Source organism: Vigna umbellata, chromosome 1 (assembly GCF_029865625.1).
Source record: "Vigna umbellata cultivar VRB3 chromosome 1, Vumbellata_1.0, whole genome shotgun sequence".
Taxonomy (NCBI): Eukaryota; Viridiplantae; Streptophyta; class Magnoliopsida; order Fabales; family Fabaceae; genus Vigna; species Vigna umbellata.
In genome coordinates this window covers 60,760,558-60,904,736 of record NC_142165.1, presented here as the reverse complement: position 1 = coordinate 60,904,736, position 144,179 = coordinate 60,760,558, and the positions used below count along the sequence as shown (strand labels likewise).

General features: G+C 34.3%; 9 protein-coding genes and 1 pseudogene across 21 annotated transcripts in view; 5 read left to right on the top strand and 5 right to left on the bottom strand.

Moving 5' to 3' along the window:
- Positions 1 to 92, bottom strand: part of LOC124833403 (Remorin family protein) — a 7,490-nt gene extending 7,398 nt beyond the window's left edge. The window contains exon 1 of one of the 2 annotated variants that reach the window (XR_015783412.1): positions 1 to 92. This exon is cut by the window's left edge and continues 178 nt beyond it. The gene's annotated coding sequence lies outside the window, so the exon portion shown is untranslated. The other variant, XM_047307886.2, reaches the window with a different exon arrangement.
- Positions 93 to 15,884: 15,792 nt separating this feature from the next.
- EMB2794 (Tetratricopeptide repeat (TPR)-like superfamily protein) lies at positions 15,885 to 19,511 on the top strand. 7 transcript variants are annotated; one of them, XM_088103979.1, is made up of 3 exons: positions 15,885 to 16,054; positions 16,256 to 18,545; positions 18,661 to 19,511. In XM_088103979.1, the coding sequence occupies exons 1-2, from the start codon at positions 16,010 to 16,012 to the stop codon at positions 18,263 to 18,265; spliced, it is 2,055 nt and encodes a 684-aa protein (XP_087960105.1). In that variant the 5' UTR covers positions 15,885 to 16,009; the 3' UTR covers positions 18,266 to 18,545; positions 18,661 to 19,511. The 7 variants fall into 7 exon arrangements, with proteins under 7 accessions (XP_087960105.1, XP_047163834.1, XP_047163836.1 ...); XM_047307878.2 differs by having other exon boundaries at positions 15,885 to 18,545; positions 18,661 to 18,797; positions 19,133 to 19,511; XM_047307880.2 differs by having other exon boundaries at positions 15,885 to 18,545; positions 18,661 to 18,797; positions 19,119 to 19,511.
- Positions 19,512 to 34,424: 14,913 nt separating this feature from the next.
- On the bottom strand, positions 34,425 to 52,789 carry LOC124833398 (PPR containing protein). 3 transcript variants are annotated; one of them, XM_047307874.2, is made up of 9 exons: positions 52,675 to 52,789; positions 52,313 to 52,557; positions 52,123 to 52,216; positions 51,570 to 51,902; positions 51,171 to 51,333; positions 43,848 to 43,971; positions 43,521 to 43,577; positions 35,210 to 35,470; positions 34,425 to 34,811 (listed from the first exon to the last, which is right to left on the bottom strand). In XM_047307874.2, exons 2-9 carry the CDS (start codon positions 52,475 to 52,477, stop codon positions 34,710 to 34,712), a joined length of 1,299 nt encoding a protein of 432 aa, XP_047163830.1. In that variant the 5' UTR covers positions 52,478 to 52,557; positions 52,675 to 52,789; the 3' UTR covers positions 34,425 to 34,709. The 3 variants fall into 3 exon arrangements, with proteins under 3 accessions (XP_047163830.1, XP_047163832.1, XP_047163831.1); XM_047307876.2 differs by having other exon boundaries at positions 52,693 to 52,777; XM_047307875.2 differs by lacking the exon at positions 52,675 to 52,789 and having other exon boundaries at positions 52,313 to 52,634.
- An 8,846-nt stretch (positions 52,790 to 61,635) lies between these two features.
- LOC124833401 (vacuolar ATPase subunit F family protein) lies at positions 61,636 to 65,673 on the bottom strand. Its single transcript, XM_047307883.2, has 5 exons — positions 65,506 to 65,673; positions 64,938 to 65,009; positions 63,446 to 63,527; positions 62,643 to 62,725; positions 61,636 to 62,022 (listed from the first exon to the last, which is right to left on the bottom strand). Exons 2-5 carry the CDS (start codon positions 64,998 to 65,000, stop codon positions 61,858 to 61,860), a joined length of 393 nt encoding a protein of 130 aa, XP_047163839.1. The 5' UTR covers positions 65,001 to 65,009; positions 65,506 to 65,673; the 3' UTR covers positions 61,636 to 61,857.
- A 6,143-nt stretch (positions 65,674 to 71,816) lies between these two features.
- On the top strand, positions 71,817 to 76,215 carry LOC124833402 (Protein prenylyltransferase superfamily protein). 3 transcript variants are annotated; one of them, XM_088103977.1, is made up of 3 exons: positions 71,817 to 72,859; positions 73,543 to 73,627; positions 73,810 to 76,215. In XM_088103977.1, the coding sequence occupies exon 1, from the start codon at positions 71,927 to 71,929 to the stop codon at positions 72,791 to 72,793; it is 867 nt and encodes a 288-aa protein (XP_087960103.1). In that variant the 5' UTR covers positions 71,817 to 71,926; the 3' UTR covers positions 72,794 to 72,859; positions 73,543 to 73,627; positions 73,810 to 76,215. The 3 variants fall into 3 exon arrangements, with proteins under 3 accessions (XP_087960103.1, XP_087960102.1, XP_047163840.1); XM_088103976.1 differs by having other exon boundaries at positions 73,735 to 76,215; XM_047307884.2 differs by having other exon boundaries at positions 73,543 to 73,834.
- Positions 76,216 to 81,074: 4,859 nt separating this feature from the next.
- On the bottom strand, positions 81,075 to 96,261 carry LOC148205959 (G-type lectin S-receptor-like serine/threonine-protein kinase SD2-2; annotated as a pseudogene).
- On the top strand, positions 83,847 to 85,465 carry LOC124833405 (excitatory amino acid transporter). Its single transcript, XM_047307889.2, has 3 exons — positions 83,847 to 84,023; positions 84,114 to 84,251; positions 85,202 to 85,465. The coding sequence occupies exons 1-3, from the start codon at positions 83,933 to 83,935 to the stop codon at positions 85,216 to 85,218; spliced, it is 246 nt and encodes an 81-aa protein (XP_047163845.1). The 5' UTR covers positions 83,847 to 83,932; the 3' UTR covers positions 85,219 to 85,465.
- A 4,617-nt stretch (positions 96,262 to 100,878) lies between the features above and the next one.
- LOC124833404 (uncharacterized) lies at positions 100,879 to 105,592 on the top strand. The gene is made up of 2 exons (XM_047307888.2): positions 100,879 to 105,039; positions 105,143 to 105,592. Exons 1-2 carry the CDS (start codon positions 101,586 to 101,588, stop codon positions 105,511 to 105,513), a joined length of 3,825 nt encoding a protein of 1,274 aa, XP_047163844.2. The 5' UTR covers positions 100,879 to 101,585; the 3' UTR covers positions 105,514 to 105,592.
- A 16,108-nt stretch (positions 105,593 to 121,700) lies between these two features.
- Positions 121,701 to 124,714, bottom strand: FKBP13 (FK506-binding protein 13). The gene is made up of 5 exons (XM_047307872.2): positions 124,303 to 124,714; positions 123,327 to 123,419; positions 122,901 to 122,961; positions 122,756 to 122,824; positions 121,701 to 121,920 (listed from the first exon to the last, which is right to left on the bottom strand). The coding sequence occupies exons 1-5, from the start codon at positions 124,675 to 124,677 to the stop codon at positions 121,856 to 121,858; spliced, it is 663 nt and encodes a 220-aa protein (XP_047163828.2). The 5' UTR covers positions 124,678 to 124,714; the 3' UTR covers positions 121,701 to 121,855.
- An 8,361-nt stretch (positions 124,715 to 133,075) lies between these two features.
- Positions 133,076 to 136,411, top strand: LOC124822121 (uncharacterized). Of its 2 annotated transcripts, none has more exons than XM_088103974.1 (4): positions 133,076 to 133,208; positions 133,712 to 133,972; positions 134,387 to 134,542; positions 136,227 to 136,411. In XM_088103974.1, exons 2-3 carry the CDS (start codon positions 133,774 to 133,776, stop codon positions 134,524 to 134,526), a joined length of 339 nt encoding a protein of 112 aa, XP_087960100.1. In that variant the 5' UTR covers positions 133,076 to 133,208; positions 133,712 to 133,773; the 3' UTR covers positions 134,527 to 134,542; positions 136,227 to 136,411. The 2 variants fall into 2 exon arrangements, with proteins under 2 accessions (XP_087960100.1, XP_087960101.1); XM_088103975.1 differs by having other exon boundaries at positions 133,093 to 133,204.
- Positions 136,412 to 144,179: the final 7,768 nt, after the last annotated feature.

Below are 144,179 nucleotides of genomic sequence, written 5' to 3'. Positions count from 1 at the left end.
CTTTGGATGAGCAGAGAGAGAAAAAGAGTTGGAAGACAAGAAGATGCAGTGAGAACCGGACCTGTCTCTGCCCTGTTGTTTGTACTACATTGGCTTTTGGGGCCCACTTTCCACTCTATATATAATGTAATCCCTTGTGTTGTTACTTCTTTTTAAGTTCAATCTGCAGTGTGCAATTATTACCTGTCTTGTAATGCAAAATCTATCAAATTTAATAAGTTTAGTTACGTCAAATTCATCATAAGAGAGGTGTTTAGCTTCCAATTACCCAGTCATAATACTTTACTTCCTCAGAGTTAAATTTAAAAATACAATAATTAATAGTTAAAGTGGGGTTTCATATTTTTCTCCGACTGCGTATACTTTCTTGCATAGGATACAGTGGAAGTCAAATCACCTAATTAAGTGATAGATTGTTACTTTAGTATTTAGTTTATTTATATACTTATTTTAAATTTCGGAATTGCAATGAAATAACATTTTGACAAATAATTCATTGTCAATTCATTTATAAGATTTGTATGATTTGAGGTATTAATCTAAATGTGGTTTTATATAACGAAATATATATAGAGAGAGATAGTTTTTGAAGTGAGTTTTAATGTAATTGAGTTCTAAATCGTCGTAAAAAGTAAAGTTTATTTATAAAATTTCTAACGCTTAAGTTAATAAGAGTATTTAAATGAATATTTGAGAAAAAAAAAAGAGGTTATCAAATCATTGTACTTCTTTGTAATAATATATGGATATGGAGTATAATAACATATGATAAAATAATTAGGTTAATTATGAATGAGAATTTGTTTATATCACATAAATACTATCATATATTTATCAAAATATATTAAAAAATAACTAAAATATTATATGAATCTTATTATTATTATAATATTTTCAACGAGTTATACATTATTTTTATTATAATAAGTTGGATAGATATTGTTAAAATAATTACCTTTATATCCTCACCAGGTATAGTGTTCTAGTCTTTATGAGTTCTATCTACAGTCGTACCTAGTTATCTGGTCTTTATTATAAATAGATGATAGTGAGAGAGATCAATTAAGCCCCTAGAAATATATTTTACATTTCAATCTCAAGTTGGTATTAGAGTGGGTCGATCCCGCTTTGGTTTTTGTCTAGTCACGTGTCAACACCTATCATTGTTGTCTGCAACTGTCTAGTGTCACTTGTAGCTGTGCAATTGTCTAATGTCATTTGTCGTTGTCCGCCATTGTCTAACATTGTTCTGCCACTATCTGTAGTTGTCCGCCGTAGTTTGTAATCATCAGCACCATCAACTTCTGTTCTTTGTCATGCCGACATTGTCCGCCGTCAGTCACCATCGCAGTTTCTTCTAGTGACCATCAAATTTGGTTCGTCTCTCTGTGCGATGACCAACCTTGTAGGTGTTGGAGTCCAATTCTCCTCCACGTGTTGTCGTGTTCATCACCTTTGTGCGTCGAGAACAAGCATGTGTTGTTCACGCACCACCTTTTGCTTGTTGGACCGCCGCCACGCCACCTCCATAGTTGTCGTCAGACTATCCTCTCTCTATTATGCCCCTCGGAACCTTGTTTTGTTAAAGTCCAGAAGCACCCTTTTGAAAGTCACCTAGGATTTTCAATTTTTCCTGGCTTGTTCTTTGACCCTTGATCAAAAATGGCATCTAGAAGTGTCATTTCACTCTTTGCAGTCGCTCAATTACTTTCGAAAAACTAAACGGCAAAAATTACCTATCTTGGTCTACTACCGTTGAAATGTGGTTTCTTGGCCAAGGACATTATGATCACCTTGAGCAAGATAGCAACCATGTACCCACTGAAAAATTTGTTTAGTGAAAACAAATAGATTTTTATTCTCATTCATTTCCTTTCAAGAAAAACCTTATTTCATAACCCTTGCAAATGGTTCTAAAACTTCCTCAAAAGGAGTCGATCATGTTTTCCTGTCTCCCTCCCTAAATTTGAACTCTATCCTTTTTGTCCCTAATTGTCCTTTCAATTTAATTTCCTTAAGCCAATTAATCAAAAGGTTAAATTGTTTAATAAATTTTGATCACAAATCTTTTGTTATACAAGAGTGTGGTTCAAGGAGACAAATTGGAGAAGGATATGAAGCTGGAGGATTATACTATTTTGGATCTCGTCCAAGGGTGTCCTATGTTGCTACTCCTATTCCTAAAGTGTTACATGATCATCTTAGCCATCCTTATTTGTCCAAATTAAAGAAAATGTGTCCTGAACTTAGTGGTCTCCATACCTTAATATGTGAGTCATGTCAACTAAGAAAACATGTTAGATCCACATTTTCCTAAAAGGTCTCAATCAATGTGCAATTCTAGTTTTTCAATTATCCATTCTGATATATGAGAACCTAGTCACGTCTCCCCTTTTGGTTTTAGATATTTTGTTACCTTCGTTAATGAATATTCATGATGTACTTGGGTTTATCTTATGAAAGATTGCTCTGAATTGTTACCCATCTTTACATATTGAATGAAATCAAGAATCAATTTGGTCAAGTAATCAAATTTTCAAGAAGTGATAATGCCAAAGAGTATTTCTCATCCATCTTTTCTGCAATCTTGAGTTCTCATGGTATATTACATCAATCTACTTGTCCTCATACACTACAGCAAAATGGTATAGCAAAAATAAAAAAATAGACACTTGGTTCAAAACTGCTTGTACCCTTTTGCTTGGTGCTATATTCATGTCCATCATTGGAGGGATGCCATCTTAACTAGATGTTATCTTATTAATAAGATGCCTTCCTCCTCTCTCAATCATAAAGTCCCTTTATCCATTATATTTCCCAACTATCCTCTCTTTCACACATCTCCCCGAGATTTTGGATGTGTATGTTTTGTTCATGACATGTCTTCAGGACTAGATAAACTCTCTGCTTATGCTATTAAATGTGTTTTCTTGTGCTATTCTCGACTCTAAAAATGATATCGGTATTACATGTTTGCCAATGTCACATTTTTTGAACAGACATGTAACTGGCTTAGGCAAGACTCCCATGGTCAATTCATCAAAAGGAAGGCAAACATGTAACTTAGTGAATAATGTCGCATACATAAAAAAAATCAAATAACCCTCTCACCCATGACATACATTGTCAATGGAGCAAGCCCTTTGGACCGAAATGATATCATCTCAGCACAACCTCGAAGTGTATATATGTTAACTTGGAAGGATCAAGTTGTAAAAGATCATTGACACTTATAAAAATACTTTTTTACTCGAAAATCTACCTACTAATACCCTCCTTTCAAGGGCATCTCATTTTCAACCCACTTTGGGGCAGAATCACCTTGGTTCTCCACACCAATATCCCCAATATGACATGATGCACTTGTAGAAGACTTAACCCTCTTCTCCTACTCTAACATTTGAGACATATTTACATGACACATATCGAAGTATCTTTATACTTAGAGAGGATCATCTCATATTAAAGGAAGAATGCTCAGGAGTACTTGTTCTGTGATCTTTCTAAAATATATATCGATCCTGTAAGAAAACATACCTTTTATTTCTTTTACACTCCTTCAAATTTATCTCTCAATTCAAATAAAGTATGTATGCATGAGTGTTCTTTTTATTTAATAATGGAGAATTATATAGCTTCAATTTTTCAATTTTCCATACGCATACTACTTTCTTATATTAACAACAATGCCACACTTGAAATTTAAAAACAACGTTAGTTATATGGGAGTTACCGAAACTTAACTTTCTCCAACTACAAACAAAATTAGATTCAATTTTGTGAGTGTGTGTGTGCGAGAGAGATTGAGTTCAATTTTTATATTTCAGGAAAAGATAAGTTCGTGGACACATTTAAGTATTTTCATTTACGTGAAAGTGCGTACTAGTGCTTATTTTTAATAAAAGTGCAAACTACATTAAAATGCTAAGTACTTACAAGCTAAAATAAGGAAAATTTACACGATTATATTTTGGTGCATAAATGTAGATATCATGAGTTATTGATCTACTTGAACGATTATTCATGTATAGAAAACATATTATGTTACTCCTTACTAACCAAAATTTAAAATTCTAGTTTATATCATGTGGCATCAACATTAATGAACTTATGAGAAACAAAATTGGATAGTAACAAGAAATCAATTTAATAGTGTCATGTTTAGTATATAGAAAAGGAACCTAGAGAATAGAAGAATAAAAAAAATGAAAAATAAGTAAAAATAAATATTTTGTTGAAGTGTAATGAATTAGAAGAAAAGTTAAGAGAAAAATCGTCATGTCATCGGAGTAAAATTAAAAACATTTAATCAATTATTTATTTATCTTAATAGTTATATGTGTATAACATATTTCCTACAAACTCAAATAATTGATTATATTTGTGATATTTAACTTTCAGTAAATACACAAAGTATGACATAATAGATTTACACATCTATTAATAAAAAAAATACATTTTTTTATATTAATTACCATTTTAAAAATTAGTAATATGATAGATTTTTTTTATATAAGTGAAACCTACATAAAAAAAAGTATACTTTTCAATGATTATAATTATAACTAATTTAATAAAAACTATACATTTTATATCGATTATGATATCAATTCTGATTAGCACTCGTTTAACCCCTAAATTTATCATTATCAAAAATTATACTTATAGCATATTATCCATATCTTTAAATTATAAATTTAAATGTTTTTAAATGTGTTAAAAAAGTTGTCTTGTATCTCAATCCAAGAGAGGTGAATTGAATTTTGTTTTAAAAAAATAATCTTTTCAAAAGCTTGGAAAATCTTCTTTTAAACATTTACAAATATAATAAAATTTTGGTTTAATTAGTTATTGAGTATCTCTTTTGGTCCAAAAATGTTAAGTTCGAATATTTTTAGTTTGAATTTGATCCCAATTTGTAAAAAAAGTAATGCAATTAGATCATTGTTGTTAATATTGTACAAACAGATTTAAAAAATCGTGTCACTTGTTAATTTGTTGTTTTTCTTATAATTTTTTTTTATAATTTTTATAATTTTATTTTCATTTATTTGAAAAAAATCTATGTGTCAGATCAAAGTTGTGCCACGTGGCATTACCAATATGACATGACAATAGTAGTGTGATGTGACAGTGTAATATGACAAAATCTCAGTTTAGTCCTTATATTTGTTATTATGATTCAATTTATATTTTATTAAAATGAACAATGTTGTCATCTACAAATTAAAATAAAATTTATTTTTTTATATAAATCTTATGTTACTATTTTTATTAAAAAAGAATTTTTTATTAAATATTTCTTGAACATATTTTTAAACTAACTTTATTACTTTCAAACAAATTTTTATTAAGATTGAAGTATATAAAAACTATTATATTAAAATAGATCAAATATATAAAAATTATTAAATTTATTAATATAGATAAAAATTTTAGACAAATGAATATTTACATATATTTATTAGTCAAACAAGTTTAGATAAATAAAAATTTATTTTAATTAATAAAATCATCTCTAAAATTATTGGAGTTAACTTCAGAAATATTTAATAAAATATAAATTTTAATAAAAATATGAGCATAAGATTCATAACAAAAAGTAAATTGTCTTAATTTAAGGAGGAAACATATTGCTCTATTTAAAAAATAATTGGAACTAATTTGAATTAAAAAACAAACATAACAACTAAATTGAGATTATGTCACATGCACTACCCTATCACATTACTACTGCCACATCACACTAATAATGTCGTATGATACAACTTTGATTTGACATGTGAAAAATAAATTTTCCAAAAAAATATTAAAAAAAATAAGTAAAATAAAAAAACTACAAATTGACATATGACATTGTCTTTAACAATGTTTGTACAATACTAACGGAAATGACTTAATTGCATCAATTTTTCACAAATCGGGACCAAGTGAGACTAAAAAAATTAGAGAACCAACTTGACATCTTTTAACCAAACTAGGGACAAATGACTAATTAAACCTAAAATTTATATGCATATTTAAAATTGTACTATGTACGCCAGAGAACATCTTGGCCACCTAGGCCTATATGTGTTTGGCCCACATGTTGTAAGGACATGTAATATGCCTTGACGATACAATGACAGCTTGACAAACACCATATCGATTGGGTCAACCTATATGGCAAATATGGACTAAGTTAAGATTACATTTAAGGCATGATTAGCATAATGATAACCCAAAGATTAATCAATTAACTACGTGGATCAAGCCCATCCATGTAAAGGCCCATAAACACAATATAAATAGTATAGTACATGAGGTAAATTAATTACATTCACTATTACTCTATTTATTATCATTTAACACACTTGGTTAACTTGAGCGTTAAAGTATTTTTAGCACTCACACATCCATTCTATTAAGAGAAAGAATGAACTACGATATCTCAGTCTGAAGGTGTGAAGTTAGAGCTAAGAACATGTTTGGAGTGGAGTTGGAATATTTTTAAGGTATATTCAGCTTTGTAAGAACAATTGGCGCCTACCGTGGGGCTGACATATACTTTATGAAGAGAACGTTTGTGCTATCTATAAGAAGAATGATAGTTGAAGCAAAAGAAGTAGGACCTTCTTTGCTAACATAGACGTGATGTTAAAAGTATAAAGGGAAATGCAACAAGAGTTTGCATGATTCAAGAAAATAAGTACTGAAGAGATGGATGCCTTGAGGCAAGAGAACGCCAAATTGAGGAGGGAAGTATAGGCTAATGACAAGGGGAATGAGAAGGATAACCTAGAGAACACAGTTTCTTTATAGAAGGTCATGCTGGAGAACAAGGAGGGAAATGGTAACAACACCAAGACATAAGGCACGATTAGTACCTCGTTTGTGACATGAGGAAGTCAATGTTATCCCTTTGTGGATGACATCATGAAGGTCTCCCTCCCAAACAACTAGGAGTCTTTAAGAGTGGATCAATATGATGGAAGTACCATCCCGAATGAGTACGTTGATGTATATGTCACACAACTCAACTTGTACACAATTGATGATGTAACTATGTGTAGGATTTTTTCCTAACACTATTGGTTCATTTGCTTGCCTCTATTCTCCATAGATTGCTTCAATACCTTGACATCGTGTTTTGGAACTCAATTTGCCATTAGTTAGCCACAACATCTAACTTCTTTATTGCTTATGAATATAAGGCAAGAAAAGGGATAATCCTTATGTGCCTTCATGGAGTGATTCAACAAGGTTGTTCTTAATATCATAAATCTCAAATCTGAAGTAGCCTTGCATCTCATGGTCACGACATTGAGGTTGAGACCTTTTACTGATGACTTATGCATGACTCCAATTGCCAGCTTGGATGAGTTGAGGCAATGGTTGCTAAGTTCATGCAACTTGAGGAGTTAAAGGAGTTCAAAAACAAAGTGAAGGCAAAAATAATGCCTAGTGAGAAAAAGACCTTTGACCGAGATAGTGGAGATAAAAGGACATTTAGGCATATGGACCATAAACCTACTCAATTTTCATGATACACCTCTCTCAGTAACCCGAGATCTCGAGTGTTGGATGAGGTGTTGCAAGCATACCTCATGCCGCCCCTTAGGAAATCGCAAACATTACCGAATACATATATGAAGAAGAATTGTAGATATCAATGTAACTATGGGCACACCACTAATGAGTGTGCAACCCTTAAGGATGAAATAAATGAGCTTATCCAAGTCGACCAGCTCAAATGGCTCGTTTGGAGGAACGATGTTGGTAGCTCACACACTAAATTGATGAGGTATGATGATAGGAGGGAAAGTCATTGAGCTAAAGAAAAAGAAATTCTAAGAGTTAGAAAAGAGGAAGCTAAAAGAGAAAAGGAGGAGAGAGAAAAGAGAGAGAAAGAAGAAAATGAGAGAAGAGAGAAGGAGGAGAAACAAAAGAAAGAAAAAAAGAAGAGATTGAAAGAAAAGTAAAGGAGAGGAATAACTCCTACTAAAAAAAGAAGGGCTACTTAAGACACCTCCCACCCCTACAATCATAATTGAGTCAAGAGTTCTAAAAGGAGTTTTCCAAACTTTGAACTCTTATCCTTTTATTAATGATTCTCATTTCTTGATCCCAACCTTTACTTTTTAAAATCTTTTACCTCCACTTTAACTCCCCATTGTTTTTAACTCCTCAATAACTTTTGAAAAATCACACTTTAAGTTGTTGTTGCTTAACAAGTTACAAATAGCTCTAGGTGAACAAAAACATTTTTGTAAAGTAGATCTTATTACTTTTGAAAAAAAAATCTAAAGAAACTAGAATAAGAGGTATTCAGTGCTTCAAGTGTCTTGAAAGAGGAAACATTTCTTTTGAATATCCTCACAAAAGAATATTGCTTTTAGAAGATCAACACACTAGAAGCCTATATGATTGTCATTCTTCACCAAGTGAAGAAAAAGTTTTGGAGTGTGTAGAAAAAATAACTCCCTTTTATGAAGAAAGCAAAATATTTTTTTCTTAAAAAGGATTTATTCATTTTATCTTTACTTTAGATATACATTTACCATGGGAATGAAATCCATTCAAATTTTCTTTAATGGATCTGTAGGTACATCTTTGATCTAGGAGGAGATCAACAACCAAAGTTATGCTTCCTTAAATATCTTCTTGATCTGAGGATAAATCATTTCTCAAGAGGGAGGGTATGATTGAAACCATCCAAGGAGCTTGATGGAGATCCATCAAAAGGAGCTACAGCTTAAGCTAGGGCTATGAGAATGGAAGATGAAGAAGGATTTCAAGGACTTCCACTCTTGTGGAAGATGGTGTTTTCAAGCTTGTTTTTGCTTTCTCTTGTTAAGCCTTGTAAATATGTACAAAAGTCTTTGTTTGGGCTTTGTATTTTGGCCAAGATATCTTATCATTTCTAGACTTATTTTTCGTCAACAATTTTCGAAATTCGACTGCAACAACTCAGAGATCCAAAAGCTATGTGCTTATAGTTAATGGAAAGTTATTTGAGTCTAGCTTTCAACAAAAAAAATGATCTCGTTTGGAGCTCTATAGAGAAAGTTATGGTAAAACACTAAGCAAAGGTCAGAGCTAACATGATGATGTCTTGAACAAGTTTTGGGCTTGTTTCTTGAGTTGGGCTTGCGTAGGACGTGATCCAACTTGTTTTTAGCCTTAAGATACTTGAAGAAAGACTCCCTTGCATGTGATTGGCCGAAAAAAAGGCAAAATGTGATTGAATGAAGGAAAGGTAAGATGTGATTAGATGAAAAAGAGGCAAGAGGCTCTCATTATTCCCCCTTGGAAAAATAAGCTTCTAGGTTATTTTCAAATGCATGTACTTTAGCTCTCTCCTTCAACTATAAAAGGAGAAGTACCCCTCTTATATTTTCTGAGAACTTGAATAATATTAGTGAAACTTTGCTAAAATTGCAAGACTCAATTTTCTAAGTTCTATTGGAGTTGTCTCTTTTCTAGACTTCTTCTACCTTTTCCTTCTAGGTTAGCCTAACCTCCTTCTAGGATGCTTCATTTACCCATTCATCAAGCCATTCAATCTCCTTCTAGGATGCTTCACTTACCCACTCATCAAGCCATTCAACCTCTTATTCTTCATGCTTTTGTGCCTTCATCATCTTCATCAAGGGATCTTCATCAACTTGCTTGAAGGAACTTCCATCAATAGAGAGTTTGAATCTTCTACATCATGCTCCAACACAATGGAGGTTTAGCTCCTCATAAATAATGGAAGAACTACATGAAAATAGGAGGAAAACATCTCCTAATCCTTTAAAGACGTGTCTTTGAATTACAAGGATATATGTGAGAAGATGATAACAGTTGAAAAACTGTTATTTTCATGCTTAAAATTGATACTAAAAGCAACCTTTAACACTTAGAAACTAGCTTGAAATCATGCTTTTGGGTATATTTTTAGAAATAAGAGAGCTGAACAGGTTTATGCTTGATTTCAGTGTTTTATGCAGGTTTTAAGGTGAATTTGGTGAAAGAAGTGAAGAAGGATAGAGATGGAATCAGAAAAGACATAAAAAAAGTGCAAAAGGAGAAGCCGCAACTGCCGCTCAGCTGCAGTTTACCGCTGAGCGGCACTCAGGCAATCACGGTGGATCCGCTGAGGGGTGAAAAGGCCGCTGAGGGGAGGAAAACAACTCACGCGCTTACCGTTGAGCGGTAGTTTACCGCTGAGCGGCACTATTTTGGGCTTGGGCCTAATTTTCTGTATATTTTAAAATAGTATATAAGCTTTAGGTCGTCCTAAGGTTTGTATCTTTGGCAGAGACGAAGCAAACACTCTCTTTTCCACCTCTTGAAGGAAGATCTTGGATGCTCAGGCTACCTTCTCCTCTTTCTAGGGTTCTATCTTTCTTTCATTCATTATTGTTCATCTAGTTTCACCATGAATATAGTGAACTAAACCTTGGATTGTTGTTGGGGAATCAATGTAGTCTTGTGAAACACTCATATATGGAATTTGAGTTTTAACATCTTATATTAAGATACATGCTTTCTTTCATCTTTAGTTAGGGATTTTCCTCTTTGCTTAATGCTTGCTTTGTTTAACTCATTCATTGCCATGATTATTGATTTTGTCGATATGGGAACGTACGGGGAAATCTAGATCCGGGGAATTTCTCCCAATAGCATATGGGTTGTCTTTAAGCTCCTGCACTTCAGAACTAATTACTAGGAATGTTAGGAATTGTATGAACTCGTAATTAAGGATATGCCTTCTTGCAAGGTGATTTAGAGAGTGACATTAGCAATTGATGAAAAGAATGATGAATTCCTAAAGTATATGAGAGTGAACAAGATGAAATTGATAACCCCAACAACATACTCATCCATTTAATTCATTAAAGTGTTTGTTTTCCTCTTTTCCATTGATCAACATTCATGCATACATGTTTAATTACTGTCTTTTGCATTTAAACATACAATCAATTGTTTACAAGTCTCAAATAATCAACAAATCATATAACTAACTAGGCCGTGAGTCCTTTGGGAAAACGATACTTGGTCTTACCTAGTTTTATTACTTGATACGATTCGGTCACACTTGCCGATTGTTAAACAAGTTTGTTGCGCCGTTTTTCGGTGTTCATAAATTTGTCATCAGAAGACTCGCTAGAGTCTCTCTCTAAAATCACTCTAAGAAAGCCTAAAAAGTGCTTGTATTTATAGACATTCGCAGCACGACTCAAGTGGTGGTTCATGACTCTAGTGTTGAGGTTTCCTTCTTTAGTGGATTTCCTCTATGGCTCAATCTATGAATATCTAGGATAAAGTTGTTTGTAGTTGCTTAAAGTGAAGTACTCTCTCATGGCTCAAGCTCAAACTCATGGCTTGAGGAAACCTTCTTGAGTGGGTTTTATCTGTGGCTCAAGCCCTTAGTTGGGGCTACAGTCGTGACAAGGCAACTTCATCAAAACAATATTGAATTTATTCTTTTTTTCTTCTCAATTCAGAATTTAACTTATTGGATTCATATGTTCCTGCAAAACAAGTGAAATTGGGATAAATATCATAGATTTTATACACAATTCAAAACAAGATAAATGCTAATTTAACAATGAAAATTACTAATCTCAAGCACTTATCAAATACCATCCTGGATTTGTTAGCTGAAAATTGAGTAGTCTGCGAAATTGCTGCTATGCAGGGAACGACTAGAAGATACAATGCTAAGTACTGCTGAAGGTCTTTAAGAAGGGTGAACAGGTATGACACATGGCCAGTAATGCCAAGAAGACTGAAGGAAAGTTCTCTGCCAATTGGGAAGGACAATACCGAATAGAAGATTTTGGCAAAGGTGCTTAAAGGCTGCAATACTTGTCAGGACAACCTATGTCCAACACCTACAATGTAGCACACCTGAAATTTTATTTCAAGTAAGCATTGTAACCTATAGCGTACTCGTTCCTTACTCGGTCTTTTTCCTTAAGGAGGGTTTTGGCCGAAAAGGTTTTGGCGAGGCACATAATTGTCAGAGCGGTTGCAATGGAATGGTTAGCGTGGGATAACAAGCCAAGAGGGGGGAGGGTGAATTGGTTTTAATAATAAAGTGTGCCTTTTTAAATTTCTTCTAAGTTTTACTTACTAAGCATATAATATAAATGAATAACAAGAGTAAGGTTGAGAAAAATTTGCACAGATGATTTTATCCTGGTTCGGATCTTACCAATCCAACGTCCAGTCGCTTATCTCAAACCAAGATAAACACTTCACTAATCACAAAACGATTACAAATTACAATCACAAAGAAACAATTTGTAAAAGTTTAGAAACCACCTCTCTTGATACCACAAGAGATGAACTTGCACCTCCTTTGAGTCTTCACAAAGGATGAATCACTTCCTCCAAATACTTCATGAAGAATGAATCTCTTCCAAACACTTCCTTAGTTGCACCAAGGATGAACCAGCTATTCCTCTGTCACCGCAGTAGCACTTCAACAGCTTCGCAGACAACAATTTCCTTAGCTGAGCAAGAGTACACACAATTCTCAATGATTTTAGAGATCTAGAGCACAAGGGAAGAGTTGTTGTTGATGGAAAATGAGAACCTATTTATAGACTCAAGCAAATACTCCTTCGTTCTTCGTTTTCAGCCATTTAACGTTTTTAATCGATTAATATCTTTGTTAATCGACTAAAAGGAGTGCAATGGCTAGTTTTAACGGCTATAAACTCCAACGGTCACTTTTAATCGATTAATTTACATTTTAATCAATTAACTAATTGATTAAAGTAAGTTTTAATCGATTATTACGAAGCCAGCAAGAGTTTTTCAGTTGTTATATATTTAATCGATTATTACTGGTCTTAATCGATTAATACGGTACATTCTTGACTCCAAACATCAAATTTGAACTATGAAAGTACATGGAACCAAAAACTACTAAGAATCTAAGTCCTAACCACTTAATTACAATTATTACAAAAGCTTTATATAATAATACAAGTCTTCAAATTATCTTCTTGAAACTTATACTTCCTGACTTGATTTGGACATCATCAAAACTTCTTCATCATTTTGCTAACAATAATCAATAAAACGAGAGGTTTCACCCATTGTTGAGACTTTGGCAAGTGTACCAAATCGTTTCAAGTAATAAAACCGGTAAGACCGAATATCGTTTCCCAAAAGACTCGTGTCACCACACAATTGTATAATTTCCAACTAACTTAGACTAAAGAATGCTTCATAATTTGGGTTTTAGTGCAATTAAAGTAAACATGAAACATCAATGATAAAAAGTGATCTTAGATACTCAAACACTTGGAAATGGAAAGATTAGAAATGATATGGAATGGTATTATTGGGGTATGATTTCACCTACTTCACTCTTATGTATAGAAAATCACGTCCTCTTCATTAATATGCCAATGTCAATCTACTAAATTACTCAAACCCAATCCCTTGGTAGAGAGGGCCTAGACTTCCTCATTAGGCTCCAATCCCTTGGAAAACCTAACAATTATTTCCGCATTAAGAATTGAGATTTAAGACAACCAAAGGTCCTAGTTCTATCCCTAGATACTATTTCCTTTAGGTGTTTAATCCAGTTCAAGGTTCACTTAACATTTCCCAATGTCAAGCAAACCCTAAAATCATGCCATGGGTAGCAATTTCACAACAAGCATTACGAAAAGGAATTAAACGCTAACAATCAATGAAAGAGACATATATTCATTCAAAACACAATAGTTTACATAAGAGTTTAGTGGCTACATCAATCCCCAACAACAATGAACTAGCTCTCCATGAATGGAGAGCTTGAGCTTACAACAATGGTGGAAATGGAAGAAGGAAGAAGACCCAAGGGTGAAGAAGGACTGATCCCACAGCTCCTAGCTCGCCTCCAAGAGCTCCAAATGAGAGAAATCGTGTTTGGGCAGCAAAAGATGTCAAACTCTTCGTGCCTCTGAGTTAAATAGGGCAAATTTGTCATCTCAGCAAAGTTGGCGCTCCAGCCCCCAGAAGGAGGGGGGCTCAGGCGCACGACAGTCATGATGCACTGGCGCTCAAGCCCCCATAAGCCAGGGGCGCCCGAGCTAGCTTCAACAGAATTTTGGTTCTTCATTTGTGTTGTTTTTCTTGCTTTCCTTGCTTTCTAGTGTCTTCATTTGATGCATAGACTTCTTCCAACTACTTTAAGCACATGAAAGCATGGATTAGTGATAAGAATATCTCATTAAAGCTTAAGGTTCAACCACTTAATAAACTAAAAGAAGACTAGGATTTACAAAGCAAAAAGTTAAGGAATGGTTGACATTTTCTCTTAATTCATTACTGGAATCATGGTAAAATATGTCATTATCACCCATCTACTGAACCATTTTATGCTTTCTTATTAACTTAGAATGTTTTATAATTCATCAAAGTTCCCTACTAGCAAGGTCCCGATTGAACATGTTTCGTAGTTGCTTGATGACAACCTAGTTAGTCCTGGTTGTGAAGTACCTAAAAAATACTAGAAGGAGGTGGGAGAAAGGGGGGGGGGGGGATTGAATGGTGTTAATGAAAAATTTCTTTTCGCAACTCTTATGATATAACACGTTTGTCGAGTTTTAGATTTAACAAATGAATACTTAAATGCTAGACTATGTAAATGATTCCGAATGAAAATTATTTTTAACATGATATTTGGAACGTACACTGTAGTCGTAATTTGAAATAAAAATGCAGCTGCAAGTTTTATGAGAAAAGCGTTTAAACATAAAGTTGAACAACAATTGTATATGTATTTTTATACTGGTTTACTCCAATTGAGCTACGTCTAGTCTCCTCCGCAGAGGGTTCCATTATAATCTTTAATAAGATTACAACTGAGTATTCGCACAACTTCCGGTCTTCTCTGAGTCTTCAATTAAAGAATAAATTAAATACAAATAAAATGAATTAAATTAAATAACAATTTTAGAAAATAAATTAAATACATATTCCACATAATAAACTCAGTCACATCACCGATCGCACATCAACAAGTCTTAACGTCGTTTTTGTCTACTCAACAAAAATAACCCATTTTTTACACATTTTAAAAAATTAAAACCCAATTGAGACAACTTGGAAGACCAAATTAACATTTCAGTACAAAATCAAAGGTTTTAACCTAAAAAAACCATTTCATGTCGATAAATTATTTATTTCTTTTTATTCAAATATAACTAATAATTCTTTAATATAGTTAGATAGTTTAACTGTAGTTATGATTCTTAAAAAAAGTATTAAACATTATTATTGTTTATTTGCTTGGAATTGTTTTTGCTAAGAAAAAAAATAGAAAGGTGCGTTTGAAACTATATATTTTTTTCAAAAATCCCTGTATTTTTTCATCTTTGTCACATCTCATTTTTTTTTTCGTTTTATAATATAGATTAATTTGGAATATTAAAAACAAAACTTATTTTATCATTATTTAAATTCATAAACTAAAATAATAACTTTGCCCCAATAAAAATGTCAATAAAGTTAATTATCGGTATAGTTTATTTTTTGAGAATCTGTCAAAATAATATCTCTAGATTTTAAAAACATGAAATAAATATTTAAAATTGAAATTCATTACTTATATTAATTATTTCTATGAACTCCATTAACTTTTTGATTTATACTCCGTTATTAACAGCACTATTGTAGTAATTTAGAATGAGTGTAGTTATATATATGAAAAATTAAATCTTTATAATTTTACTTTGAATATTTATCTGACATTTTTTAATTCCAAAAACTACTAACATAGTCTCACAATTTAAAGTATTAAAACAGAGATTTACTCCAAAGTTAATTTCACACGTTTATTTTTTAGAAAAAAAAAAGTCAATTAAAATTGACTATGACTATGAAACTTAACTGAACAGAACGAATGAGCGTAGCTTCCATAAACCCTAGTAGCAATATTCCATTCATACTTCTAGCAATGAAACCCTTGTTATTCTTTGAACATCAATCCCCGATATGAAGGGTGAAAATCCAGTTCACGTTGTTTTCACTAAACATGTTACTTTTTGCGCGCAACATCGGCGGCAAGGTCTCACTGCGAGTAAGCTCCTCCTATTCCTCATCCCTTCAAAACCCTTTTCCCCTTTTCTCCACTCCTTCATTCCCCTCCACCAAAAATTCAATTTTTGCTCGCCCTGTGATTTGGTTCACCAGCTTTCTGTGTGTTATGAGATGCCCATTTGTCTCTAAATCTTCATTTGATGACATTGTTTCTGAATCAATGCGTAGTTTCTTGCAACAGGACGGTCCCCACATGTTTGATTCGGCGCCGGCACCCATTTGGGTGTCTATGGTTTTGGAGAAGCTGAAAGGGGACCCAAAATCCGCCCTTAAGTTCTTCAAGGAGGCAGCGGCTCGAGCCGGGTTTCGCCATGCCGCGGAATCTTATTGCGTTTTGGCTCACATTTTGTTTTGTGGGAAATTTTATCTTGATGCCAGAAATGTAATTAGGGAATGTATTTTGTTGAGGAGGGAGTTTCCAGGGGTTGACTTCTTTGATGTGTTGTGGTCTACAAGGAATGTTTGTAGGCCTGGGTTTGGAGTGTTTGATACTTTGTTTAGTGTTTTAGTGGATTTAGGGATGCTTGACGAGGCTAGGCAATGCTTTTGGAAGATGAACAAGTTTAGGGTTCTGCCAAAAGTGAGGTCTTGTAATGAGCTTCTTCACAGGTTTTCAAAATCAGACAAAGGGAAACTGGCATTAAGTTTTTTCAAGGACATGGTTGCGGCTGGCCTCGAGCCTTCGGTTTTTACGTATAATACAGTTATAGGCTGTTTGGCCAGAGAAGGGGACTTGGAAATTGCTAGTAATTTGTTTGAAGAAATGAAAGGTTTAGGTCTTATGCCGGACATTGTCACCTATAATTCTCTCATTGATGGTTATGGAAAGGTAGGGTTATTAACCAAAGCAGTTATTGTATTAGAGGAAATGAAAGATGCAGGATGTGAACCAGATATGATAACATACAATTCTCTTATTAATTGTTTTTGTAGATTTGAAAGAATTCCTCAAGCATTTAACTATCTGCATGAGATGAAGCAGAGACAATTGCAGCCAAATGTTGTGACTTATAGTTCACTAATTGATGCATTTTGCAAGGCAGGCATGATATTGGAAGCAAATAAATTTTTTGTTGACATGATACGGGTGGGTCTTCGACCCAATGAGTTTACATATACCTCTCTGATTGATGCAAATTGTAAAATAGGCGATCTCCGTGAAGCGTTTAAATTGGCAAATGAGATGCAGCAGACTGGGGTTAACTTAAATATTGTCACCTACTCTGCATTACTTGATGGTCTTTGTGAAGATGGAAGAATGAGAGAAGCAGAAGAATTATTTGGTGCTTTGTTGAAAGCTGGATGGACTCTTAATCAGCAGATTTATACTTCCCTTTTTCATGGATATATCAAGGCCGCTATGATGGATAAGGCCATGAATATCTTAGAGGAAATGAACAAGAAAAACCTCAAACCAGATGTGTTGTTGTATGGAGCTAAAATATGGGGCCTTTGCAAACAAAATAATATACAACATTCTGAGGCTGTAATTCTAGAAATGATGGATTGTGGTCTGACAGCTAATAGTTATATATATACAACCCTTATGGATGCATATTTTAAGGTTGGGAAAACCACAGAGGCTGTTAATCTATTCAAGAAGATGCTAGAATTAGGTATGAAGACTACAGTGGTAACGTATGGTGTACTAATCGATGGTTTATGCAAAAAAGGTTTAGTTCAACAGGCTCTTAGTTACTTTGAGCAAATGACTCTAACGGGTTTGCAACCTAACATCATGATTTATACATCTCTGATTGATGGTCTCTGTAAAAGTGATTGTGTTGAAGAAGCCAAGGAGTTGTTCAATGAAATGCTGGATAAGGGAATCAGTCCAGATAAATTAGTTTTCACTTGTTTGATTGATGCGAACATGAAGCATGGAAATCCCAAAGAAGCTTTGAATTTGCGAAATAAAATGGTTGAAACAGGTATGGTGCTAGACCTGCATGCTTATACTTCACTTATTTGGGGTTTTTCTCGTTATGGTCAACTACAACAGGCAAAGTCCTTCCTAGATGAGATGCTCAGCAAAGGCATTATTCCTGATCAGGTTCTCTGTATTTATCTATTGAGAAAGTATCGTGAACTAGGAGACATCAATGAAGCTCTGACACTTCATGATGATATGATGAGGAGGGGCCTAATTTCCGGGACTATTGACATAACAGTTCCTTCTGTACACAGTTGAGGGATATCATGTTATAAGCACGTGGTTTACTATCTAGATTCCTTCGTTTTATACGAGTGTTCAATGGCATCATTGAAATGAATTTGATGTATTATTATATAAAGGCAACTGGGTGTTCTGGTTGATTCAATCTCATTCTCAAGACAGTGGATTTTGTCTATGATGTAAATCCTGAGGTTTTGGGACTCGCACATCAATAATCATGTTCTCATGTAATAATCAAGACAACCATAACGTGATGTTTTCCTTGTATGAAACCAATTGGCAAATATAATAACTAGTAAGTTCATAATTACAGCTACTGGACACTTTTCTTCTATATACTTGGATTTATTTCCATATCAAGTTACATAGTTGATGCAAGTTTTCTTAGAGTCTTATTCCTTTTGATACAGTGCATTCCTTCAACATTGCACAAGCTTAGTGCTTCCTAATCAGGCACTGATTTTCGGAGAGCAGCAAACCTTTAAGTGGCGGATGTAGAAAAGTTCAGCGATAGGGGGATGCCCTTTTCACCACTTAGATATGCAAGGTGTGTGATACTTTCTTTGCAGCTTATTAATTTAATATTTACACATGCAACCATAGTCGTGATATTGGTCCCTGTACGGAAGCTTCTCTGTTTCATGAGAAAATGTATTTACTCTTAAAATCTTCCATTACAAAGTTCATACAGTTCTAAAGTGATTTTTATATTGGTACTACTTCTTAGTTTAATCTAACAAATCAGTTTATTTGCTCGGAGATTATAATAGCTTTTCGTTGCTAATAAATAGGAAACTCTAAGATAGTTTTCTCCCATATATATTTCTACATATTTAAAGCTAACAGAAAACAGGCTGATTGTCAGCAGTATATTATTATCAGGTTGTTCACTTGTTTGGAAGCTGAGTCGTGATATGCAACTGATACGGTCTCCTTTCTTAAGCTTTGTGCAAGCTGCTTCTAGATGACATGGATCCGAAATATCTAGAGCTATAAACTTGTGAATCTTCAATGGGTGGACGTATGTATGTATTCAGGTTTCTCTTCTCTCCCCAACCTTGTAGCTAACGATGACAGATACAGTCTAAATATCAGGTGTATATTTGCATTTATTTATTTTTTATTTTTTTTGGCATTGAAAGCTTTGGGCATAGAAGAGGTTGTCTCATTTCAAAGTTACTAGACTCAAGGATGTTATACTGTTGTACCGACAAATAACTTGCTAATAAACGAGAATAAACCACCATTTTGGTTCCCGAAAGTATATGGTGTTTGGCACTCTAAGAAAATTCCAAATAAGTTCTTGAATTTTTCAGTCCTTTGACGACTTACATCTCAGGTCCTAAATTTAACTATTTATTGTTGTTTCGGTTACATAACATGTTAAAATTATTACTGAAGTCACATTTATTTTTGAACTTTAGACCAATGTAATTTACGGATAGCACTTTTAAGGACTTTCTTACCTGCTGATAAAGACAAAGGACTTTCTACCGTATAAGACTAACATGATAGCATTGTAGACTTTCTGAGATTGAAATGATCATTTATTCAATAAGAAGCACAGAGAATGAACAACTAAATGGAACAATGTGCCAAAACAATACAACTACGTTATTGGGGTATGTCAAGCAGTATTTCCACACCTATAATGCTTGTGAGTATCTTTTATGACTATACTATCGTGAATCTCACGCCCATATTCAGTGTATGTGGTGGATACATAATCCTATAGTGAACAGGGGAATAGTGCACTTTTGAGTTAAATATGTTTTTTCATTTCTAAACTATTTTAAAAGTGTTGTGTTCCTAAATTAATTCTATTTCTATTCTTTCTTTACACTTTATAAAAGTAATGTAAAACATATATTTTAGCAAATGACAGAGATTATATCGTAATCTATTGTAAAATTCTATTTCTCACATGAAAAATACTCCACATCTCCACATGTCATTTGCTGTAAAAATTGTTTACACTTTTATAAAACAATTTTTTAAAAGTAATTTTAGAACAAAAAAAGATATTTAATTCTTAGTTTTTGTGAGCATAAGGAAACTCAATGTATACAAACCCAACGATTTCTGTCTATAAAGCTCTCATATGATGTGAGAGATGAAATCCAAAGAAGGAATGGACCACAGGACATTAATGTAAGATGTGGAATCCAAAGAGAAGAAAATGGACGAGACCAAAATAAAAGATCACGATGAATAGCGTGTTTAGATTTTCTTGTTCTTTGTCTGCTAATAATAACTGATAACAAAAGATGCAGCAATAATTCCCCTCTCCTCATTTCACCTGAACCTGTCGGCGTTGTATTTATTTGGTTGGCTCTACTTTCCCCACTGAATGGTATGTTTCAGTAAAGATAAAGCCATTTAGGTGTTGTTTGAAAAGGAAATGTAAGAAATGAGGGAGTGTGGGAATGTAGAAGGTAGAAACAAAAAATATGATAGGGTCCTTAACAGAGGAATCAAGGTTCATATTTGGTTTGTTACAATTACTTCCTGACGAATCATAATGCAAATGAAATGAAATCATTCGTTTTGTACTGCTTTTGTACAATCAGGATGCATAATTTGTATTTACTAAAAACAATGTTATATTCCTTTTTATTTTTGTCAAATTTGTTACCATGCTTTTCTGTACAGTGACCGCCAGTTTATTTGATCCACTATTTACTATTGATGAAAATTTATGGAAAATCTTAAATCCATGTTCTTCTTTCATTTAATGAGTTTCTTTAATCATTTTTGTAATTTTTAATAAATCCTAATCTATAACGAGGAATGCGTTACTGTTTGACGGATATTACAATAAGACAATAATTATGAAGTCGATAATAATCAAACCATTACGATAATAGAAGATACTCTACAACTAATAACAATATATTATTATTATTAAGTTTAATTAAATTTCAAATTTATTATCAATTTATACATTTTAAAAGTTGAAATTTTATTAAATTTTTATGATATATTGAGTACTAAAAAATATTATATTTTTTAATTAAGTATATGTCATCATTATGTTTTTAACTGATGTGTCAACTTACTTAATTGTTGTCACGGTGTAATTTTAAAGTTTTATAATTTATAAATTTTACAATTTTAATTTTTGTTACTCTAAGCAATTTCTTGATTAGTATGCACTTAATAAAATATGTTATAATTTTTCTTTTGCACCCAACAACACTACAACTAGACTCAAAACTCTCGTTGCTAAATTTTGTAACTCTTTACCCTTTCCACCATAACTTTCCCACCAAAGATATACGATTTCAAATAAAAGGCTAACATAAATGTGATCTTGATTGTTATTATATGTATGAAATTGTGAATATTAATTAAACGCTTTACTAGCTTAATTCTTCTTTGTTATATTTTTAAAAAAAATCCTTGGACATTTTTTTAAATTTATCAAGCTGTTGATTAAGTTGAAATCTAATATTTTTATCTATGATTATTTTTTCCATGGTCTCATATAAACCATGTAAAATTTCACTATAAGACTAGTCAAGTACCAATAACTCCAAGATAATTTCATCCTTCGCTCCATTCTCTACAATTCGCTTATGGTTATCTTTAGTTTGTTCAGTAATATAAGTTTCCCGTTCGTCCAAAGTTGCTCTTTGGCGAGAGTACTTCGATGCTTAAGTCAGAAAGAGTCTGAACACTCATGTCTTAAATGCAACAATCAATAATCACCAACTACCTTACTTAGACCCCTATTTATAGAAATTGTGATGAACTTTTACTTACCACTGGCCAAATTATGACCCATTCACACCTTAATCATAATTACTAGACTGATTTGAGCTAATATCCTAATATGGTCTTAACTATGCTAGCTATACTCCTGATTGGTAATTCTATTGATCGGTCGACTTTCAAAGGAACTCGCCTTCGAGGTGCAATGAATGGAGTGAGAGAGAAACTAAAAGCCATAGATGAAAGATTGCAAGTTGATCAATGATGGAAAAATATAGAGCATGAGTGAAATGAAAATGTCAAATATTATACAACATGATGGAGGATGCAAGTAACAACAAAATTTGTAGAATTACTTTTACCTATTAATTCCACCATCCAATTCCATCCGGGATTTCCTAAAACTACAAAGTTTAGAACACTTCATCATAACATATAAGACATGTTTGTTATTAGAATTAAGAAAATGTATGATGGTTTAAGTCAGCTAATGAATGACAAAGCTAGGGAGAACTTTAGAAAAGATGATGAAAATGATGATTGAGCATAACTTTGAAATGAAGCAGATGATGTATGACATAAATAAGAGGTTTCAAAATTTGATAGTTGATGTGAACGAATAGGATTCAAAGATCAAATCAACAACCAATTATAGAATCACATTACGTTGATATGTCTAGTGATGGACATATACATCTTACTAAAGGTATTGTTGAACCTATTAATGATGCAAGAACAATGTCAACTACTTCAAGTGTAGATGTTTGCTCATAAGATATTATTATGAGAACTACTAATGATGCTAAAATTGAGTTGAAGTTACACGCTCCATACATCAAGTTTGACGATGTGAACAATGAAAATAAATCTAGTGGTGATATTTGTTGACTTGGTTACGGAACAAAAATAATAGTTGTGACTTTTTTTCTATTTCTTGCTTCTTAATCAAGTAAAAGTAATTATCTTTACATTGTAACAAGTTAGTATGATGTTAAATCTACCAAACATATCAATCATATAAGTCCAAGAGTTTTTAATTTTAATTGAATATTTACTTTGATTAAAGTTAGAAACTTCCTTGTGATTGAATGAGTTTTAGCCAATAATTAAGAATGTACTTTGATGAAAGGTGAAAATTTTAACAAGAATTAATAAAAAATGTACTGTTAACTAGCTTTTTACTTGATACAAGAGGTAAAAGAATAAACATGATTATGAATAGAGATATTTAATTGAGAATGTACTTTGGTTAAAATTACTATGATTAATCTACAAAGTTCTTGCTTTTAATTGAGAATGTACTTTTGCTAATACTGAGAATGCCAACAAATTAATTAAAAATTTACATTGATTAATTTGAAAATTTAAGACAATAATTAATTGAACAATAATATTTAGATATCCAGTGATGAATCTTATTTTGAAAAAACAATGAAATCAACATATTTTCCTTTTATTATTATTTTTATATCTTTTTAAATCTTTTTATAAATTTATTTCTTTTTATCTTTTGTTATTTTGTTCTTTACTCTTTATTTATCTTTATCTTCGTTATTTTTTTTATTTTACTAACCCTTTTTATAGTTTTTATAAGTAATTTGTTAAGAATCAATGCCTTGTTTGTTGGAAGATGACTTGGGGTTGAATTTTCTCATTCTCTTTTGTTGGCTATTATCTTAACAATGCTAAAGTTACTATAATTTAGTAGTATTGATTTGGTCACGCCAATGACAACATTATCAAAGAGGCCAAAGTCTGCATGTGGGATCAAAAGTTTTGTGGGTCTAGCTGGCTACTAGAGGAGATTCATAGAAGGGTTCTAAAAAATAGTGGTACCTTTATAGTGCACAATTTTAGGTATTCATCGATCACAAGAGCTTGACGTATTTGTTTCATAAAAAATAGTTGAATATGAGGTACATGTGGTGGATGAAATTCTTGAAGAACTATGACTTTGAACTCCTATATCACCTAAGGAAGACAAATGTGGTGGTTGATACGTCGAACAAAAAGACAATGCATGTGTCATACATGATGATCAAAGAGCTTGAGCTTGTTGAAAAGTTCAGAGATCTTAAGTTGCAGGTGGAATTTGTAGCAGATTTCATTATATGTAGTAACATGACTATATCTAGTGATTTTCTAAGTTTGATGAAGGAGAAACAAATGTTTTATCTTAGCCTATGGAAGATAGTGGAGTTGGTTAGCACAGAACTGGCTAAAGAGTTTGTAATGGAGGAATATGTAAAGACCTAAAAAATGACATTTTAAAAGTAGTAGTAGTAGTTTAAAATTAGTGAGATTCAATTATTTTAATATTAAAACTATTTTAATATAAATATTTTTGTTATGAACGAGTTTCATTATTTTAAAACATACTATCTCGCTAAAAATCACTTTTCTAAAGTTCTCTGATTTCTTACTAGGAGTTCTCATCCTCTATTCGCTTGATTGAAGAATTGAGACCGTAATATGAATTCTGGTGGTGAGCTCTTCAATTTGGATGGATCAATTTCTCAAATAAAGTAAGTTGGTTTTCTTCTCCTCTTTTTGGTACATTTCATTCTTCCTTTGCATGAGAACTTGTTGTGTTTGCATGTGACGTTTGAGTCTTTTATAAGACTCTCTACTGATCAATGGTCCTAATAGTGTACGTTAATTGTGTTTCTGTTGTTCGTCGAAGCAGATAGGATTTCCTATGCGTTTGGAACTGTTTTAGGCTTTCTAGAATGATTTGGTCATCTATTAGGTAAGGAACGATAATTAACTTGTTTATAAGTTTTTCTACTAAGATAATTTAAACTTGCACGTCTAAGTTACTGAAATTGGTAATTTAGCATGTTGAAATTCTGTTGTGTTTGATGGTTGTATGTTGCTTGATCTTCTCTGAATTGGTCTTGAGTTGAGAAACTAAGGATTTGACCATTTCAACAAATTGGTAGGCATTCTAACATTATTTTTGAACCAAGTGAGAGATATCAATTTGATCATCTGATCAGGTCCATGTTTCCTCAAATCATAGATTTGAATATGCTGGTTTCTGATATGATGTTGAATGGAACTAATATGACATTGACCGTAAGCTTGGTTGTGAAGGTCTGAGAGCATTTAAGGTCCAGACTGTTGAAGACCATGTTTATGCCTCCAAGCGACAAAAAATGTATTTGGTCTGGTGTTCAGCGATGATTTTGTACTATTAAGCACCAATTTTCTCTATAGGTCTGGAACCTTTTTCATCTTAACTGACTAAGAGACATGTTGGTCTCGCTGAGCGAGAGGTTTTGTGAGAGCCCTGGTGATGAGCGCCAGAACTAGCATTGAGTGCTCCCTTTTGTGAGGGTTTTGCGTTGAGCATCAGTTTGAGAACCAATGTGGTTTTATTTGATTTTCTAATATTGGATTGTTTGAAATGGTTTACCAGGGTTTCTATGTATGGTTATTATGGATTCTGATGTTTCATGGATTGATAACATGATTGTGAGTATGTATGGTGTTTATTCTTGTATGATATTATTGTGAATGTGAGTTTGTTAAATCATGGTATGAAAGTGATGATGAAGTAGTGATTTCTAGGGAGGTAATTTTGTGGAATGTGTGTTTCACTAGGGTGTGCCTTGAGGTAAGGACTTTTCCATTTGGCGTAGTTATCCTGAACTCTACTAATCATTCACACTCATGTTGAGGATGATGATTAGGTGGTGAGAGTGACATGAGGTCTTGTCATAAGGATGACCCCGTGGTTTTTATGACTGTGACAAGGACTAACATTGTGTATTTCAACTTGAAAGAGTAGTATGTTATCACCACAAGTGCATGGCTTCACTAGTCTGACACAAGGGCATGTATCCGAATAATTGAGTCTAGTATGATTCTTGAAATGTGATATGGTTATTTTATTAATGAGTAATGTATGATAATATATCTGTATTTATTTCATGAAAACTCTTTTGGTACATTAGCTTACCCTTTCTTCTCTATTTGTTGTCTGTTAGTTTCTTCTTATTTGCTATAATCACCTTAATGGTGTGAGAAGGTGAGGATGTTCTAATTGATCCGGTATAGGGTGAGGGAGATGCAACAACCTAGTTAGGAATTGTTATATTGTCTATAAGTTTCCTTCTTTCGAAAATTCTAGCTTCCTATTAGTGTCTATATATTATTTTGTATACTCAATACATGCTTCACGGATTACTATAATATAGTAGTTATGTTTCTATTTCACTTGCATGTTAATTATAATTTATATAAATTTTATTTATTATTTTTTCACTATTAAATAGGATGTTACAGTAGATGGTGTGTTGAGGTTCAAAGGAAGAGTGTCTACCAGACAATGTTGAGTTGAAGAGGTTAATTCTTGAGGAGGGACATCAGAGTAGTTTTAGCATGCATCCAGGCACGACTAAAATGTATCAAAACTGTGAGTCTTTTTGGTGGTTTGGTATGAAGAGAGATGTGATGTATGTCTAACCTATCAAAGAGAAAAAGTGGAGCATCAGAGACCTAGTGGGTTGTTGTAGCAGATGGAGATCCCCAAATGGTAATGAGATAACGTCTATATGGACTTTGTTACTCGTTAGCCACGATCGGTTAGAGGTAAGATGCTATCTGGGTCATAGTGGATAGGTTGACAAAGAATGCTTATTTCTTGGTAGTAAACCTAAGGATGTCTATGGCAAAGCTGATATAATTGTACATAAAAGAGATAATGAGGTTGCATGGTATGCCAACAAGTATTGTGTTAGATAAAGATCCATAATTCACTTTTAGATTATGCCAAATTCTAGAAGGCGATGTATAGTAGGTTGACGATGAATTCTACCTATCATCCTCAAATAAATGGTCAGTTAGAGAGGACAATCCAGTCGTTGGAGGATTTGTTGAGGACCTACGTCTTAGATCACTTGGGGAGTTGCAATGAAGAGCTACCTATGGTGGAGTTCACCTACAACAACCTTTTAGGCAAGTATTGGTATGACAACCTACAAGGCTTTGTATGGTAGGCGATGCACAACTTCTTTATGCTGGTATCTAGAAGGTGAAGTTGTGTTGGTAGGTCTTGAGTTGTTGTAGCAAACGACAAAAAAGGTGTAGTTGATACAAGAGTGGTTGAAGTCTTCATAGAGTAGCCTGCAATTTTCTTTAGTTTGTGCATGTCTCCATGCATGTGAGCAGTCCTCCATTGCATGTGTCATCATTTGAGTGTTCTATTATACTCGCTATTAATCAGTAGTCCTAACGGTATGCCCTGATCATGTTTCTGTGATTTGTTGGAGCAAATAGAGTTCTTTGAGCTGTTGGAGTTGTCTTAGCACTCTTAGAGTTGTTTGATCATCTGAAAGGTAAGGGAAACTAACTACCACGTTTTATAGTTATTGATGTGTTGCGTGTTTGTTTTGGTATGAAATTAGTAGTTTGGCATGTGGAAATTCGATTGTGTTTACTTGTTGTATGTTGCTTGTTTTTTGTTGAATTGGTGTTGAGTTGAGGGCCTCATGATCTGGCCATTTGAGCAAATTGGTTTGCACTACTGAAACCTATTTTTGAACCATGCATTAAGTCAGGAATACTAATTTGATCATCTGAATAGGTCCTTAGTTCCCTAAAATACAATTTTGAAGTTGCTAGTTTTAGATATGGCATTAAGCGTAGTGTGGTTGTGCAAGTTTGGAAGCAATTGTGTTCTAGACCGTTGAGCGCTAGCTTTCATCGTTGAGTAGTCATTTCTGCGAATGGTCTGGCGTTTAGTGGTGATAGAGTACTGCTGAGCGCTAATTACCACTACAGGTCTGGAACCAATTTAATCTTTTTTCCTTGCACGACAGGTTGGTCTTGTTGAGTGAGGCAATTTGTGAAAGCTTTGGCACTGAGCTTTCTCTTTTGCGAGAGTTTTTGTGTTGAGCGTCATTTTGATCACCAATATGGTGTTCTATGATTTTCTAATTCTTGATTGTTTGAACTAGTTTATTATGGATTTTATGTATGTTTAGTGTGAATTCATGATACCTCATGGATTTATAAAATGGATATATTTATGAATTAAGTGTGTTGTGAAAAGAATTTCAAGGAGAAGTTTCTTGTAATGGGTTCAAGTAAGTATATGTATTGATGTAAGGATTTCATATTGAGGATTATCCTAACGCTCTAATAATCATCCAATCTCAAGTAAAGAAGTATTTGGTTTGTGGAGAGAGGAGCAACAAGTCGTAGTCTAGGGGCTTTCTCTTGGCTTAAGACATTAACAAACTAACCTTATGTGTGGTAGCATAAAACCCATTGGCAATGACTCCAGAGAGTAGTAGGGGCTACAACAAGAGCATAACCTTTTAGAGTTTGACATCAATACATGTATTTGGATGATCAAGTCTATAATGAATAATTGTATGCCTTAGGATTGATTGATATACTTTTGTTTATGTGTTAGCATTTATATTTCTGTTGTATGAATGCTCTTATGGTAAATTAGCTTATCCTTCTATCTCTGTCTGTTTTGTTGTGTTTGTCTTTTTGTTTGCAATTATCACCTTAATGGTTTGAGCAGTCTTTGTGGATCAGGTGTAGGATGGTAATGGTACGAAAGCATAGAATAGGATGTAGTTTATGTGTACATATCAGTTTTTGAAAAACTCTTGTCTGCTTTTGGTTTGGTGTAATACCATTATAATAGTATAGGATTCTTGTATATATATATTGTGGTAGTATAGTTATAAATAGATAACTATAATATATATATATATATATATATATATATATATATATATATATATATTATATATATATATATATATATATTTGAGTTAAGTATTTTTTATACTGTATGTGTGATAATTCTTATAATAGTTGAATATTATAAAAAAAATGGAATGTTATAGAAGTTATACAAAATTAAACTCTTAACACTAATTATAACAATATAATTTGGATTAAAATTACAAAAGAAAAAGGTTATACAAATTAAGAAAGTGAAATTATTAACGAGAAGAAAACGATAAAACTATTAACATGTATAGGTAGAGATAAATTTTTGATTCCAATATAACAATGTCTTTTGGACTGAAAAATGTGGAGGCTATATATTAACAACTAACAAACTATATCTTACTAGAGATGTGAGGAAAAAGTTTGAAAGTGTACTTAGATGATATGGTAGTAAAATTGGAAGGGATAATTTATCATGTTAAAGACTTGGAAAAATTCTTCACAATGGTGTATAAATTTGAGCTGAAGCTGAACCCAAAAAAGTGTATGCGTCTTCTGACAAACTTAGATATACATATATGTCAACTTTATATTTTTAAACATATGACTAATAAGAGTTCAAATTGAAATAAAATTAATTAAATAAAAAATATATATTCTTCAAAGATTTTCTATTAATATGAATAATAATTGTTTATAATAAAATTCAATCATCATGAAAATAAAATGTATTCATCAACTCTTCATTAAATAGTTTCACACATTTTCTATACAAATAAATGTATTTCAATATGTTCAAAACTTTTAAATATAAACCCCTTCTAGAAAATTTCTTTGAATTTCAATATTTGAGAAATTTAAAAGATAAAAAATTAAAAATATTTACCATGTTAATTTTAAAATAAATTTGAATTTCAAGCCATATTAATTTGATATTAACATATATTAACAGATAATCCAAATTAAGGTACTAAAAAAATGTTAAAAAATTATTAACCAATTAAAATATATGAAAAATTGACATTTCAATATACATAATATTTTATGATAATTATAATTAATGTCATTATTTAAAGATGTTCTTAACATACTACAACTTAATCCAGACGAGAATCATTTCATATCTAAAATATGATGAAAAATGTGTTAAATTGATAATATATGCACAAAACCAAACAGATGGTTTAACTTAAGAACGAAAATTTTAAACTAAGTTTTGAATTTTTTTTTCATTAAATTTTGATAAAAAAATAATTTTAAATAAAATATATTGGTAGTAATTATTGTTGGTATCGGAGGTGGTATTTTTCGAAGAGTATAGCGCAGCGGAATTAAAACTCAGAGAGCGGAAAGCGTGTTCGATCACAATTAAAAATAATTTGGTCCTTTTAGTAAAAATAATTTTCTTTCAGAAAATTAATCAAACAGTTGATATACGTAAAATAATATGAGTGTAGGGAATAGAAAAATCACACAGATATTTTTATCCTGGTTCGATTCAACAGAATCTACGTCCAGTCGTTAATCACTATAAATAGTGATTAACAGCTCCACTAAAAATGGTTTAACAGATTACAATCAAATGAACAGGAATAAAACGAAAAGAACCACTCTACCAACTTGAAGAGAACCGCTCCGGCAATCGACCAACGATTCGCAAGCTTTTCCTTACACAAGACCAGGCAGAGTACCTTGCTAACTTGAAGAGAGTCTGCTCCGACTATCGACACACGATACGCGAGCCTCTCCTTTCACAAGACCAAGCAAGGGAACAATGAACAAAAAGCTCTCTAAGAACGTTCCTCTGACACACAGTGTTCTAAGCTTTCTCAGTTCAAAAAACGTTCTCTTCTGATTTCTCCAAATCAAATTATATAGCCAAGTACACTGAATGCCAAAGGTCAGCTCCCAACTGCCATGAATAATCGATTATTGTAAGTGATAATCGATTATTCAAGTCCATTACAGAGTTTTGAAAAAAGTGATAATCGATTATATGAAGTGATAATCGATTATTCAAGTATGACTTGTGATAATCGATTATTGCTTAACCATAATCGATTATACTAGTAAAAATTACAATGTTTAACATTTTCCTACTACATTCAAAATCTACAAGTTGCTTTTTTTAAATATTTTCCTACTACATCCAAAATCTATAAGTTGCAGCATCATCAAAACACATCTTCAGGTTTTACCAATACTCCTTATTGGTAACAATTATGGTTATTATAATAATTATCAATATTTTATATGGAAATATATGAATAATAAGTGTTCAAAATTTTTAAAATATCAATTGAAATAAAATTAATTCAATCATAAGATTTAATCTTCAAATATTTTCCTATTAATAGTAATAATTCTTATTTATAATTAAAGTTCAATCTCCATTAAAATAAAATGTATCCGTCAATTTTTCCTCAAATAGTTTTACATTACACATTTTGCATACAAATCAAATATTTTAAAATTTTTGAACTCTTATTATTCATATATTTCCATACAAAATATTGATAATTATTATAATAACCAAAATTACTACCAATATATTTTATTTAAAATTATTTTTTATCAAAATTTAATTTAATGAAAAAATTCAAAAACTTTTAAATTTTAAATATGAAATCACTTTTAGGAAATTTATTTGAATTGAAATATTTTAGAAGGTTAAAAGATAATAAATTCAAAATATTCATTATATTTAAAATAAATTTAAATTCATGTTAATTTGATATTAGTAGTGTTTCCTATTTTAATGGACATAATATTAAATAATATATTTATCAATTTTATAATTATTTTCATGACAAAAATCAAACTAAATAATCAACCTGGATCTAAACTTTTGAGCTGTAAAATAAATGATGAATACAAATTAAAAAAAAGTTTAATATATCATTTGATCCCTAGTTTTGGGTTTTTCTTCAAAGTCGTCCTATCATTTAAAAAAATTTAGTAAGACCCCATATTTTGTTAAAAACGATTCAACATGGTCATTTTGGCTTACAGCGTTAAAAACAAAACGGTGTAATTGTTTCCGTGGAAAAAATTGAATTATGTGTACAGTTTTTGATTGTGTGACAAGGTAAGGTGAATTGAGTTGGCAAGGTATGTGGAAATGTTAAAAAATTGAAGTTATTACGTAAAAGAAAAGGGATAAGGTTTCTGCAAAATCATGTGTAAAATCAGAAGCCCCACTTGCAATTTTCAAAATCAGAATCTCAATTCACAATTCACAAAATCATGTGCAAAATCAGAAACCATAATTGTCAATTTTCAATTCACAAACAATCAAAAACCTCGTCTCTCTCCCAACATTTCGGCAACCATCACCTCATTGTTGTCTTCTTCTTCACCTCAAACACCCAACACCAAAAAAAAATCATTCAAAGAGGAGGAAGAAGGTTGAACAATAATTGAGAAAAGGGACCAGTGGTAACATTGGTGGAGCTCTTGGCCAATGATGCGCCTTGGAAAAGATGCAACAACACCGACGATCACGTCTGGCTCCAACGCTAATGGCGAGGTGAGAAAAGTGAAGCCGTGGATGAAGGTGGTATTGTAGTGGCCTCACGCAAAGAAGATGGAGGTGGGTGCGGTAGGTTTCCTTCTCTCTTTTATTGTGGTTGAATTACAAAACGAATGAAGAAAGAGAGATTATGAATGCTGAAACGAGATTCTTCCAATTCCACCTTCAACGAACCATGAACCCAAATTGAAGATCACTTTCACCAGATTCTTGAACCCCAAATCGCGAATGGATTCTAACCTAATTGTATTTTTATTTAACCCTCAATTAAACTTTTTCCACGTCATTCAATTTTATTTTTAAAATTTACACCTTAAAATATATCAAATGTGCCACGTAGCCAAAAGGATCATTTTGAGCCGTTTTTAACGAAATATTGAGCTTTACTGAACTTTTTTAAAAGGTAAGACGACTTTGAAAAAAAAAATCCAAAACTAGAGACCAAATGATGTATTAAACAAAAGAAAAACATTAACTTAACAATCCACATTTTGTAAATAAATCGTGAACATTTTTTTAAAATAACTTTTCTTAAGAAAAATATATATTATAGTAATTTTGTTTATTATAATCATTACTATTATTTATCAAATATGCTATAACATCATTTTAATAGTTTATAAAACATTATATGTTCAATAAAAGGAACAGATAACTAAAAAGAAAGATTATAAAATCTCAATTACAATTATCCAAGCATAACGATAAGATCAAATTATATACACAACGAGCTTCTAAAACTACAAGTGTCTATACATAAGCTAAGAGTTTTACACAACATCACATATGTACATATACATAAACCACTGAAACATCACTCTCGACACCTAACTCTTACTGCACTGAAACATCATCATCTGCTCACACCAATTAGGTGATCATTGTAAAAAAGAACACAAACAAACATACAAACAAAACAGCAGTGTAAACTAATTTTACCAAAGAACATTCATACAATTAAATCACAAGAATATATAACAATTATACTCTCAAATCAATTAAGACATAATCATGCACATCACCTCTAGACTTGACCATTCAAATACAAGGTATTGATATCAAACTCTTGGAGAACCAAACAACTTGTCCACTCAAGCTACCACACAGGTTAACCCATCAAACATCTATGGCCAAAGAAATGTCACTAGATTATAGACCTCCTACTACTCCTCATTCATACTCTATCCTTCCTTACTTGAGCTTAGGTGGTTATTGAAGTATCATGATCATTCCCCATTTCGAAGCCCCTACATCAAAACATCACACTATAGAACAACAAGGATTTTCATTTGGAATTCCTTTCACAACATACTTAATCCATACACACATCAATGTTTATCATCCATAAAGCATCAATATTTACAAATAAGTATGTAGTAAATATCCGCAGGTACCAACTATCCATCGTAGTTTTATCCGTAGATATCCACAAACCCAATTTTTTTTATAGTAAAAATCATTATTCTCGTGTTTTTTTTTTGTCTATAAGCATGTTTCATGTGTATCAATTATACAAGTATTATTATACAAATATTGCACTATAATCAATAGCCTATTCTCTTCTATAAAAGCAAATGTTTGAAATCATATGTACATGAAAATTTACTTAGAGAGAAGCTGGCACGTTATGATAATTATGTTGAATGATTTCTTTCGTAAACATAGATTAAAATTTGTTAACACTTAATTGAACTATTTTAACTTTAAATGTGTGATTAGTTCCTATTTTTCCTTTTGTTTTTGAAATTAACTTATTCATTAATATTTTATTTTTAAAAAATTAACACAAATAACTTCTAAAATCGATTTGATAGCATTAATTTCTATAAGTTAATGTACGAATAAATTATTTTTAGCTTATCAAGACATCAATTTTATTTCTAGAAGTGATTATGAAAATATCCTCTAAATTGTGATTTTTCTTAAGGTTAAAAAAATTATTCAATCTACAACGTACATTTAATAAGCCGAAATCAAGGGTCATTATGGTTTTCAATTCATACTGCCATGCTCCAGAGGACGCTAGCTATCCGCTGGTAGTTTTCGTATTTCCAACCAAGTTAGCATTGATCACCATTGGAAGTGAAACCAAAAGAGTGTAATCCATAATAAGTTTCACTTATTTTACCACATCCACGTGGTTAATTATTAGAAATATTTAGTTAGACCGTCCTGCTACTAAAACAGCAAACCCCCACCCCCCCAACAAAAAAAAAAAAAAAAAAAAAGAATACAAACAAATTGTCAATTTCACGGCTTCATGAAGTTCGTCATTCTGGTTCGCAAAACTTACAAGTGCAAAGACCTTAATAGAAAGCTATAAATCTACAACTATTTACCAGAGCACACCTTTCGAGTAAAAACTATATTCTTTTATTTTTTATTTGGCTAAATACATTTTCTCAAAAAAAAAAACTACGAATACTAATAATATAAAAAACCTGAGTACACCTGTGATAAAAAAAAATGACGAGGACAAATGCTATATGGACTAGTAAAACTTGTCCAATCCTACTATGTTCCTAACCTCTTTGAACCACACTCGGAGCAGAACTTAGATGTTTCCCTCAGATATGGAGCCCCACATTCATCACAAAACTTCGCCGGAGTTGTTGGCTGTATCATAAGCAGCAACATGATACAATTCAGCAAAAGAAAAAGTAGTCTAAAGAAATGTCAGACAACTAATATCATTAAAATAAACCATTTGTTCAAGTGTCCCCATATCATCATAATGATATTTAAACGTTTGCAAGGTCATGTGCACATATTGATTCCTAGTACGCATAACAAGGCAGACAAAGCGAAACCTTATGAAGTCCTAAAGAGAAATCATAAACTGTTATTTACTTTCATAGTTATGTCTAAATGTTAAAAAGTTATGAGATCTTACCAAATACAGATATGAGGCAAAACGGCATGAATAGGTTGGTCTTACCACACTTAGACAAGCATATTGAATTGCAAAATCTCTCACCTTGCTTAATAAAACAAAATCTATCAAATAAACTCACCATCATGTGCAAGCGTCCTCCAACATGGCCACCAGAAAGTGGTTGTAAGCAAGTCATGTGTTGAGACATTGATATTGGTTGGTGAGCATGAGAAATTTCTGATAGGTGTGAGGGAGGACCACTTTGAGTGTTCTGAGAATACGGCCCAGCATGCTGACTTTGGTGCATAGTTGAATTGTTCTGGAGAACTGGGTGAAACTGAGGTTGATGTGGAAATGATTGCAAGTGATGTTTGCACGGGGTTTGCTGCTGGTTTTGTGGCTGGTAAGAAAAAAATAATTCATCACTAGAAGTAACAGGAAGAAAATGTCCCAAGATTCACACCAAGAAGCCAAAGCAACTGCGTAGGCATGAAAATATAGGGTAAACAAACCCAATTCCCGGAAGTGCACAAAAGGCAAAGGAAGCTCACGCTCAGTGCTTAAATGTAACTATTGTAAAGTTATAATATCGGGAGACACCAATCACCCCTAGCAACAAATTGATATTTGATCCAACGTAAATTAATAGAGCACTGATGCCATCTGTGGGACCTATCTAAAGGAGTTCTCTGAGGTCATGACAGACATACTGTCAGATATAGGTTGGTGTTAGTTTGACAGCGAGAAAATCAGTTAGGTCGCTTAGGAGGGTTCAAAACAAATTAAAGAAATAATGCATGCTTGCATAGAAAGAAAAAGAGGGGACCTGGGACAGGTGTCATAAGTGAGAGAATTAGGGGATTTGGGCTTTGAGAGGTGAATAAAGTTGACGTTTTGCAAACTTGTGGCTGTGTTCAGAGTAGATCTTCCCTACTATTGGTAAAAAGATATCAATCTTCTAGCTACTGGAATGTCCAGGATTTCATCATGTCTCTCAATTGCAAATGAGAAGCATAAATGATGATGCCAACATTGTAATCTTCACTTGAGATTCTGAGAGGGGTGCTAAGCATGATAAAAATGTAAAAGTTTTTCAGGGATTATACAGCCTTGAGCTCTCTAATTACAACGATTAGTTTTTCCGGTGGGGTTGTCTTCAGGTTCTTATCTATTGCCCAAAACTTCTATCTTAGTTGTGGAAAGTGCATACTGAAGGATTCAAGAACTGTTGGAGGGGGAGCATTGATAAATTTCCACTACTTAAAAATTAGTTACGATAGTGAGCTGGGAGATAGAAAATACAATGCATGTTGTCTATAAATAGTAAGCAGGTTGAGTGAGAGATCTATCTTTCCATTTGAGAAAGAACAAGACACATGAGAGTGGAGGTAGAACATGGTCTCTCAAATATCCTGAATATTCAATAAATTCATTTTTGTTCGTTTCTGGTCCAGATTCAATCAATTGGTATTACAGCTCCATTCTGAGAGCAGCACTTTGACATGAAAGGAAAACAGGGAAAGCTGGAGTTGGCTGTGGAAGAAGAGGAAGGATATGTCTATCATTAAAACCAAGAATGGAAGGTTACTCACGTTAGCAAACCTGAAATAAATGGGGGAAGGAGGGGTGTCTGTTAGGATACAAGGTATATGAGAGAAAAAGGTATAGGAGAGAAGGAGAAGGCCGAACGGTTGGAAGCGGAGAGAGGTCAGGCCAAACGATGGAAGGCAGAGATAGGTCAAGACGAACGGTGGGAGGCAGGGAGAGGTCGGGTCGAACGGTGGAATGCGGAGAGAGGTCAAGCCGATAAGGTGGAAGGCGAGGCGAGGTCAGGCCGAACGGTGGAAAACGGTGAGGAGTCGAGCCGAACGACTGAAGGAGGTGAGAGCTCGAGCCAAACGGTGGGAAGCAGCGAAGAACCTAAGCCGACCGGTTGAAGAAGTTACTATCCTAACTGCTCACAGTTTGGATTTGCGGGAAATATTTAGTATATTTAGAAGAAATATATTCTAGGGAAATATTTTATTCTAGAAAAATATTTTATTTAGAACAATATTCATATTTTATTCTAGGGAAATATTTTATTTAGAACAATATTCATATTTTATTCTGGGAAAGATTTAGCACAAGATGGGCGGGAAATAATTAGTATAAATAAAGTTAGAGGCTATTGTTAGGGTCATGCTTTTGATTATTGAGTCTTGTGACAGGCGGCTATGTTTCTGTGAGAGAGGTTATGCTCCCAAGTAATTGGAGGAGGTTATGTTCCCAATTACCCTTGTTTACTTTTGTTTATTCAGATATTACCATCAATAAAAGAAATTCATTCGTTCATTATCATTCGTTCATTGTCTTTTCTATCTATTGTGATCGTGTTCAATTACGTCTCCTACTCGGATACGTAACAGTGTCACAGAGGGGTCCGCTTAAGCAATTCCAACCTGAGTACAATCCAGAGGGTTGAAAACCAAGAAGGAGAACGAGAACTTTAGAGAAAGGAGACAAAAAGGGTAACAAACAAGAAGGAGAAGAATCGAAATCCTGGGTAACAAAATAGAAGAAGGTTCTTGAGTTCAACAAACAAAAAGATAAAATGAAAGTCTAGGGATCAAAGAAACCAGATCCATGGCAATGGAGAAGAAATTGAGCAAAAATAATGCAAGAAACCATAATGAAGATAGATTAGACTTGATCGACCTTTGGTGTGGAAAGGGAGTAGAAAAAATCAGGGTGCAAATTATTTTGTTTAAATTGTTTAATTTATTTTTAATAAATTTATGCATGAATTGTCTTAAAAATAAAATGCAATAGAAAAGAAGAAAAGCTTCCATAATTAGTTATGGCATTTCAAAAATCACAAGTTTCAAATTGAGACAAATGGATTATGTTGTAAGATATAATTGATTATGTTGACACCAATAAGCGCTCTATGTGAATAGGAGGGCGAGGCGAGAAGAAGACGATGGGGAAAGAGAAGTCGAACGCCACGAGGGGCTATACAGTTGGAAGAAACGAGTGGAGTTACCAGTCTTCGAGGGACTCGACCCGCTGAATTGGATCAACCGCGCCGAGAAGTTCTTCGAGTTACAAGGGTGGTGGAGGTAGAAAAGGTGTGACTAACATATATTAGTATGGAGGGAAATGTAGGGTATTGGTTCATAATTGGGAGGACGAAAGCCAAGAACCGTTCTTGGGAAGGATTAAAGGATGCCTTGGTGATAAGGTTTGGGGGCCAAAACATAGGCACCGTTTTCGAGCGACTGGCGGCGTCCCAACAGACAGGGACGATGGATGAGTATGTGCAAGATTTCGAAGTATTGGTGGGACAAACAAAAGGGTTGCCGAGGGAGCAGTTGTTGGGGTATTTCCTTGTGGGTCTTCAAGATGATATTCGCAACCAAGTGTGAATCCAGGATCCACAGGAATTAATGGCTGCAATGAGAATAGCGAGGGACGTGGAAGAAGCCTGCCGGAGTAATAAGGCTGGGAATTGGAGTGGGGCCAAGAACCCATTGTCTTGGGGACGAAGCACAGGGGGAGGAGGTACGGTGATCAGAACTGAACCCAACCGAATTAACACAAGTCGACAAGGGGGATCCGAGAGCATGTGTTCGATCAAGAAAGAAGGACCTCCAAGAGATGTGACAGGGAGGATAGGGCATACTATGGGGAGCGAATATAAAGGGAGAGGGGTGAGGAACCTACCATACCAAGAGTTCCTCAAACGACGGGAAGAGGGTCGTTGTTTTCGTTGCGGAGGGCCACTTAGGCCAGGCCATCACTGTCCGGAGAGAAGCTTAAGGGTGGTGATTCTGGGAGAGGATGAAGAGGAAGAAACCGAGGAGGGCGAGGTGGAGATAGACCAAAAACAACTAGAGTTGTCTTCCTTCTCGGCGGGAGGGCTCACGCAGCCAAAAACAATGGAGTTACAAGGAAAAATAAGATGAAAAACAATGTTGGCTCTGATTGACAGTGGCGCAAGCCACAATTTTATATCCCAAAAGTTAGTGGAGGAATTGGGATTGGAGGTAGATGACAACAGGCCCTACCAGGTCAGCTTGGGAGATGGTCAGAAGAAGAAGACCCAAGGGCGCTGCAAGGGGGTGTTACTACAATTGGGAGAAGCAGAGATTGAGGAGCAGTACTACCTGTTCGAGTTAGGAGGAGTGGATTTGATTTTGGGGGTAGATTGGCTGACTAAACTGGGAGAGGTAACTACAAACTGGGGAAAGCTGACCATGGTTTTCAGGCAAGGAGGAAAAGAAGTGACAATTCAGGGGGATCCTACACTAGCCAAAGAAGTGATCGCGCTAGGGGCGTTAAAATGACAGAAGTGGAGGTGGTCACACTAGTCTGGAGTCTGGGACGGATGGAGGCAATGGGGAAGACGAGTCTGGCACTGAGCTAACAAGGGAGCAAAAGGAGGAATTGGGAAAGGTGTTGGAGGAATATGATGAGGTGTTTCAGGAGCTAAAAGGGTTGCCTCCAGATAGGGAGATGGTACACAAAATACCTCTAAAGGAGGGAATTGATCCTGTTAATGTTCGCCCCTATAGGTATCTGCATGTGATGAAGGGGGAGATTGAAAAACAGGTGGAAGAGATGTTGAGAACGGGGATAATTAGACCCAACACGAGCCCATATTCAAGCTCAGTAATATTGGTCAAAAAGAAGGACAAAAGTTGGAGCCCAAATCGAGCCACTATCCCTGATAAATTTCCTATCCCAGTGATAGAGGAATTGCTTGATGAATTGAGGGGAGCTTGCTACTTTTTGAAGATCGACTTAAAGGCGGGTTATCACTAGATCCGGATGGGAAAGGAGGATATTCAGAAGACGGCCTTTAGGACGCATCAAGGACACTACGAGTTCCTTGTTATGTCATTCAGTTTAACCAATGCACCATCCACATTTCAAAGTGCTATGAACGATTTGTTAAAACAGCACTTAAGGCAATTTGTATTAGTATTTTTCGATGGTATATTGGTTTACAGCAAGTCCTGGGAGGAGCATTTGGGGCGAGTATTAAGCACTTTGATCCAGCATAGGTGGGTGGCCAACCATAAGAAGTGCAAGTTTTGCATAATGCAAATCAGGTATTTGGGGCACTTGATATCTGAGAAGGGAGTGGAGATGGACCAGGAAAAGGTGAAGGCTGTTCTGGAATGGGCAGAACCAGAAGCCTCAAGGCACTACGAGGATTCCTGGGTCTTACTGGATATTACAGAAGGTTCGTTAGGGACTATGGGAAAATAGCACGTCCATTGATAGATCTAATGAAAAAAAGGGGGTTTTATCTAGTCAAAAAGCTAGAACAACCATGGAGAAATTGAAGGAGGCAATGACCATTGCGCCCGTGCTGGCATTACCTGATTTCACACAGTAATTTCACATTGAGCATGATGCATTTGGTGGGGGAGTAGGGGTTGTTCTCACCCAGAATAAAAGACCCATTGTGTTCTTCAGCAAAGTACTATCTGAAGGGTCATTGATCAAGTCAATTTATGAGAAAGAGCTCATGGCATTAGTGATGGCTATACAGCATTGGCGGCCGTACCTCCTTGGGCAAAGATTTGTGGTGCACACGGACCAAAGGAGTTTAAGGTATTTGCTGGAGCAGAGGATTACTACTCAAAATCAGCAAAACTGGATAGCAAAGCTTTTAGGATATGATTTTGACATCATATACAACTCAGGGGCGATGCACAAAGTAGCAGATGCTTTATCCATAAAAGGGATGGATGAAAAAGAAGATAAGGGGGTAAGAGTAGTAGCCAGACCTTATTGGCAAGACTTCCAAGAGGTTTTGGGAGAGGTAGAGGAGGATGAAACTCTGAAGAGAATTATGGAGGACCTAAAAGTAAAGCCAGATTCACATTCAGCTTTTACAATGGAGAATGGCAGACCCCATTATAACGGCAGACTGGTGCTGTTAGCCAAATCATCTTGGATTCCCAAGATCCTAGCATAATTTCATACTACCACCTCTGGAGGCATTCAGGTGTGTACAGGACCTACCGCAGAATAGCATAGTCATTATATTGGGTGGGAATGAAGAAAGCGATGACGGAATACGTGGCTCATTGTTTAATTTGCTAGCAACATAAATGCTTGGCGTCCTCACCCCAAGGTTTGTTGCAGCCTTTGCCTATACCCCAAGCAGTCTGGGAGGAGATTAGCATGGATTTCATAGTGCGGCTTCCAAAGTGGAGAGGCTATGATGTTGTTTTAGTGGTGGTTGACCGATTAAGCAAATACGGGCATTTTATTCCACTCAAACACCCATACATAGCCCGCACCATTGGTGAGATTTTTGTGAAAGAAGTGGTGAGATTACACGGAATGCCAGTATCTATAGTAAGTGATAGAGATCCATTATTCCTAAGCTTGTTCTTGAAGGAGTTGTTCAAGTTGCAAGGCACCCAACACCAGATGAGTACGGCATATCACCCGAAGTCAGATGGCCAAACAGAAGTGTTGAATCGAGTTCTGAAGGGGTATTTGAGATGTTTCTGCTCTGAACAGCCAAGGAGCTGATGTTCCATTCTACCTCGGGCCGAGTACTGGTACAACACCAGTTACCAAGGGGCAGCTAAATGCACTCCGTTTGAAACTGTGTATGGAAGAGCTCCCCCAACTCTTACAAGGTTCATTCCAGGTGAAACAATGGTGGAGGAAGTAGCCCAGGAGCTACAAACACGAAATGGAGCCCTTCAACAACTCAAGCACCATTTGAGGAGAGCTTAAGACTTAATGACTAAGTACGCAAACCGTAAGAGGAAACCAGCGGCAATTAAGGTCGATGACTTGGTCTATTTAAAAATTAGACCCCACAGGCAATCATCCATGCTAGTGAGATTGCATCCGAAATTAGCAACCCGATATTATGGACCTTTCAAGGTGGTGCAGCAGGTGGGCAAAGTAGCTTTCAAGTTGTTATTGCCAGATACAACGAGGATACATCCTGTTTTCCATGTATCTCAGCTAAAACTGGCAGTGGGAACAAAAAGGGTAGAGAAGGATTTACCAGCCGATTTGCATATGGAGGGACCTTCATTTTGGCCTAGACAAATTCTCGATAGAAGGCACAAACAGCAAGGAGAGGACAATAGGGAGCAGGTTTTGATAGAATGGCAGGAAGGTGGATCAGAGGGAGAAATATGGGAAGATCTCGTGACAATTCGGGATCAATTCCCTGAATTCAACCTTCGGGGCAAGGTTGATCATCAGGCGGCGAGTAATGATAGGGTCTGGAAGGTGTATGAAAGGAGGAGAAAGAATAGAGAAAGTTAGGAAGAATATGTAGGAGCCTAACTATTTTATCAATTAGGAAAGGGCGTGGGAATGAAATACTATAAATAGTTTTCCTGTAAATCTGTTTAGGTAGATTTTGTATTCTGTGTAAAGACAGGACTTTGGCCTGTGGAGGGGGGTTAGGCTCCCGATTAGCTTACCATATGTGTACATTTGTTTTTTTGTTAATACAGAAGTTCTATTCTTTCCTTTGGAGTCTTACTGTTGAGTGTTTGCGAGGGTGCGAGATAAGGTTTCATTTACCATAAACCTATCATCCAACCCACCAAGTTCTATGCCAAATATATGAATTTGTTAGAAATCCCACATTGATTAGAAATATAGTCAAATTATAGCATACAAGTGAGGGAAAACCTCACTTTATAATTCATTTTATAACAAGGTTTGTTAAAAATATTGTATCATCTATTATTGAGCCGCTAGTAGATTTTACTCGCAAAAGTCCAGTCTCACCATTAAGATGTCTAGTTTTCAGCAAGATAGGATGTGTAGAAGATCTCACATCGCCTAGATACAATCAAATAATAGTATATAAGTGGGTACAAACTTAACCGTACAAGGTGATTTTATAAGGTTGAGTTAAACATAAAATTCACTTTGTAATAATTGTTGAGGAATAAAGTTTGGGTTTCCCGAAAAATAGAATTCTATGAGCTTTTTTGGTCCTTCAAAGGGCAACCCATGTTGTTTGTTAACTTGCTATTGCATTCCTTACTAAGAAAAAGATACAAACAATTGCTAGCAACAAGACCTTGGTGGAATTGTGTCAACAAATGTTAAGGGCCTTTACACCACCCTTCTCACCTTGAGTACCAGGTGAGTATTTTAGATGTTTGTTGGTGCTAGTTCCTCAAGGAGAATTGATAAAGCTATTTAATTTAGGTTAGCTTGCCTTATAGTGTTTGAACTTTGAAGAAAAAAGGTATTTTGCATATAAATAAGTGGGGCTGGGAGAAAGGGACACTTTTTCAGTGGTGAGATAATTAGGCCTATGGGCATCAGGAAGTGCAGACCCTCAGTTCTGCAAATTTATAGCTGTATTCAGGGGAATTCTCTTTATTCACTGCAATAGGGAACTAGGTTTCTATCGCAAAACAACAATGACAATAATATATATCAACTTATATATCACTTACAGAGCGAAATCCTTGAGTAGTAGCCAATGTAGTAGAATTTTCCGCCCCAGTATAACTCTAAAAAAAGTCAAAAGTCAATCAGCATAAGGACCAGATAATATTAGGGAACAAAGAATTGCAGCAACTACAATGTATACATCCTGTAAATAGTCTTTTTTATTTCATTTAGTATAATATACATCATGGCATATCAATAATACATGCAAGTGGCAGATTACAAAAGTACATCATCTTCATCATGCTAGTAAAACTCATCCCAAAGGTATTGTGCACAAAACTGCAGTAGGTCATGTATTATGCATCTTGAAAGTGAAGCACATCACATACATGGATATCTGGAATGCTTGAAAGTGAAATTGAAGCACCACGCCTGTACTTGTGTCTTGGAGAGTAAAATTTGTAATCACTAGCTGCGATAGCAACTTCACTCCTACCCGTCAATCTCCTAAACCTAAAACCAAGTGAGACCAAGCGTTACACAATTTGCAAAGTTCAAATAAATGTTCAATCTCTATCTCATTGTATTATTTAGGCTAACCAATAGTTTCTGAATAGAGAAATAGAAAGACCTAGGCTAAAATAAAGTAACCCATAAGCAAGTCAAATATCCTAAACCTAAAACCAAGTGAGACCAAGCATTACATACTTTGCAAAGTTCAAATAAATGACAGAACTATTTCTAACTCAATTGCAATTAGCATGACAAAATTTTGACGTAGCAACAAACGACAAACAAAATATGAGTACTATTTCTCATGACACAATAGGATTCTGATATAAATAAAATAGTTCAATTCATATTTATATAATACAGGTTATGATAGGTTCCTGAATTGGGAACCTAATCAAAGACTCTCTCACTCACCAAGAAGATACAAGAAAGAGAGAAAACTGAATATTATTTCCAGTAAGAGTATATGTACAGAAAGAATACAGAGGCTTAACCTTATTCACAGGTAATAACCTGTCTACAATCAACTCGCAAACCAGATGCCTTTGTTAACAAACTATCCTCTATTTATAACTATCCTCTCCCGCCCCCTCTTAACTGTTACAAACAGTTAAGTAATAACAGCTAGTTAGTTTTCTTTCTCCTCTCATATACTATCCATTTCTGCTTATGCCTATCAATACCCTCCGCCTGAAGCTCAACCTTGTCCCCAAGGTTGAAATCGGGGTATTGCTCCTTGATGGTTACTTCAACATCCCATGTTGCCCCATCTGGACCCCCTTCCTGCCACTCTATCAACAAATGTGGCACTGCCTCCCCACCTTGTTGTGCCTGCCTTCTTCCCAGAACGCCCACTGGCCAGAATGACGATCCTTCCGCCTGCAAGTCTAGCGGCAACTCCTTCTCCACTCTTCGTTCTCCTATAGCCTTCTTCAACTGCGACACGTGGAAAACTGGGTGGATCCGCGCTGCCTCCGGTAACTGCAGCTTGTACGCTACCTCCCCCACCCGCTGGATGATCTAAAATAGCCCGAAATATCTAGCCGCAAACTTTGGGTGAAGCCTGGTTGGCATTGAAGTCTGCCTATGGGTCCTTATCCTCAGATAAACCCAATCTCCAACCTCCATATTCGCTGGTTTCCTTTTCTTGTTTGCTTGCCTCACCATCGCCTCTTGTGCTTTCTCCAAATGTACCCGCAACTATCTCAAAGCTTCATCTCGAGTCTGAAGCTCTTGATTCACGGCCTCAACTAACGTTTCTCCTGGAATGAATCTATGTAATGAGGGGGGTGGTCTACCATAAATTGTCTCGAACGGGGTGCACCTTATAGCTCCTTGGTAGCTGGTATTGTACCAACACTCAGCCCAAGGCAACACCGTCATCCATCCTTGTGGCTGTTCCGAACAAAAACACCGGAGATACCCTTCCAGCACCCGATTTAAGACCTCCGTTTGTCCATCCGTTTCGGGATGGTAAGCGGTACTCATCTTCAACTTCGTCCCCTAACCCTTAAACAATTCCCTCCAGAAAATACTTAGGAACAATGGGTCCTGATCACTCACAATGGATTGAGGAATCCCATGCAACCTAATGACTTCTCTAATGAAAACATCCGCAACTGTCCTGGCTGAGTAGGGGTGCTTAAGTGGTAGGAAATGGGCCTATTTGCTCAGTCGGTCCACTACCACCAATATAGCATCGTGCTCCTGTGATTTAGGTAGCCGCACGATGAAATCCATGCTCAATTCCTCCCACACTGCATTCGGAATTGGCAGCGGCTGCAACAACCCTTGAGGTGAGGAGGATAAATATTTAAGCTGCTGGCATACAACGCATCTGGCTACGAATTCCGTCACGTCTTTCTTCATTCCAGTCCAATACATTGATTGGGCTATGCGCCTGTAGGTTCGGTACACCCCTGAGTGGCCCCCTGTCTGCGTTACATGGAATTCCGCTATTAGCTTGGGAATCCATGTAGATTGTGCCGACAGCACCAGCCTGCCTTTATGGTGGAGTCTCTCGTGTTCCAGGGTGTAAGCTGGGTGGGTATTAGGATCCCTTCTAATCTCTTTTATCACCTTCTGTAACACCTCATCCGCCTCCACTTCCCGCACTATCTCTCCGAAATCCTGCTAGAAAGGTCTGGCCACCACACACAGTTCTTTCTCCTCTTCGTTTTCCCCCTCACTCTTCCTTGACAGTGCATCTGCCGCCTTATTTGTAGCCCTAGCTTTGTATACTATCTCGAAATCGTAGCCCATCAGCTTGGCAATCCAGTTTTGCTGGTTTTGGGTTGTGATGCGCTGTCTAGCAGGTATCGGAGACTCTTCTGATCGGTGTGGACTACAAAACGCTGCCCCAAGAGGTAAGGCCTCCAATGCTGTATGGCCATCACCAGCGCCATCAATTCTTTTTCGTAAATAGACTTACTTAACGTCCCTTCGGATAAGGCCTTACTATAAAAGGCTATGGGTTTCCTGCCCTGCATCAGAACCGCCCCCACCCCTCGGCCAGAGGTGTCGCATTCGATGTGGAAGGGCTGCTGGAAATCTGGCAGTGACAGCACTGGGGTTGTGGTCATTGCTCTCTTCAAAGTTTGCCAAGCCTCCTCCGCCTTCTCATTCCAAAAGAACCCACCTTTCTTCAGCAGCTCGGTCAACGGTTGGGCGATCTTACCATAGTCTTTCACGAATCTTCTGTAATAACCCATCAACCCCAGAAATTCTCTCAACCCCTTCACAGTTTTTGGCCTCTCCCATTCTAGGACGGCTGCCACCTTCTCACCATCCATCTCCACCCATCTGTGGGAAATAACATGTCCCAAATATTTTATTTGAGTCTGCCTAAACTCGCACTTTCTCCTGTTTGCCACCCAATGATCTCGTTCTAGTGTTGAAAGAACGCTTCCCACATGCTCGAGGTGTTCCTCCCAAGTTCGGCTGTAGACTAGGATGTCATCAAAGAAAACCAGAGCGAACTTCCTTAGATAGGGCTAGAAGAGGCTATTACTACAAACTCGTAATGGCCTTGGTGCGTTCGAAACGCCGTCTTCTCGATATCCTTTTCACCCATACAAATCTGGTGGTACCCCGCCTTCAGGTCCACCTTAGAGAAGTAGTGTGCCCCTCGCAACTCGTCCAACAATTCTTCAATGACCAGGATGGGGAATTTATCCGGCACCGTAGCTCGATTTAGTGCCCTGTAGCCGATGCAGAAGCGCCAGCTGCCGTCTTTCTTCTTCACCAAAATGAAGGGGCTCGAATAGGGTTGTGGCTCGGTCGAATCACCCCCGTTCGGAGCATCTCGGCGACATGTTGTTCTATCTCTCCCTTCATTACGTGTGGGTACCGATAGGGCCTAATGTTGATGGGATCCACCCCTTCCTTAAGAGGTATATGATGCACCTCTTCCCGGTCCGGCGGCAGCCCAGTGGGTTCAAAAAAACCTGGTCATATTGGCCCAATATTTGCTCCATCTCTGTCCTCTGTTTCTCAGTGAGGCCTTGGCAATACTGGGTACTCTCCTGGCCTCCAGCGAGCCCAATTCCCACACCAGTAGCCAAGCTTCCACTTTGTCTATTTTTGATAAAGCCTTGGGCCCCACCACCTTTCTTTCTAACGTAGGGTCGCCCTTCACTGTGACCTCTTTTCCTCCTTGTCGGTACACCATGGTCAATGTACCCCAATCTACTGTCACCTTCCCTAGTTTCTCCAACCATTCCACACCGAGAATCACCTCCACTCCCCCTAGCTCGAACAAGTAAAACCGTTCGACCACTTCTGTATCCCCCAGCTCCAATGCCACCTGCTCACAGCAACCACTGATCTTCTTCTTTTGTCCGTCCCCTGGGCTTACCAGATAAGGCTGAGTATCCACTACCGCCATCTCCAATTCCTCCGCCAGCCTTCGACTGATGAAGTTGTGGCTCGCGCCACTGTCAATAAGCACTAACACCTCTCGTCGGCCTATCCGTCCCCGTAACTTCATAGTTTTGGGAGAGGTTAGCCCGCCGACAGAAAGCGCCGATAGTTCCATCTTGGCGAGATTCAGCTCGGTTTCCTCCTCGGCCCCATTTTCCTCCTCCTCTTCGGCCATGATCATCATTCTCAAACCACGCTCTGGGCATCGGTGGCCTGGGCTGAACGACCCACTGCACCAGAAACATCTCCCTTCCTCCCTCTTCACAAACTCCGAATACGGAAGATTGCACGTATTCCTCTCCTTTCCGTCGCCGGTGGTTCTTGCGGCGCCGCCTCCTTGGGTCGGCCCTCTCCTTACGGACCCAACACTTTCAGCGCCCCTCCCTGATTCTGCATGTCGCGTTGGGTTTCCACTCGCGCCACTACCCCCGCCGTTCGTCTCCACGAACTCTGACTTCTGGACGCCGATCCTCCTCTCGTCGTCGCGATCGTGCATAATTTCTTCACATCCCGCGCGACTCTCATGGTCGTCATCAGGTCTTGGGGGTCGTGCGGCCTGACATGGTCGCCCACCTCCTCCCGGAGTCCCGCCATTAATTAACCCAAAATCTGCTCCTCCGGAATCCGGGTCGTCTGTCCCACCAAGACTTCGGACTCCCTGACGTAGTCCTCTACCGCCCCTGCCTGCTTGAGGGTCAATAGCCTCTCATATACCGTTCCTCGTGTTCCTCCTCCGAACCTAATCCCCAAAGCTCTCTTCAACCCCTCCCAAGAATGGTTCTTGTTTTTCTCCCTCCAAACTCGGAACCAACTTCTCGCATAACCCTCCATGCTAATGAAAGCTAGTTGCAACTTCTCCTCCTCTACCTTCTGCACCTCGAAAAAATTTTCTGCCCTACCAATCCAATTCCAGGGTTCGCCTCCCTCGAACACGAGTAGCTCCACCCGTTTTCGCCAATTTGTCATGCCATCCTGACGCTCTACTCCCCGTCTTCCTCTTTCCCCTTCCGGTCCGCCGTCGTTATCATTTACGGAGGATTCACTACCCTCACAGCGCGGCCCGTGTGGGTCATGTTTGCGATCTCCCAACAATTTCAGAATCGCTTGGATGTCTTGGCGCATTGCCTCATAGTTCTGCCTCAATGCTCCAGTCTCATGCCGTAAGAAGACCGTATCCGCCTTCGTCTCGGCCAGCATAATCTCTACCGCCTTCGTCTCGGCCAGCGTAATCTCTACCGCCTCCAGTTGACCTTCTACCGCCAACACTCTACTCTCCATCACATGTGTACGTCACCCTTCCGATTGGGGATCCGACAGGTCGGACCAATTGATAGGTTCCTGAATTGGGAACCTAATCAAAGACTCCCTCACTCACCAAGAAGATACAAGAAAGAGAGAAAACTGAATATTATTTCCAGTAAGAGTATATGTACAGAAAGAATACAGAGGCTTAACCCTCTTCACAGGTAATAACTTGTCTATAATCAACTCACAAACCAGATGCCTTTGTCAACTAACTATCCTCTATTTATAACTATCCTCTCCCGCCCCCTCTTAACTGTTACAAACAGTTAAGTAATAACAGCTAGTTAGTTTTCTTTCTCCTCTCATATACTATCCATTTCTGCTTATGCCTATCAGGTTAGCAACTAAAAAAAAGTAACTGAAGAAATTCAAAAAATAGAATAAACTAAGGGGAAATGCCTAACACCCACATGAAAGACATATATAGAAATCATTTAGCCATGGCTATAAATAGTAAAGTATATAGGTCTAATTAGCTAGTAAAACTGATCCAAGTAATGCAAAATTTTCACTTATGCTACAAAATCAATACTTCACACCGCCAGTCATTTGAGATCCATTCATTTCATGAAACTCTGATCTCTGAGGTTCCCAATGCTTTCCACTAACTTGAAAACAAATCTACTACAAAAGTGCATTATAATTCATGATAGAATCTAAAAGGAATTCAAGTACTTTAGGAGTTAGTTTTATAATTTTTTTGCATAGAAAAGCGGGGGGACTTGTAAATTCAGATAGAAAAGTCTATTCTTCCAAAATCACTTTTAATAAATGTATCTTCTCTTGGTAGCACCGGATATGCTAAATATCAGTGTCAGCAAACTATACCCAATTCAATGGCATAGGAGAATCCATAAATACAAAAATTACACAACTTTAGAATCGGTAGTTTTCATAAGATATAAATGAGAAATTTATGCCGCATACTAAATGTTATTATCTGCTTTGCAAGCTGAAGAACTACAGCAATTTCCACAAGAAACTACTTTAGTAAAGTGCAATGTAATCCAGAATTCAAAGCATGTATGTTTTACATCAAATATGTAGGATTTGGATACCTCCATAAATCATTTTAAATCACCCAGCTCCCACTAAAGTCAAGTCATTCATTTAGGCATTGATACTTAGTCGGATAAGTACAAAGAGTCAAAGAAATTTTCTGTAGATTTGTGGATCTCAGACTTTTGTTTTCTTGATTATTCAGATCTAGGTCAAAAACAATATCTTTCTTATTTTGGCTTATTGTTTGGGAGCTAACTGAATGTTATCTTGTGGAATAATCTGTCTAGACTTCTTGGTGAAGAATAGGGGTATGCAAACAACAGATACAATTTCATGATGTTTTCAATTCAATAAAAGACGGAAAAATTTCATAGCAATGTCTGGTTTATGCAATTATTTGGTGTAATTTTAGAAGATAAATGCTCATACTTTAAGGATGTATCATTACCCAAATATCACTTAACGGGATATGTTTGCAATATTGGATTTTCTCAAACCTGTTGATTCTAACCGTATGTGAAAACCTGTCAGGCTGCAATGCAGGATTAGTTTTCAGCATAATAGGCTGAAGGATACCCATGATAATAAAAAAAATATTGGCTTCTGTAAAAGGAAATCTCTTAATAGGCAGAGAGATTGGATTTCTTTATAGCATTTCAGAATCAGTTCAGTCCACTGTTTTCTCTTGTATAGAAAGCTCCTATCCCACAAGGATATCTCAATTTTCTTACTTATTACATAAAAGGCATACGCCACACTACAATTGTGACAAGATGAATGGCACCATTTGCCTTTCAACCTTGGACCATCTCTATTGTTCTGTGCATCTGTTTTTCTAATTAAGAATTTAGGTTAGAGAAAATCATATCAATGATTAAAGGAAAAAGGACTCTTACCTAAACAAATCTTAACAATCAAAAAGCCAACCACAAATTAAAAGAGTATAAACGAGAAAACAACAATAAACTTACCACTCAGCATCATCAATTGGCACATTATTTGGTTTTTCAACAATTCTTAACCCATTAACCACCACAAATCGAACACGCTTCTCTTCTTGTATAACTAGCTCTGGGAATCTTGTCCTTGTCTCCATAGACGTCGCCAATTCTCTTCTCTTAAATGTATATGGTCCTGATGAGGGGAAACTCAGATAAAAGACAATGAATGTTGCAATCAAACCAAAATGTTGTGAAAAAGGAAAAACCAAACTCCCTAGTTGCACATAAGCACAATTTCTTTTTTTGAGTTATTATATATTGAATAGAAAAATTATCTTCAAACAACTAAATTGCTCCAAAAAAAATTAAAAAACTGAAGTAAGTTAAATCTGTCTTTAATAAACAGAGGTACAAATAAGAACTCATTACCTTTTTTAGGAAATTTCTTAGCCAGTCTTCTGTACAAACCACCGGCAGCTTCAAGGGCTACCCCAATTGTCTTCTCCCGAATACCATTCAAGGATGCAAGCCTATTATTCACATCGCTAACTAAACTTTCATACATATTCGCCACATACATCAAAGGCAGAGCAAAATTTGGGTCTCCTTCATATTGGATCTCTCGGGTCCTCCTTTTACTCATTTTGTCTTGGCCAGCGTAATCAGCCTCAGAATCAGGCACCTCAATCACACGGTCATTGATAAAATGGTCCACAATAATTTGCAAAAACCTCGCCCTCGCGGATTCAATAGGCGAAACATCTAGTTCCAAGTTGAACCAAAATCAATTCACCTTAACTAGTAACTCAACCTCCACCATAAAAAAACCATACAAATCCAGAACCTAGTTCGATAAAAGCTAAAAGAGCTTGCGAGAGCTTCTCTACTGAAAAAGAACTCTAAGAAAATCTTCTAGTTTGTATCCAAAACATTTCGCAACTGGAACAACATCAGAATTCAAAGTTTAAGCTAGTTTTTTTACCCTCAACCGTCAAGATATCGTAAGAAGTTGTTCTAGAAGACTCGTTGGTATCGAGACTGGCGCGGTCTTCGTCTACCTGGACGTTCATGCAATCCTAAACCAAAATTGAAGAAATGTCACAATGGTAAAATTGAAATTAGAGGAAATAAAAAAAAAAAAAGATAAAGAATTAGATGAAGACGGCACTCACGACGGCGGAGGCGGAATCGTCATTGGGGTTGTCGCCGGTGGTGATGTGATCGATGGCGGAGGCCGCGGTTCGGGCGTCGACGGCGTTGAGGACATGGAGAGGGCTCTCGATGAAGGAAGAGGGAGAGTTGAGATTGTAGTGCTGAACGGGAACCCTAGCACCCATCTTAGGAAAGGCTGTTGATGGAATTCGCGATTCAGCCAAAGTCGATGGGTTGCGCGTGGTGGTGGTTCTTGAATGTGTCACTGCAGAAGAAGGGTTTGGAAGAGAGAGAAAGCATGGTGGAAGGAAGAGAGAGAGAGAGAATGTTAACGGCTATCCAGAGATAATAGAAGAAGAGGAAAAAGAAGTTGAGTCCAAACCTGAGGGTGACACCGTACCTGAGGTTTCCGGTGCTCGAAGCAGTTTCCAAACCTGACTTCCATTTCGGCTCTAGTTAATACTTCATTGACTCTTCATCCTTTCTTTTATTTTATTTATTAAATAAAAAATAAAAGAAAATGTTGTTAAATGTGACCATTTGACAGTAAAGTGTAACTTAAAATAAATTTATGCATCAACTATAAACGTAGAAATATAACGTACCAATAAAATATCCCTTCTTAATGTATTGACATTAATTTGTTCTTTTTTTATCTAAAATACCATTTCTTACCTATTTGTATTTGTCCACATGTTGTTTTTAGAACTGAGGGTCGGGATGTAAGCTTTCTGGAAGCTTTTGGACATTGAAATCTCTTAACATCCGGCGCATCCTGCTAAGTTTCCTTCCTTACAAATGTTAAAATTTATGATTGACACAAATGTAATAAAGTCTTTAATTCACAACACCTTACAATAATAAAGCAGAAACTTACCTAAATTAGATACTTGGAAGAATGAATAAATAATCTGAGTTGGTATATGATCTTTCCTCTCTAGATCACTTTTAGTTCTTTTAGGATTTTATCTTCTGAGAGAGATAAAGAGAAAAAAACATAAATGATACCATGTGCTCATAGATGGAGACCATGACCCTTTAAATAATCTCTGACAGTTAATATTCTTTAGTTTCAATAATTATAATTTAGCATCTTCAACAAATTAAAATTATTGTTAGTCTCTGCACAATATTATTTCATGACAAATATACCCTTAGCCATATTTATCTTAATTAGATCACTTTATGAAGTAAACTAATAAAATATAATGGCCCTAACACATTTAATATTATTATATATATATATGACCCAAATTGCTAACACAAAAATCTGTATTGCATGAAAGACGACCAAACCTTCTTCCACTCTTCTCCATTCCTAAACTTAAAAGGCACTCTTTTTTATCAACTTCGCCCTTTTCTCCTACATAGACCCTTCATCAAACCTTAAGTGATGGCAATGCTCTAGCTAGGACAAGCCAAATCTAGAAGCAACCAAGCCATGTACGCAAGATGCTCACGGTTTTGATGATAGTTTGCGGAATGGTGGTGGATGAAGATAGAAGGCTCACAGTTTTGGTGTGTTGAATGGTGAAGGATGAAGTGTTTAGGTTTCTCTAAGAGAGGTTGGGCCAACTCTTGGAGGAAGGTGGCTAGAGGAGGCCACTTGGATTGCTCAAGCCTATGGTGACCTTAAAAGAGGTTGTGTGCACAAAATGGCAGCATAACTTTACTATATTTTCCAAGGTGATTACATAATGGAGAGCACCTATATTTATAAGCTAAGGTATCTCAAAAATGGGCTGAAACTTTAACCTAAAAGAGCCACCTTGGTTGGCTTGGAGAGCAAGGAGAAATTCTCTCCAATAAGAAAGAGACAAGTGGAAAAAATATCTTCTCAAATGAGAGAGTGACATGTGGCCACTACCTATGGAAAAACTCTCCATTCCTAGAGTGACACATGGCCACTAACTAGGAGGAAAACTCTCCAATGGAAAGCCTCCACATCTCTAGGACAAAATATTGCTCCCTTGTCCTCCAAGCTTAGCCAAAATGTTGACCCATTGGTCAACACACCCATTTTGGACATCCAAGCATAGTCAACTTTGGACCTTGACCCTTTGTTGACTTGTTTGGTCAAAATCCTATTCTACTTGGCATAAAATATAAGGCCCAATTGAAATCCTACACTACTAGGCCCATAATAAAAAGCCCAAATAAAATCTAAACTACTTGATCCAAAATACAAAGCCCAATGAAATCTAGACTACTTTGCCCAAAATACAAGGCCCAAAATTATTCTTACTCTTATAAATCTTCATGATGACTTAAGATGATCCAAGAGAAAGAATCTAGACCCATCTTTCATAGATGCCTACAACACTTCATGAATTTGCTATGTCATGGCAAAAGGTATGCCATCAAGTGTCCTGATTAAACAACGTAATATTTTAGGATTCATGAGACAAGATTTTAGCATCAAGTCATTGATTTGCCTTTTTCTTTTTCCTTTATGTAAACTTTGTTTTTTCAGTTGTTTCGTAAACCTATTGATGTGGGTTGAAGAAAAGGTAAAACATTTCGTTTTTAGAAGGCTTTGCTTGCATGATAAAATGTCCTTACACTGATCAAATATTACTATTAAACTCTTTGAAATGACCTAGTTGCTATTTAGTTCTTAAGAAGTGAGAATTATAACCTTCAAATGCAAGTAAAATGCTTCAGATAATTTAGACATGAAATTACAAAATTGCTTTTATGGATTTATAGGGTGATATACCCACAATAGGAGATGGGGGCAAAGAGTTGAATACATATTGTTCAAATTTGGTGTATAATAAATAAATAAATGAAGTTAAATAGATATTTTAACTAAAAATAATATGTTTTTATTAATTATACAATTTAAAAAATTTATTTTGTAAAAAATAAAATTTGGTAAATAACTATTCAATTAAAAAGATATTAAATAGTGTTATGTATTGTTATATATTGGATATTATTATATATTTTTTATATTATTAAATATTATTTGGGTGTCTTAAGTGTTGAAACCAGAAGATGAATATTTTTGGACAAAACACTCTATTGACTGGTATTTCATACTTGATTTTTGTTTGCTGATATAAGTTTTGTGGTTGTTGTATCCACTTTCAATGATGGTGGTTTACCACAAGAGCAAATGACTGTGTAGACGTTGAGAAAGATATACAACATTACAAATAATGGTAAAAAATCTGGAGAAGTTTGAAATAGTCTTTTAGTTTTATATTTTTCCTTTTCAATAAAATTTATGGTTATAAAATTATGATTTTTTTTATTGAGATTTCCAATAAGTTTTATTATAGAATGTATGTTAATTATAAATTTTAGAAAATTAAAAATTAAAGTGTTATATATTTTTATACCAGAGCAATGATTTTGTATCATGGGGAACGTGGGGATTAAGCTTATTATGCATATTTTGTGTATTGTGTATTAGAATACGAATGTGCTGTTGCGTTTGTTTAACTACATTTTGTAGTATTTTTTGTAGGTATTATGAGAGGAAGACATAGCAAGAAAGATATTCCTATCTTTTTACTAGCAAGTATTTCCAAAGACGAAAATTTGATTTTGGTGAAAGAATGTGATACTTGAAATTTATATTAATTAGAATAATAAATGAGGTTAAATAAATAATTTAACTAAAAGATAATGTATATTTAATTTAAATTTTATTATATTTTATATATTTTTTGAAATTTTATTTTAATAATTTATAAAAGTGTATTTTTTTAAATATTTGTGGATATTCACGGCTGCGGATTTTAAAATATCTGTGGATATTTTTTAAACGGATATCCATGCGGGTAGTAAATTTTTTTTTGTTGGGTCGAATTGCGGGCTATCCGTACCCGACTCGATTCGTTGTCATCCTTACCTAATACACATAGGACTGAGAAAAATAATTGATCTATATAAATTGCGGTTAATTATATCATATTATACTTAAAAAATTTATTCATTTTTACTAAAAACTAAATATATTATTTTGCAGTTTTTTGAAAAACTTATTTAAGTTCAGTTAACTGTTTCAGAACCATATAGGTGGTTTCTTCGTTACTCTCTCATCTCCAATTATGGTTTTTCCATTACTTCCTCATTTCCAATTATTCTTAAATTGTGAACTAGAGAAAGTTCAAGTTTTCTAACTATATGAACACTTAATACTTTTTTCTATTATCTACAAATATTTGTTCAAAATTATTATTATTTATACATTATGTATAAATTAAAAATTGTATTATATATAAAAATATATAAAGAGATATAACATTTTATTGTACATATTTTGCATATTCTATTTAATCTCTATAAATACAATTTTGAATTATTACTTATTCTGGTGATCTAATTTTTATCTAAAATCTTAGATTTTCCATGTTTTACTTTCTTAATAGTTATGGGTTCCAAATCATTTAGGTTTTTTTATTATATTGCAGAGATATTTTATTTTTATCATTTAATCTCATAAATAATTTATATAAAGACTAAAAATATATAATTTATTTTAAAAGACAAAAACAAAGAATAATATTTAACTCAAAATAAAATATTTACAATAAAAACTACGTAAATAAAATTTGAACAGAAAAACAAGAAATCTTGTAATAAGTTCTTCTAACCCAACAAACTCAACACTTCCAAGAAAGTATTATTATTTCTAACAAAAACAAATACTGTTTTACCAATTATATAGTCCATTAAGTAGTTAAGTTATTAGTTAATTGATATAAATTTAACTTTTTTAAAATTCAACGGTTAAACAATATAGTTTATATATTATATTAAATAGTTTAGTATTTTTAGTTTATTAAAATTATGTTAACTATAGTTTAATATAGTTTAGTTAGGTATGACCAGTCCTCATCACATACATAAAATGTATCATAAGCGTCATTATATACAATAAATGTGTATTGTTTAACGTTCCAATTCACGGAGTTACCAATGCTTTTTAAAAAGTAGGCTTAATAGGTTATTTCGTCCCTAAGTTAAGAGCTGAATTTCTGTTTAGTACCCAGTTTTAAAAATGCATCTATTGAGTGCCAAAATTGAAAAAATTGAACAAACGAAGTCCCCTCCGTTAAATTGGTTTAAACGGAGTTAACTCTGCGCTTACGTGGTTGTATTTTTTTTTCTCTCTCCTATGCTTTTTCTGCCATGTTTTTCTCTCTCTTCCTGCCGCTGCTGCCTTTTCTTGTCTCACTTCTTCTCCTTCTAGTGCTTTATTTCAGAAACCCCAGACACAGGTATCAACCACTGCTCGCTAAGGGTTTTCCTTTTGGTTGAGATTGAAACCAAAACCAATAGCTTCTTCACTTTCAATAATCCTAATCACCACTCTCATTCTTCTCGTATTCTTCTCCTTCTCGATAAACCCTCCTTCTCCCAGTGTCACAATGTCACAGTGAAATTCTCTTTCTTTCTTTCTCTTTGGTTTGATATCACAAGATCGTTGGTTACTTGGAGTCCGAACTTGTAACGTCTTTCATCGGAATATTCCTCCTGGAAATGGGGTTTCTTAATAGCCACTGAGGATTAACAAAGATGAGTGATGAAGAGGAATTCGCCGGAGCTTCTGGTCTACGGCGAGCGATGGAGCTCATCCTTGTCGTGCTTTCTCTGCCACACTCGATTCATGTCTTCGCGGGAAAAGGAGAGCTCATTCGTAACAAGCTGGAGGAGTTTCACAGAGGTTTAGTTGCCACCGAGAACTGCGACTCCGGGGAGAGCCCGTCGCTTTCAGGGCTGGTGGTGGTGGTGGCGGCCACCGCGATGGAATGCCACGATCTGTTTCTTACAGGAGGAGACTGCTAAGGTGGTTTCTTTGGTTGCTGGTTTTGATTCTTACAAAGGGGTTTTGGTTGGGGCGGGGGTGATTTCTCTTTTGGTTCTGGATTTGGTGAAGTTGACTGAAAATTCGGACAATGCTTGGTGTGTTTCGGACAATGAAGGTAAAAGTTTGTCAAGCAAAGCAGTTGCAAAAGCTGAGGGGTTTCAGAGTATCATACATGAGCATTTTAACGTGTTGGAGAAACAATACAGAGAAGCTAAAAAGATCACGCACCTGCTGCATGCAGAGTCCTGTGTGATATCAGAAGAGTGGAAAAGCTTCCAAATCTTAAATTTGGAGATATGCATGGAGATAGGAGATTCAATCACGGATGACATTGTAAGCGAAATAATTGATTTTTTTTAAGAAGGCCATGTCCATGTTCACTGGAACTGTAATTTGCTTGGTTTAGTTTTAGCATCACTGTTGAATGTATAAACATTCAAAACTATTAAGGATTGCCCTATTGCTGTAAATTCACTTTGTAGAATTTAGTTCAAATTACGATATATTTGATGTGTCAACACTAAAATAGAAGGAAATACATCAGTAATACACAAGGAAACACATCACTAATAAAACCTGAGTGGAATAAGAAACTGACACACTCAAAACATTAAAAGATGCCTTACGATTATTAAAAGATGGGAGGAAGAGAGAGAGAAATATGGCAGAAAAAGCATAGGACAGAGAAAAAAAATACAGCCACCTCAGCGCGGAGTTAACTCCGTTTAAGCCAATTTAACGGAGGGGACTTCATTTATACAATTTTTACAACTTTGGCACTCAATAGATGCATTTTTAAAACTGGGTACTAAACGGAAATTCAGCTCTTAACTTAGGGACGAAATAACCTATTAAGCCTAAAAAGTAAGATGTTTTAAAATTCTCTTAACATGGAAAACGGTATTAATTAAATATTTTGACATTTGAAATCAACAACGAAGTCCTAACTTTATAAAAAATATAATTCAATTACAAATTTTTTAAATTAAAAAAATAAACCAAAAAATATAAATAATTCATTTACCTTGTTTCTAAGATGTATAGCACAACACTTTAAATAAATCACCACTTTTCTCTACTTTCAGGTCTCTATCATGTATCTGGAGCATTTACAACATCCTTTGTTCCCGTATAACTAAAGATCATACGATTATCGCAAGACACACACAATCATATAAATAAATATGGGTAAGCTATAGTTAACACTACCAATAACAATATAATATAAACATAACAAGTAAGCATAATTTAATATTCAACATCCATCTACAACACTATCCTTACGAACATTATCATTTCTACACCATGATCGTCGTCAACACCTTCATCAGCCATATCATGACCATATCGTCAATGTCGTCCAAATCAACATAGTTTCCAAACACATCATCATCACGAATCCCCAACCTCACACATGTTATACCGAACAGGTTTGCTTAAGTCATCTCGCCCTTGCTGCTAAAGGACTTGTTTCCTTACTCTACAAGGACTTATGAGTAAAAATGCCAGCACATCGCGCACTGGGTACTATACTCAACAACGAGCCAAAGACCAGGCAAAACATCATTCCCCTCATACAAAGAGGGGGCAACACTTGAACGCCACTATCTTTTCGCACACAAGGCCAAAAACAACATTTTTCTCGTATCACACAATCGAAGGCCCAAAACCCAAGATTTACAAGATATAGGATAGACACATCCATCTCCTCACACATATATTACTAACAAGAAAAACTCACATATCTCAACTTCACCCTTAAAGATATATTATATCATAACATCTCCCTAAATGTTTCAAATTTTCCCATGTGAAAAAATGCAATTGAGAAACCCATCTACAACAACAAATAGATCAATGGCAAAGTTCACCAACACATTCATCACCTACATCATCAGCCCAACAAAAACCTTAAATGAAACTAATAGAAACCTTACCTTCGTCTTCACCATGGAATTCCTTCTTCTCAAGAAAAAACTCATTTCTCTAGAAGTCGTGATTCCTCCGTTGGCAGCCTAACTCTGTCAAACATGTCAAAAACCCTTTGTAAGCCACGATTCCGACTTTGTTTGCTCGCAACCACCTCTATTTGTCTAGCCACGATTCCAACAATGCTCGGGATTTCAGTGTTTCACAGTTTCCTTGCAACACACCTCTGCAACTTCAAATTAATAGTATTTTTCAAAATGGGTTGAAACTGTGAGCCAACCCAGTTCACAGTTCGGGTTGGCTTGAAAAAAAAATGTGAAATTTTGATGCGAACCAATTTTAACTTGACTCATTAAAAACCCGACTCACCCAGGTTGAACTAATGGTGAGTCAGGTTGACTCACCAACCCATTTTTTTTAATAAAATGAAATTAATTAATTATTCAATGAAACTAAAAACATTTCAATTCAAACCCTTAATTATCTATGCAAAACTCTTTTTTATATTAATTGGTCCAATTATTATTGTTTCAATTTGATCGGTCAAAGTAACATGTTATAAGAATCTTGGAAGAAGGGGTGAAAAAACATTAAGTGAGTCAATGAGTCAACCTGTTTAACCTACCAATTCATGATGGGTTGGGTCAAATTTACATTTTTTTTCGACTTACTTATAAATGAGACTTACTTATAAATTAACTGGGTTGAATTGATTTACTAAGTAACTAACCCGTGGTGGGTCAGGTTGGATGACCTGTTTTTACACCACTTTTTTTTTTGGTAAAACAATCCCAAATTCTTATAACTTCGATACATTTTAAAAAATTATTTAATTAAAAAGAAGGAAGAAAATATGTGTTACACAGGTGTTAAAATCTCATACACTAAGTTAGAATATCTATTGCCACGTATGATCAAGTTAAGGTTTTCTTAAAATATTATTTAATTAAAAAAAGAAGACATGTGTCACACATATGTTAAAATCTCATACACTAAGTTGGAACGCCAATTGCCACATATGATCAAGTTAAGGTTTTCTTAAAAAAATATTTAATTAAAAAAAGAGAAGACAACATGTGTCACACAGGTGTTAAAATCTCATACACTAAGTTGGAACGTCGATTGCCACATATTATCAAATTTAACAGCGTTGAAAAATAGAGACCAAAGTTCTTTGAAAACATGAGAACCAAACATGCAAAAGTTTCAACCAAGGATCATTGCCAATTTTACGCCAAACTTCATGCAGGGACCAAAACCCTTCTTCCCTTTTCCAACTTCGCAAAATAGTAAAACAAATCTGATATCTGATTAAAATCGAAGATCAGAAATTATTTTAAAAAATGAATTTAGGTATCTAAAACAAACTTAAATTGACTTGCATAACTTAAGAGTAGTACTAAAAGATTGATCAAAATCACTGTTAAGTTTTTTTCCCAAGATAAAAGCATTAATCAGTGTGACAAACGTATGCGTTTGATTGAGCATGAGATAGCCAAGGATGTAAACACTTCAATAGGCATTGCCAAAAAAAAACGGTATACCGTAAGTCTGAACATGCAAACTTCAATCACAGTGGATATTAGTGAGTGAGAGATGACAGATAAACTCATATTCCAAGCTAATCTGAATCTGACATGAAACCATAAAATATTCGCCCATCTTAAAGTTGTGACAAGAAGTTTAAACTATCCTCAGACAGCACAAATTATTTAGGCTACATTGAATTCTGAATTTCAAGAAAAGATTATTTGACCATAATGTACAAACAAAAGAAATAAGCACCGAAAAAGCTGCAACAGTGAAGTGAGTTCAGCGTCTCCCTGATGCAACCGATTCGGTATTAAAGAGATACTTCACTCGTGACAGAACTGAATCATGTGCCGGATCATAAGGATGGTCTTTAGAAGGGATTTCGAGAATTGCAGGAACAGGCTTGTTATAACTATCAACCAAAAACCTTATCATATTTGCAACCTGCACAACGAAAGAAAGTCAAAGATCTTTGAATTTTTGGAAAACGTGCAAGTAGAGCACGGGTTGCGGGTAGAAGGGTCGTAACCCAAGCTTACTGAACAAGTAAAAGTCATATATGCGCGAAGATGGCGAACAAAAGAATAAAGTAAACCAAATACAATTTGAATCTCAGGCAGGATAACATGAAGGCTGCAAGAGAACAAAAGAAGAAACGAAGCTAATAATTGAACCAAATGTGAGAAACCAAGTAACGTGGCAACATTTAAACACACAGTATTACTTCTGAAAAGCAGCTACTGGGAGTGATATATTGCCCCTCGGTCAGACCAGTAAAACTCAACTATTGAATGGCATTATTCATTGTGCAATTTGTTCATTAAAATCCTCATACAAGTTTGGAATCTCCTTCCAGATTGTCCGAATTCTCACGACAATGACTTTGATTACGATGCAGAACATGTGCTAAACTACAGCTAACAGTAAATAAATAGGCTTACAAAAATAATAAGATCTGTTTCAGTCCATATGAAGTAGGAAAACAAATGCAGATATAGTGTTAATTAACAAGCAAGTACACAACAGCCTGAACCATTTATTATAATCATGAAATATGTACTTACATATTGGCTAATCATCACAATTGCAATATCCTCCCTTGTTGTAAATTCTTTGAATGCATCCTCAATTTGTTTGACAGTTGTTTCTGAAAACCAAATCAAGACAAAAGAAGAACATAAAGTAAAATCAACTTGATTCCAAGCTGATCAAACATAGAACGAGACACTTTTGACACAAAAATGTTAGTGTAAATCTGTAGTACCCCAAGCACTATCTGCAGTTTTAGCCGGATCAAACCAATAGTTTCTAGGATATCCACTAATAACCAGTGAGAAAAAAAAATGGATACACAATAAAAGTATAAGTCAAATTCTTACAATGACAAGTGTCTATGGCTATAAAAAGTATTCCCTATCTTTTCTCATGTACTGCAGATAAGGAATATGAACTTTCATATAGAAAACCTTAAGGCCTGTTTTCTTTCTTTAAAACGTTTTGTTTCAATTTCCTATTTTCACTAAATTAGGAAAATGTTATTTTGTTTTAAAAAATTTATATTCCAAATGTGAAAACAACCGGTGCAAAACTTTATAAACAAGAAACAAAGTGAAAAGAAGGTAGCATTTTTGTAACTGTTAGTGAAAACAACCTGTACAAATTTTCAATAGAACACATACCGTAACAGGAACATATGTATATTTTTCTTTATTGGGTATCACAATTTGGATGGTAACTAAAAAGGGTAGGGAGTCACTTCCTTCCCAATGCACAATTTAACAAGAAAAAGATTGTGGTTTAAGGGATTGATACGAAACATACACAAAAGATTATAGAATAGCAGGCAAAATACAGTTCAATGGCATACTTGCATCCACAATGAGGTAATTTGTCTTCCTACGTATGTCAACATTTCCCACTCCAGCCAACAGAAACCCAACTACAGTGTCCTGTGTAAAGTAAAGTAGTCATTGTAAACCTTTAGTATGTTTTAATCATTTCAATCATAATACCAATTACAAAAAGTTACAAAAATAACAGAATGGGGAACTGGTGCAGTCATTGGAACATTAAAACATAATCTTAAAGTATAAAATATCTAATAATTGGTTTCAATTTTATTGGGGCTAATTTCTTAGTAGAATGGCTGTTTATTTTTAATTCTTTTAGTAATGTTTAAGCAATAGGGATATTTCAGAACTCTTCTGTTAAGGTTGTAAAGTCAAGAATTTAGTTGTGTTGAACTGTCAATGTATGGGTTTTTAGTTGTTTTTTCTCTATTTTTGGGGTTCGATTATGTTGGTTAAAAGATGAACCTTTAATAGGTCGGACACCACTACTTAATTGATGCACTCAACTATCATATTATGAATAGACGATCAGCTTATATCTTACCATGGCAGTAAATAGATCTCTCTTCGTGCATCTAAGTGTTATGCAATCAATCAAATGCTTGATACCCAAGACCCTAAGTGTGACACCTCGGTTAATTTCTCTTTTACCCAAAATTTCTAAGTCTTTCTTTTTTCCAGTTTTTCAGGTTACATATTTAATTCTTTGGATGAGAACAACAACTTCACGACTCCATTTTCTTTTCCAAAATCCTTGTAATTATTGCTTGGTCTACTCAAAGAACTGTCAAATAATAAACAGCCAAATTAGCTTCTTGCACAGCATCTAAATTCTGATAAACTTGACTCATGAACAACCAAACCTATCATGGCTTACAACCCTTGGCTTCATATATCCTCAGGAAGCTAGTAACTCAATCCACTGTTATTATAACTCAAAATGTCTGAACCATATAAGAAACTTTAAGCGTAACCTGCCAAATCGTAAGCCTTTTTATTGCTCTGTACCGAGTCACAGAATGGAATATATTTTTAATTTTTAATTATCCCGCATGCAGTGGTGCTTAATCACGAGCAGACTGATGGCAAAAGAGAGCTCCAAAATTATTGCAACTTTCTCTTTGCGGCAATCATAAACAAACTAGATAGGATGATTTCGTAGCAATAAACCCCACATAAACATTGCTGGATCCTAATTATAATATCATCTACTTTAAGTCTTTTAGACAACATGATCCCAAGATAGAAGACAACTTCTATATTTGCACAAAATACTCAACAATCATATCTCACGAAGCAACAATCAGCATAATTCAACTGAACATACTCTAATTTCCCAAGTTACAAATTAAAGTAGAGTTAGTGAGTTAAATTTATACTCAATACTTATTTCAACCTTCACAAATTGAAATTATAAATGTGCCCGGGAAAACTTAAAAGGCATGCATCACAAACACGCAGTATTTGTTGTTCTGCAGTAAAGAAAGCGTACAATCTCCGCATTCATACCTCATCTGCAATCATGGCAATGAGTGCTGAATTGTTGCTAGGAATTTGAACTCTGTTGGCCATTTGGTATGACTACAGGTAAAAATAAGGGAAACAACAGACGTCAGGGGTATTAGTTAGAGAGTAACCATTATAAAGCAATAAAATTTAAATGATATTTCCTTCCTAAATCAAATCATATTATCCATTCATAATTTTTTTTCATGCAAAACTCCTCTCGGAATAATTTACCCCAATTTTTAATGGGAATCCCAAAACTAACCTCAGCAGAAAATTGTAATTCTAACGCAATCTGAGTGCTTCTAAACAGTAAATAATCACAGATCTTAGACACTTTAGACGTGATCCACTAAAATTACGATCCCTTTACTAGTCGTTAATCGCAATCAAAAGATCTATACATTGACAAATGGAATACGAATTGGAGCATACGTACAATAACGTAGACTCTACTTAAGTGAATTTAAACGAATTATGCACAGAAATTCCTCATAAAGGACCGAAGTAACCGATATCAGCATCTAAAGAACTGAATTCCAACCCAGAGCATAGAATAAATAAAACGCACCAGATCGGAAAACCGACAAGGCAGAGGGCGGAGACAACGGAGGATCTCACAGAGTACGGCGGCGCGTGGATGGAGTCAGGGAGGAGTCCGGTCTTTTGTGGAGCTCCAACAATTATGAGTTCTATCAGTTTCGAAACCTTGTTCTCTCACCCTTTTTCAGCCGTTTTAATTTTCTATTTTTTTCCTTTTATTATTATGCAGTGTAATGAAAATTAAAACTCCCTTTTTTAGAAAATGTAAACCAGTCTAACATTATTATAATCTCAACTAATTTTTCATAACATATAACTAAATATTATATTTTTACATATTAAGAAACGCAAATATATTGTAAGGGTAAAATCATAACAAAATGTGAAGATTAAAAAGCGAGTAAAGAAATTTGTCCAATTCATAAAAAATTATTTATAATAAATAATAATTATCTTTAATAATTATAATATTATATAATTAATAAAAATATTTATTTCATATTATTTTGTATGTTATAATACTTATAATATATAATTTTTAATTATATCTTTGACATTTATTAACATATACACATGTTCATAATATTGTATAAAATATTAACTAAAATCATAATAGACACCAGAGTATTGACTGTAATATTCAATTAAATATTTTATTGATTTATTTCTTAAATTTATTTAAAAATTTTCAAAATTTAGTAATTTTCATATAATATTTTTCAAATGTCAAAATTTTATTTATAAAAATATATAAATTTGAAGAAGCTAAACATAATAAAATTAAAAAAAAATATTTGTATTTTTATACTCCATCTTACATATGAGATGGACATGTTAGCCTTTCTATAATTGTGAGAACAAAGATATGAGGAATTAAGAAGAATGAAGTAATCTAAATCATGCATGGATATGTTGTAGAGTTGTCAATTTGGCCTCTCTCACATGGTTTAATACTGATTCACACAGGTTAGAACCAGCAAAACTCATGGATCAAAAAGTCTCTTTTTAAAAAAACTTACGGAGCCAAAATATTCACAAAAATGTTCATTTTGAATACAAGAAAAAATATAATTAACTCTTAATTTGTCGCAAATCTAAGTGCTTTTAATTTGTGAAAGAACTATATACAAACATTTCAATCAAACTAACATAGACTTTGTAAGAGGTTTCAACAAACTTGGTTGCTTCCTTATATAGTTTTCCTTGACTGGTAATACATATTTAGTTTTCCTTGACTAGTTAAACATATTTGTAAAGTATATGAAATAATAATTTAATTTTGTTGTGCGAAAAATTCATCTAAATCTAAATAAAAAATAAATAAGACATCTTTTTTTATTATATGTTGCTTATTTCTCTCATATAATCAATATACATATATAATAAATATATATTTAGTAATTATAAAAATCTTTAGTGTGAATTTTATTAAAATTAATTCAATATTCTCACATTTTGGCTAGACTATACGTTTCTTCTCTCGTTGGGAGTTTATCTTTTTTCTTTAGTTAATTTATTATTATTCCTTATTTGTATTTTGAGCTTAACCCATATTTCTTTTATTATAAATAGAGTACCCTATGTGTATATTCAACACAAGGGAGATTAATCTCCTAATATTAAAGTTTAGGTTAGAGTTAGGTTAGAGTTTATCCTATCGAAATTTGTTAGGCATATCATTCCACCCGTTATTGGGTCATTATCAGACCACCCACTAATGTATAGTCTCATGCTCGAGATGTATATACCTTGGCCTGAAGGGGGTGTTGAAAGTCCCACACCGACTAGAGATAAGGTCAATTTATATTATATAAGTGGGTACAAACTTCATCTTACAAACACATTGTGTGGGATGGAGTTAGGCTTAAAGTCCACTTCTTAATATGGTATTTAGAGCTTGGTTCTTTTGAGAAAAAAACAATTGTCTCTGCCACTACACCTGTCGCTGCCAACAGTGGCGTCGTTTACTATTATCGGCAACACCATCGTCTACCGCTGTTACTACAAGAGTTCTAGTTTTGACTGATGATAACACGATTTTGATTCTTTCGGTCAAGCGACCACCTTGTCGTCAATGATGCCTTCATCGGAGCTCCTACATGTTCTCAATACCTTTTGAAGTTGCAGATCTGCTTTATTTTCTATCATGTGTGGTGGCACGTCTTGTGTCCTCTCAAGCAGCGATTCAGAGCGTCGAAGTCATTGTTTTTCCTTTTTCAAGTTCGTTGTGTGTGGTTGCATGTCCCGTCTCCTCTCAAGCACCTATCAGAGTGTCGAGGTTGCTCCTTTTCCTCTTTCAAGTGCCTTGATTGGAGAATATTTGATTTTTAAGTTTTCTCTTTCCTGTTCAACAATGGTTTCTTTCGTTGTTGTCTCTTCTGAACTCCCTTCTATTACCATTGCATTTGACCCGTCCAGATATGTTTTTTCTCCTATGGTAAATATGTTTTTTGTTAGTTTATTTATAGCCGTTGTGACTCTTCAACAATGACTTCTTTATCCACTCGATGTTAACAATGCATTCCTCAATAACGATTTGCAAGGAAAGGTTTATATACAGTAACCTCCCAAATTTGTTGCTCAGAGGGAGTCTTCTGTGTTGATATTTTATCTTGTATGTCGTCTTTGTAAATCATTAACAATTTGGTGTCACTCGAGTGCAAAAACAGATATTTTCATTACACCTTTATTAATTATATTAGTAACAAGCTCGTAAGCTCGGTATATATGAGCTTGAGGGAAAGTGTTAAATATATTATATTTATCTTATCTTTATCTTTTATCTTTAGTTAGTTTGTTATTATTCCTTATTTGTATTTTGGACTTAGCCCATATTTATTCTATTATAAATAGAGTACCCCATGTGTATATTCAACATAAGGGAAATTAATCTCATACATAGTTTTCATTATATTGAACAATCAATGTACTAAGTACTACTTTATTAAATGCTACAAGTTTTCCTTTCTAAGAAATTGATAAATTTAATAAATAGATTATAGTTAGTAACTACATTAAACTATATATTTTATATTTTATTTAATAACATAATAATAAGTTTGATATAAAAATATTGATTTAAATATAATAAAATTACAACTTGTTAGACTATCTCATAAAATATATAATTTTATACGTATACATAAATGATATTGTTTTTAAGAGTTAATTAAAGTCTTAGAGTAGAGTTAAACTCACCTTAACCCTGACCTTAACTTACTTGAGAGGGGACTTTTGGTGTTGTGGTGTTTTTTTTGTCCTCACTTGAGGGGCCTTCTAAAAGGAATTTTTTTCAAGGGTAGGCTAGGTTGGTCTATGAACCATGGATCAAATTGACAACTTTAGTTGCAACATCCATTTCGTAGCACTAACATTTTTCTAACTTTGAAATAGATAAGGAAAGAAAATTTTCTAGAAGAACCTTCATAATTGATGTATTTCCAAAATGGTTATAGTGGATTATCTTGTTTCTTTAGGAAGTGATATATTTTAAGATAATTATTGTTAAAATCAACAAACATGTCATCTATAATTTGTGATTAATTACAATTGGTATGAATTTTAATATGATAAATGTTAAAGTCAATAAATATTGTATGTAATCAAACACCCTTCGGCTTTGTCAACAATGATCTCTTCTTAGGACAATTAATTACACAACACATCTTACATGCCGACTACCGAGGACTAGACAAATCCCAGTGAAGGTTAATAACGAACTTACAAAAACTTACCACTATTTAGTAGAGGCTAGAAGTCGACTGTTACCTAGTAAAGCTTATTTACTAATGGCTAAGTACTATATGTTAAAGGTTATAGCTATCTACCGAAAATCGAGAACTACTTGCCAAAGGTAAACATCTGCCAAAGGGTAAGTATAATGCATAACATGTTGAGTACCACATACTCCCTACCAAAGATCAAGCACTCTGATGATGGACGTGTGTCTTTTACCATGAACTAAGTGTTACCAACTACTATTTGATGTTGCCTACAAATATCAAATTACCATTTGCCGAGAGCTATATGCTTTCTATCGTTATTTTGTGTCGTTTGTCAAAGATATTAATGAACCACGTACTAAATAACATAACTAAACTAACTAACCATCATTGTAGGTAAAATGTGCCATTGGACCACTAGACCACTAGGCCCACACCTAGGCCCATTCAAACAAAGGTCCACAAGAATTAAAATATTGCTATAAATACAACAATAATCAGGTTTTGACTTAATTTTATGCATTAATTGCCATTTTGATTGTTCTCTTATTCTGAGAGCTAACTTGAGCATTGGAGAATCTTCTGTAGTCATAATATTCGTTCTCCTTGTGGAGGACGAGTACCGAGAGGAGGAAGAGAAAATTATTAACAAAGTAAAGGTTAAAGAAGTTCCTGAAGTTGAAATCTCTTTATAGGGTACCTCTTTCGCTTTGTAAGTACAATTGAAGCTCACTATGGATACCTTTAATCAACATCAACAATATTTGTAATATCATACGCTCCCGCATAACAACAAAAGTTATAGAATTATCGCACAACACAAACAAATAAGAAAGAGTGAGCTAATAGAAACAATATTAGATAACATACAATAATCATACTCACTCACTTTACACAAAACATTCATTTCAATAACTGAGTTAACTCCATTAACATGTCACAAGATCAATGTCACCTCAACCAAAACCAAACCAAAGTCACACCATATCAAAGTGATTCCAAACCACGTGTCATTCTCTCACAGTTTACTTTACACAACCTATTTGCTAAAACAGGACGGTTCATGTCATCATATTATCACTACAAGGACTTGTCTCCCTCGCTTCGTAACGAACTTGATATATGATTTTTTTTATTAATTTTAAAATACTAGGATATTAAATATATTATGAGAAAAAAAAGTTAACTTATATTAATTTTCACTCATCGAGTTTTATCGCTTAATATTATGTATTCTGTGTAAATAGGTTTAAAAATAGATAATACAATTTTGAAGGATTCACCTGAAAATAAAGTTTTAGATAAAATTGACGGTTTATTTGAATCTATATATAATCTTTTGATCAATCATGATACTTACTCCTATTATTTAGATATCTTTTTATTGTAAATTTTGTTATCCATATATCTTTGATGTGTTATGCCCATGTCCTCTTGTTATATTTATTATATATTTATATATTACTTATCCATGAAAGAACATTTTAATCATTTTAGGTGTGCTTTGGAAACCTTAAACAAAAATGTTTATTAGAAAACCCAAGTTTTTGCGTGAATAACATTATTCTTAGGATTTGAGAAGGGTTAATGCAAATAAGGCAACGTCCACCAAAAATCCTACTACACTCACGAAAGTAAGAAGTTTTCATAGATTTACAAATTTCTGTAGAATGTTTGTATGAGACTTTAAATTATTGAAAAAGATGTTGAGTTTAAATGGGGGTTTGGAACAATATAATATTTTCATACAATGCATTTATTCTCATTTGAGGTTTAACTACTTTGATTAATTATATTGACTAAATGGATTTTTTTTTATGTGAATCATTAAATTAAGATGAAAACAATTTCATTTTTCCACGTGTTATTACAGTTATAAATTTTCGTACGAGAAGCTCTTAATAATATCATTAGTAAAATTTGATTAGTCTTGGCACATCATATTTTGATATATAAATTATTTTAATTAAGTGATGATGTGAAAGTAAAATTTATCAATATTCTACCATGTCTAGTTACAATTAAATTTTTTGATAACTTTTAATTAAAAGTCTTTATTATAAGTAAACATTTTCTAGCATCTAAAAATAGCTACTATGCCTCAATTATAAACGTATAACATATTCCGCAACAAAAGGCAATTGATTAATTGCATAGCACAACATCATACTAACATGAAAGAGTGCTATTCTCACCTTTTTTTTATTGATTATAACATATAACATATATTAAAGAGTGATCTTCTTTAACGATTTAATGATATATTTTATTTGTAATTTCATCACTTCTCACTCCACATGACAAATAACGATTCACTCAATAAAATTTATTCGAAACAAAGAACCAACAAAAATAAATAAAATTTAACCAAAAATTAATATTAATCAATTTTTTTTAAAATTCCCTATAAATTAAATACATAAAAAAAATGTGTCCACGAGAAATCGTGTTTATTAAAATACCTACCACCACCTTTCACTCACCTACCACCCACCCACCCTCCAATGGAGGCTCCCAATTAAAGCTCATGTTCTACTGTTTCAACAATAAAAAAACGTTTTCGGTTTACCATATATGTTTATTTTAACATAAAATATATAAATAAAATTGACTTTTAACCTAAAAAGAGTAACCGATGTTTAAACCCCAAACAAACAAACCCAACCTTCTTCTTCCTTAGCATTATTCTCTCCGCTCAATCCACTTTGTGTAAACCCTAATTCCACGATGTTGACTTCTGCATCTTCCTCCATCTTCTACTTCATCCCCACTCCAAAGCCCTCACATTCTTCTCGCTTCACCGTTCGGGCTCACTCCAAACCCCCCGCTCTCCCCAACCTCAAAGCCCTCGCTGGCGCCGCAGTCTTCGCCGCCGTCGCCCTCCAATTCCCCTCCGCACGCGCCTCTCCCCCGCCTTCGCCCCCTCTCCAAACCGACCACCGCCACGAAGAATCCCTCACGCCGCTCTCAGACATCCTCGAAACGAACGTCGAGGCCCTCGCCGCTCTCAAGTCCCTCCTCCAGCAGAAGCTCGAGCTCGGCGAGGACGACGAGGCGCGGGCCATCCTCAAGCGCCTAATCGCCGCGCAGCCTGACGTCGTCGACTGGAAGTTCCTCGCAGCGCGCCTCGCCGCCGAGACTGGCGACGCCGATGGTGCTCGCGCGTACTACGAGGAAGTTCTGGCGGCAAACCCGCTCTCGTTCGAGGCGCTGTTCGAGAACGCACTGCTGATGGACCGGTCAGGGGAAGGGGAGGCGGCTATGCGGCGGCTGGAGGAGGCGCTGCGCGTGGCCGAGGAGGACAACAAGAAGAAGGAGGCGAGGGACGTGAGGCTCATCATAGCGCAGATCATGTTTCTTCAGAAGAATGTGGATGAAGCGTTAGAGATTTATGATCTGCTCACGAAAGAGGATTCGAGTGATTTCAGACCTTACTTTTGCAGAGGCATGATTTATAGCTTGCTTGATAGAAACGAGGAGGCAAAGGAGCAGTTTTCAAAGTACAGAGAGTTGAGTCCCAAGAAATTTGAGGTGGATGGGTATTTGAGAACTCCTTTGTCAAGGATGAAGCTGTTTAGCACCGATGAGAGCTGAAAATTTGTCAGTGACAGTCATAATAATAGTAGCAATAAATTTGCGGCAACTGCAATAATAAGGATGGTAAACTGAGTTGGATTCTTTTGTTTTAGCTATGCTGTATTGCTTGCTATACCACGGTTGAATGATGGGTGGGTGTAAAGCCTTCTATTTTTAGAGTAAATCAAAGAGAAATAAGGATTCTTATTATTGAATTCGGTTGCTGTCTGATGAACTTGACCAAGCTTTTGGGATTGCTTGGGTGTAACATTAATTTCATATTAGTTCTGCTATGATTGGATTATTGTAGTAGAATCAGCAGCTATTACTGTTTTGTGATATTTAGACTGTTACATATCAAATGTTTGGTTTTGTGTCTCTTGTGGGATGGTTACCTTTATATTGATTTGGTGATTCTGTAAGCTCAAAGGACTAGCTTTGTCCGTCCATCAAAGATTCCAGCCACTATACGAACACTTCAAATTGGATTCCAAACTGGGTTTGCTTCTATGTTTATAATAAGAGTGAGTGACAACTGTTAGGTTGTTATTTTAACTCTTGAGTTTAGAATCAAATCACTTTATGTTAATTGTTTGGAATTTTGCATTCGTTTTCGGATGTTAAAGAATAAAAATTATTCAAGTAGTTTTATTTTGAATGTTATTATGAATGTTATTATGAATGGAAGTGTATTTTGATTTAAAGTGGAATTAAGTAGGCACGGCACGTTTATGGGCGAAAAGTTGAATTCGTGGTTTTTCATGCAGGTTCAGTCAAGCTCGTGTGTAGAAACTTATCTAACACTGGATATAGTGGAAATCACTTCAAACGAAGGAAGGAACTACGCAAAAGGTTAGACTGAAGCTTTTCAAAAGCGACAATGTTATTTCTTTTGAAAAAATGTGTCTTGAAAAAAATTCAGCTATGCAAGCATGCCATTAATAGCTTTTTGTTTTTAGTGGACGTTGGTCAGATTTGCAAGGGCACAAACAATCACACTTTTAAATCATTTCCCATTTTCACGTCAAAACCAGAAATATGCAGTAGCTTTGGAACGAATTTTGGAATGGCCAAAGATCAAAACATGCGGAAACTGCTTCTGATGGACATGGTTTGTCACATTTGCGCCAGACACGCATAAACTTGCATATGGGACTTTGATTACTTCAACACGAGACCTTTTGGTTAAGAAATTAAAATAGGAATACTTATATCTATATTTCTTAAAAGATATATGAAAATATACCCATTTCATAGAATTTAAACAATATTTTTAGAAATATGAAAAGTTAACCAAACATTTTACGACTTGTCCGACCGCGGTGAAATATGAAAATTTTCCATGATGATATCTGTTTGAAGTATGAGATCGAGTCTTTACATCAAATTAGTTGGTTTCAACTGTTCACTCACAAATTCAAGTTTTAATAGTTAGTCTGTGTGTATTTGGCAAAAGTATTTAAAGTCAATCCGATTCAAATTTTAAAGATGATAAATTTTTAATTGAAATTGTCTAATTAAGGTATAAACATAATTAAAGATGATTTAATCGTCAAGTAGGATAATTTTAAGTTAATTTGTTTCAATTCAACGTGTAAATCCTATATTGCAAAACCTACTGCTTTCGAAGATTATGGGTGCAAAATCAGATGCCTTGGCTCGCAAGAATTGGATAGAGATTCTGTGGAACGGTTTTTGACCAAACCGCAATGTGCAGTTGTAGCCTTTCGCAAGTCAAGGCATCCTCAATGCCCTTGAACGGTCCCCGCACCTGCAAGTCTTGGGGTTTTACTGTGTGGATTTTTTAAGCGGGCATGTGCTTGCTTTTCCACTCTATAAATAGCCTTTGTGTTCATTCCACAACACAACATTTTTTCTCATTTTCCTTTTCTCTTAGTTTCATCTTTTCTCCTTTTCTTTTTTAAAAATATCTTGGATTTATTTTCTACTCTTTTTAGAGTTTCCTTTTAGTTTTTGTATTCTCAGAAATTTCTAGAAAGTTTCTATTGTATTTTGGGAGCTTTTGCAATATATCGCGAATAAGTCCTTAAGAATAGTAATTTACATGTCTCGGGAAATCTTTGTTTGTGATTTTTATTATCTATTGTAAGCTTTTGTACAATAATCTTAAGGACTTATAGTTGACATCAACAATTCAATCTCAGAGAATCATAATATTGTTTATGGAACTCACGGTCATCGCAAAACCTTTTTCAGATTTATCAAAAATTGAAGTCTTCTCTAGTCAAAATTTTAAGTGCTAGTAAAAACGTGTATCAATCCTTTGTTCTTTCATCTACAAAAACTCGACTTTAGTCTACCTCCAAATTCAAAACAAGTTAAAGATTGGGTACATGCAAAAAAGATATGCTGACATATTTTACTTAGTACACTTTCTAACGATTTTTTCGATGTGTACTATTCCTATAAGGAGGCGAAAGACATTAGGAATTCGTTAATTCTCAAATACATTACTGAAGATGTCGTTAGGCAAAGGTTCATTATTATTGTTGGGAAATGATAGAAGACAAGGTCATAAAGTCTCGAATCAATGAGTATCACAAGCTACTCGAAAATATCAAAGCGGGGAATGTTCTTCTATCAGATGAATTTGTTTCAGAACTTCTGATCGAGAAAGTGCTATTATCTTGGATGGATTACAAGCAACAATTGGAATACAAACACAAGCAGATGTCACTTTCAAAGCTGATTACTCGCATAATTATTGAATATACCAACAGGAAAGAATGTGCTACTACAAGGGCCAAAACCTTGTCTGCAAAAGAAAATATGGTAGGAGACAGACCTACTCCAAAAAGGTATGAACACAAACCTCAGGAAAAATAATTTTCGAAAATCTCGTCTCAATAGATCTAACCTCACCTTTAAGAAGAAAGGAAATTGCTTTGTATATGGAAAGTTTGGCCATCATGCACCATAGTGTAGGCGTAGAGCAAGAAACGACAATCCTCCTAGGGCAAATATAGCCAAAGGAGATGACATTATTATTGCGGTTGTTTCTCAAGTAAATCTAATGACCAATGTGAGCAAGTGGGTGGTAGACTCTAGTGCTACCAGACATATCTGTGCAAACAAAAGTGTCTTTACCTTTTACACTAGTGTAAGGGATGAAGAAGAATACGTCTACTTCAATGATTCCAAGACCACTCTTGTTCTAGGAAAAAAGGGAAAGTTCTTCTCAAGCTCACATCTGGAAAGACTCTAGCCTTGAGTGATGTGTTAAATGTACCATCAGTTAGAGCTAATTTAATCTTTGTAGCACTACTAAGAAAAGTGAGGTTTAAATTGTCATTCGAGTATGACAAGATTGTAATGAAAAAAATTATGTTTTTTTTTTGTGGGGTAAGAGATATTGTTATCAAGGTATCTTTGTACTCAATATTTATGAGAATATTAATGAATCTTCTTCTTCTTCTGCATTTATTGTTGATTCATATGATATATGACATGCTAAATTAGAACATGTGAATTCTTCTTATGTTATGAAATCACAATGACTAGGATTAATTAATATGTGTGATAAACAAAGTAGTAAATGTGATATATGTGTAGAATCTAAAATAACCAAGAAAACATGTTATCCTGTAGATCATCAAACCGAATTTTTAGGGCTAATTCATATTGTTGTAGCTGCTTTAAAACAAACATGTTTAGAGGTAGTAAAAATTATTTTGTAACCTTTATAGATTATTATTCTAGATACACTAAAGTGTACATAATCAAACATGAAGATGAAACATTTGATGTGTTTTTAACCTGTAAAGCAAAAGTAAAGAATCAATTAAATAAGAAAATTAAGAGGATCAGATCAAATAGAGGTGGTGAATATGTACTCTTTAATGAATTTTGTGTTAGAAAATGTATTATTTATGAAATAACTCCACTATATTCACCTAAGTTTAATGGAGTAGCCAAGAGAAAGAATATAATTATTAAGGAAATGATTAATGTCATGCTTATTAGTTCTAATTCACCTAATAACCTTTTGGGAGAAGCTCTACTTACTGCGTGCTTTTTATAAAACAAAATACCTCATAAGAAAATTGGTAGAACTCCCTACGAGTTGTGGAGAGATTATCAACCTAATCTTAAATATCTAAGAGTGTGAGGGTGCCTAGCTAAGGTAATGTTACTTGATCCTAAGAAAAGGAAAGTAGGTTCTAAAACCTCTTATTCCATGTTCTTAGGCTATGTTGAACATAGTGTTGTCTATAGGTTTTTGGTTCTTAAAAGTGATATACTTGAGAAAAATCCTATAATGGAGACGAAAAATGCTGAGTTTTTTGAACATATGTTTCCCTTAAAGGTTAGTGAGATGTCGCAAATTGTTGATAATAATAATAGTGATGCATTGCGTGAGGATTTAAGAAGAAGTAAAAGACAGAGGAAGGAAACTTCCTTTGGTAATGATTTCTATACCTATCTAATTGATAATGATCCAAGTAGCTTATAGAAGCTATAAATGCTCTTGATGCTGAACAGTGGGATAAAGCCATTAGGACTGAAATTGAATCAATTCAGAAAAATAATACTAGGACCTTAGTAGATTTGCCTAAAGGAGCAAAACTCATTGGTTGTAAGTTTATCATTAAGAAAAAGTATCACACTAATGGATCTATAGAGAAGTATAAGGAAAGATTAGTAGCAAAATGTTTTACTCAAAAACCCAACATAGATTATTTTGACACTTATGCCCCTATGAGTAGGAATTCCTCTATTCGAGTGTTGTTAGCCTTAACAGTTATCCATAAGCTAGTGATACACCAAATGGATGTTAAAACTATCATTTTGAATGGTGATTTGGAGAACGAAATTTATATGACTCAACCTGAAGGGTGTTGTACCTAGTTAAAAGAATAAAGTATGCAAACTTCTAAAATATTTGTATGGGTTGAAACAAACACCAAAAAAAGACATGAAAAACTTGATAATGTATTGTTATGTGATGATTTTTCACCTAATGATGCTGATAAATGTTTGTACTCTAAATTTGAAAATGATGATTGTGTCATTATATGCTTGTGTGTGGATGACATGTTAATTTTTGATACATGCAATGAGATTGTCGCTAGAACTAAAGTGTTTCTAGGATCGAACTTTAAAATGAAAAACATGGGTGAAACCAATGTAATTTTAGGTGTTGGAATCATAAGGAAGGTATATAGTATATTGTTATCCCAAGATTAATACATTGAGAAACTTCTTAAAAAATTTGGGTATTATGACTTCAAACCCCGTGTGTACCCCTTATGATGTTAACTCTAAATTGATGAAAAATAGAGGATAATCTATCTTGTAGCCTTAGTATGCCTAGATAGTTGAGAGCTTACTACATTTGATGAGCTTTCTAGACTGATATTGCTTATGTAGTAGGTAGACTGAGTATGTACACTCAATGTCTAAATCAAGAACATTGGGGTGCACTTTCCAGGCTTATGAGATACTTAAGAAGTTCAATGGATTAAGCCATTGAATACAATAGATTTCCCATTGTACTAGAAAGGTACACTGATGCTAATTGGATCTCTAATTCAGATGAGACAATATCAAATAATGGTTATGTATTTACACTTAGGGGATGGTTCGATTACATGGAGATCAGTTAGGAAAACAATTATTGCAAGATCAACAATGGAATATGAGTTTGTTACTTTTGAGATGACTGGTAGTGAGGCTGAGTGGTTGAAAAATTTCTTAGCAAACATTCCACTAGGAATGAAATCAACCTCATCGGTGTCAATACACTGTGATTCCTAATCGGTAATAGCTATAGCTAAAAACAAAAATTATAATGGAAAAAATAGACATATACAATTGAGACATAATTTGGTGAAGTAGTTGCTAAAGAGTGAAACTATTTTCATTGATTATGTGAAGTCAGAATGGAATCTAGCAGATCCTCTAACAAAACCCTTGGAAATAAATATGATCTTAGAAACATCGAGGGGAATGAGACTTAGGCCACTAACAAACAAACAAGTGATGGTAACTCAATCTTTGTGATTGGAGATCCCATGAATAAGGTTCATATGGATAAAAACAAGTCACTTGTTAGTTCTGATTGGACTAATTTGATTTTAAATCAAATATGTCCGTTCCTATTGTGTGTGTGAAAGTGTTACAAACTGCATTATAAGATGTTAAGCTTTGTAATTAAAATTTTATATGTTGTAAGAATTTTAGTTTAAACAAATTTTTAATGATTTTCATATTCTTTACGGGTGGTGTATGATTTGTAGCATATACTTGATGAAATCACCTATATGAGTGTCAAGTGGGGTCGCTTGCAAGAGATCTTGGCATGACCTCTAGAGCACTCATGAAGATCGGGCACACGCATGGCCTAATAACCACATCACAACGATAACATCAAGGACTGTGGGGTGTATTGTGATTGATAAACCTCTAACACACGAAAAATGTCCTTGGTTCATATAGATCGCTATACCAACTACATTGTGTGTTAAGTTTTTCGATCTAGAATTGGTTCATATAGTTTGCTATATCTGATGCATTACATCTTATAAAACCCAGGAAATCTTTTTTCTCTTTCTTTCAATCTTTCTTTCTTGTCTTTTGTAATGTGTAGGGGATTGTTATAAATTATGTATTGGAAAAATTATTGCTTCCAAAGATTGTGGGTGTAGAACTGAATGCCTTTGTTCGCAGGAATTGGATGCAGATTTTGTGGAACGGTTTTTTACCAAACCGTGATGTGTGTGTTAGCCTCCCGTAAGTCATGGCATCCTCAATGCTACGTCGTCGGCCTAAAGCTCTATCCGCACACGACTAGGAGAAAAACGAAGCGGTCGGAGGTCGCAATGGCGAATTTAGACCCGCGAACAAACACGGAGGATCGAATGGAACCTTTGGGGGAGGTGCACCCCTCGGTCATGTCTCACAAGTTGGCGCTTGTTAAGGAAGCGCGGCCGACCACCTAGAAAAAGAGGAGAATAGGATACGAAAAGCGGTGGACTGTGGAGGAAAAGGTAGGCAAGCTGCAGGAGACAGGGTTTGTGAGGGAAGTAACATACACCACGTGGCTCACCAATGTAGTTATAATCAAGAAATCCAGTGGGAAGTGACACATGTGCACTGACTACACATACCTGAGTAAGGTCTGCCCCAAGAATGCATATCCATTACCTAGTATTGATGGCCTGGTCGACAGGGCGTCTGACCATGAAACATTTATGTTAAATTTCAGTTATTATTATTAGTTTAGTCTTTGCTTTTTTGTGATTTTGATCAAGTGATATATTATAATTTTTCTTAATGTATAAAAAATTAGATTTAATTAGAATTTAAAAATTTGAAGTAAACTAACATTTAAAATATTTCTTTATTTGAATATTTGTTTGTCCTTTATATTTTTTTTAGAAATATTTTAAAATTTTATCAATTAGGTTAGTTTAAATTTACAAATTTAATAAATGTTTTAATTCTCATGAAATTTTACTTAGTATTTTAATTTGGAACGTACATAATTATAATTTGTTTCTAAATATTTGATATGGAAGAAACAAGAATTTCATCTTTTTAATATTGAATCGTTTAATAATATTATGTTTCTTTATCGTAATTTTTTATTATTTTATAAAATTAATTAATTGATATTGAAATAGTAAGAAAATAGGTACAGGTACGTATATATCAATTATTCAATGGGATATACTAAGAGAAAAATTTGATATATGCTAGATTTGGGTATGAAGAGAAGGATAAATTTGTTGTCTGGGTTAGTATGGGATTGTGAAACTGATCATTCTCTCACCTGATTATAATTCCTATGTAGACATAACAATGGATCGGGTCGGACACATATAGTGCCTACCTGCTGGACCTTAAGAAAAAAAATTTATTTGTAACCTACTATTTCATTCATTAGATACATGTTTAAAAAGTACTAAATATTCTAAAATCCATGGGTATTATGAATATCCTTAAATATTTTTATAAATATTTTTATAAATTTTTAAAATAAAATTAAAAAGATATATAAAATATAGGCTTAATAGTCTTTTTTGTCCCCAGATTTGCTTATTTTTCTCAATTAGGTTCTTCTTTCTAAAAGTGTGTCAAATTGGTCTTCACTTAGTAAATTTTGCGTCAACAAAGTCTCTTCCGTTAAATAGAACCAAACAGAGTTAAGGGATTGATGATCTAGCACAGTGTAGTGACAACGTGTCAATTTAAAGTTATATGCGTGGTGACATGTTAGTGTATTAGAGGTTGACGTAAGATTGAGTGTTTTTAATTGGAGAAAAAAAATTAAACTTCATCCAATTAGAGATATTTTTTGAAGGAGACAATGCATACACTTCTGGATGCGCAATTGAAGTTCCTTGTAAAAAAACACAAGCAAATTCTTCACACCTCCAAAAACCCATCTTCCTCATCCTCTTCCAATTTCTTCTTCTCAACCCTCGTCTTCACCATCACCAACAATATCACCACCACCACCCCCAAAACCACAGTCGACCCAATAATAACCCCACTCAAAACCTTTCAATCAAACACCTTCCTCCCAGATCCCCCGCTCGGAACCCTAACATGCAAAACCTTACGCTCACCATCGACAGTTAAATTCTGAAAATTTGAAAGCGAACCATAAAATTTCTTGCATAACCCATTATGCTTTTCGAAACTCAACCCAACGCACCCACAATCACCTAAGCACTCACGCTCGCAAAAGCTTCAAGATTTCCCCTTAACAAGACTCACATTCCCGAATCCAAACCTCACAGCTTCAAGATCTTCAAACCCATCATCCCCATCACACCCGGCGTCCACACGGTGACAACCTTGAAAGTAATTACCAAAACCCCACCCATGACCATCCAAAGGCTCAAACCCACTCACAGATGTTGGATGCTTCCCCAATGCAAACCCCGAACCCCCATAGAGTCCTCAAACCTGGCATAGAGTCTCCGGCTTGAACCAAAACATCTGTCAGGACCCCGATTGGCTATTCCACGAGTACTGCTTAACTTGCCCGAAGGGCTTCAGGCAGAACATCGTCGGCGGTCAGAAGCTCGTCTCGATGGCGCGTTCAGAGAAACCAAAGGCTACGACGGGGGAGAATGGGACGGCGAAGTGAAAGGCGTAGAGGTAGGAGAGCCACGTGTCCGAGGGGGAATCAAAGGTCTGCCATGAAACGAAGCTGTCGAAAGTGAGGAGGACGAGGTTTCCAGAATCTAGAAGCCTGAGGGTGAAGTTGATGGTGGTGGCGGCGGCGACGGATGTCTAGAGAGTGGTGTTGAAGTGGGTTAGGAGTAATTGACTGGTTGAGGTGAGTTCAAGGGATGAAGCGACTTGGGAGGGGGAGGGATGAAGGCGGTTGACGACCCAGATGGTGTTGGGGCTGGGCAAAGAGGTGCGGCGGATGGCGAGGTAGAATTTCGACGGGCTTGGGCTTGGGCTTGGGAAGAAACTGAAGAAGCCAAGTTGGAATGTCTTGTTGAGGTTTTGCAGAGTAGCTTTGCCTTGGAGAATGATGGTGGCGGAGAGGAGGAAGTGTGGAGAATGAGAATGAAGAGAAGAAAAAAGAGGAACATTGGATGAAGTTTAAATCGACACCCAATCTTACGTCAACCTCTAATTCACTGACATGTCACCACGCATACAACTTCAAATTGACACGTTATCACTACATTGTGCTAGATCATCAATCCCTTAACTCCGTTTGGTTCTATTTAACGGAAGGAACTTTGTTGATGTAAAATTTACTAAGTGAAGACCAATTTGACACACTTTCAGAAGGAATGACCTAATTGAGAAAAATAAACAAATCTAGAGACAAAAAAGGCTATTAAGCCTATAATATAATATAAATAAAAATTTAATTTTAATATATTTAACCTAATAAAATATAAATTAATTTTAGTTTTAATTAAATTAAATTTAATAAAATATAAATTAATTTTTTATTTTAATTTTTTATAATAATAAATATCCATAAATACTAATAATCTTCTAGGAATTTTATTAAAAAACATACAATATTTTTATCATCTATACGTAATGCTGTCAAAAGGGGTTAGAACCCGCGAGCTAACTTGGCCCACCAGCCGAGTAGGGTATGAAAAAAATGAAATTTTTTTTATAGGGGTCAGTTTTCAATCCGGCTCACTTAGAACTCGACTCACCCGGGTTGAACACATGGTGAGCCAAGACTCACCAACCCACATAATTTAATTTAATTATTTATTATTTTGTGTTTCAATAATATTAGTTAACATTTTTTTATGGGTTAAATATGTTTTTCATCCCTTAAGTATCACTGATTTTTGGTTTTAGTCCTTACTCAAAACTTTGATGGCTTTTAGTTCTTATAGTATTGAAACATGTAATATTAGTTCTTAAAAATGGACGGAGTCAACTTTTTGTTGATTTGGCAAACGACGACAGCTCTTCTGCCAGCTTCCGTCTTAAGTATCTGTCGGATTAACAAGCAACGTGGCAAATACTTAAGACGGAAGTTGGTAGAAGAGCTGGCCTCACCATTTGCCAGATCAACAAAAAGTTGACGCCGTCCATTTTTAAGGACTAATATTACATGTTTCAATACTATGAGGTCTAAAAGCCATCAAAGTTTTGAGTAGGGACTAAAACAAAAAATCAGTGATACTTAAGGGACAAAAAACATATTTAACTCTTTTTTTTATTGTATTGTAAATGAGAATAAAGAAAAAGATGAGAGTAAAATATTATAAATTTATTCATTCAATACTCTAATTTTGTAAATGGATAAATGACACAAAAATTATTAATATTATAAACTTATTTATTTATTTTCTGATTTTGTTTTTAGATTACATTTGGGCTCTACATGAATTTTTTTTATTCTGAATTATTTTTAGAATTTAACATCATAATAAAATTATTTAAATTTAAAATAAAAAAAAATGCATGTTTTTTATTTAAAAAGAACTTATAATAATTAAGTGAGCCAACTGTGGTGTGGTAGACCCGTGGCCTTTTTAACCGTACTAAATGTAATGTGAGTGCGTAATTCCTTTAATACCCCTATTTGAACATACTCTATTGTGGCGTCCCCTAAAATTGAGGATTCGAGAAAGAAATAGGTTTCGTCTGTGCGAAAGTTTGTGGAATCAAGTGAAAGAGGAAAAAACGATGGTTCTCAGTGCAACGACGATCGGCGCGTTACTTGGTTTGGGAACCCAGATGTACTCCAATGCTCTCCGCAAACTCCCCTACATGCGCCGTATCCATCTTTCTCTTTCTTTCTGTTGTTGAGTGCCAATTCTTCAATTTCATTTTTCATTCATTTATCGGTTGGTGTATTTGGGTGTAGATCCGTGGGAGCACGTCGTGGGAATGGGTTTGGGCGTTGTTTTTGTGAACCAGCTTTTCAAATGGGACGCCCAGCTCGAACTGGACCGCGACAAGATGCTTGAAAAGGCCAAAGCCGCCAACGAAAGACGTTACCTAGGTTTTCTTTCGTTTCATTCCAAACGTTTTTTCAATTGCCCATCCCAAAGCCTCAATTGCAGTTGATTTTATGTTTTCCTCCTATCTTTAGTAATTGTGAAAATATTTTGGTTTTTGGGGCTGTGGGGAAATGAAACTGCCTTGGATTGGCCTTTGCAATGGTTGTTTTTTATTTTTACATGTGTTGGTGAGAAAAAGAGAGAAGGTTTGCATATGAGAGCATTATTTCAATTGAATCACGTCCCCCTTTTGTCCATTTTGGAATTGGATAGGTAGTCTCAGTTCAGAGTGTTTTGAGGAAGATGTTACTGATTCATTTGCTCTTAAGTTAATACAATATGCGAAAATTTTCGATTAGAGGAGAGGGTAACGTGAACAGTGAATACTTGAATGAAAATATTTTGATAGTTTGGTTTTAAACTGCCATGATGTAGTTTCATATGAAATGTGGCTAGCTAAAAAAAGAATATGATTCTTTTTTAAGGCTAGGGCGTGAGTGATGATTTATTGGAACACTTAATTTTTGAACTTGTAATAACCGTGGGGCTACTACAGTTTTAATGCAATGAGATGGCTTAAGATTTTTGCCATGCGTAGTGAGATTTTGGTGACTCATCTGATGCTTTGGAGACCTGATTGCTCCAGCAAGAAATTCTATTCTTCTTAGGTTTCTTATTATGTTATTGATTCTTTTTCAGCTTTTCAAGTCAAGAGTTTTATATTTTCCATCGTTTTATTGTTTGACCTTTTAGAATTTTATGGAAGCTTCTGAACCATGTTCCTCATCATCAACTTAGTATTTATGCTTTACATGTTTTTGTATTGTCAGCTGCTCTGTAATTGAATGCTTTGGAGGTGGTGTTTTTGGGTTGTCATTCGTTTACTTTGGTGTTTTTACGTTGTCATTTTATTACCTCATCGCATCTTATTATTTGTGATATTGCATTGCAGATGGAGATGATGATTAATGCATGTCCTCAAGGATAGTAGCAGTGAGTGGAAATAATCATGAAATATGTTGAACTTGTTGCTTTTGTTTTCTGATTTCATGGTGTTATGTTTGTAAAGGCTGTTAACTTTTTCATGCTAACCAGCCTATTTTGTGCACAAGCATTTTGCAAGCAGTGAAATTGTTATAGATGATAATGTTCTGGCCTTGGCCTTGGCCTTGTGGTTTGGTTGGTAATAATTAAATCACGGTATTTGTGACTTCAATGCCTATATTATCTTATGTGTTTGCACTTTGTTTATTTCGGAGTATATAACATCCCTTGGGAGCAGACATTATAAAATAATAGTCAGCTTGTGATTCTCACTGTATAGTTGTATTCGTTGTTATAAAAATTAATTGCCAAGAGATTTGCAGTTTCAATGCTTGTAAAACTTTAGAAACTTAGTGTCATTTTTCTAAGAATGACAGTAGCTTTTGAAGACTTGAACCAACAAATTTATATTTGTTATGAATGGCTTTTGTAGTGGTATGAATTATTTTTATGACTTCCCATTGAACTTCCACATTATGTATTTATTACTCTTTGATATAGAGTAACCTGAGTTATGTTTTCCATCTAAAAGCAGAGTATTCTACTAGTGAATAAAAGTATGAAAATATTTTATTGGTCATTCTGTCTTCTATTTTTATCTCTACTCTAATATCGTATCTTATATTTGTAATACTTGTGATCAGTGAAAAACTGACATTTTCCTTAATATCTTCTTATTGTACAATGATCAATGATTATTCATGCTTTGTTATTTGATTTATTATATTTAATTTTATAGATGCATAGTATTTCAAAACTAGAGATGAATGAGTTCCATCCAGTGAATCAATTTGGCTCATAGGATTCCAACTGAATTGGGTTAAAAACAGTTCAGTTTTTTTTTTTCAAATGTAACTCAAATTGAACTCTATTTATTTAATATGTGGGTTAAATGGGTTTAGCAAGATTGAAGGTGAGTTGCCTAGTAATTTACAAACAATAACATTTATTAATTTTTTTAATCATTTTTTAACATGTTTTTTGTCATATTTATTTATTATTTTTAATTATGTAGGTTGATATATTTTGTCAAGTTATTTTTGATATTTTAATTTTGAACAATTAACTTTATAATAATATTTGTTGAAATAGATGAAAACTATGCTTGTAATGCTATAAAATTTGAATCCAGTTTATGTACTTTAATTCTGTTACAATAAATATATAAAATAAATGGAAATAGAAAAATATCTTTAAATAATTTAACTCAATAGCCAACTATTTTGTAATTAGTTAGTTAAGTTGCATTACAAAATTTTTAGGCACAAAAATGTGAGCCGGATTTAACGGATTCAATTTTTGCTCAATTGTGAGTCAACTCGGTTTAGATAGTTTGTAACATGTGTATCCAAAACACTGTATTATTTGTCACATTTTTATAGCAATTTCAGTTTGTACTGTTTTTCTGTTTTATTTTATTAATTTACTTATATATGTTTCTTAATTTAATATTCTATTTTCCCGTGATATTTATGAGAATGCCAAATGTTATATGGGGGAAAAAAAATTCTCTATCTTGAATATTATATACTGAGTTATAATTCTTCTAAACCCTCGTTATTATTGAATGCATTGTGCAGTGTTTAGAATTATTTTTTGCTTTATTCTCCTACTAGATTAGGTAGAGAAAACAATTTCTGATGATGAGATGCTAAAAAAGATATTCTCTATTTTTATAGCAACTATTTTGCTCATGTAACAACAATATCATGAAAAAGGTTTTAGAAATTATTATTAATTAATTCAATGTCTTTGTGTGGCTAAAAATAATAATGAGCTTTTGATAAAAAATAATATTATGAGATTCTGCTCTAGTTTCATAAGTGAATATAACAGTATATAATTCATAATTTTATGGTAAGAGTGGTACTAATAATCATGATTGTACAATTTTTTTTTATCACATAACAAAATAATTTTAATTTAATAAGAATAAAATGATCTTATTAAGAAAATATGAAAGAATAAAAAAAATTGCACCCCCTACATGTATATATCTATAACCATTTAAAATTAATTTTATATCTGTAATTGATTTTATAGTATACATAATTTATTTCTAGTTTTATGCTTAGAGATTTAACACAACTTTCTATTCATACTATTTATAAACAGAAAAACTAATTATAATTCATAACTATTAGTAAAAAAATTTGTTTATAATTGTAGTCTAGACATTTTAGATTTTATTCTTATTAATATAATTTATTTTATTATTTTTAAAATAATTACTTATAATTACTTTATAATTATGTGCTAAAAAGTTAAAAATATTATTTTATAATAATTTTTATTTTGATATCTAATTTTTTACGTTTTTATATGATAAAAAAAGTAAATATACATGTTCTTTTATTATTTGTAAGAAATGTAGTTTGGAAGCACTTGTATTAATGAAAGACAATTAATCTTAGTAAAAGATTATATGAATTTGTTTTTTCTTTGTTGGAAGATATGATAAAATTTGGTTCTTGGTACTTGAAACTTATCTCTTGATATTCTTCATGTTTTTGTATGAAAATTTTTTTTGTTCCTGTTTATATGAAATTTAAGAAAACTCAATGTTATATTCATATTCATAGTCTTCTATTAGAGTATTGACAATCAAAAACAATTTTTTCTATAGCAATGTGGTATTAACACACCTTTAATTGCACCATGAATAAGTCATGTGATTTCTTTGTTTGTGTTTTAGTTGATATTGATTTGTTATCTAATTTACCCAATCAAACTATGGTAGAAAAGACCAAGATTTGTGATTGTTCAATATAATAAAAATTATGCACGAGATTAATTTCCCTTGTATTAAATATACATACAGGATACTCTATTTATAATAGAAGAAATATGAGTTAAATCCAAAATACAAATAAGGAATAATAATAAACTTAACTAAAGATAAAAGGTAAAAATAAGATATCTATATAAGATATCTAATAATCTAATATATCTAACATTCTCCATCAAGTTGGTGCATAGTAATTGTATGTACCAAACTTGTTACAAATATAATTAATAAAGACTTAGTGAAAACCACATGTTTCTACACTCGAGTGATACTAAATTGTTAATGATTTGTGAATACGACATACCAACCTAGAAGACTCCCTATGAGCAACAAATCTGAGAGGTTCCTCCATATAAATCTCTTCATTCAAATCACCATTAAGGAACTCCAGTTGACAAAGAGACAATTGTTGAAAAACCACCATGGTTATAAATGAACTAACAGAAGCCATGTTTTCCATTAGAGAAAAAGTACACATGGATGAAAGAAGCCATGGATAAAAATGAGAGAGGAACCCTAAAAATCAAAGATTCTCCAATGAAGGCACCTGAAAGAGGAAAAAGAGGCAACACCGATGCTTTGAATCACTACCTGAGAGGAGATGGGACACGCCACCACGCACGACGGAAAATGGAACATATCTACAACTTTGAAAGCTGTTGAGAGCATGTGGGAGTTTCGATGAAAGGGTCGTTGACAACACGGTAGTCACCTAGCTAAGAAGATCAAAACTGTGTGGTTGTGAAATTGGAACTTTAGCGACGACAACCGCACTTAGCGCCACCACCAACAACGGTACACGATGCCACCGCCGACAGAGGTGGCAAATTTTTTTTTATAAACACTAGTAAAAAATGACATTTTTAACTCGCACATTATGCTTCGTTTCAGACAAACCGAAGCGTATAAAAACACGGTGGTAATCTCGTAATTTTTGCCTTGGTTGCCAGGGGGAACCAAGGCATATAACCCCACGAAAAGCATAAAGGTCTGACTTATCAGATGACACCTTTTTGGGAAAGCGGATACTGCCTCGGTTTGCAGAAGTAACCGATGCATATAGCCCTACCAAATCCTCTACAATCATTGTTATTCACTTATCACTGCCTCGTGTTTAGCAGAAGGCTTACTGCCTCAGTTCTGCTTAGAACTGAGGCTTTATGTCTGGCCACGTAGCTGTTGATCTGAAACTGAAGGTTCTAAATTAATAAAACGTCAACTGATACTACCTTAGTTCGAGGTAAACTGATGTCGTATGGTGCTTCTGCTTCAGGTGAAGCGCGAATCAAGGCTTATAGTTTGAAATTATTTTTAAAATTTCCACTTTCTGAAACCTTTAGGCATCTATTGAGCAAGAGAACCGAGGCAATAGGGTTGTATTGCTTCGGTTAAGAGAGGGAACCGAGGTAATATTATTTTTTACACTATTACTCCAGAAGCGCGAACAATTTTCTTCACGCGAACAATTTTCTTCCTCCCTCGACGAACAATCTTCTTCCTTCCTGCAAACGCCTCGCCACCGCTGCAGCCTTCTTCACTTTTTGTCGCCGACCTCGTCGCGCCTCCTTCTCGCTGTCCCAACACTCTCGTCGCGCCTCCTTATTGTTGCACCACCACCCTTGTTGCGCCTCCTCGTCGGCGTCGCAGGCGCACCTCCTCCTCCTCACGCCTCATCCTCGTCACCTTTTTCTCATAGAACTTTTCTTCCTCCTCCGTTGCTCTCGCACTCTTCTTCCTCCATTGTTTCGCTCTCGCTTGCGCAAGGTTTTTCTCGTTGCCTCCATTTCGTGCATTGGGGCCACCATCGTTATCTCGGTGCTTCTCGGTTCTGGCTCACTGCTGCCTCTTCCTCCATTTGTTTGGCACTTTGGTAGTTCCATTTGTGTCCCGCGTTGGTGCTTCCATTTTAGTTGCGGCTGCCTCCATTTTTTGTCTCGCGAGTTTTGTTGGTGCCGTCGGCCGTTTGCTGCCACGCTCCCAAGTATTTTACTTCCTCTATTCTTTATTCTTTGATTTAATATTGGGTTGGTGAAGTAGTTTGCGTGTTAGGGAAGTGGGAAACACATGGATGAAATTTAGGTTACATGTTGGCATAAATGATTTTCATGTGCTGAAATTTTAAATTAAGTTAATGTAATTGTTAAATAAATTACTTTTGTATGATGTTTGAACACGTGGATGTTTTGGTTTGGATTCTACATTATGTATGATGTCTTGGTGTACAATGTGAATTTTCTCATCATGATGACTTGGTGTACAATGAATAAGTTAAAGTTCAAATTTGTCACATTGTAGATAAAAAATGAAAAAAGTGATTGTGAATATATACAATGATGATAGAAAGTTGATTAAATTAAATGGAGGGGATTTAATTAGAGATATATAAATTAGGGGAATGGAAATTTGAATTGTTTGTATTAAATTGGTTGATTTGGTGATGAAATAAACTTTAGGAATCATGACAGTAATTAATGTGTTGTTTGTTTTTGTCCAGATATTGTATAGTTGACTGGCTTCTTAAACGCGGATATTCTCTATAGTTGATCGGCTTTCATGCTCCCAGGTTTCTATTTTTAAAATTTTCTCTTATGCTTGAATATATTGTTTGCTTGAATATATTGTTTGCTTGAATATATTGTAAGTTGCATATGTAATTATTTGTTTGGTTGAATATATTGTTGTTTTGAATTAGCCTTAATTTCCCGTTTGAGATTCAATACAAAATTTATTTATTATCTCTAGATTTTTTTGAACAAATGTACTTTTTACAAATGAATAGAGAGGAGATAGTAAGTTTAATTTACAAGTATTGAATCTTGAATTATCCGGTTGGACAGTTTACGAAGAGTAATAAATTTTTCATAGTTTATTAATACATATAAATTTTAATATACATGTCTTAAATTTCATGAAAATTTGCAGTTGTGTTTTGTATTGATCTTCATGAGTGTAATATTAATTTCTTTTTGTCATACCGGAGAACACTGCTGTCTGGTTTTGTTCATTGCACAAGTCTCCTCCCAACCCTCTTAGACATGTAGTAGATTGGTAAGAACCTCAATGTTTCAAATTTCTTTGTTATATAAATGTATGCTAAAGCCAATTTTTTAATAGTTCCCATGCAACACATATGATGTTGTCTGGGAGATCTACTGCTACAACTAAAAAGCTTGCATGGGTTTCCCTTAAGATTTGATATTTTAGTCCATACTTTGTTACATTTTGTACCATTCCAATGATGTTACTTAACATTTTATAATTATGATGATATATTGTAGTGTAATAGACAAAGGGTCATATGAGTGTGGATAATATGTCATGTATTGGATGATGACCACTATTCGTGCACGTTACACTAGTGGATGGGAAACAATAATATTTAGGTTTGAATTTTATTTTCTTTATAGTTTAGATTTCATATACACTAATTGAAATCATTGTGTTTTATGCAGAGATTCAATATGACTACTCAAATTCTAGAGAAGTCACTTAAACTCGTGAGGAAAACACTGGCTAAATATGTAATTCAATTATATAATAGTATGTAGTAGATATTAGGATATAGTAGGTTATAAGTTTATGCTTCTAAATTGTTTTATGCTTTTGTACATTATTATTAGCTTAACTTTGTACATTAGATTGATTTATGCTTCAAAGTTGATTTATGACTACATTAAATTTATTTATGTTTATAAGAAGTTGATTTACGATTACATTGAATGCATTTATGTTTTAATATAATTTTTATTGAAAATATATACTTCTGGATTGTTCTGGAATGTTCTGGCTGTAAAATTATATGCAGGTCTGTTTGTGCAGTTGGGAATGTTGCAGAAACAGATGTGTTCTTAAAAAAAGTAGGGGAATACGCCTCGGTTGTGACCATAACCGAGGTAGAAATCCCTCTACAACATCGGTTTAGGCCATAACCGAGGCATAAAGTCTGGCGATAAAAGAAAAAAAAAAGTAAAAACCACTCTACTACCTCGGTTCTGGTCCCAACCGAGACAGTAGAGGACGACATACTACCTCGGTTCAAAAGGAACCGAGGCGTAAAGTCCTTTGAAAAAAAATAAAAAAAACAAAAACCCTACTACTTCAGTTACCTTTGAACCGAGACAAAATGCTACCCCTTTTTGCCTCGGTTCATAACCAAGGCAAAAAGTGGTAGACTTTTTGCCTCGCCTATATATGTCTCGGTTCAGGAATCGCTACTTATGGGTGAAAATAACTGTTGTCGTTTCCCCTGACTACACTAGTGAGAAAAACTTTAGGCTCTAGATACCATGTTTAATATAGTAAAAATGATATGTGAGATTAATCTCCCTTGTGTTGAATATACACATAGGGTAATTTATAATAAAAGAAATATGAGCTAAGTTCAAAATATAAGAAATAATAATAAGCTTAAGTAAAGATAAAATATATAAGATATCTTATAATCTAATATATCTAAAACGTTTACTGCTGATGTGAAGTATGAAAAATTGTCTTTATTTTGTCCTAAATGTAAGGTGATTGTACATTACCTATCTAATTGTAAAAGACTGCAATAAGATACCAATGCTAGTTTTAGTGGAGATAAAACAGTTGTTACAAAAATTCAGCAATTAAGATAGTTCACTAGTAAAAAGTATGGATTTTAACTTGCGCATACGACATCGATTTCATTGCAACTGAAGCATAAAATGGCGTTGTGACATTTTTACAATTATCGCAAACATATATGTCTTGGTTCACAAAGAACTGAAGCCTAAAGGGGTCTATGACTTCAGTTATTCAGAGAACCGAGCCCATAGAGAACTTATACCTTGGTTATTCCACGAACCGAGACATAAAATAATTTTAATTTTTTTAGAGGTTTTAGGCAGCGGTTCTTAAGATAACCGATGTCATAGAGCCCTTGTTTTATCAGTTAATAAAATAACCGAAGTAATAACATGTTTTTAGGATTATTTCTCGTGAACTTACACATTTCAGATCCATTATTTCTCACGAACTCTACTGCGCCAATGCACTCTCTCGTCTTCCATGTCCATTTTCGACCATCATCTTCAACATTTCTACCATTTTTTCTTTCATCTAACGTTTATTAAGTTCTTAGTTATGACTTTCTTTCGTTTTAACCGATTGATTTTGTGTATAAGTGCTTTGTAATGTTTATTACGTTTTGTTTTAGCACCAAAGTTAGTTTCATTTTAGGTTTTTTGATGTTTTTAGTTGTTTTTTCTTCATCTATCAGTATAGGTAAAACAGAGATTATGCTCAAATGAACTCGAAATGGCTTGAAAATTTGTATGAAGGTCCAAAAAATCATGAAAACTCCTCACAAAAATTTTTAGCTCAAAACTCAAATCTAACTATTTTAAATAATTTTGCAAAGTTTGAAAAAAAAACAAAATAAATTTCTGAAAAGAAGAAAACATTGTTTTTTCGGTGATCTGGAAGGATTAGTTGGCAACATAAGCTACCACAGTATCAGAAATTTTGTTCTACCCCAAATCCATATAATAATAGAAAAACGGTTAACTGAAATGAAAGTTAGGGTCATTTTAAGATTTGTAATCCAAATAATTTTTAAACTTCAAATTCACCCAAATTAAGTGCTTTTGGGATTTTTCTCTTGAAATAGGAGTTTTGAAAGAGTGGTAAAAAAAATCATTCAAAGGTAATGACCATAGCTATGAAAACCAAAAATCACATTGAATAATTGTTCTTATGTGCATGTCTGTTTTTTTGTGCAGGTCTTTTTTTTTGGGTTTTTTTGTGCTATGCAATGTTTACAGAAACAATTATTTTTTAAACAAAAACATACTTGACATTGGTTCTGGTAAAAACTGAGGTAAAAGAAGGTTTATTGCCTCGGTTCTGGATCCAATTGAGGCCATAGACCCTTTAATTTATTAATTAATTTTAAGGGTCTACGACCTCGGTTGGAACTAGAACCGAGGTGTTTCGGTTTCGGGGTCGAGTCACTATCAAACACCTTCACAATTTGCCTAGTCCGTCCGGTTCCACTCTAAGATCTTTGACACTTTGATTTCACCGTTCGGTCACCCTTATAATCTCCTTCCTCCAAGCCGAGCGGGCGGGGACCTGCCAATGGTGCTCCGACGCTCAGGTCAGAATACTATCCGTGCAATCAATACAAAACAGTAATAAATGCGCAGTTAATAGCAGAACCAACGTACCTCACACCTTTGACATGTATTTATAGTTTTTTCCATGGGCCTGGGGTTAGCAGAATCTTAATCACGGCCTAATCCCGACCCAATAGCTTTAAATGCAACTTACCTTAAATTTGTCTTAAACCAGATTGTGATCGGCCGGCCCATCCAATCCGCCCGGTCTACTAATCAAGGATTACGGACCAAGTGTTTTCCCAACTGTCCGGTCTACCAAGACGATCAAGTGGGTGCCTGGCCCATCCAGTACACGAGGCAATAGATCCAATTTTTTGTTTTGGTTTATTGCTTCGAGTTTTTGAACCGAGGCAAAATTGTAACATTTTTGCTTCAGTTTTTGAACTGAGGCAAAAAGTCTTCAACTTTTTATTTTGCCCAACTATACCTCGGTTCTACAACCACTGTCATAGACCTAAAAATAACCGTTGTTGTATCTCTTCGTTGCACTAATAGTTAGTGTTCTGGATAATCCACAAAATTCAACTTTTCTATTTTTATTAATTAAAATATTTTTTAATTTATCACTCACTTTAATAAACTTTAATCTTCAATTCCTTTATTTCTTACGATTTTTCTCTTTATTCAAATAGTTTTACTTTCACCTCTATTTCCCTTCAAATCTACCTCTCCAAATCCATTTTAAAAAGGGTTAAATATGTTTTTAGTCCCTAAACTATTGGTCGTTTCTGGTTTTAGTCCCTCTTTCAAAATAAGGTACAATTTGATCCTCATTCTTTTGGAAACTTTGGTTTTAGTCCTCGAAAACTAACGCCGTTAAAAATGTACTGATGTGTCTAACGTCTCTCTGTCCATGTGTACGTTTTTACGTTTTTAATTACCCAGTACTTCCTCTTAGCTACGCATACGACTATTATTGGAGAAAAAAATATTTAAATAATAAATTTTGCATCCGACCCTCAATAAAAAGTTTCTCTCAGGTTTTAGTAATATTTTATTTTTTTCTGTTTTGTTTTTTATCATTTACTTACCTCTCTTAAATTAAATGGTCATCATCCGTTAATTCACGTGATAATTCGATACAACAATGCTATTTTTATTTAATTAAAAATTTATCTGTTCTATCTTTTAAAGTATTTCTCAATGATAAAACCCAAAGAAAATATAAGAATAACTAACACATTTTTTAACGTTATTTTTGTTTAAGAAGAAAAAAAAATCATATAACCTGTGAATTATGAGAGTTTGAATTTTTATGTTTTCTTTCAATATTTCCTATTTTACTGCCAAACTAAAAAACATAAAAATTTCAAATACATATATATAATCTTCATTCAATATTTTAAAATATGTTTTCACTTTTCACAAATAAACACTTTTTTTGTCGTTCCCTTTCCCTGTTCACCTTTTTCATTTCATCTTCTTTCATACGTTTCCAAACACACTTTCTTTCTTGCTTCTTCTTCTTTCTTCATTTGCTCAAATTTCGTTGCTTGCACCAGAGGTAGCGGCTTCTTCTTCTGCATTGATGCGTTAAATAACAGTTTTAGTGCCTCTTCCTTCTTGATTTCTTGGAAGCCTTAAAATTTTGCATCCATTTGCATCCATGTTAGATAAACTATATAGTGTCACCAAGAAAATGTCAAAAGAAACACCAAGAAAATGCCCGAAAGCATTTTAAACAAACCAGTAGAAACTCTGCAGCATCATTTATAACTCCTCTCAAGAAACAGTACAGAACCTAAAAGAACTAGAAAATCCTAACATCATTTCCTACATAGCACGAGATAACAAACAAACAAAAAGAGAAGCACGAGAATCAGAATTCAGTAATTCACCTTGGGCCTTCCAAGCGTTATCATCATTCGCGGCCTTTCGCATCAAAGAATTGGTCATGGAGAGACGGCAGAGACTGGGATAATCCAAGTAGCTGAGCGCGTGCGTCGTAACCTCCGGAACCAGTTCCTCCATCATGCAAGACCCCGTCAACCGCTCCCCCAAGACCACAGGCGCCGGAACGGGACTGGGCTCAAGCATTTCAACGACGCCGTTGAGGTAGGGCACGGCGCCTGAAGCGGCCACGGACGCTGAATCAGAGGCGCAATCGCAGTGGTGCTTCCTCGAAAATCAGTTCCATCCCCATATCACTTAACACACATCAGCAAAAAAAGCAATTACACGTGGATAGAGACGTTACACACATCAGCATATTTTTAACAGCGTTAGTTTTCGAGGACTAAAACCAAAGTTTCCAAAAGAATGAGGACCAAATTGTACCTTATTTTGAAAGAGGGACTAAAACCAGAAACGACCAATAGTTTAGGGACTAAAAACATATTTAACCCTTTTAAAAAAACAAACACACCTCCGAAATATAAACATATAAGCATATACTAAAAATGAATCCTAACATGGAAAAGTAAAGGAATAAATATTATGAAAGAATATAAAGTTACGTAAACATTATATGTTTTGATGTGATGATTTTATATTATGCAATATTGGTTATGTAACATGACCATTGTTAATGTGTTAATTGTATCTTATGATTTAGACCTTTCTTCTCAATTTACATTACAATGTTTATAACAGAGCACATGTACATAATAAAAACTTAAATATTTTACAATTTTATTTATTACTTCTAGTTGAAGTTCCACTGGTAAAAAAACAACATTTAAACTCGCACAATAGGCTTCGATTTAAGAGAAACCGAAGCCTATAGGAACGTGGTGGCATTTTCGTAGTTTTGTCGAACCCTACCGCTTTGATTCGTTTTGAACCGGTGTGAAAAAGATTTTCTGTCTCGGGTAATGGATGAACCGAGGCGTATAGGTGAACTTTTGCTTCGGTTCTTTAGGGAACCGAGGCAATATCTTCTGTCTAGGACTAACATGTCTGATTACTGAACGTTCCAATTCTTTTTGTTCGAACCCTATGACTTCGGTTTGTTCAGAATCGGTGTGAAAACGGTTTTCCGCCTTAATTTTAATATTTACTTCTTATTGACGTCAGAACATAACCATTTTTTCATGTAACAACAGACAAGTCAATAGGGAAGTCTTACACCGAAGAAAATTCATTTATTTGAGGACGACCCTCTTGGTGTGTTAGACGAGCTTGTTAACATCATTTCAGATGCGTTGATGATTGTACCATGAAATTCTACTACATTTGGAAGAGATGCTCAGATCCTATTGTACTTGCATTCCCAAGATGTTAGGGAGCTTGCGTCGGGGAGAGAAGAAATTAATATTACACTCATTCACCTGTGGATGATGTAAGTTTATGAGAACTTTTTTATATAATTTTTTTTTATCAAATTACTTATATCAGATCATTTCTTCATTTCAGGTATATGCTTGGTGTCAGTAACAAGAGGGGGTTCCATGATGTATATGGGTTCATTGACTCCTATATGACTCATGAAAGAAATAAATTTGATGAAATCCAAACATACATCACCACCTACTTTGGAATGGAGAAGGACATATATTTTCTCCCTTATATACTTGGGTAAATGAAGTTTGTTAACTTTAAAGTTTCATTTATGAATTTTGGTATTTGATAATTAAGTTATTACCAATTTTAAGCGTCATTGGCAGCTACTTGTGATCTCCATATTGGAGAACACTGTTGTTTGATTTTATTCATTGCACAAGTCTCCTCCAAGCCCTCTTAGACATGTAGTAGATTGTGAGAACCTCAATGTTTCAACTTTCTTTCTTATATAAATGTATGTTAAAGCCATTTTTTTTAATAGTTCCCTTGCAACACATATGATGTTGTTTGGGAGATCTACTGCTACAACTAAAAAGCTTGCACGAGTTCCCCTTAAGGTTTGATATTTTAGTCCATACTTTGTTATTAGTTTAACTTTGTACATTAGATTGATTTATGCTTCAAAGTTGATTTATGATTATATTGAATTGATTTATGCTTCTGAGAAGTTGATTTATGATTTCATTGAATGCATTTATGTTTTAATATAATTTTTATTGAAAATATATGCTTCTGGATTGTTCTGGACTGTTCTGACTCTAAAATTATATGTAGGTCTGTTTCTGTAGTTGGGAATGTTGCAGAAACAGACCTGTTCTTAAAACAAACAAGGGAATATGCCTCGGTGTGACTATAACCGAGGCAGAAAGCCCTTTACGACATCGGTTCATGCCACAACTGAGACATAAAGTCTGGTGAAAAAAAAAATAAAAAATAAAAAACACTCTACTGCCTCGGTTCAGGTCCCAACCGAGGTAGTAGAGGACGACATACTGTCTCAGTTCAAAAAGGAATCGAGGCGTAAAGTCCTTCCAAAAAAAAAAATAAATAAAAACCCTACTGCTTCGGTTATTTGAGAACTGAGACAAAATGCTACCCCTTTTTGTCTCAGTTCACAACCGAGGTGAAAAGGAGTAGACTTTTTGACTTGTCTGTATATGTCTCGGTTCAGGAACCGCTATCTATGGACGAAAATAACCGCTGTCGTTTTTCCTGACTGCACTAATGTTCCCTTCTACGGGTTATTAGTCTTTAGATTTGGTTAGAACATTATACAAATACATCATTTTATACCTTCCTTTTAATGATCAAGATTTAAATATTATAGTCGTTTATATTGAGTGCTTTAAGTTTTTGAGAGTTGACATCTTCTAATAGATTTTCTTTTTCATAAACATAAACTAATGTATCAATGGAACGGAATGGAACGTTATACATGCATAATGCATATGAAAATCTATTAAAAACATGTCAACTTTTTAAATAAATATCAATGTATTGAAGGATTACCTTTTACCAGTGTTCCTATATATCAATCATTGAAATTTTGGTATCGAATAAGGAGGGAATATAATCCACGTACCATTTGTTGTCCTTCACCGGAGAAGATCTTTTGACGTGATTTGATCACTTAAAATATTCATTCATTCAGTAATAAAGAAATTGAATGGTGAACCATACTTTTCAACACAAATTTTAGATAATATATTTGTAAATTTTTTTTCTTAGAAATTATTTTGAGTATTCATTTCTATTTTCTATGATTCTAATTCACACTTAACTTCAAGGCAAACTAGAAAATAGAAAATACTCACATCACATGTATTAATGGGTACTGTATATTTAACTAAAAAAATGTTTTCAAAATGTTTTTGCTCAAAAAAATATCAAAATTTAGTGTTAATCTTTCTAAAATTTTTTTTATTGTTTTTAATATCTTTGATTTTAAAATGTATCATTTTGGAGTTCAAAGTATCCTAGGTACCGTTTTATGTGTAAAAGGCAGTTAGTTGATAACGCTTGATAAATTAAAAGTGATGTATCTTATTAAAATTAAAAAAAAAAGTTAAAATGGAAATTCAAAATTTGTTAAATAGATTATAATATGTCTTACCATAAAAAAAAATAAATAAAATGGTGTACTAGAAGTCAATGTACGGTCATGAAGTTTATTATGGATTGGATTGGCCCGTGAACTACATTGGATAAGTTTTGAAGACCTAAAGGGGCTACTTTTTTGTTGCATTAGTGGCTTTTTATGATTCCATTGCATCCCCTAATTGACTTTTTTTTCATCATATTGGATTTGAAGTATGCTTTTCCTCTTCGTTTTGCTACATTCAAATAAATCGATACATGCATCATAGGATATTGATTATATTCCTTTTGAGAGTTATCTCAATACTATTTATTTTCTCTTTCTTTGGTAACCCATTTGCTAAAATGACTAATTGATGGAACTTTGAGTAACAAGTTTTGAGATATTAATGAGTTATGGACATACTCTAATAATATAGCACAATAACATTTTTAACCTAATAGGTTTATTAGTTGTTCTCTATATATATATTTATTGTCAATATTACTTGTTTTTAATTAATATTAGACTTCTAATTCACCTTAAATTTCTAATAAATATGTTTATGTTCATAAAACTAATTTAAAAGATAAGATTGGCACTCTATACAGTATGATTTAACCTTATTTCTACTCTATGTGCATCTCTAAGAGCTTAGTCTCAATCTATATAAGTGTTTTACACTAACCCATCCGAAATATTCCAAGAGATAACAGTATCAATTATGGAGTCATGAATCAGAATTAGATTAAAAATTTTGAATTAGAGGATTGGTATGGAGCCGTGGACATAAAATAAACCACATGAGTTAATTAACATTTGTTTTGCTATCAATTAGAATAACAGTACATTATAGAGTAGACAGAGCATAAAAAAATGCTTTTGGAGTAGCCAAAAGGGTTACGTGCAACCAATAATAAAGACGAAACGCTACAAAAGGACATCTGGTTTGGTAACTCAAACCAAAACAAATGCAAAAAATATAGGATTCAATTCAATTCAAAAAAATTCTTTTATTTGATCCTATCTTAAGTTTCTTGATTTCTTTGTATTCTATTGTATATAACAGAAACAGAGTTTGGGTTGGTTTGAACTTAAAACAGTTTAAGTGGCTTCCGTGGGGATGAAATTGATTCGCTGATCAAGACTCTGTTGACTTTGTTAAAGCAAAGACAGAACAAGATTTGAAAAGCTATGCTGATACAAAAACTTATTTAACACACAAATATTAGAAGAAAAGAAAGAGAAAGCAGAAGAAAATGATTGATTTGACGATGAGAAATGAAAAGTAATAGTAGTAATAGTTATTACCAACGCCAAATACCTAAACTCAGTTCATCAAGATTTAAGAAAGGATATTGGTATTCAACTGCTCACTTTCTCATTGGGTCTCATTTATGTTCAGCCACGACACTAAAAAAGCAAAACTGCTACACCTATTCCTCAATCATCACTGTGCCTCACCCAACAACTACTGCATTCTCTTTCATTATTTCATACTTTTTTCAATTCTATTTCTTGTTTCTTTTCTTCTGATAGTCAATCTTTGACCACTGTTACATTAATTATATGTGCTCTCTTACTATATTTACTATTGGACCTTTTTCTTCCCTTATATTTCCCTTTCTGTCTAGCGTTTTCTGATCCATGTTGACCTTTTTGTTATCAGATTGTTTCTTCTTCATCTAATGCTTCCTCTTCTCTTTCAATGGGAACGGAAGGTGTTTGACTTTGTTGTGTTCTCGTCTCTAATTTGTCACCCTTACCATGCGGCAGATACCACTCATCTCCAACTCATGCCTTGCCATGCATTCATCTATCTATATACACTTCCATCTTGACATGTACACACTTCAAAAGAACCATAAAAGCATAGGTCACCCCAGCATCATAATTTTCCCCTGCTCTGGTATTCATCATTAGGAACTTTCATTGCTACTTGAAACAAAACAGTCCTGTGTCAAGTTTGAGTGTCTCAAAGTTGCAAAGTAGAGCAACCCAAATGCCACAAATAATGAGGTTTTCACCACTCGTAGTTGTGTTGGTTTTCTGTTTTTCTCCTATGCTGGTAGTCCTTGGTCTGGGCTCAGATCACACTACTTTGGGAGTGCTGTTGGAAGTGAAGAAGTCTTTTGTGAAAGACCCACGAAATGTTCTGAGTGATTGGACAGAGGATAACATTGACTACTGCAGTTGGAGAGGGGTGTCATGTGAATTGAACTCAGACTCAAACACAATTTCAAACTCTTTAGATGGTAACTCCATGCAAGTGGTGGGTCTCAATCTTTCTGACTCGTCACTCACCGGGTCAGTGTCACCTTCACTCGGTCGTTTGCAAAACCTGCTCCACCTTGATCTCTCCTCCAACAGCCTCACAGGTCCCATTCCACGTAATCTCTCCAACCTAACTTCCTTGGAATCTTTGCTTCTCTTCTCCAACCAACTCACGGGTCACATACCCGAAGAGTTCGGCTCGCTCAAGAGTCTCCGAGTCATGCGACTCGGTGACAATGCATTAACGGGAACGATTCCCGCGTCTCTCGCCAACCTGGTCAATTTGGTCAACCTTGGCTTGGCTTCCTGCGGACTCACCGGGTCTATTCCAAGGCAACTTGGTCAACTCAAGCTCATGGAGAATCTGATTCTGCAAGACAACGAGTTGATGGGTCCGATTCCGACCGAGTTGGGGAACTGCTCAAGCCTCACCGTCTTCACTGCAGCTAACAACAAACTCAATGGATCAATACCCATTGAACTGGGTCGACTCAGCAATCTGCAAATTCTCAACTTTGCCAACAACAGTATATCTGGGGAGATTCCGAGTCAACTCGGTAATATGAGTCAACTCGTTTACCTGAACTTCATGGGGAACCAGTTAGAGGGTACCATTCCTCCGTCTCTAGCTCAACTGGGTAATCTTCAAAATCTGGACTTGTCAATGAACAAGCTCAGTGGAGGAATGCCAGAGGAGTTGGGCAACTTGGGTGAGCTGGCTTATCTGGTTCTGTCTGGTAACAACCTTAATGGTGTCATACCAAGGACCATATGTTCCAATGCAACAAGTTTGGAGCACTTGATGTTGTCAGAAAGTGGACTTCATGGGGAGATTCCAGCTGAGTTGAGTCAATGCCAGCAACTGATGCAACTCGATTTGTCCAACAATGCACTCAACGGGTCCATACCTCTTGAGCTTTATGAGTTGCTGCGGTTAACTGATCTCTTGCTGAACAATAACAGCTTGGTTGGTTCCATCTCTCCCTCCATAGGGAACCTCAGTGGCTTGCAGACACTCGCTTTGTTTCACAATAACTTGGAGGGTGTTCTGCCTAGAGAGATTGGAATGCTTGGCAAGTTGGAAATTTTGTATCTTTATGATAACCAATTGTCAGGGTCTATACCTACGGAAATTGGTAATTGTTCTAGCTTGCAAATGATTGATTTCTTCGGAAACCATTTCAGTGGGGAAATTCCAGTCACTATTGGAAGGCTGAAAGAGTTGAATTTCCTTCACCTTAGACAGAATGAGCTAGTTGGTGAGATTCCAGCCACCTTGGGTAATTGTCATAAACTGAGCATTCTAGATTTAGCTGACAATCAGCTCTCAGGTGCAATTCCTGCAACGTTTGGATTCCTCAACGAATTACAGCAACTCATGATCTACAACAATTCCCTTGAAGGTAATCTCCCTCACCAACTGATCACCGTAAAAAACTTGACCAGAGTGAATCTTTCTAAGAACAAATTGAATGGTAGTATATCTGCGTTGTGTAGCTCTCAGTCATTTCTTTCTTTCGATGTTACTGACAATGAGTTTGAGGGTGAAATTCCTTCCCAAATGGGAAACTCACCCTCCCTTGAGAGACTACGATTAGGTAACAACAACTTTTCTGGAGAAATTCCAAGGACATTGGGAAAAATCCGTGAGCTGTCATTACTAGACCTCTCAGGAAATTCACTCATTGGACCAATACCAGCTGAGCTTTCTTTGTGCAACAAACTGGCTTATATTGATTTAAGCAGTAACTTTCTTTTCGGACATATACCATTATGGCTTGGAAGTTTCTCTCAGTTGGAAGAGCTCAAACTCTCCTCCAATAACTTTTCTGGGCCACTTCCATTAGGCCTATTCAAATGTTCTAAGTTGCTTGTTCTCTCTCTAAATGACAACTCCGTGAATGGAACTCTCCCATCTGATATTGGTGAACTTGCAAACCTAAATGTCCTCAGACTTGAGCACAATAAGTTTTCTGGACCAATCCCTCTGGAGATAAGCAAATTGACCAAGCTTTATGAGCTCCGGCTCTCAAGAAATGGATTTAATGGTGAGATTCCAGCTGAGATTGGAAAACTTCAAAATCTCCAAATCATTTTAGACCTTAGTTACAATAACCTCTCAGGTATCATCCCACTTTCTCTTGGGAAACAGTCAAAGTTAGAAGCTCTTGATCTTTCCCACAATCAACTAACTGGAGAAGTCCCTCCACAAATTGGGGAAATGAGCAGTTTGGGGAAGCTTGACCTCTCTTACAACAACCTTCAAGGAAAATTGGATAAGCAGTTTTCCGGTTGGCCAGACCAGGCATTTGAAGGAAACATACATCTTTGTGGAAGCCCTCTTGAGAGCTGCCACAGAAATGACGACTCTGAAAATGCAGGCCTGAATGAATCAACAGTAGTGATAATCTCTTCCCTTTCAACTTTCGCTGCAATTGCACTTCTGATACTCGCAGTCCGAATCTTTTCCAAAAACAAGCAAGAATTTTGCAGGAAAGCCAGTGAAGTGAATTATGTTTACTCCTCTTCTTCTTCATCACAAGCACAGAGAAGACCACTGTTCCAACTAAATGCAACTGGAAATAGAGATTTCAGATGGGAAGACATCATGGATGCTACGAACAATCTAAGTGAGGACTTCATGATTGGTTCAGGCGGCTCAGGGAAAATCTACAAAGCTGAATTGGCATCTGGAGAGACTGTGGCTGTCAAGAAGATTTCATCAAAAGATGAATTTCTGTTAAACAAAAGCTTCATAAGAGAAGTTAAGACACTGGGGAGGATTAGGCACAGACATCTGGTGAAGCTAATAGGATATTGTAGCAACAGAAACAAAGCAGGTTGGAATCTGTTGATATATGAGTACATGGAGAATGGGAGTGTTTGGGATTGGCTTCACGGGAAACCGGCCAAGGAGAGCAAAGTAAAGAGGAGCCTTGATTGGGAGACAAGGTTCAAAATTGCTGTAGGATTAGCTCAAGGAGTGGAATACCTGCATCACGATTGCGTCCCAAAGATCCTTCACAGGGACATCAAATCCAGCAATGTATTGCTAGACTCAAAAATGGAGGCGCACTTGGGAGATTTTGGACTGGCAAAAGCACTAACCGAGAACTATGACTCTAATACTAATACTGACTCTAATTCTTGGTTTGCTGGCTCTTATGGCTACATAGCTCCAGGTAGGTGATCTAACTACTGGTTTGAATTCACCTTTATCTTACATTATCTTTTGCCTATCATTAACCACTGAACAAACTTGTTTGCTATTGGCTTTATTTTCAGAGTATGCATACTCCCAACGGGCAGCAGAAAAAAGTGACGTTTACAGCATGGGAATAGTACTGATGGAACTTGTTAGTGGTAAAATGCCAACAAATGAAATTTTTGGAGCTGAGATGAACATGGTGAGATGGGTAGAAATGAACGTGGATATGCATGGTTTTACCAGTGAGGAATTGATAGATCCTGAACTGAAACCTCTTTTACCTGACGAAGAGTTTGCCGCATTCAAAGTGCTTGAGATAGCCTTGCAATGCACGAAAGCTACACCACACGAGAGGCCATCTTCGAGGAAAGCATGCGACCTTCTCCTCCATGTATTCAACAACAGGATGGTGAACTTTGAGAAGATGAATTTGGAAAATTGCAAATGAATTTTTTTCGGAGGATTGAAACAAACCCTACTAGCATTATGGAAAATTTATGTAAACGATACTCTTTTTTTTTTTTTTTCACATTACATAGAGACATTGCATACCTGCCGTTGTTCAACAGTTCCCGACTGGCAGCCAAAATTGGCAAGATAATATCATCAATTTTCAACTGTTCATGCTGAATGCTGACGGTTTAATTCCTCTGATCTTGAATTAATTACCAACCGTGTTGGGATGTTGAAGAAGATGAATTAGATTATCATACTTATTTCAACCTAAAAGTTTAAAATTCAGTCTTTTTTCACATGCATTACTCAACTTTTTCATTGTGAAATATAATTTTGTTTTGATTTTCCATATGAGACTATTTCTGTGTGGTTTTTTCTTTTTTGTTTGCAATAAATATTTAATATTTTAAAATTAAATGTATTTATTTATTTAATAATTTGGTTAAGATTATTAATCAGTACAGTTTTTATTTATAAAAGTTAATTCTGATAATCAATATTAATATAAAATATTAAATTAGTAAATAATTATATTTTTAATAAATTTCAATATTATTACTATTAATAATTAATTTTATTAATTCAAATATATAAAAATATAAAATATTCAGAATTAAAAGTTAATGTAATAATTTAAAATATTAATATCAGCATTTGTTAACTGAAAATTGATATATATATATATATATATATATATATATATATATATATATATATATATAATTATAATTACTAATACAAATTTAAAATAATATTTATGTGTAATTAATAATATAATATAGGATTTTAAATATTAAATTAATAAATGAATCTTTAATATTAATTAGTATAGTATCATTTTCAATGAATTAATTACGAATGTTGGTAATATAAATAAATTTATTTGATATATTTAATTAAATAAGTTAGAAATGGTCAAATAATGTAAAATTAATTATGTAATATATTAATTCAAAGTATGAAATTAATAAAATACAATTCAAAAATTAATAATTAATTTGTGAATGCTATTGGTATCATCAATCTCGTCTTCATATTAAAAATTATATATTATATAATTAAAATGAAACTAAAATTATAAATATAAAATTTTTATTTTTTAAAAAAAATTAAGCATTTATAGACCAATAACTTTAATTTTAATCTATATTTCTAAATTTTGAATAGAAAAAAAAAATTACACATGAGTTTTAACATCATATTATATTGATACTTTTAATTTTGATGTTTAGCACTGAAAATAGACAAAATATATAAGCAAGATTGAATTGTGTACAATAAGCTTTTGTAATAATTTACACGGACAATGCCCTATCAGATGATTAGACAAAGTTTTAGTATGATAGATTTGGTGTCAAAATATATTTTCTCACGAATCTTTTTAAAAAACAACTTTGGCTTTAATATTGAATACTACAATATGTAATTGAAAGAGTTAATATAATAAGCAGAGGGATTTGCTATGAGTACTTTTATAATGGTTAGTCTATCAACTAAAAGTACATCTAATTATTAATAAACATAATCATGTTTTATCAGACCATGTTACAAAATATAAAAATTAAGTTTTATTTGGATCCCAACCTTTCTTAGCTAAATGGAATAATCATATTCCTAGTCAAGATTCTGAATTTGTTTACAACAACAATTATTCTTAGCTAAGACTCTTATTATCGTATTGAGCAACAACTACTCCTAATTAAAGACTAACAACTACTAACAAAAAAATATGACAAAAACATAGCAATTTACTAACTAAAAGAGATATTGTATCCTAAGACGAAAAGATATGGACTTCTCTTTTAGAATATTGTTGAAGAACATTTTAGTGTTTTATTAATTTACTAAATTTGTAAGATATTTTACATAAACTTCTGTAGGATTGTTTGTGAGCAAAATTTCTTAGGGCAAAAGTTCTTCTTTCTTCAAATATTACTTTTATACACATAGATACTAGGAACACTACTCTTTGTGAATATTTTTCTAGCTTATATTATAAATGGAGAAGTTATGTTCTTTATATTTGACCTCATAAATGTTGATGGTTACAATATTCTTCATACAACGTTTAATTTAAACTTCTACTATAAGTATTTTGATATTTAGCATAACTTAATCATGTCTTTATCAATTTTTTTTAACTTTTCTTGAGAAAACAATGATGAGTGTATATTACACCCTATTTAATGTTTAATTTTGAATTTTTAGTTGATTTTTGTGCTTAAGATTAATCTAATTAAGATTTCTAATAATTAAGCTTATTGAACTTGTGAGGTAAAAAGTCTTAAAAAATGTTTTTTAGTTACATAAAATATTTTCTTAGATATTCTAATATTTATTGAAGCAGATGAAGTTAAGATTAAGCTCCTTTAAAGATTTCAAAATAAATTGATTAAAGTTATCAAATACTTTCAAAATCAACAAGTTTCAAGAAATTATGTTCTACACCTCCTAGTTTACTCATACACTCCCCTTTTTTCAAATGGTCACACAAAACTTGTTTTTGCACTCCCTAATATATCTACTTTCACCCTTCCTACCAATCACAAAAATTAGGCCCAACTAGAGAATGCCACATGGCACTATCCTACACTCTCAAAATCTATTCAATCAAAATATGCCATGTATCATAATCCATCACTTTTGAAGCTGGCCAATTAGGTGTCGCTACGTCATCATCTTCAACCTAGCATTCCCTTTCACCACTTACAAATAAGGTTAACCTTCACCATGCTAAGCAAGCACATATCTCCTCCATTAGAATGTAACTCTCGCGCTAGCAATCATTGAATCCATTGAAGGAACTAACATTGCCATTATGGGACCTCAATTGGATTATCCTCAACTTTTCTCTTGAAAAGGATTATATATACTCATATCATCATCAACAAAATAATATCAACATGGTGTGATTTTATTGGTTGATTTAACATTTGAATATTGTACTCGTTCACATTTGTAATCAATTGTTTTAATTGATTATGCAAACTTTGGTTCATGACATCCATCTTTTGTCTGAATTCCTTTATCTGTTACTGAGTTTCTTGATATGAGTTCATCAACTTAGCCATCATATTTATCATTTTTGTTAGACTTGGATCAACTTAGCCATCAACTTAGTCCATAAGGTTGTTCACTGTTGCAAAAAGGTGATCCAAAATATGGGTCATAAGGTTGTTCACTGTTGAAAATATTGACAATAACTCCATTTAAAATTACACTATTGATTATTTTCGTATGAAAACTTATTTTTTTTTTAAAACAAAACTATGTAAAAATTGTGATAAAAAGAAATTTACCAAATTAAGATAACTAAATAAAATAAAATAAATGTTAGAAAAAAAAACAGAGAAAGAGAAAATGCAAGTAATAAACAAAAATAGTTAGCTATATCAACTTTTGTATTGTCAAGTAAGTAGTTAACCATTTAAACATGGTAAAGTTAAAAAATTCAATTCTTATAAAAACCTATAGAGGTGGTTAAATAACAAAATACAAATAATAAAAGATAAATATAAAAATATAATATAATGCAATTAGTTACTCTAAAATGATATGCTAAAATATGCAAAAGATAATATGCCTAAAAGTATAAAAACTCACAAAAACCATAAAAAAGAGGAGAAACTCAAAATGAACTAATTAATCGGTTTAAACACAAGACTGGTCAGTGTAAAAGTGTGTAATATGAGCAAACAAGGCTTTAATCGGTTAAAAAGCCAGACCAATAAGTGAGAATGGTGGAAAACCTAGGAAGAGATGTTCTAAGGCTTAGGGTCTTGAAGAATTAAAAGGAATGTAGAGATTTTGAGAGGCTAAACTAAATGAAAACCTATTTTGTGGTGGAAGGAGATGCAAGAAGAAGATTTGATGATGAAGACGTTTGAGAATGAGGGAACGCGAGGGGCTAGGGTTTGGAACTCGAAGCAGAGAAAAAGATATGTTGCTTGGAGAGGTAGTGCGAGAATAGTTGGCGCATTTATGTAAGCCACGTAGGATGAAAATGTTGCGAAAGTACTACTGACAAGTGCGTGGAGCAACTAAAGATGTGGCTGCTAATGGAGATGCCTCGTGGAGGAGAGAATTAATGGAAGCACAATGAGAAATTAATGGAAAATGAAAATGGAGGTGTGTGCTTAGAAGGTGGCTATAGGGGATCCCTAGTATTCTCTCTAGCTTCACTTTCAAGGGAGAACTATTTCTCGTTGTCAGAAAATCAATTCTCATTCATCTCAAAAGTGTCAATACAATGGTGGAGCTAGGTATTTATAGTGACTCATGCTCCATGCAAGCTAAAAGCGTATACAATAAAATGTAAAAATATAAACTAGAGGACACTGAGGAAGGTTTATTAGACAATATTACATTAGTCTTCTTCGTTTCATGTTATTTAATTAAACTTCAAAACCAAGACTAGGGTTTCTACTAGACGAACTTGTCTTGTAACAAGCTTGTCGCACCTTGACAGGGTTTTCTTCGTGTGGCTCAAGCCCCAGATTTAGCGTTGTAGCCATGCTGAACTAGTTTGTTGTAAATGCTTAAAATTCCTTTATTTTCTTCATTTTTTTCACTTTGACTCTCTACTTGATATCAAGAACTGCAAAAAAAAACTAAATAAGATTGAATTAAACATATCTAAATAAAATCGAAACAAGATATATAAGTGCCAAAATTATCTTAAAATTCAATTAAATTAAACATTTATCACTTATCCTTAGACTCTTTGACTTTGTGGTGCTGGGTGTGGCTTCTATGGTGCTTGACACAATAATTCATCTAAAACTTCACATTTTAGTTGCTCTTATTTTCTCTAGATTTCCAACTTCCTTAGTTTAAAAGAAAAGGTTCCTATTCAAATAGTAGACCCAAAATAATGGGGATTGATGGTAAAACTAGGTTGGTGTAAGTGTAAATGTAATTATTTACAAAAAGTAAGATAAAAATGAAGATTAAGTAGGCTAAAGCATGAGAAGAGTTAATTTTGTTAATATAAGATAAGTAAAATAATAGTAAAAATTAACTTTATTACACTACACAATCCAACAAGTTTTAGGCAATAACTCTTACTTTAAAATATATCAGAATCCTACCTATCACTACTTCACCCTCGAGTCTTGCGCAATAAGACTTACTTCAAGGTAGATCAAAATAATATCTACTGGTATAACTGCTCAAGTTTTCAGCGATATAATACTTATTGCAACTTAGAATTCTACCTATCATTATATAATCTCTCAAATCTTGAGTGATAAAGTTATGTTAGAATCCTACTTATCACTACATATATATAACTCCTCAAATTTTAGTAATAAGACCTATTTAAAGACAACTCAAAATCGTGCATATCATCATCGTAGAACCGCTGAAGTCTTAAGTAATAATACTTATTTAAAGATAAATTTTGACTACGACAGGTTTTTTTTTTCGAATTATTTTAATTTTTTCTTACCATAGTAATGTTATTCCATGTGCCCCTTTAAATTGAAACAGAAAATTGTATATATATTGAACCAACAAGTTAACATATTTACAAAGATGTAATAATCTTAAAAGTTTGCTACCTCTTCCATGTGTTGGAGGACTTAAAGTAGAGGATGTGATAATCCTTGGAATATAAAATCCCTAGAGCACTCATGTAAGGACTTGATAGTCCCGTTCCAAATTCTTGCACTGATATGTGAATTTGCCAAACTTTTAACATACTTTATTGTCTCATCATAAAATTGTAATTCCGTGAAAAGAAAAGATATTCATTCAAGAAAACCATAATTTAATTATAATAAAATCGTAAATTTGTTGTGTTGCACTTTCTATGAATGATTCCTCCATCCAGCACCTCCAAGAGATACACTTCTTGGCCGCAATTTGGATAGATGTGTATCATTTCATCTAAATATTGCTTATTGAAGTTGACTAAGAATGCAAATCTTAACTCTTAAGTACTGTCATGGAAAAATTAGGGACACACATGACACCACTTATAATTTTCTCTTATCATTTGTATAGACATGACTACTTATAATTTATTAACACAATAATACATTTTTTTAGTAAACTTTGAGACCGTAATAAATAATTAAAATATAAAAACTTAATTATAAATGTCTTTATATTTTGACAAATTAATTATTACGTGAAAAAAAAAAACATAAAGAACTGAAAGGAAAAAAATATTTATGTTTCGGTTGTAGGGTTGAGTCATTGAGCACTTTCACAATTTTGTCTTCTTGTCGTCCGGTCTCATTCCAACCTCCGTTGTTCTGCTCTTCCGTCCGGGAAGGAACCTGTCAAAGATCCTCCGATGCCAAAGTCAGTATGTGAGCCGTTCGACAATTTAATAGAACAGTAATAAATGTGCAGTAAATGCAACGTACCTTACCTTTGACCTGTATTTATAGTTTTTGCCATAGGCTTGTGATTAGTGAGAAGTTAATCACGGCCCAATTTTAGCCCAATAGCTCTAATCGTTGCTTACCTTGATCATGGTCTTAATGATCCAGATAACCTGTCGGCCGGTCTTAGTGCCACCGTCCGGTTAGGTTGATCCTACGTGGTCTTCCTTGGACCGTCCGGCCCGTATGGTACACAAGCCCCCCAATCCCTAATGCGCATAGTGGACGTTGGGTTTAAGGCTGACTAAAAAATGTTGGTTGCAGGTGTGGGAACTCCTTTTGCGGACCGTTCGTACTTGGTAGTGGATTTGTGTTGGTGGATACGACATGTGACTACCGGTTCGACGCTGTTGAAATCCTGCCGCCCACCAATTTTTGAAAATGGGTTTGGGCGGGAAAACATGTGTCGTGCGCGTGATGGTGGGAGCTAAGGCATCTCCGCATCCGGACCATTGATCGTGGTAATTTTTTGACGGTGAAGATGCATATACGGTTATAAATTTTTTTTCCTATAAATAGGAGTGGGGACGCTGTCATTTTCATTCTCACTTCTTTTTCTTCCATCTTCAGAGTATTCTTTTTCCCTCAGGTAATAAATGGCGATCGTCCATGTTGCGTCTTTTTTGGAGTCGGCGGGCAGAAGTAGCGGGTGGTCGACGGGTGGTGATGGCGAGCGTGGTTCTTCTCCGAGCTCGGTGTCGTCCTCCTTTCTAGAAGAGTCTGATCGGTCACCAAGGTTAAGCTCTCCTGTACATAATGAGGATCAGTCGCCGAAGCCTAACTCCCCCACGTATGTGGATAAGAGGATTATCTTCAGGATACCCATCCATCTTCTCAAGGGTGGTATTCCCGTAGATGATGTGTCATTGGAGCCGGCTGGTAACGTGACCGCTATTCCGGGGTACGACTGGGCGCCACACGATGCTAGTTTGTTCGCATTGGAGTATGGTATTAAGAAGGCGCTTACGTGGAGAATCGATCGACTATACCCATTTAGTGAAGTAGTCAACCGCTACAAGGAGGAATTTCTTCTACGCCCGGCCTATAGGAACGGGCCAACGATGTCCATCCCCACTGAGTGAACGGTCAGGGTGACGTCAAGGTGTGTGGTGGGGCGCGCGTGCTGTTGGCATGGGCTTGACATCTGAGGCACTTCTGGACAAAAGACTTAGCATCTTCCTCCATGGTCGACCAGTAGTACCCCGCCCGTAGCACCCGAGCTTTTAAAGCTCGACGATCGGTATGGAATCCACAGATTCCATTGTGGAGCTCGTCCATGACGTATTGTGCTTTTTCCTTGGTGAGGCATTTGAGGAGGGGGGTGGAAAACCCCCTCCGGTATAGGTCGTCCCCTACCATTAAGTAGCGGGCAATTCTCTTGGGTTCGGCCGGTCTAATTGATTGGCCTGCATCTTGCTGGGCCATTATTGCTCAAATCTCCATTCACTAGTCCTCGACTTCATCCTTGGATGCTGACAAGCACTCCACTAATGGCTGCAGTAACATCTGGCATATAATTGTCGTCAATTACCCCTTCTCTTTCCCCGAACTTAGCTTTGACATGTCTGCCCAGGTGTTTTCCTCATGGGGGATGTGCCGGACATCGACCTTATCAAATAATTTCGTCAGGGCAGTTGCTTTATGGAAATACCGGAGGAGGTGTTCATCTTTCACCTGGAAATCTCCGTTCATCTGTCCTACGACAAGTTGAGAATCCGTCCAGCACATAACCTTCTAAGCCCCCATATCCCTCGCCAGTTCCAAGCCGACTACCAGGGCTTCATACTCCGCCTGATTGTTGGAGGTTTTGAACTTGAAGATTAGAGAATGTTCCAGCATGAAGCCGCTCGGACCCTCGAGAACTATCCCTGCTCCGCTCATAGACCGCCCTGATGCGCCATCCACGTACACATTTCATTCATCATTGACCGCTGGGGGCAGCTCATAACGCAGACCGATCCTCTCGGCTCATAACGCAGACCGAACTCAGACAATTCGACCGCCCATCCTACCATTTGTCCCACCAAATCGGGCTTCCTCAAGATCTTGGATATAGGAAAATTCGTTCGGACGACGGCCTGGTAACTTTGGAAATACGACCGAAGTCTTCTGGATGCGTTCAGTAGGGCTAAGACTACCTTCTCCACCTGCTAATATCTTGTTTCAGCCTCATAGAGTGTCCGGCTTGTGAAATACACGAGCCTAGGTTCGGGTCGCCCTTGAAGCAACGCAGCGTTGATTGTTGATTCTGAGACACCCATATAGATTTGTAAATCTTCTCCGGGTGTGGGACGGTTCATTACTAGTGGATTCATTAAGATGACCTTCACATCCTGGAGCACTTCTTCGCACTCAGCGTCCCACATGTGGTTCGACCCTTTCCTCATCTTCCTTAACATTGGTCGCACTCTCTCATCCAACTTAGGGATGAACTGTGACAGTGCGGTGAGCCGGCCGACTAATCTTTAGACCTCCTTAAAGGTGGCTCGGCTTTGCATCTCTCTCTAACACGGCTGCACACTTGTCAGGGTTGGCCTCGATTCCTCGGGCGATAAGCATAAATCCGAGAAATTTTCTGACAGCCACCCTGAATGTGCACTTCGTCAGGTTTAGTCTCATCTCATACCTTCTAATTTGCTTGAAGACTTCTTCCAAATCTCTGACGTGATGTCGTCCGTCGGGAGAGCGGACGACCATGTCGTCGACATACACGTCCATACACCGACCGATTTGGTCAGCGAAGATCATATCCATTAAACGCTGATACGTGGCTCTGACGTTCTTCAAGCCGAAAGGCATAACTTCATAACAAAAGTTTGCCTTATCGGTGATAAATGTTGTCTTCTCCATGTCGGGTTCATACATAGGTATCTGATTATACCCAAGGTATGCATCCAAAAAGCTTAATATCTTGTGACCCGAGGCCCCGTCTACTAATGCGTCAATGCTCGACAAAGGATGGGAATCCTTAGGACAGGCCTTATTTAGGTCAGCATAGTCGGTGCAAATGCGCCATTTCCCACTGGCCTTCTTGACCATGACCACGTTGGCGAGCCAAGTGGTGTACGTCACCTCCCTGACAAATCCTGCCTACTTCAATTTCCTTACCTCCTCCTCGACAGTTTTCCTCTTCTCCTGCCCCATCTGTCGCTTCTTCTGCGCCACTAGTCGCGCTTCTCTAAACAAAGCCAACTTGTGTGTCATGACTGAGGGATGAATCCCTGGCATATCGGCGGCCGTCCAGGCAAATAGGTCTCTGTTTCGCCATAAGACGGATCATATCTCTCTCTACCCCTGGCTCTAGCCCCCGAGCCACAGTGGTTGTCTGGGAGGCGTCTTTCCCTGTCAAGATCGGTTGTGCCTCCCCCAGCGGCTCCAACTGGTCCTTAGTGTTCGTCCATGGGTCAAGGTCCACCATTGTCACTTCGGACCCACTCGTCTTTCTCTTAACCGTGCGGGTATAGAGTTTTAGACCTGCCACGTAACATTCTCTGGTTGTCTTATGGTCCGCTCGAACCGTGCAAATCGCTCCTCTGTCGGAGAGATACTTTAATGTGAGGTGAGGGGTCGACACGATTGCTCCGAAAGCATTCAGACATGGTTGGCCTAGGAGAACATTATAGGAAGTGTTAGCTTCCACCAACAGGTATCTAACCCTCTGTTCCTCACTGTCCCGGCCGGTCCCAATCGAGTGCGCAAATCAACATATCCCCTCGTGTCGATTCTCTCTCCCGCAAATCCCACGATTTGCTCATTGTATGGGACAATCAGGTCATCTGAGATGTCCATCTGTTGGAAGATTTTCCAGTAAAGGATGTTTACTGAGCTTCTTTGGTCAACCAACACCTTGTTGACGCTGTAGCGGGTGATTTCTACTGTTACTACCATTAGGTCATCTTGATCGGGGTCAGGCGCTTGAAAATCTTCGTCCGAAAAAGTAATGGGCGACATCGTTCTTTGTGGTTTATCAACTGCGTGCACGGATCGCAAGGCCCGTACATGACATTTCCGAGCAGACGACGACGACCCTCCTCTAGCGAAACCGTCGGATATCGTTTTGATGTGCCCCCGCAGGGGGCGGTCGTGGCTCCTACTATGGCTCCTGCTTCGCCGTCTTTCAGATCGCGGACGATTTGTCCGGTCACGCCTAGACCTTTCCTGTCTCTCAGGTCTTTTGGAACTAATCCGCCGAGGACTTGGTCGATCCAAGGGTGCTTGGGGACGGTCGATTTTTACGTACTTCTTCAACTGTCCTGTTCGGATTAATTCTTCTATCTTGTCTTTCAGAGTCACACACTCTTCTGTGGTGTGGCCCGTGTTCTTGTTATACAAACAATGTTTGTGGTCGTCCGCACCTGGCGGTGTGGGTCGTTTCTTTAGATATCGGATCTGGTCAGCACTTAAGGCTTCCTGAAAAATTTTCGCCCGAGGGGCGTTCAGTGGGTGTACTGTTGAAATTGCGGTCCCTTGGGTTCTCGCTGCTTGAACTCCCCTGGCTTGCGGTCCATCCTTCTTTCGTCAGTTCTCCCCCCTTGACCTCCTGTCCTTCTTTCTTATAAGACTGTTTCATCTCTTTACCCTTATCTCATCAGCCGCCCTCTCTCTCAATTCCTCCATGGTCTTAGGAGTTCTGGGCTAAGGCCCTTCACCCGCCGAACGGTCTTCTGATAGTGATCCATGAGCGCCTTTAAGGTTTCTTCCTTCCCTTGACTCAGGTTGACTAATTTGAAGATAGTCAAGTCCTAGGTACTGCTACCTGCGAACTGCCGGTTAAACATGCGTTGCAGTCCTACAAAGTTCTCTATGGAATTTGGAGGAATGGAATTAAACCATTCCAACGCCTCCCCCTCCAATGAGAGAGAAAACGCTTGGCACCAGATGGTGTCATTGCCTGTGCGGAACGCCATGGTGTTCGAAAAGGTCTTGATGTGGGCCTCCGAGTTCGTCGTTCCGTTTTATATCTTAAACTGGGGAGGGATGAACTGTTCTGATATGTGGACGTCCATTATCGCCTGGACGAAGGGGAGCAAAGTGGATGAGCTCTCGGTTTTTATTGCTAATTGTTTGTTCGTTGTGGCGCTCTCGGCATGAATGGATTTGGCTTTACTTCCTTTGACTTCCTGCTCAGTCGGTTTCCACGTTTCATCCGGTGAACCGCTATGCTCGATTTTATTTTCCACAATAACTTTCCCGCACTCCTTACCACGTTGCTCTCCCTCCTTCTCTCTTGCTCCCGACTCCCTCTCCTGGGCAATTCGAGCCGAGCATTTAGCCCTTACTGCTACGAGTTCTGCTTCGTGGCGCTACTGCATCTCCTCCATCTTCTGTTGCAACATCCGAATCATCTCAACTGGGTCGTCAACACTCATGTTTCTCGTGGTCACCATTGGGTTTATCAAGCAACTCAGCCCCACGGTGGGCGCCAAAATGTTTCGGTTGTGGGGTTGAGTCAGTGAGCACCTTCACAATTTTGCCTTCTTGTCGTCCGGTCTCGCTCCAAGCTCCGCTGTCCTGCTCTTCCGTCTGGGAGGAAACCTGTCAAAGATCCTCCGATGCCAAAGTTAGTATGTGAACCGTTCGGCAATTCAATAAAACAGTAATAAATGTGCAGTAAATGCAACATATCTACCACTTACCTTTAACCTGTATTTATAGTTTTTGTCATGGGTTTGGGATTAGTGAGAAGTTAATCACAATCCAATAGTTTTAATCGCTGCTTACCTTGATCATGGTCTTAATGATCCAAATAACCTATTTGGCCAGTCTTAGTGCCATCGTCCGATTAGGTTGATCTACGTGGTTTTCCTTATACCGTCGGCCTGGTACAATTTATATTGAACTTTGAGAACAAAACTCTTCCAAAAATATTTTTTATTGGCATGTTAATCATTACAATAAAAATAATACAATGAATATTTTTTTATTGGAATGTTAATCATTACAATAAAAATAATACAATGAATGATGTTAACAGCAATTGATATAGCTATTACTTCCACAATTGTATTTATAATTAATAAGACTAAGGTGGTTTAATATATAGGTTAAACTAATTAATTTTGAAATCAATCTTATGTGTAAAAATGATCTATAACAATATAAAAACATGCAGAATAAAATGATAGGATTGCATTCTAGTCTCTACAAGTGATTTAGTAATATTGACAATAAATTTTAATTTAAATATGAGATATCAATACCTATTTAGGTTATGTAGAGAAATAGAAGATGAAATCCCACAACTTTGTCATAATGTGATATTGCAAACTACCTTATCTCTTCACATATTTTTCTTGTAAAAGAAACAAAGAAAAGTGATATCAAAATATTAGTCAATATTAGTGATAATGTCTTTTGCTAGAACACTTAGTTTGTTAATTGATGATTATTTGATCTTACTTATTTGTATTAAAAAAATTTATTCAATAAATTTATTTCAAATTACATATTTATTTCAGTTTAATTATGATAAAAATTTCCATATTTATACATAACAGGTATATTCAAATTCATTAATTAATATTTTACACTAATAGTCCTAATTAGAATTGAGCTATAAAACTTACTTTAAGATTTACTTCAAAGTAGGTTAAAATCGCATCCATCATTATACAATCCCCCAAGTCTTAGTGATAAGATTTATTTAAAAAAGCCTATTTATAATTATAAAATCTCTCAAATCTTGAATAATAAAACTTACTTAAAAGTAAATTAGAATTCGACTTAAAGAAATCGGAATCCTACCTGTCACTGTTAAATAACTATTTTTAAGTACTTTTTAATATATTAGAACTGTCTAAACAGAATAGAAAAAAGTATGAAAGATTGAGCTCGTGTCCAAGACTCGGACATCAGTTAAAGTTGGAATGTTAAGATGCCATGTGAGTGTTTTTGTTTGTGATGGTAACTTTTTTTTTCTGTTTTTTTTGGAGGGATGTTTCAGCTAGTTATTGAAATTTGTACACCTTGTTCCATTTGAATTTTAGCACGTACTCATGAAGATACTATTTAGACCCTCAGTTATTTATTGAAATGATTAATAAAAAAAATCATGAATATTTCTAAGCGAAAAGTAAAAATAAAATAAAATAAGGATGAGGAGGAAAGTAGGATCATTACAATTTTCAATGCTTATTGCTATTTCTCTGTTTCTTCTTCCAACAATTTCTAATTTCCACTTGGCTTTTTAGCCTACTTACCTCTCTCATGATCTCTAAAATTCTTGAAATTGTTGGAAATGTTACACTTTTCTCTAAAATGCTGTTATGTAAAAAAGAAAAAAAAAATTGCTAGGCACAATCGTGAGTCGTACCTTGTCGATGATTTTTATTCATGGTTTTGGATTAAGAAAAGTTCTTGTTTTGTGTAATTTAATGTGCACCACGTTAATTACGTGGGCCATTACTGCCTCTCACTTTAATAACATGTTAAATAGGGTGCAAAGCAATTTTCTTTCCCTTACTCTGATAGCAACTGTGTTTATATGCCACTTGGCACTTGCTGTGTGCTGCCACCTGTGTGTGGTGTATGATTACTTTAGATTTGGATGCCATCATAGCAATGCCATAGTTGCAATCACATTGGCACTCATCACAAAGAAGTTGAATATGACCATGCAGAAATTTTCATCAATCCCTGCTTTCCCTTTTTATATATATTCAGGAGACTTTCTCTTTCTCTCTTTTATATGAAACTAAACTTCTTTTTCATTATATATACCCCACTACCTTCAACAATTATCTACCTTCTCTGTCACCTTGAGCTCCAAAAAGTTTTTCACCATATTTGCATATTCACATTTCACACATCCCTTTCACTTTGCTGCTGCTGCTGCTGCTGCTGACCCTTCTAGCTAGCCATGATTCTTGGATGATTTTCATAGCCACTTTGTTTTGCATGGCTGCTGATACAACATCTTCCTTCTCCACTTACATGGTCCTCTTCATCTCTTTGCTCCTACTTTCTCACTTCACCATGGCCTTGCTTGAACAAAACTTCTCTCCTTCAACATCAAACAAAGAGGATGCCGAGAACAGCAACACCAAGGTAGTTGCTTCAGCAAGGGAAGACAGTGAACAAAATTCCAAGGATTTGAAAGTAGGAGAAACGGGGAAACGCAGCATTCGTGTTCCAAAGAGACAGCACTCTCAATCTCCAAACAGGATCTTCAATGCCAGCGCTCATGAAGTCCCCAGTGGTCCAAATCCCATTTCAAACAGGTAAATTCGGTAGTTGAAGAAAGAAGATCCACAACAATGAACGAGGAAAGAAAAAGTATTGTTACCAACCATGGTTTATGGCTTTCACATTATTTTTTTTAAACTTTTTCTTTTCCCCCTTTTCTGGGTTTTGTTTTTGTCCATTTGCAAAGGATTATTTTGGATTTCTAAGGCTTCATAGTTGTTTGATATCAGTGAAGTCTTTGTTCACATTGTTGTTATGAAATTGAAAGCATGATCATGTACCGATGATTTAAACATGAGAGGATGTGTATAAGAGATTCTATACTTGTTGTCATCATCATGTTATGTTATTGGATAGCAAGGAATGATTCAAATTTGTAATGGTTTTGGGTCCTTCTGTTCTCGATGAGGAGGGTGCTCACTGCACACTATAGTGAAAGGAAATGTAGAAAAGAGCAAGAAATCATCCTGAACCACCATTGTTTTGCGTGAAAAAGTTTACATGGAATTGGCATCCAAGGTAGCGTTTGAAGGGTCAATTTCTTTTTTCCTCAATACCCCAAAATATCCTCATCACTTTCTATGGAACTCCCTTGGTACCCTTTGTCCCATTCCTTTAAAACTGAAGCAGAGCATGGCAAACTTACTCAACTCTTGTATATATCTCCATCCGGTGTCTCTTTCTTCTTGTTGGATAGTGGTAGCATAGTACATACATACCTATCTTTTTCATTAATCATCATAAACTGACAAACTTAATTGGAAAATTTACTGGTTAATTTTTGTTGTTTTCCCTTGTCTAAATTGTGTGTATTTTGTTTTTGGTACCTATATTGGTACACTCTTGAATCATGATTTCAAAAGTTGGGATAAAGCTAAGATTCCAAAGTGATAGGCATCATAAGCTGTCCTTTACCATTTTGTGGGATGAAATGCGTCCACATTTCAAACAATTTGTCAGTTCCACGTACTGAATTCATTGTCAAATCTCATGGAAACAATGCATGGAAGGACATTTTCAACCACATTAACCCATCTCATACATGAAACTCAAAATTAGAGGCTATTTAGTTTGAGAAAATTGTCTTCCATTTTCCCTTTGTTATATATTTTCAAAAGTTTCTATATGAAATAGTGAAAACAGCTTTTTATTGTTTTCTGATTTACTTTTTTTTTTCTCATATAAACTTCAGAAAATAGGAAACAAATTTAAGTTTCAAATCTAAGAACACGACTAGTAAGAGTAGGTACGTTAGATATCTTTAGGCAATGCGACATGATTTGGCCTTCACTTTTGATTGCAGGGGTCTTGTCACTTTAATAAGTTATTAGGAATCAATTTAACTGCTTTGTAACACTAGGACTCGGGTGAGTGTTAGTCATACATAAAAAGAGATAAAAAGAACTGGTTTCTTGCTTTGCCAAAAGCAATCAAAGTGCTTTGACAGCTTTCCTTTTACTGATTGTTTCCTTTATTTGGTTATTTCCATTTTTCTTCTGTGTTATTCACCCTCTTAGTTTGAACTTCAGAGGAGTGTTTTTTCCATTACTGCTCATAACTGTTCAACTTTCGGGTACAATTTCTATGCTAATGAAATCAAGGCTGGATAATCAATAAAATAGCATGTTAATGACTTAGTTATGAATTTCTCCAGCAAGTTCAACTTTAACATTTAATTTTAGAATTTCAACTATATGTAATCTATGCTCTAAACTCCAAAGGAAAAGAAGGAAACTTTCCCGCTCATGGCTTTGTAAATCATGCTTGGCTAACGAACTCCACATCGAACAATAGCACTGAATCAGGAGGAATGATACATGAACCTGAATCAAACAATGTGTAAGTTTTTCTTGTCCAAGAAAAATGTTAAAAAACTAAAACCATGCAGAAAAAGAATATGTGAAAAGTGTCCTTGTCCATAAAGCAATGCATAATTCTGAAGATTACCACCAGTCTGATCAACCGCTAAACCCTAGCACTAGTTTAGATCCAGGCTACAGCAGCTTGGCATGCTTTCCTTGGTTCCTGCTTCTTTACAGAATTTGCTGTAAATATGTTTTCACTATTGTTTTATATTCATCTTTCTACAGTGATGTCTGGGCATGGTATTTTCCCAAATGATCTTTCTTTAAGAACTTAATTCAATGGTTCCAATTTCTCTATTATTGAGAAATAACTCTTGAAAATTATATATTTAACAAGTTCATGTGAGTTAGCAGAGCCACTATTAAGAAAACTTCCTGACAATTATCCTTTCCATAACATTAAGTGTGCATTTTTCTTGTTAATTCTCCTGCACTGCGAAGTTAACAGAAAAATAAAAAACAGAGAATATAGCACGCATTGAGTCTATTCTCTTCTCTTATTCTGCATTGTTATGTCACTTGCCAAGTGCCACAATCATCATACTAAGCTCTTGTATATTCAAAACTAAGAACATCCTAAACTAAAGTAACCAGTAGTTTTCCATGATAACACAATGGATGAAAATCAATTAAAGATAAAGAAAGCTCCAACATAATCTTTAATTGACCGAGCTTCACATAGTACAAAACAACCAAAAGCAATCAAAATTTCATCTCCATTTTCCTGGCAAACATAATGTCAAAAGAAAAAGTATTGTTTGGCAGCAGAAAACAAAAGGAAAGAAGTACTTGCCTCCTCGACAACCAGCTCCTCTTGAGCCATATCCAAGTTCTGGAGGAATCTTCAGGGTACGTTTCCCTCCTATGTTACCAAAAAGTAAACAATTTTACCTTGGTATGTCATAAAAGAATGAATTGACACCGATAAAAAAAAGTACCTGCAAGCATGGGAGGAACTCCATCACCTCCAATAATGCCTTCATCCCAACCTTTAATCACCTATTTGATTCATGGATAACTTTTAATTCCCGAACAAGACTGTACAGAAAAGGTACTCTATTGTTTGAGTACTTATGATTGGTGACGTTCATTAAATAAACATGGAAATTTACTCTATGGTTTTCATGAGCAAACAATTCTCAAGAAGCAATTTTACTTCTGATTTCACCAGTTATATCTACCCTAGAGAGAAATTTTCATACTATCAATTATCACAAACTATCATATGTTAAATTTGTTGATTTTGACTATAAATACTTCAAAAATCCTAACACACATAGTTTATAATTAGTTGTGATCAGTGTTGTATATTGCTGCCTATAGTTACAGTGTATGAAAAAAATGTAAAACATTAGTAATCATACCTCTCCAACACCAACGCGAAACGTTAGTGGCTTGCCACGATTATAGCTGCTGTCAAAAACTTTCCCATTCTCCAATCTCCCCACATAATGCGCCTGGAAGATAGCATATTGGTCAAACAGAACATAGGACTTTACTCAAAGTGGATAATGTCAGTAAATGACCAAAACATCCCAAGCTCAACACAGGCTCTATGTGAACCTTCACTAACACCACATTTTTTGTTACATTCCATCTTCAATGCATTAAGTTGGATGTATCACATATATATTTGTCTGCCTTACATCTATTGTTTTATTCAGATGTGAGAATATATAGTCTTATGTATACTATTAAATCCACTTACCACAAGAGACAGTAGTAGTCGTTTTTTTATGTGTATATGCATCTTAAAAAAATTTATACAACATAACATTAGTTTAAATGAGATTTACAACCACCTATATACTTTATTTTAGTTATATCTCTGTATGATTTAATCTTCAATATACTCTTCTACATAGAAGACTAAGCATCTAAAGAAAAAAAATAATTATTTACAAATGGTTTGATTGCAATTGATATTAAATAATACAATAGTTCCAATAAGTTTTATTATATAGTTTTCGAAGTATCCTAAAAGTAGGTTTTAATTAAATTCAACTAAAGTAGATTTTAGTTCAATCCAACTCACATATAGATTTTAGTTCAATCCAACTCACATATAGATTTTAGTTCAATCCAACTTCACAAAAATGAAGGTTTTGCAGTCATGACTTCCCTACTCTATTTTAATTCATATTTCTAAATTACTCCAACTATAACATATTATTAAAAGCATATGAAAAGAGTAAATAGGATATACATTAATAATATCATAATAAAAAATTTAGTGTAATCTAATAACAAACTATAGTAAGTTTTTTACTTTCTAATTTATTGACAATCTAAAAGTTTGCACAGTTCCATCCCATGACCAATAAACCTAAATGAAAATACCTTAATAAGTTTTCCCTTGACTGCCTGAGGACCTGCTCCCACAAGTTTATCACAGAAGGCAAGACCAGAAGGTGCCACTTGAAATTCACATGGAGTTTCAGCTGCTGGTGATGAATTTAAGGAAGAATAAGCAAGGACAGCATCAAATGCAAAAAGGCCTATGACAGTTCTTCTCTTCACGAGGCTCTCGTCCGGTGCCACTGTTACAGTTGTTGTCGGTGGTGGTGTTTGTGGTTGAAGTTGGAGAGCACATTTCACATGACGGTGGGAACTAACAGGAGATGAATAACTGTTACAGATTTGGGGTTTCAGGGAAGGAAGGCGTTGAAGGGAAGGGAGGCTTGTTCCAACGGAATAAGGTGCCGCTAAACCCATCTCCACCCGATAAACGAATGGTTCTAGTTCAAATTGTTTCACGTGGTTGCTTTAATATTAATAAAAAAAATGGCTAAAGAGAGCATTTTTAAGTTTTTTAAATCAGAAAGATAATTAATTATTTAATATTTACCCATATTGATTAAAATTTACCCGTATTGGCCATGATCATGGGAGCATCAAAATTATAATTTAAAATTTAAAACATCACAATTGAGAGATTTTTTACTACTTTAACTTTTCATAAACTAATTTCAAACTCCTAGAATATATAGAAGTGAAAAATCTAACCATATGGGAGGCCAAGATATGTCCTATTTCTTTTTTATTTAGACAAGGAACAAATTACTAACAAGCGATTAATTCAAAAAGAGAAATATCTTCATTTGAACTCATACTTATACCTTGTATACCTTATCAGCAAAATTAGAATCTTTAAAGCATACTTATGGAAAATATTTTAGTTGTAGTGTTGAATGTTCTTTTTTACAAACTTCGATGCTAGCTTCAGTGTACTTGGCTAGTGTGTGATTAGGAGTATCTATTAAAGGTTTTTCAATGTTAAAGTTAGCTCAAGTTCGATCAGTAAAGTAATTAATATTATAATAAATTCGTAGGAAAAGTTTCAATAACTATACTTTTAACTTGTATTTAAAGTTTTCTTCATAAACTTTTGATTAGAGTCGACCTAATCATGGTTCAATGCCTTTTAAACCTGATTACTGATCTGTTTAGATTTATTAGATGTTTAGGTGATTTTGATAGTGATTGATCAGTTTCATCCATGTCCAAACGATTAGTCATCTTATTGCGATCGATTTGTACCGATTAGTACATACAATACAAAAAACATGTTATGGTTGGATGCATGTAAGTACTATATTTTTTAATGTTAGCTCAATTCATTCAATCACAAGTGAACCAATCATATAGTAGTAAGTAATAAGTAATTATCGTTCTCCGAAAAGGATTGTGCAATACATGGCAATGATTGTAATCAATAACCAATTTAGACAAGAATATTTCCATAAATTGTGTTATGTTTAAAGAATTAAAACTTTGCAAAAACAATTAAAAATCTTTTTGGGATTTTTTTCAAACACTTAGAAAACAAAATATATTAATAACAGATATGATATGTTATTGTTAGGGTTAAACTTTGTCAAATCTCCCTCACATGCATTTAATCACTCCACTTCTCTCCATTTTAATGCTAATGTCAACTCACAAATTTACTCAAACCCTAATTCCTCACTAGAATGATCCCAAGTTTCATCATTAAAAGTCAATTTCTTGAACCCTCAATAAGTAATCTTTTTTCAATGGGTTTTAAACAACTAATGAGTCAAGCTCCTAAGTACAAGCTTCATTAGGTATTTTGTTTCAGTTCTGGATAGAGTTGTCAAAGTGGGTCACAACCCGCGGGCCAACCCGGCCCACCACGGGTTCGAGCCGAGTTGGGTTTGAAAAAATTGTATTTTTTTACGCGGGTCAAATTTCAGTCCGGCTCATTTACGGCTCATTTAAACCCGGCTCATGCGGGTTGAACCAGTGGTGGGCCAAGTTGCCCACCAACCCACCTACCTAATTTTATTTTATTAAATTTTAATTTTAGTCTTATAAAAAAATATTTATTATTTTTTTTGCGTGAAAAAAATATTTAAATTCTTTATTTTCAAACTTAATTAAACATCCATGTTGTGAGTGAAATTTGTTTAGATTTGAATTATAGAAAGTTTGTAAAAAATTTTCATTTAAAAAAATTGTAATTAAGTGAGCCAGTGAGCCAACCCGTGGTGGGTCGGGCCGGGTTCGAATTTTTCTGGCTCACTAATAAATGAGCCGGGTTGGATTAACTCACTAAGTGACCAACCCGTGGTGGGTCGGACCGGGTCGGGCCGAGTGGCCCGTTTTGACAGGTCTAGTTCTGGATTACAAAAGATATCTTCCAATACTCAATGAATCAAATATCAAGTTGTGGATAAACCACAACAAGCATAGCAACAAAATATTAACATTGAATAGAAAGACATGAATATATATATATACACACACAATAGTACCAATTACATGATAGTTCAATTGGTTACATCTAATCCAAACAAAATGGGTTTATCTCTTCATTATCATGGAGTGACCAAAAGGAAAAGATGAACAATGGTGGAAGATGAAGATCCAAGAAGAAGAATTTAAAGTACTAAATATTTCCAACAATCCACCACCTAATTTAAACACTAAAATAAAATATATCATATTTCAAAACAAAATATAGCATAAACCTTTTTGGTTTGAGCCTTATAATTAATTCTTATAAATTTCTATTCGAGAAAATGTAGAGACTAAATTGTCTTAAGCTATATTTCCTATAACTGGGTTTTAGTATATAACATACAATATTGATGTTCATTTTAAGTTCTAATAAGTGGTAGGACATTACAACCTTGTGCATGTATCTTATTACATAAATATCACTTAAAGACTTACTCATGTTTTACAATGATGGTCTCACTATCACTAACAAAAACTTAATTTATCATTTAAAAAAGAGTTAAATATGTTTTTAGTTCTTCAAGTATCATGATATTTTGAGTTTCGTCCCTCGTTTAAAGATTTGTTCATTTTCATCCTCTTCCTTAAGAAAGTCAAATTTTTAGTTTTCAAAAACACGTTAAATTTTCTCTGAGGTGACTAAGAGTGTGTCATGTATAATGTCAACTTTTATTTTCCACGTTTCAATTTTTTGTGTGAAATCGGAATACGGGTTTATTTCGTTGAAAAATTAGGATTCTTTAAATTTGATGTTGGACTTAGAAGATCAGAGAGGCGAAGAACATTGTCGTCAACAATACCATACTCCTTGATTCGGGCTATCTCTTTGCCATCGGAAACCAACTTCTGCTTTTTCACCACGAAGCCTTCGCACTGCTGAATCCTCATTTTCACCGAAGCAATGGAATCAGACTTCAACACGCGCATTGGGGTTACAACGCCATCCACAATTAGGTAAAATCAAGATTGGCTCACCAGAACAATGTCCCGACTGCCCTTCATATTACCCCTTCTCTTCGAAAACTGAACTCAAAGCAAACTCAGCAATTCAAATATCTCAAAGTCAATCACTCTTTTATCCTTTTTCTTGTTCCAGGTTCCCAATTTGCCTTACCTTATCCTACTCGTTTTCTGCTTTACTCTGAAATTTGTTTTTTGATGATACAACTCAATGGGACCCAAAGAAACAAAACAAAGAACCTGTTTTTGAGGTGCCCAGAAGGAAATTTTGATTGTGCTGTGTGATGGAATGAAGAATAATGGTAATAACAAAAACAAAAGCAATAACTCTCAAATAAATGGTGGAAGTGAAGCAAGCGAGAGAGGGGACTCTTACCAAGAGGAAAGAACCAAAGGAAAAAGTGAGAGAATGAAGAGCTTAAAAAGAAAGGATGGTAGCAGAGAGCTTTTCTGCAATATGATTTTAGATAAATACTAACATGTTTAGTGCTAGATCGAGGAATTAATTCTCACTCCAACATCAAATTTAAACAACCCTAATTTTTCAAGGAAATAAACCCTTAATCTAATTTCAGAAAAGAAAAATAGGAACGTGAGACACACTTAACATGAAGCTGCCATCAGAAATGACACATTGTTAGCTACCTTAGAGAAAAGTTAAGGTCGTTGCTTTTTTAAAACTAAAAATTTGAGTTTTCTAAGAAAGAAAGACGATAAAAATGAACAAATCAGAATAACGAAACTCAAAATAGCATAGCAACTAAAACCTATTTAATCTTCTAAAAAATAATGCAACGTAACAAACATAATTTTATATTTAAAATTTAATATATATATATATATATATATATATATATATATTAAAAATATATGATTCAAATAAAAAAATACAATGTAAAATAATAATTATATTTAAATTTAAATTGAGAAAAAACATAAACAAAATAATAAATATTGTTCAAATTTTAAATTTAAATAAAAATAAAACTTTCAATCTGAAAAATACACTATAATTAAAAAAATCAGAAAAATAAGAAATTTTTAATATAATATAATTTTCATGGTGTTAAAAGTTCAGAATTGTTTTTTTACTATTAATATAATATTGCATAAACTTTGTTTAAATAAAATAAACTGCATTTATAAAATAAATAAACAAAATTATTTTATCAAATAAAATAAATTGTGTTTAAATAAAATAAACTATATTTGAATAAAATAAACTTCATTTGATTTTTAAAAAAAATTATTTCAAAGTTAAGATACTTTTTTTAAGATTCTTCCTTTGTCAACTTATTCCAAAAACTTCTATCTTCTGTGCTCTTCTTCGTTTTTTTTTTGTTCTTCTTTGTTCTTCATCTTTCCATTTTTTTCATATATAGGGTTTTCTATGTTTTTTTTTTCTTTCTTCCACAACATATTTTTTCTTCCACACAGGTGTCTTCTACTACGAAATATTTCTTCTTTATTGTTCTTCTCTATAATTGATATGAAGATCTCTATGGGATTTATAGAGTAGTTTTTTTTTTCTTCTAAAATAGGATATGGGAACATGCCATTTTTTCATTCTCTGGATTTATGTTATTTTTGTTCAAGTTATCAGCTCATTTCAAAATTTTTTATTTAGTGACCAAATAAATTGGTTACTAAATGTTTATATTTTTTCCACCAATTTAGAAAAAAAATATTTTAATTAAATTAAATTTATATTAGCGACCCAATTAACAACCTTATTTATCAACATAATTCATATGCAAAATTGGTCTTCATTGCTTGGACGTGACCAAATTTTAGTGTTTCATTAGCAACCAACATTTCAATGGTTGTTTAGCATCAGAATTAGTGACCATTTTTACAACACAATGCGATCACAAAATTGGTCTTCATTTCTTGGATATGGCAAAAGTTTTAACAACTAATTAGCAACACAATTTTTGGTGGCTATTTAGTAATTGAATTAAAAGTTGGGCACTAAGAGCTTTACGATTAGGGTTTTGCTACCACCTATTTTTTGTTGTCATTTCATTTGTAAAGACCTTTAGCGACCGATTTAAGCCTTTTAGTGAACAAAAAAAGTGGTTTCTAAAATGATTTTTTTGCAGTGCGACTTAACCATGTCATCTCCAGCATGTCCAAGAAGAGGTTCGTGTTTGACCCATAAATGTATATGACGTGATGTCATGCACAATAAATCCTTCTTTTTTGCGTCCATATTCATGTTGTGTTAGAAGCACAAAAATGTCACTTTTGTGTTGCGTCCGAACTTCATAGGATGAGTGTCCATTGTTGCAACTAATTAATGGACTTTAGTTTTATTTTCCTCAATTACTCAAGTACTTGTTGACGCATCAACCCTTCAGTAAGCAAATCCACAATATTTCTTTATGACTTTACAAAGTCAAGAGAAATAATACCATGAGTAAGTAAGTTTCTCATTGATTTTTGTCTCACTCTTATATCCCTTCTTTTTTCATTAAGATTTTTGTTAGAAAATTTATATATAACAACTTAAATGTTAGAATGCATTGAAAATATGAGGAATAGACTTGTTTCATATTGGTAAATCGTATAGATTTTTTTAAGAAATTTTGCCTTAACAATAGCAATATCTAAAGTAGTATTCTCTATTTCCATGAAATAATAGTTTGAGTAGTAGATTTATATGATATTGCATCTCTATCCAAAGTAAAAACATAACAACAATTGACATTGTGATATCAAAATATGTAACTCAATATGCATCAATATATTCTTCAATAATCTTATGAAATTTCACATAATGAATGTCATAAATAGAAGCATCACAAATAACATTATCACATACTAAAGGCATTCACCCGTAAAATATATTCTTCAATAATCTTATGAAATTTCACATAATGAATGTCATAAATAGAAGCATCACAAATAACATTATCACATACCAAAGACATTCACCCGTAAAAGACTTACTTGAAAATGACTTATTCATATCCATAACAAACATTTTATATAATATTATTTTTAGATTTCGCAATAAAAAGAATAATGAAAATTAAGTAAAATAAAATTTTCTCTCTAACGTTAGAAAATAGAAAAAAAAATAGAAAATAATAATAAAACAAAGATATGGACACAAAAATTGATCAAATCAATTATTTCTTATTACAAACAATAATAATATATGATAAATTTTAAATGAAGAAAGGACGTTTGAGTTGAGATATTAATCCTTAAAGTGAAAATGGTCTCACCACTGCTCATGACAAGACAAAAATAATATGCATTTTTTCTTCCTAGATATAATAACTCATTAAGTCAATAAATGCAACAAAAAAATCTCTCAACTTTATGAACACTAATATTTTAAAAAATAATATAAAACAAAGACTAAATACTCGTCTATATAAACTATCGTATATGTTGTATATTTTCTTCATACAAATAGGTGTATTTATTGACACAAGAGATTAAATAGTAACCAAATTGATTCAAATAAAATAACAAATAATAATAATAATTATTAAAGTAAAATAAATGTAATACATTTAAAAATATTTATTTATGAATAATATTTACCAATAAAATTAATAGTGCATAAAAATATGAGTAAATGGTAAGATAATTTATTTATGTATTAATTTTTTAAATTATATAAATATTTTCAAAAGAACAAACACAAATGATAACTACATCAACAACCTTAGCAAGTTTTAGAGAGATTTTCGGGACCATTTTGAAAGGTTTTCATAATTTATTTTAGCTTCTAGTAGCACGACTTATCATAAAGGAACTCTTCTTTGCTTGCCAAATATGACACCTTACATTTTTACCCTTTAGCTCATTTGTGTTATTTAGTTAACACACTTGGTAAGACCATTACTATTGAGAGGATCGTTATATGAGACCATACTTTTCTTTTTGTGACTCTCTTTATACAACATTATTTTTATCATATTCTTACAATTTCTACTCTAATGCAAAAATCTTATAATATTCACTTTTAATAATTTTTATTTACTTATTAGCATAAGAAATATTCTTAAGATAAAAAAAATCTTTTATTCTTATAATTTAAAATCTTGTTTAAAAATCTAAAATCTAAAATTTTTTTATATAACATTAACACGCTTTATGGAAAATGTATCTTATAAAACCTATATTATAAACTTATATCCTATATATGAACTTTACACTACCTATGTTCTTGGGATTTTTTTCTTGGACCAATTCTTGATTTTATTAACATCATTGGTTCGAAAGAAAATTTATTTTCCATAATATACCTTTTTACTATTCATGTGGAAAATTCGATTTGCGGAAAAACAAAATCTGATCATGGTTATGTTTCTGGTGTAGACTTTCGACTCTCCATACAATATATTATTATCTTAATTTTTCTATTACCATACCATAATTCAAAATATATTTAAATTATCTTATTTATTATATTTATTCTTCAAAACTTTTACTCCTAACTGATTTATAAATATTAAATTAAATATATTTTTTAATTTTAAATTCACATCACACTATCAATAAATAAATATATAAATTATAATAAACATTTTTTTAAAATTATTCAATTTCTTAAAATTAGAAAGTAAAACCTGCCTAAAATTTAGTTACCAGGGTGCAAAATTCCACGTTAAACCTTTTTTATCCTGTCGATTTAGGCAATTCTATTATGGCTATTATGTCCCTCTCTCTTTTGTAAATTAAGTACCTTCACTTCGGTAATTGTTTCTCTATATCTTTTGATTTATTTCTCTTCATTGTTTATTTTTTATTTTTTAATCTGTAAGGTTTTGTTGCTTTTTGTTTTTAAAAATCTCAATCCCCTCAACGATTTTTTTTTTCATTTGATTAATTATTTTCTTTTGCATGCTCTCTTTATCTTACAATTTTTCAAGGAATTCATCAACGTTGACTATAACGTTAATTCTTCCCATAATTAAACTATATGCTAATAATATTCCAACTTATTTATGATGTGATTTTAATGTATACATAATTGTTTATATTGGTTCCTGATGAATATATATCCTTTATTTTTTATTTATAATATTTTAAATATTATTAAAATAAATTACCTTTTTAAATAAATGGTTACAATGTATCAATGTTAGTCTAAATAAAAACACAATAACACAGTACAAATACAAACATAATTTTAAAAAGAACAGAAACTCAACACAATCAATAGTTTGAAAAAAAAACTATTTGAATTTTAAAATTTAAGAAATTTTTTTAATTTTATTTTCCACAGTTATTTTCTAAGTTAAGAGTTTTTCTTTTCGCCAAAGGAAGAATGGAACACGGCTTGAAAAACTTCAAGGATTGGGCCGGCAGCCCATATAGGCCCACCCATAATTCATTTGCTGTAAAAGACTATTCTATCCTCGTGCAATTTCCCTTCTCATATTAAAACCTAACAAAGCCTCACGCAGTAAACCGCGCCTCTTTCACAGAGCACAGTCCGCAGCCGGAGTTTGCATTCGTTTCTGGTGCTGTCTGTTGATTCCACTAACCAAACAAGGCAGGTAAACAAACATCCTTATTTTGTGTTCATTATCTCTTTGTATTAAATTTCGTGTTCAACTTTTGCCTTTATAAAGGAAGAAAAAATAATGGACTTGTTCAAGATTATTTTTTGTAAAGTGTAGTTGAATATTATGGTTTCGGGTACTTTGGGGAAGGATTTTGATTGCTATTATATATTATTTTTTTACATGTTTCATGCGTTCCTTCTGAACTCGTGTTAGTGTTAGGTTAATTCATTTTGTTGGATACCTCGTGCTACCTATGTGTGTAGTTTGATCAGTTCTATGGCGTCTTTGTGGAACGCGGGCAGAGAATTTCATGGAATTCATTTGTCGTCCGTATATACAAGATGTTGTTCTTAAATTTGGATTTCAAATTGATTCTATTAATTTTGAAATATCTGAATCAGTGGAATTTATTTAAATAAATTGTAAAATTTGTGCCATGTACTAGAATTCATTAAATTGAATTACTAATTACCGATGAATTTTTTTCTTAGCAGGCCCCAAGTAATACTGTGAAATCCATATTGAAGTATAGCAAGGTGAAAGAAAGTACAAGAGAATGGCAAAGTCTTTGAGATCAAAGAAGGAGAAGAGGCTGAGGGCAATTCGAAGGGAGCTTGTTGAACCTTTCTATGACAAGAAAGAAGCTGCTAAGCTGGCTGCCCAGGAGGCTGCTCTTGCTGCACCGAAGTTGGAGGTTCCTTCGAAATCAAATAATACCATGGAAGTGACCACTTCCACTAGCAACACCAACATGGGTAGCATATCACTTCTTTTACTTAATAATTCATTATTTTATACCTTCCCTCTTCTAGAGTACTATTGATATGTTTGTTTTTATGATATAATGTTATTTATATATATGTCGAGGTTGATTAGAGTGAATTCATCTTGTTCTAATTGTTACTATGCTCTACATGAGTAAGCCAAGAGTTAAATCGGTCACTCTGTTCTTCATGCTGATTGGAACTGTGTTTAAAAGATGGCGTTGCTCTATCCTGCTTATCATTTGTGATCTTTCTGAGCACCAACCATATGGTTGTGAAAGCTATGTTGCATAGTAAAAATGTTTTGCTAAATGTCCCAAATGCATACTTTCCTTTAGTTATTTCTTGGCATCTGATAACCTTGCAATAAAAATCTAATAAATTCTGTTTGCTTTTAAATTTCAGAGGTGGAGATGGCTGACAGCAGTCAAATCATGGCTTCCTTAAAGCCTGTTGGTGGAATAGGGAAGAAAATGAAAAAGAAATTGAAAATAGCTAAAAACAAGCGCCGTGGTAAGGGAAAGATCGGGAAGCGCAGAATATGACTCCAAGTAAACAATGGTAATGATATGTCATTTATTTGCCGCATGAATTCTTACATTACATTTTCACACTGCACATTACATCCATTGGTTTCTTATTTTGGAAATTTAACTATCAAGATTTATAGAGACATGCAAGTTAATCAAATATCTAGTTTTTAGTTAAGAATGTTAAATCTATCTGTTAGTCTCTGGTATGTTTTAGGATTTTTTAAATATGTCTCGATAATTTAAAACTTTTTAAGTAGGTCCTGTATATTTAGCCAAAAGTAGCTGTATATTCCTGATCAATGATCGTTTTTAATACGGACCTGTTTCAAAATTTCAAATAGTTTAGGAACAATGTTTCTTGTTTTTCTATATTCTTAATCCTTTAACTGTTTCGTAATTTTTAAATAGATTCTGTACATTATTGGGGATTCAAAATTTCCACCTAGTTTAGAAAGAACCTTGACATGAGGATCCACCAATTTTAAGGAACAAATTCTTGATCTACTAAATCACTAATTCAGTATGTTATGGCATTTTGACTTTATAATTTATGTGACTTTTTTACTGTTATAGACTACTTTTGAACTTTATTGATGTGAGTAGACCATCACGAAACTTTTTACAATTTCTCTTTACATTTCTTTTTACGAAAGACTAAATTCTTGATGGTCTACTCACGGCAATAAAGTTCGTAAGTGATGTATAACAGTAAAAAAGTCACATTCGTAGTTAAAGTCAAAATGCTATGACATACCAAATTAGTGACTTAGTAGATCAAGAATTTGTTCTTTAAAATTGGTGGAACCTCGGGTCTAGGTTGTTTCTAAACTAGGTGGAAATTTCCTGATGGTCTACTCCAATAAATATCAAAAGTAGTCTATAACTATAAAAAGTTTACGTATTAGCTACGTATGAACCTTGGATGCCTGGTATCATAAACATACAAAGCTATGGAAAATACATATAAATTTAAGATATAATGCTGTTTCGATATGTGGACATATATACAAGATGAAATCATGTGATATTTAGTGTAAATTTTGAGAACTGGGAGTACCTTTAGGAACTTTTTGATAAGACTTCAAGAGTTAACTTTGATTGATCAACCAAAAGTCTAAAATTATATATGTGAAGAGAGATCAAGTGACTCTTGGAATAGTTCTAAGAGTGTATCCTCCCTTCTGACTTGTTTATTTTCTTGAAGTCTAATGGTTATAGTGAATAATCAGTCTTAACCTTTAATTTTGAAGAAAAATGAATGGCAAGATGTTGAATAACTCTTTTAGGATTACTCTTACAACTTGATCCCTCTTAATATGTTTTTTATAATATAAGTAAATCTCATCATTCAAATACATACAAAAATTTTCAAAATTAGTTTAAAATATCTGCAGGATAATATATCGATTTGATTAGAATTTAAATTGTGAGAAGTTGGTAAAGGTTACCAAATTTGACCTTTGGTATCATCTGATTGTGTCGTGTCTTGTTATTATGAATTTAATAAATAGAAGAAATGTTTTGTTGAAAATCAGTTTAACTTTCCAACATTATATCATGCTTTATTCCGATGATTAACTCTGCATTACATTATTAGTTGTGAAAATCTTGGCATTTTCCTGCATAACTGTTTGTGCAAAGTGCATATTTTGCACGAGCTTTGTGGATTGTAAGTTGGCCTAAGCAACCTTCATTGTTCTTTGCTTTTATAGGTTGTATTGAAGCTGGTTAAGAGCTCCTGTGCTTTTTGTCTTGATTCATGAATAGTGTTCAAATTTTGACAGAAGATGAAAACCATTGAAATCTCTATTGTAAGCTAAGAACCCTTATGAAAATGGCCTTGAAGAACTAGCCAGCCATTTGAATTCCTATATGAAATTTACTTTTGAAGTTTCTACCATAATTTAGCACACTTTTACAAATTTTATTATTGGACGTTAAACTTTATGTGAATCTTAAAATGATACATATTTTATTATTAATTGACAGTCATTACTAAAGGTTCACAGACGTTGTTAAAATTATACATACATATTTTCAGTCTAAAGTGAATATGTATTATATTTTAAATTAAATGTGTTATATTACTTGGTTTTTTTAATTTTATAAATATTATTACTTTTGTCAATATTACTACTTAAATTTCAAAATTTTACATTGTTTATCATTTACTTAATTGAATATTAATTTACTAATGGTGTGATATGTTACTAATAAATTAGAAAATGTTTGATTTCATGTTATATGGGTTAGAAATAATTCTGTACAATCTTTATTTTTTAAATAAGAAACTACTTATTTAATGCTTTATATATATATATATATATATATATATATATATATATATATATATATATATTTGTTTTTTGTTTTTTGAATGCAAATAAATAAAAACAATTGTATGATAAAATTATTTTAAAATATTTTAGCGAAATTATTTTAATTTAATTCGTGATAATTTAAATATAAAAAATAAGAATTCTCAATATGATAATTTTTCAATAATTGAATTTAAAAGCTGCTTTATTAAAATTATGAAAGTATTTCAGAAGATTCATATACAAGTACATAAATTTTCTAGTAATATTATTTTTGATTCATAAATATTTTAAGTAATTTGTATTTATATATTTATCTCCTTTATGTTAATGTTGTTTAAAAATCGTTAACGTATCAGAAAGATGAAACATGAAGATAAAATTTGAAAAATAAAAACAATAAAAATTGTGAAGTTAAATATTTAGTGATAAAATATATGCACTAAGCCAATCAAAATATGAATTTGATTTTCAATGAAAAATGTATCGTTTTGTTTCGACTTTATTTTTTGTTTTAATAATTTGAAAATAAATATTGAAAATAATAATATAATAGAAATGTTTGAAAATAAAATTAAAATAAAATTTTTTTATTTCTCGCTCTCATAGCCACGAGTCACTGGTCTCTGACAATTTTTGCTCGGAGAATTGCTGTGTTTCTCCATCGTAGTAACGTGGAATTGCTGAAGCAATACTTGTCATGGATGCTATGCAACTATATCATAGTCTACAATGATTATTAACAAATGCACAAACTTAAAGCTCAAAAAGAGAAATGTTCGTAAAAATCGATCATCTATAAAATGATGCAGAGGTCCCTATATTCTATATCAAATAACTTCACACCATTGTCAACTATGTTAATTATGGTTAATAAATTTAAAGATAATCAATTAGTGAATGGATAGAAACTTCATATACTTAATTTTTCTTTATTAAAAGATATGCTTCTAAAAGAAAAATACACTACCTAACTAACTTAAACTATAAAATGAAAAAGATATTTTTATCAATCAGTATAAAATATAAAATTACACATACGTATCCTAGTAAAATAATTGAAAATTATATAGTAGTTTTAATGATTGAATAAAAATACCAAAATACAACTTATCACGTTACGATGTGAAAGACAAATATTAATATAATGGCAATTACATGATAAAGATAGTCTTTATATAAAAATTGTTTAATATCTTGCAATCGTTCCAAAGGTTAAACTTTGGTTTACTTGAAATGATTAAAAAATAAACAACTTTTTTTTTTAAATAACGTGTCATCTACCACGATGAAAACATAGTATTTGTAGGGTTTCCTAGTTGCTGTGCAAGCATTGATATGAGTTTTTCTTGAATTGGGCTGTATATTTATGAGGTAAGGGAAGTTAGAGTACTTTGATTTTTGAATTTTTTTATATCTATATCTATATATCTATATATATATATATATATATATATATATATATATATGATAAGTATGTGAATCATGAGTGTTAAACTAAAATTCTGTTTTAAGGTATTCTTGAGATGTATTTTGAATGTTATGGTGTGCAAATCGTTAAACAATGAAATTTAACTTGATTGAATGATGTTTAATGTGTGATTGGCTGTGTTAGAAGTTAGAAATCTCTGATAATATGAATTGGTTATGAATTGAGTCATCTTGATGTGGTTTAGAGTAGTTTATGCTTGTTTTAAGTCAACCTGGAGGAAGTGAGGTAGTGAAAATGAGAACTAGGAGTTAAGGGCTAAATTGGTGTGGTGGGATAGTTTGGGTAGGTCAAATGTGACTTGTTTGAGTCACCAAAATGGTCAAAAACATGTTCAAAGTGGTAGATTGTGATTTGAGTCCCTAAGTTGATGAATTTGATGTTTTAGAGTAAGAATTGATCCATACACACTTTAGATTGATAGTAGGAAGGTTTGGAATCACTTAGGCAAGTCTAATTAGGTGTATAATACAATCTAGGAGTGTTAGAAGTTGAGAAAAATAGTTAGAAATTGTAAATGGTGTCTGAGTTGCATACTTCTGCAGAATTTCGTTCTACAGATTATGCAGACTCGCTGAGCGAATGGTTTCGCACAACGAGTCCTCATAGCGAGATGCTCTCTGCCTGGGCATTCGCACAGCGAGTTAGTGCACTATGCGAATGGTTGGAAAGGGTTGCTCCCTGCCTGATGATTCGCATAGCGAATCTGGGCGCTGTGCGACTGGTGATGGTTTGGGATCACTGCCAATTTAATTCGGATAGCAAAAGGGGGCGCATAGCAAGTGATTGAGGGTTTTGGTCTCTGTTTGGGCTTTCACACAGCAACCTGGGACGCTATGCGAGGGAATGAGGTCTGGTACCTCTGCGACTTAACAAGGAGACATGTCGCTGTGCGAGAAACTCCTGGTTTCGCCTTGCGAATAGGATGCGCAGAGCGGCAGGTCTGAGTTAGTCTACTCTTTATTTCTTTGTCTTGAGTTGAATTAAGTTAAGTGTTGTATGCATGGTGAAGTATATTTGAGGGTGTATGATAATATATAATTCAGTATTATTATGAGTAAATTTACAAGGAAAAGTATGTGATTCAAAGTGGTGAATGTAAGCTTCAGTGTAAAATCTCTTAGTGAGATTCCGGGTTGTTTAAAATGAATTCAGGAGCTCAGTCCTTGGGGTTATCCTGAAACTCCAATGGTCTTTCATTCTCAAGTAGAGAAGATTGAACCATGTCGTGAGGAGTAGTAGGAGGTCTTAGTCTTGGAGGCTTCTAGTATGCTCCAAGGCGTGGTACAGACTAAGGGTGAAACCCATTGGCAATGACTTTCCAAAGCAGTAGAGGCCACCACGAGTGCATGACCCGCCATAGCTCGACAATCATTTTAAGTCCGGACAAGTCAAGTCTAGAATATAACATGCTAGGATGTTTGATTTTAGTTACTTCGCTTGATTTATCTTGAGTATGTCATGTGCTATTAATTTGTATGTTTTCTTTTATATCTAGCTTACCCTTATGCTTGTGTTTGTATCTTGTATGTTTGGTGTTCTTTCTGTGCAATGATCATCCTATGAATGTGAGCAGAAGGAAATGAGGTGCCTCTGGAGCAGGCTTTAGAGGGTGAGGATGCTACTGCTTAGTTTAGTTAGTTTTTTATTTTGGGAGTATAGTTTTGTAATACTTTTATGTATATAAAGTTTTAAATTCTACACTTATTTTGGATGACTTAAAGTTTATACTTTATCTTCGTGTATTTAATTGTTTTATTTTATTATTTCTGTGACTACTATTATATAGTTTATTATTATATTTTGAGATGTTACAACTTTTGTCTAAATTTTTAATTATTATTTTGTCTCTTAATTCTTTGTATTGTAAGAACCTATATGTTTTTTTATATCATACGGTGATATATTAGATCAAAATATATAATAGAAGAAATTGAATATATAACTACAAATACACAAGTTGTAAATTTGAGAAAGATAATAAATAAGACTCAACTGAAAAATTGAATTTATCAAATACCTAATTTAAAAGAAAGAAAATATTAAAATACTTAAAAAATGTTGATAGGAAAACGGAAACATTTTTATATATTATATCAAGCCATTTATATGATCTATTGAAGTAAAATTCTAAAGCCTCTTACACTATTGAAAATGAAAAAAAAAAACAAAAACAAAAAACACTTCCCTTTACTTATTTTCCCTCTTTCTTTTTAAGAAAAAGTATACAAATTAAATAATAGCAATATCTGGTTAAGGGAAATGATCATCCTCTTCTTAAAAAGAATCTATCTTCACGTATACGACTAACAGAAAGGCTTGAACAATTAGACAATTAAAGGAATTTTATAGCAGTTTAACTGTAAGTACAACCATTGATTCTCCATTTGTCTATTACCACTTGTCCTAACTATATTATTTTTATTGTTTATTATTATCGTCTGTGCTAATTAAACAACTATATATTTTTATTTGTAAACTTTGTTTTTTCTTCTTTCTTTGGTATCAATGGCCACTATTTGAAGTGGAAAAAAAACGTAAAATAAAATACAAGTAGAATAAAAACGTTATTTAAATATAGATAACTTACAAAGAAAAATTGTTGTATAATATAAATTGAGTACTATTTCACTTGTAATATATGAATGGTAAGTACACGATAAAAAGATTTGATTTGATAAAAGGAAATATACCATAGCAAAGTTTGAGGAGAATATTTGGTTAAGAACAGTTTACGAAATATAAACTGTATATGCATGATAACTTTAGGTATGAATGCGTAGAAATTTATGGCTATTTCTTGTTCACTAATAATAAAGGTTCAAGGAACAGAATAAAAAGTTAGACTATCGTGTCCTTTGATTTTATAAATTAAATATATCAAGTTAAATGAGTTCTTATGGTCGTAAATGTATCATATTCTTTATCATACAAGAGAAATTAATTACATTACTTTTAAGTTATTGATGATTTTGAGATGTGTAACATGTTTGTTAAATGGTATGATATAGTTGAAATTGTTGAATTTGGTTGGTGATGGATAAAAGATTTTGGCACACAAAAGAAAGATAACGTGTATGTATTTTTTATTTTAATGAAAATATATAAGGGTTAAACAACATATTTAGTATACAAAGACACAAAGCATAAATGGTAAAACAATAGCAAGATAGTTGTCATATGTAATAACTTTACAAGTTTGGTTTAACAACATGTAAACATTCTAAAACATTCTAATACACCTTCTTAAGCCAAATTAGATTGTTCCAATAACACCAATAAGCTTACTGAGACTCTTGAGTCTTTCGAACTTCAGAGCCTTAGTTAGAATATTGCATCTATGTCTTGCAATGGCACAACTTTAGCCTTTCATTCTTGACTTGATCACGAATATAGTGAAATTTTGTTTCAATATATTTACTCCTTCCATGAGAGGCAGAGTGTTTAGCTAGATCTATTGCAGATTTGTTGTCAATACAAAGTTGTATCTTCCTGGAAATTCCATCTTTAATCCCTCCATCACAGACTTTAGCCAAAATAGCTTGACATGTTGCCTCACATGCTGCTATATACTTTGCTTCATAGGAGCTTAAAGCTACAACAAGTTCCTTGGTTAAACTCCATGATATTGGTGAGTTTCTAAGAAATAACAAATAACCCTCTATGCTTTTCATGTCACACTTATCCCCACACCAATCTACATCAGAATAAGTTGTTATTCTCATTTCCACACCTTCTCTTCTTCATGGAAAAAGAATACCATAGTTGTGTGTCCCTTGTATGTACCTTTGAATCCGTTTTACATCATTCAGATGTGATGTTCTTGGATTCTGCATGCATCTGGTCACAAGACCAACACTGTAACTCATATCTGGCTTGTGTTGCACAAGTATCTTAGGCTTCCTACCATGCTTCGATAGACAATAGAGTCTACAACCTCCTTTTTTGGATCATTTTCAAGTCTCAAGCCTATCTCTATAGGTGTATTTTCAACTTTTTAGCGACCTTCTTTAGCAACTTTTTAGCATAGCGTGACTGATGCATCACTAACCCCTTCTCAATTTCATCAAACTCTATGTCAAAGAAGTAGTTTAGTCTGCCTAAATCACTAATTTCAAACTCAATTAGCATGTGCATTTTGAAATTCTGAATTAGCACTTCATTACTTCTAGTAATCAGCATATCATCCACATATAGACATACTATCAGTCTTTCAACTCTTCCTTCTCTTTAACTATTATGCACATAAACACCATGTTCTAAAACACACCTTTCAAAACCAATATTGCCCATGAATTGATCAATCCTTTGATTCCCTGCTCTAGGGGTCTGCTTTAGCCCATACAACGCCTTTTTCAACTTGTACACCATTCCCTATTGCATCTCAACTTCGAACCCAGGGGGCTGCAATACATAGACATCTTCTTCCAGCCTTCCATTTAGAAAAGCTTCCTTCACATCTAATTGATGCAATGACCAACCAAGATGATTCGCTAAAGCCACTACAAGTCTCACCGTTTCTATCCTAGCTGTAGGTGTATACACCTCACCATAGTCTATTCCAACCTTTTGTAGAAATCCCTTTGCAACTAGTCTGGCTCTATATCTAACAATCTCTCCTTGTGGATTTACTTTGGCTTTGTAAACCCATTTTAGATCTATCGACCTTTTATCTGCAAGTAACTTTGCCAATTCCCATGTTTGATTTTTCTCAATGGTATCTATCTCTTTTTGCATTGCTTTCAGCCACTTATCATCTGAAGCAACTTGCTCAAAAGTAACAGGTTTAGCTTCAACTATAAGTGCATAATGAAAAGGATTACCTTCTGAAGTGACTGCAGCCTCATAGTCCTTCAAATGTGATGGTAGTTGTGATGTTCTAGAGGATCTTCACAAGTTTCCTCCTTGATCAGTAGACTTCTCTTCAACTGGATTAGATTTATTTCTCAAAATCTTGTCCTCCAACTGAAGAGTTATATTTTTTTCTCTACATAGAATTCCAATCCCAAAATCTATCCTCATCAATTATCACATCTCTGCTTATAGTTGCTTGTCCTGTTTCTGGATTGTACAACTTATAACTACTAGTTGCATGATAACCAATTAAAATTCGTGGTACTCCCTTATCATCTAGTTTTCTCCTCAACTGATTTGGTACATGCTTGAAGCAAATCGAGCCAAAAACTCTTAAATGCTCTACATTTGGCTTGATGGTACTTCAAGCTTCCTTTGGAGTAATATTCTTCAACCCTTTTAGTAGGTGTTCTATTTAGAATGTAAGTTACAGTCAACACTATCTCACCTCATAAGAACTGTGGCAGCTCCTTGCTTTTCAACATGCTTCACACCATATTTAATATTTAGCGGTTTTTCCTCTCTATAGTGTCATTATGCTTTGGTGTGTAGGGAGGAGTCAACTCATGAATTATCCCTCCATCATCACAATACTTCTTAAAATTTGCTGAGGTGTACTGTCCACCTCCATCTGTTCTTAACACTTTCAACTTCCTATCACTTTGCCTTTCAATCATGTGTTTAAACCTTTTAAACACCTCCAGAACTTCACTCTTCCTTTTGAGTAGGTATGACCATGTTTTTCTACTCCAATCATCAATGAATAACACAAAATATCCGCTATCTCCTGAAGTTTCAGTTTGTATGGGTCCACATACATCTGAATACACAATCTCCAATTTTCCTGACGTTTTCTGAGGCACAAAGCTCTGAAACTACCCTATGATTTTTTTACATTAGACACACTCATGACACACTGATTCAGGAATATTAACCGAAGGTAAACCACGCACCATAGAGTATTGACTTAGCTGAAATAAGCCTCTGAAGTTTAGGTGCCTAAA

Bases quoted from the DNA above. Each gene is read 5' to 3' on its own strand.
- EMB2794 (XM_047307878.2), top strand. From the start codon at position 16,010: ATGTTACTTTTTGCGCGCAACATCGGCGGCAAGGTCTCACTGCGAGTA.
- LOC124833398 (XM_047307874.2), bottom strand. From the start codon at position 52,477: ATGGGTGCTAGGGTTCCCGTTCAGCACTACAATCTCAACTCTCCCTCT. The intron at 51,334-51,569 runs GTAATGAGTTCT...TCCCCTCATCAG, and splicing joins TAAGAAATTTCCTAAAAAAG to GACCATATACATTTAAGAGA. The intron at 34,812-35,209 runs GTGAGTTTATTT...CTTATGATACAG, and splicing joins GAGGACGCTTGCACATGATG to CCAACAACTCCGGCGAAGTT.
- LOC124833401 (XM_047307883.2), bottom strand. From the start codon at position 65,000: ATGGCCAACAGAGTTCAAATTCCTAGCAACAATTCAGCACTCATTGCC. The intron at 62,726-63,445 runs GTATGCCATTGA...TTTGGTTTTCAG, and splicing joins TTACCTCATTGTGGATGCAA to AAACAACTGTCAAACAAATT. The intron at 62,023-62,642 runs GTAAGTACATAT...TTCGTTGTGCAG, and splicing joins TTGTGATGATTAGCCAATAT to GTTGCAAATATGATAAGGTT.
- LOC124833402 (XM_088103977.1), top strand. From the start codon at position 71,927: ATGTTGACTTCTGCATCTTCCTCCATCTTCTACTTCATCCCCACTCCA.
- LOC124833405 (XM_047307889.2), top strand. From the start codon at position 83,933: ATGGTTCTCAGTGCAACGACGATCGGCGCGTTACTTGGTTTGGGAACC. The intron at 84,024-84,113 runs GTATCCATCTTT...ATTTGGGTGTAG, and splicing joins CAAACTCCCCTACATGCGCC to ATCCGTGGGAGCACGTCGTG.
- LOC124833404 (XM_047307888.2), top strand. From the start codon at position 101,586: ATGCCACAAATAATGAGGTTTTCACCACTCGTAGTTGTGTTGGTTTTC. The intron at 105,040-105,142 runs GTAGGTGATCTA...CTTTATTTTCAG, and splicing joins TTATGGCTACATAGCTCCAG to AGTATGCATACTCCCAACGG.
- FKBP13 (XM_047307872.2), bottom strand. From the start codon at position 124,677: ATGGGTTTAGCGGCACCTTATTCCGTTGGAACAAGCCTCCCTTCCCTT. The intron at 123,420-124,302 runs GTATTTTCATTT...GCTATCTTCCAG, and splicing joins TCAAGGGAAAACTTATTAAG to GCGCATTATGTGGGGAGATT. The intron at 122,962-123,326 runs GTATGATTACTA...TGAATCAAATAG, and splicing joins TTCGCGTTGGTGTTGGAGAG to GTGATTAAAGGTTGGGATGA.
- LOC124822121 (XM_088103974.1), top strand. From the start codon at position 133,774: ATGGCAAAGTCTTTGAGATCAAAGAAGGAGAAGAGGCTGAGGGCAATT. The intron at 133,973-134,386 runs GTAGCATATCAC...TTTAAATTTCAG, and splicing joins CACTAGCAACACCAACATGG to AGGTGGAGATGGCTGACAGC.